Genomic DNA, 141,666 nt, shown 5'->3' on the forward strand with positions numbered 1-141,666 from the left:
TTTTAATTCTGAAGAACCAGAGTTGCACTCCAAAATGAGTCTTCAGATTTATCTCTTCTAATGTGGGAGGTCTGACTGCAGCACTAAAAGCTGCCCATGCTAGTTTCAACCACGACTGATTTAAATGTGAGCACCATGAGCCTTCTTGGACACGGATGCTCATGACCAGTCAGCACTGAAACCTTTGTTACTACCAGGATTGGAACTGTTCAGGTAGCTTGGACCACTCCTCTCAGCAAGTGTGTGAATATCAGTGCCATGAATAGAAGCTCACAGCCTCTGTTCCTCCGGCTTTTAGCAAGGCAAGAATGTGACTATACTACTTTGAGTGACAGTAAAATGATGGATGATGCACTGGGAACAGCACTGGTTCCATAAATCACTATTTCCAGTGGCACAGATTAAAAGGGAAGGCTGCAGACAGGAAAACCTTGCTGGGTTAGGACCTCAGCACTGTAAGGCAGGTTTGGAAGACAACTCATCAGTAGGATTTTCAGCATTTTACAGGAGGAAGGATCCACAGAGGAAGGGTTTATCCAGGCAGCTGGAGAGGTGCTTGCAGAAGGAATAAATGAATGACCAAGGTGGATTTTGCTGTCATAGCAGACACAGCAGCTTTGTTCCCTTTCAGCTGCTCTGCAGTGTTACTAAGCAGCTACTGCAAATTATGCTGTGTTCCAGCAGAGGATGGCAATACTCCTCACATTGACACAGAGGGGTTATTAGCAGGAAGAACCAAACTTCAGAAATCTGAGATTCTCAGGTCTGTATCCTACACAAGGAATCAGAAGATTTGCAGTCACTAGCTCTGCTGGTGGACAGAGTTGAGCAACACTTGGCAACATCCTGACTTTCCTTTACCAGTATGGAAAACAACTCTCTGTGACTGCTGACAGTACCTGCACAGGGACATCTGTTCCTGCTGTGTCACCAGAAGTAGGAGGGAGGTTGAAATGTGATGCTGCCTGCAGGGAAAGGTACTTCAGAGGCAGGGAAGCAAAAAGAGAATTGTTTGAAAGCAATTCTCTCTTGATACTTGATGTCCATTTTCAGGATAACTTACAGAGAAGTAATCATGCAAATTCAAACTCAAGGGAAATAAGCCTTGGTTTCTTCATCTGGTGCTCTGAAATTCAGCCAGTAACACATACAGCCAAATTCCCTGAGGTGACACAGGGCATTTTTGTTTTCTAGGCAATGCATATTGGATTACTGGAGACTCCACACTGTGAAATTATTATAAACCAGTAATTAGCTGGTAATGGTGATAATTTGGTTCAGAATTCTGAAGCCAAATAAAATGAACTGATGAAAAATAATGCACTGTTAACTCGGTCTCTTGTGCAATTAAAAACTCAGAGAAACTGACTGAAGTATTTAGAAACATAAGGAAAAACTGTAACCATTTAAAAATGTGCTCAGCTAAAAATAGGTTTGGGTTCTGAACTGGAAATTTTAATTCTTGAAAGGCAGAAGGACATGTTTTTGTTCTTCACGTTGGAGAGTTCTCATTCACTTAAACACAGTGTAACCTTTGGATGGTAAAACATGAACATGCTGGAATTAAACCATGCCTGGAACAAGTGAGAAACTCATCAGAGGATGTTTTCTGATGTACCAGTGCTTTGGAAAAATATTTCCTGCAGGTGCTCTGAAATCACCTGGAGTTTTTCAGGAGCTGCTTGATTTAATTTTCAAGTCCCTGCTGCGGTCATACAGATATCATCTGGTAGGTCCCTCACGACTAATTACCTTCTGCAGGTGTCAAGTGGTAAAGATAGCCCTGTCAGATGTGCCTGGCTTCTTTTTTGGCCAAATTCAGCTTTCTTGCAGGACACAGAGGAACACAGCCAATGAATGGCTCCGTACAGCAATATTTATGGGAGACTTCTGACCAATTCCAGCTTTGGAGAAATGATAGATTATTTGAGAAAATGAAGACTCAGAAGACAATTCTGACCAAGTCCTTCAGTCTGTAGGAGTGATATGAATGGAACTGCATTCCTGGGAATGACAGGAGGTCCTTCTGAGCAACTCAAGAGACCCTGCTACTGACAATATCCAAAACCACAAGGCCCAGAGAAGGATTGTGTGGCTATAGCACTGTACTCCTGATGGCTCTCCAGGCCCCACACTAAAGTTGCTACCACTGACCACACTTTGGCAGCAGGCAGAGCTGGAGGATGCCAAGGAGGTGCTCAGGCTGGAAGAGCTGATTCCATACCAGACCAAACAGTTGCAGACACTGGTCACTGCTTAGATTCCTCTCTGAAGGCTTTTTATACTTCAGGAAAAAAATCCCAAAACAACAAAAATATTTTGAGAATATTGCGGGGGACGGGTAGATATAAGTCCAATTGTGTCAGGAACCCACATCTTAAAAAAGGAACCCACTAGGCCGCGGCAAAATATCCAAATGTGGATAACATTGTAACCAGACCAGTGAAGAGATTTTTGCTTTTATTTCCAGCACATCAGTCTCAAAATACAAAATGGAGACATGACAGCTCACTGATCCACCCCAAAATGTCCTCCCTGGGAGAGCTGATACAGAAATACATAAAATCATCTCAGTCTAGATTTCAGCCAATCGCACACAGAAAACACATATTGACAAGCATTCTATCCGATCTTATAAAACATACGTAATCGTAGCTAAAACAAACACTGGTTCATAAGAGACAAAGAACAAAGTTCTATTCATGCTAACCTCTAAAGATATACATTAAATAACCTTGTTGCCATCTTAAAGCCAATTCTACAGAGGCCTATTGTTATTTGTCATGTCTACTGCTTGGGAAACTTTTCTGCTTGCATGGGAAACTTTTCTGCAATGCTAACAAAACTCCAATCTAAGGCCTACATACTTTTTTTTAACCATTTCCTAAAAACCCTTTAACTTTATGGATTCCAACATGAGAAAGCTGTCATATCAAGCTGCATTTGCTTGAAGAAAAGGACTTATTCCAAGCAACCAGTGCTGGTTCCCAGACTGACAACAGGAGAAGCAGAAAACAGAGAGGAAAAACTCCAACTTTTAAACCAATTCTGCCTTAAAATGACTTCTGTACAAAACCTAGGTACATCAGTGAGAGCTGTGATTTTCAAAGATCATAGAATCCCTCATGTGGGCTGTTTGGTGTCTCTAAAGGAACCATAAGAATTTATGTACTCACAGATTGCAGAGCAGCACTTTACAATAACATTTACAAAGAAATTTACCCACACTTGTACACAGAGAAGTCCTTATTCTCTACCTTTATCCAGCCTCCTAAGGAAATTACACCATTTGCATATCCCCCAATAAATTATGAACCTGCCTGCTGTTTTCAACTAAACAGGAAGAGCAGGAGAGAGCTCAGCAAGAGCTAAAGTTCTCCATGGTTAAACAGCTGGAGAGAAGCATTTGAGGTGTTTCAATAAGGCAAAGGATGCAGTGTGAGCATAGACAGAAGAAAACCTGTGCAGAAAAAAGACCAGATGATAAAAAAACCTTCAGCTGGACCTTGGAATAACTGAACCTTGCATTACAAATTCAAAGGTAACAAGGTTTCTTTAGTTTATGAAATATTCTTATGAGCTGAGAATATAATTCACCCATTTCTTTACATCAGACACATTGCTGTTTTCCTCACAGCCTTCTAATAAAACATAATTAATTTACATTTTAAAGACCTTGATGGGTTTTCTCATCATGGAACAGTAAGTGAGATTAATAATCCTGTTACTGAGCACTTAAGCTCATGGATCATTTCCACAGTAACATTTTCTTAATTTTTAAAATGTACCTTTTATTTGATTTAGAGGTTAGTGCTAATTTATGTAATAAGAGGGAGAAAAGCTGAAGAGTGAGTCAGTGTTTATTAACCTTGCTAATTGGACAGGCTTTTTCAGGCAAAATGGATATATCTTAATTAGTAAAACGGCTGCATTGTCATTTAGCCAATTAATCCTTTCCAAACAAGGGAAGCAGTAGCAATTTTACTTGTAGTGAATGGAAGTAAACTTGTCTGCACATTCTGCACATCAATTTACACATTTGACTTTCCCACTTGCATCAGTAAAAATGCAGCCCTTAGATTCCCCAAATAAGGCACATTTTCCATTATATCATTCCTTTTCCTTCCAATTAATTTTCTGTAACATCTCAGTCCTTTACATCAAACACTGAACACAGAACTGTGAAAAGCCACCAACTGCAGGTTATAATTCTTAAGGTTTATGTCCCATTTCTGAAAGTGTTCAGTAGTCAACCAGGGGTTGACTTAAGTGGTCTCATGAAAACTTAAGACTTCAGATAATTTAGCCAAATTTCATGTTCTTAGACATAGCTGGACTGGCTCTGATGGTTTCTCACCTCCATAACCTGGAGGGATATAAAGCACGGACATCTGCACACTGCCATCAGTCCCTTTGAATTTTAGGAAGATTTTAGTGCAAGATAATGGATTTTCTTACCTTCTCTGAACACTGAAACCTGGCCCCTAAAAACCTTAAAACATAGAAAGGAGGATGACTTCTCAGAAAGGGAGTTGATGTCTTTGAAAGGTCGGTGTCTTTCGCTGGACAATGGAGAAGCATGATTAATTTCCATTGGGATGACCAGGAAACTGTTCTGGAGAAGGGAGGCAGTGTGATACTGCTGGAAGAAAAAGAGATTAACTTTGTTTAATCACTGTTGTTCTGGGACACTTTTTACTAGACTAGATATTTAGCTGATAGATAACAGTTCCAAAGAATTATCTGTTTGATTTACCTAAGCAGTGAATTATGAACTGTGAATGCTTTCACTGTAAACTCTGATAATGCTTTTGTCATGGTCACGTTAAAAGACATACTCAACTCTTAGCTCATCTCTTAAAAGATCAACTGCTTCCCTCAGAACTCCTAGATGAAAAAAAACAATGTGTACAAGTTCAGGCAGTTGTTTGTAGTTAGAGAAATCTGCAGATATCCAGACCTGCATTCTGAACAATCCCTTGTCAATTAGACAGTTAGCAGAAACTTAACAGCTTTTTATTTCTTTGAAGTGAGCAGAGATCGTTTGTAGCTAGTATAGTACAGGCTAATCTACAGCTTTTTCACCCTGCTTTCCCATTTTCTATCTCCCTGGGCTTTTTACAGCTTGTCCACACTGATCACTCTCTGAAATAAACTTCTTTTCCTAGGTGCTTTAAGTATGCCTGGAAAGAAGCATGGGTCCTAGGAATGCAGTGGGTATTGCTGCAATTTCCATGTCTTTTAGCACAGAAGATTTGTGCTTTTCACTACAAACAGCCTGGACCACTCTGTAAAATGAGCAATCAATTCACTATGGATAAAAACAATTTTGTCTCAAGTCCAGCTTGCTGACAAGAAAGTAGGAGACATCTCAGCTGCAAGATGATATGCCGAGAAATCTCCTTTCCTAAGAAATACACCCAGAGCATTACAGGTTTCTCATGAGGCTCTGCCGTTCATTCACTCAACCCATGCATGCTTTTGCCAAGACCCGTGCACTGAATTAAATCCCTGAACAGCCAATGAGACTTGTTTGGACATTGTCTTTGCAGACAGTAATGGTGTTCAAGCCTTCCTTTTCCTTAAAAATATCAAATATATGGCTTACTGTCAAGTCTGAGATTATTTAGCAACTTACCTGCAAAAATTCAAGGACAGGTCAGAACTAAAAAAAAACAAAATCAGAAAATTTTCGTCATGAGGTCTTTTCACATTTTATTTGAAAACTGTGGGCTGTAAACTAATTACCAAACTATTTACATGGTGGTATTAAGGTTTTCTGGTCCTTCACACCACAACAAAATAAGCAGGTCCAAGGATGAGGTTTCTCACTGGAGTGATTATTGTGTTTGGGGTAGTGAGCACAGTGAGAGTCCTTGACAGAGGTGGCATTACTGGTGGTTCTCTTCTCTTTGCATATGAAGTTGCTGACCTCACTGAACAAAAGTAAATGTAGCTGGGACAGGAGAGGCCTCATACATTAACAGGATAAGCAGGGCCAGGCCATGAACTTTGTAAAATAATTTTTATCCCAGAATAAGGGTTTTATTAAATGCTTTCAGCTTCAATGTCTCCAGATGTTTTTGAATTTTCTCTCCCATCTCACTGTTCTGGAGTTGAAAATGTCCATCTGGACCATTTTGTTGGTCTCTGCAAGAAATTTAAAGCATCATTTGTATTTATAATAATCAGGGAAAATACTTAGGAATGTCTTCAAAATCCAGTGAAAGAGGCACTAGTGATTTCTTTTCTCATAATGAACACAGGGTGTTCCATTACTGATGCAGAACTGAAAAGGCACTGAAACTGGAAAGAACACTTAACTCTTGGTTTGGCTAGTCAGAAAAGTTAACCATCTGACAGGTAACACAAACTGATTATTACATTTTATCCATGTAGGGACACAAGCTGTGATTGCCAGAACAAGGGCAGCCACATGAAAACCTGGTTTGCCTTAAGGGCAAAACTGCTGTAGAGAAGCAATATGTTCTCTGTCACCCAGTGAAACACCAACCCCTCAATAACAACAAAGAATCTTTCGGTGACAACATAAAGGATTGGGACTTCATTGTTTGCTAAGAAATTTTTGCTTCCCTCTTTACAAACCCAAAATAATAGGGAAGATTTCAACAAGTAAATATCAACACCCAGAGTTGTCTAATATTGAAAATTATTTTAATTTTTTTTCCTGAAAACATCTAAGATTTAAGAAAGAAAGAATGTTATAAAATGACTTACCCAGGGAAAGCACTATCCAGCCCTATATCACTGTGGGAGAAAAAGATCACTCTTTAGTTACTCAAGCTGTCCCAAATCCCCATGTTCTAACAACCAGTGTCATAAAATGTAAAAACCAGCACCGAGTGCAACGTATCTATATTTTTACAGAAAATTCTTCCCGTGCAAAAGTAAAGCAGACATTCAAATCTCTTGATAGCTCTGAAAGTTTGAGGTTATCTTGAACATCCTGGTATCTAAGCCCCATCATGGCAACTTTAAAGAGGGGATAACTGTTGGACAGAAATGAATTCACTTGCTCCAAGGTTAGAACTCAGCACTTTTACCTGTGTTGCTCTGCAACACTTGCCACCCACACTGCCTGCTGTGGTGTGAGCTGGGAGAGTGTGAAGTTTGAGCTGAGCAAACATGAAACACTCCTAAGAAAAGCCAGAGAAAAAAGCACCATGCCAAGGGGAAATTCTAAGGGCCCTTTTCTCTGCCAGCATGCATAAATATCTAACCAAAAGGGTCAATGAAAAGCAAAAGTCGCTGGTCCAAGAATGTTGAACATCTCTGAGAAAGCAAGCAAACTGCCTTGAGTGTTAGATCATGCTGATATAACCATAGTCAGAGATCCAGGCCAATGCTTTCTGAAGTAAAATCCAGAGACTGAATTTGCAGTGCAAATTTGCTCAAAGTACGAGGTCTGCATTGCACTTGTGATGGAGCCCCTAGAGCACCTCAGTATGACTCTATGCAATTCTGAGAAAACTTCTGATGCTTGACTTTAGATTCCATTTCTCTCTTGTTATTTCAAAATATACCTACCTTTCTATTTTTATTGACTGTCCTTCATATTCTTCTGAGAGTGCCCCCTCAACTTGCGGAAATTCAGCTTTCACCATCTCTGGAGTAAGAATCATGTTGAACGCAGCTTCATCTGTCTCACTAAAATGAATAAGATGATGAACAATTTGCCTTTGTCCTTTTGAAAGTGTTTTTTTAGCCAACAAGAACAAAAGTATGTTTTATGCAAAAGAGACTTTGTGCCTTTGCCTTTGAGGATCTCCTGGAACAGGTTTTGACACATCCATACAAGTGGTTTAGACACAGTCAATAACAGCATGTACAGAATAGAGGAGAAACTTACTGGTCAATTATGTTCTCCTTGTCTCTCTCAGGCAAGTCATTCAGCACTGGTGGTAGATCTGCTGGAAGCAAATCTGAACTGTAAGGATCCCTGTGATGGAAATTGTATTAGTTTAATGTATTAATACTAATGGTATTTTCACATTTTGAAGCTTCACAGCAGTTGCAATTACAATGAAGATGATGTACTTTTAAATATTTGTGGAAAATCTGGCTGCACCAGAAACTGCTGTGATATGAGAGAACGTGAGCCTGAGAGATGTTGGCTAGCACTGGGTGCAAGTGTCCATAAGTTAAAGGTTTTACAGACAGAGTTTGTACCTCCTGAGGTCTTCTAGGACTGAGTCAACAAGCTTTCAGGAGAGATGTTATAGAAAGCCCAGACTGGAATTCTCCTTCCTGGGACAGGCATTTCTTTTAATGATATTGCTCTTAATCCACCCTTCTAGGAGTTCAGTAGGAGTTTATTTCCTGTTGGTTTTGGATTTCTGAGCAGCAATTAATTCCACTTGTAGGCCCACTTTCACTTGTGGGACTAGTGATATCAATATAGCTATGGGCAGCAGAAACTAGGATTTGTGTTTTCAAATTCTTTCAAATCCTCTTTCAACAGAGGATTTGTGTTTTCAAATTCTTTCTTACCTAAGTACTGTATTTGACAATATGGGAATGTTAGAAAAAGTGGAATACTCCACTGGTGAGAATTTTCTCCATTCCATTACTCCACAAATCACTTCCTGAAATGACAAGTGATACACAATCAGACCTCCAATATATAATGCAGAGAGGCTTACAGGACAGAGCATCTTGGCTGAGAATTGAATCTGGGGAGCTGAATATATTTCAAAGATCCTTCCATCACTGTAAGGACATGAAAATACAACAGTGAACACATGGAAAGAGCAAAGAAACATGAAGGCATAAGTAAGAGACATGGGTAAAGCCTAAGCAGAATTAGTTATTCTGGCCCATGTACTGACTATTTAGGTGCATACATAATTTATATTTGAAAATATTTTCTATCTAGAATGACTCCACCTTCCATTTTGATTCCTTAGTGCAAGTTCTCAGGAAGAACATACCCCAGACAGGTACTCATACAATAAACCCAAAACAACATACCGTGTGATCCAGAAATTTCTTTTGTGTGACTGGAATACTGGATCCTCTGGGGCATTCCTTGGTAACAGCATATTTTGGATGAGGACAAAGATGATATTCAATATCTGATTCACAATAGGCCAAAGGAAGTAAAAATGGAACTAATCCTGGAATGGGGTTCTAAAAACAATGAAGAGATTATTTTAATAAATTGCTCTGAGTACCATAACAAATCTAATTAATGAACTTTCAGTTCTTACAACTAATGTAGTCTCCTCAGATTCACAGCTTTGTCTTACTCTGACTGCTCTGTTTAGTATGATCCTTCACTTTCTGTATCTTCCCCTCATCCTACAGTGTTGTCTGATTTATTCATGCTCCCAACTGTCTAAAATACAGCAATTTAGCTGTTGTCTCCCAGTCTGGAAGAAAAAAAACTATTGCCTAATTATTCTGAAATCCATTGCTGATTCTCTGAATAGTTCAGAATCCAAGAAGGGAAAATGGACTTGCTATGGTGGAAGCCACAGCACACATGGCTTCACATTTTGCCATCCATTTCCCTGCATTAGCATCTGTTTCTGGACAAAGCCCAGTGCTGGGCAGTGTGGGATCAAGCTGTGCCTGGCTCTCACACTGCTGTGACAGAGGGATGAAAGAGATGCACAGAGGAACTCATCAGCACGTCCACTGGAGTCCTGGCTGTGTGTGAGGGGGACAAATCTGCATCAGAGATGTTATGCCAAGGTCACCAGGCCAGCACAGTGGGCAGGGCTGGGAGCCAGAGCCACCCCCAGCAGGCACAGTGCCATGCTGGGTGGGAGATCTGCCTGTGCCCATGCACAGCCCTGCACTGAGCCCTACAGCTGTCTCTGCCTGCTCAGAGGCACCTCCAGAGCTCCAGGCTGTGCTGCACTGGGGGAAATACCTCCTGCAGCTGTGGCACAATCTACATGACAACTGTAACAGAAAACCCTCCCATTCAAGAGGCAGTGATTTTTTGAATCTCTGTGCCTAACAGCTTGGGAATGTGGTTTGGGATGCTGTGAGAACTCTTAGAAACTGTAAGCAGGATGCAATGTGAGTAGAGTTTGACTTCACTTTTCTGTTTACCCAAAGATTAGGCAGATCTGTAGTCACCTAGCTGAACAGCAGGAAAAGACTGCACCTATCCTACCTACCTGGGAAAGAATGTGAGGTTACAGATGGACTGAGATGCCAAGATCATGGCCTTTCCTCTAACATCCAAATGGGGAAACAAATGGAGAAGAAGGGAGGGGTTCCATGGTGCTCCCAGAAATCCTGTGATCATTGATCCTTTGTGGAGTGTCAGACTGGAGCAGTCTCCAGTTCCCTGCTTTCACTGCAATTTTGTCGTATCATCCCTCCCCTGAACTGATCAAAATCCACTCTAAACTGAAATAGTGTCCCTCTCAGTGGGATGAACTCTGGGATTCCTATCAGAGCTCTGTGATTCCTCTATATCAGAGCTTGCACCATGAAGGATTACTCTCACTCTGGATAGCTTTAAAACCAATCTGAGTAAGAAAACTGCCCACAAATTCCACATCAGGCTTCTGATGAAATAAGCACACTTCTGCTCCTTTCTTAGGTTCTTTATGGAAGCCAACTCCTACTCACAAAAATGCGAAGTGGGTTGCTCTCCCTTGGGTGGACTAAAGCTTGGGGAGGAACCAGGCTTAACAAGCTGATATCTCCTTCTGCTGCTTCTTTGTCAAAATCTCTCCTCTGGGAGAGCTGCCCCTCAGGAGAAGGAGAAGGAGTCACTTGAATCAATTCATCCTTGAAAAACACAGACATCAAAGATTTTTAGTGTGTAGTAAATCTTTCAGTATAAAATGTTGGTGCAAAAATAATCAAATGTGGAAATGTGGGGTTGGGAGTGACTTTTTTACCTGGGCTCCCTGCCTCAGTGGTCGGGAAAGTTTTACAGGTTTGTAACTTGTGGCTGCATAGTGTGTACTAAAGGGCTGATACTTCATAATCTTGCAATGCTGAGGAACCTAAGTGCAAAGAAAAAAGATGTGCTGCAGAAAGTGACAATAATCACTTCTAGTTAACTCATAAATGGAGTGGAACATTTGGCTTTATCATGGATGCATCACATCTCCATGGTAAAAGACACTCCCAGGACATGGTACACAACCAAAACTTCGAGAAGCCATACTTCACCAGGAATTTGATCTTTGAGATACAATAATTTCAGCTAAGGTGATTCATCTCTGAATGGAGAGAGGGGAATATTGCTGGCTGTAAATTGGTTACTCATGGAAACTGGTGAGATTTGGTTTTAATAAAAGCATGCTAAAAATCATACAGCCTTATTAAAGCAACATTTTTACTGGGCTGTGCAGAGGCCATTTAACTGCACAGGAAAGAGAAACATGAGGCAGGTGTACTGACTCACCTTCAAGTCATAAAATGGAAGAATGTTTTCAACTTTCACGTCTACAGATTCAATAGGAACAGGGCCAAGAGCATCAGGTGCCTGAAACAGAACAATATTTAAAAAAAGTAATATGGTGGGCATTTTGTTTTGTATTGGCAGCAATCCATGAACACAGTTAATTGAAAACATATGGAAATAATTATGCAAATATTTACTTGTTACAGTTTGATATTTCTGTTGTTCTTTCTTGGACTCCAGCATTTCAGTTATTTTTGTCTTTGCTTCTGAAAAATGGATGTTAACTAACTCTGAGCATTAATGTATTGCTCACAATTCTAGGATACAATTAAGAGAATGAAAAAAAATTTTTTACTGTTTTCAGCAGAACCCTTAGTAAATCTGAGGTCCTGAATTAATTTGCCAGAACCCCAGAACACCAGTTACACTGTGAAATTTTAATAAAAGTACTATCAGCCCTGGGGCCAATGTTTTCAACAAAATTCTATTCTAAAAATTCTAGAGTGCTGACTAATATCTAAGTCACTGCACCTACCAAATAATTGTGTAGTTCATGGGACCTGTAAAAGGGGAATTCAAAAGGCAATATATCATCTTCAGATATTCTGGAAGAAAAGTCCTTATGTTCTTCACTCTTCTCTGCTTTGCTGAAACTCCTGCTTTCTGTCATGAGTGGAAACCAAATATTAAGATTTTGTAATGTATCTTAATACACTGTTTCAGAAATAGAATCAAGCCACAAAATGTATTTAACATTTTCCTAAACCAGGATGTCTAGAAATTTAAATATAAAAAGTAAAGTAATACTTCCTAAAGACTTTAAATGTCACATCTATAAAATATGAGCACAATACCTTGAATAGCTGACAGATTTAATTTCCCCTTTCCTAAAAAGACATCACAGCCCACTCCTTCCAGCATGGCTCACAGCAAGGCTGAGACAAGTCAGAGGCCTCTCTTACACTAAATGTCATTACACCTTCTATTTGCAGTATTTCTGCATCTCCTGCATCCTGGGAATTAAAAGTCCCTATTGTAGAAGCAGGAAAAGACCTAATATGGAACAGTGTGTCTCAGGAGCTGTCAAATTGTGTGTGTCTAGAAGGCAGTGGGAAATAGGAGACTCAAAATCTTCTCTGTCTCCTATTTACCCAACAGTGACTCCCATCCAAAGCCAGTTTTCTTCTATGATGTTAAATAACAAGTCACTTTTCCAGACCAGCACTTTCATTCCCATGTAAAAAAACCCAACTGATTAAAAACACTTCTATGAGAAAACAATGAGGACAAAAACTCAACCCAGTACTGGCTACCTGGCAATGTGTCTCATGGTTCCTACTGTCTCATTTCACTGAGTTCAGACCTCTTGCCTTCATCACATTCAGGCGTCTTTCCCCCTTCCATCCCCCCTGCAGTAAGCTCCTGTCATCCTGTGACTCTCACCTCTTGGGCTCCACCTGATCTGTTCATCTCCCTGTCTCTCACACAGTCCCATCTGTCCTTTCATTGCTCCTCAGGCCTACACACAGAACCACAGAATGGTTTGGGTTAGAAGGGACCTTAAAGACCACCTTGTCCAACCCTTCTGCCAGGGGCAGGGACATCTATCATCACATCAGGTTGCCCAAAGCCCCACCCATCCTGGCCTTGAACAGTTCCAGTGATGGAGTATCCACAGCTTCTGCCCTGTTATTAAGTAGATAAACTGCAAGGTTCCCAAGAATAGTTAATCACATTTCTTAAACATGGTAAATAATGTGTATGGAAAATAGATGTATCTTGACTACAGCCACTTCCACATTTTAGCAGGGTCTGTTGCCATTGGACAAGAAGTAATGGTTTTGAACTAAAATAAGGCAGTTTCAGATTAGATATAAGGAAGAAGTTTTTTGCAACAAGGATGGTAAAACACTGGAACAAGTTGCCCAAAGAGGTGGTGGATGTCCCATTCCTGAAAACATTTAAGGTCGGGCTGGGCAGGGCTCTGAGCAACCTGCTCTCATTGAAGATGTCCCTGCTTCTTGCAGGGAGGTTGGACTGGATGGCCTTTAAAGGCCATCCAATCCACTCTATGCCTCTACCTTGTCAAACTTCTATTTCTTTCTGGAACACTCCTTTATAAGAACTCTGCACCAGACACACTGCACCAGACAGGTAATGCACTAGACACACTGCAGCACAACCTGAATTATCATAGCCCATGGCCAAAATATCAACTTGTTCTTCTAATCCTTACCAGACCCAGAGCCTTCCTCCAGACCTCTGGCCTCCCTGGGCAGTCCACGCAACAGAAGCAACAAACGTTTTAGACGAATCTGAACCAAAATCTGAGAGAATGATTTTTAAATTGAAGTCAAACACCCTAAGATTTGCAGCCATAGAAATACTGTATATGTTACACCCGTATTTATTCTCCAGAGCTCACTCAGACATCTCTATTTGAGAATTTTTAATATAGTTTTCTGTTCAGAGAAAGTGGGAAGGAAAGATGTAGAACGGATCTCAACTCTATAATGACATTACACAAAAAATACAGTTAAATTTTTAAATTTAGTCTTACAGGTTAATCAGATTTTATTTTTTTTTTGCTATGTCTTTTGCTTGGTGTTTACAGTCATATAACTAGCTTGGTGTTTACAGTCATATAACTATACAAGCAGTTAACCAGGGCCATATTAATTTTTGTAGCTCTGAAAATGAGTAAACAACAACCTGCACTGTGTTTTTGCCCATACCCTACATGGAAAAAATAAAGAATCCTCAGTTTTAATACCAGATGGGGCCATTTGGTTACCTCTTTATTTGTACAATAAAAGAGAGTATTTAATTTCAAGACCTCAGTATTATTAATAGATTGAAGAATATCCAAACCGGACACTAGAAGAGCAGAATACTTCCCTCTTGCTTGTTCCATTAAGATTTACTGAGGAAAGAGCAGTGGTGATGTTAGATAATACTGAAACCAAATGAAATAAGTGGTTTTACTGATTAGCCTTTAGTTTCCAGGTCTATACCTCCCTTATTTGAATTTCTATCTGATGCTTCCCATGTTCCCATCATGCACCATTGTAAAGATCCTCTATCATCAGTAACCTCAGAGGAGTTGGAAGGTGCTGTTTTCTCCCTCTACTTTCCTTCTCCAGATTGTCTCCTTACAGAGAAATTGCTCTAAAGCTGAACATCTTGGTGGCTCTACATGGAATTCACTCCAGCTTGTTAAATTCTTTCTTGTACGAGGGGCCCAAAACAGGGTGCAGTACTCTATATGCATTTTTAAATCTTTTTTGTGCAGAAGTATTTTTTTCCTTAAAAAAAAATTCTGAATTTATCTGCATTTGTTTAGTATCAATTGCAATATGAAAGATGAATTGAATACAAAACTTACTTCAGATCCTTATTTCCTGGTGAGGTAGGGGCACATTTATCAAGTTACCTAATCCCTACCTAGATGTGAACAGTCCTCCCATGCTGGTTGCTTGTTCTTTTATGCTGTTTCCCAGGTGTCATGCCCTCACACTGCATTCTGGTTGTTCACTTTACCTTGTATGCTGCTTGCTGGAATTTCCTGAACATCTTCTTTCTGCTGTCCCAAGGGTCATTATGGAGCAAGTCGAATGTGGGATGGACACTTGGTTGCTGCACAGTGTATTTTTTAAAAAGGAAACAGAAAAGAGAAAGGACAATCCTTTTTACAACTAGATAAGGTAGAATTTTTCTCCATCCCAAGTCACACTTTGACCTGAATACGTATGTTATTTCTAAATATTGAAATTGGTCCAGTGAAAATATTTGCAGCATTGGCATCTAACCAGAAACCTTCACTGCAGGGCTTAGTGGGAGGTAATCACCAGGTATTTGCAGGTGGAGTATGGGGAATGCAGAGATAGTGTGGCATGGTCTGCCTCCACACAAATGACCAACACAGACCAGAACTGCAGTGCACTCCATGGGCAGTTGGACAGCAAAGACAATGGACAGGGGCTCTAACAAAAACACACTTTATCTTGTACAGACATGAAGTTGAAACAGCTGTAAGGACTCAAATCAGGCACCCAGCAAAACCAGTATTCTTTCTCAAATAATGGCACATACCCAAAGAAGAGTGAAAGACGCCAAAGAGAAGTGCAAAAAAATCTAAGTACCAGAAAGGTTCCTGTCAATCTGACCTGCAGGTAAAAGTTGAAAATCTTGTGATATGCTTAACCTTACAATGAGGCATGAGAAAGCTCCTGAGAGATCTTTCAGAAACAAGCCATATAAATCTTAGATTAGGCCTGCAGATTTCCACTTGACTCTCAGAGCAGATTAGAAGATGAGTTGTGCACATAGCATGGTGCTTGCCCTACCTAAAAGTAAAATGGGAAATAAGGCACTGACACAGAAACAGCAATATCAGGAGGAAAAGTATTCAGTGTCAAACATCTATGGCTATTTGTTAGCTTGGGAGGTGATAATTTAGCATGCATATAGCAGGCTCTAGAAACATATGAACAAACCTGGTTAACATGCCGGGTAACACGTCTGGAGGAAACTTCTACTTCACCCCTCTGAAACTCCTGTTCTATGATAGGATCTCCTCTTTGGAGCTAATTTAAAGAAAAATCACATTAGCACAAAGCATCCAGTGAATTATTTCCTCCCTTACAATTAGGGAAACTCACAATGCAACATTCTGGAGGTGTTTAATGAAACACAGACTTCATTCCCTTTTAGGGTGTGATTATTGCAACCCTTAAGCAAGTCAAACAAAGTAAAATAATGTCTTTTCAGGTCTGAGTTTCAATCAAATCTCTGTCCTAATGAAACACGGGTGCAAATCTGCTCACTTGGGCAAATATTGTTACATTTCTCATAATACCTTACCCTTTTCTCTGTCTACCTTCAAGACAAAAACACCCCTGAAACAGTGATGCACAGGCACAATAAAGATATGACTGCAGTTACAAGCACAACTACCCCAGGTTTGCATTAATTAATGAAGAAAAACTGAACATGTAGAGAGCTTGATACATTCACAGTGCAGTGCATAATATGAAAGTATAAGTGTGATTTTTAAATTAACAGAAAAAAACATCAAAGACTAACCCTGTATTGCTCTTCTTCCCTTTGTCGGCTTTCAATAATCTCTTTTTTAAGCTCTGCAGAGATTGGATCACTTCCCTTGTGAACTTGCCTGCATTTACAGTGGAGACAAGAAAAATGCTTCACTTAATGCACAGTTTGCTTTATTCAAAGGCAAGCAGACTTACTCCCCTCTTCCTGAGGTGCCTAGGTGTCCATGACATTCATATGAGATGATCTGTGGATTTCAAATGAAACCATCATGTGCTTAAAGATCCAACTGTGATCTGCTTTGCACCAGTTGATGTACAACAGAATAATAAAATCATTAAGGCTGGAAAAATCCTCTAAAATCTTTGAGTCCAGGCATAAACCTAACACTGCCTGACACTTCACTAAACTATATCCACATCTATCAGCACTGCATCTACATGTTTTTTGTACACTTCCAAGTGTAATTCTGCTCTTACTCCATTATTCATTTTATCCTCAATTTATTGACAGCCATGACAAAATCTTCCTTTGGCCTTAAGGGCACAAGATGAGATGCCTGAGAACAAGGTTAGGCAAACCAGGTTTTCAGCAGCTTTCTTTTTGAATGGAACAATAAGGCAATCAAAGCCCTCATTGGGTACTACTATGGATGCTACTGAGTCTGCTCTTAAGCAGGAGAGAAAAAAATAAATAAAACATCAGTAATTAAGGCTTAAACCAAATGTATTGAGACACAAAATGGCAGCATTCTGCACTAGTGGACATTGTATGCATCATTCATAAAGGCCTTGGTTAAGCAAATCCCAGTCTTGTTAACATGGTTAATTAACATGGTTTACTAGCACTTACCGCTTTAGATGATTTGCTTCCTCTTCCTGAACATTTTGTTTGACTTTTAGTTGAAATATAGCATCCTTCATCTGCCTTGTTTTTTTTCCTTCTTTGCCTTGGGACAGGGCTGCAGGAACATCAGAAAGCCATATCACACCTCAGTCTAGACTGGATTTTTAATTGTGAAAAACATCCATTAACATAACTGTACCCATTAATACATAAAGCTAAGGAGAGAGTTCTCGCAGAAACAACAGTCACATCACATCAGCAGTTCTGAAGCCAAGCTCCTCATCAGAGCTACAAATAATGCTAAGACCAAGTTTATGCTGCTTAATTACTTTACCTTCTTTTACGTCCTTTAACTTCAATTTGCCTGGTTCCTGAATCAAAACAGTAGCTACAGAATACGGATTTGACAAGTCTGTGGGGAATCTGAGGTTCTGGTATTCAATTTCCTATGAGATATAAATTAATAGGAAGAAACAGAATCATGGAAGATTTCCAGCCCAGAAAAGTACTTGTAATTATTATCTTTTCACACCTTTAGTTTTTGAACAGGCTTCGACTGTAGTTGGCTGAACCGGTCTCTTCTCCACAACACAGGTTTTCCAGACACAGCTTTTTTCTCTGGATGACTTTGTTGTTCATCAATATATTCTTTTCTAGATGTCAGAAGGACACATATTCCTTTCATAAGCATTCTCTAAATGACATATGAGTCTAATTTTTTCACAAAAAAATTAAGTACAGTCCAAAAGGTTCAAAGCCCCCTGCATCTTGCAAGGCCTCAACAATAAGAATGACAAGTGGGAATGATAGAAGCTGAGGATGCTCACATTTCTTTAAGGATATGTAACTTCTCATTATATTTATTTTGTTTGTTTTTTTTTTTATTTAATGTAAATGAAGGATGTTCTAATCAAACAGTGTAAAAGAGCAGGTACATGTATCAACAGTAGAATTACTTCAGTGCATTGTAAGTCTCCAAAAAAACCAAAAAGATTTTGGTTTGCTTTTTAAGACTTTGCTTAAAAAGATCTTAGTAAAATTGTATTAAATCCTATAACATTAATATCTTTTAGAACTGGGCAAAACCACTCCAAGACCAGTCAGCCACACATACATCAGAGCCACATGTGGTATTGATGTTCCTGTGAATACACACACATAGGGTTTTGAGTGAAACTCTGAAATCTGTAACTGCATTGCCATTTGTGCTGTTCCATACTCCAGTGGGGAATACTTCACAGTTACTTTGACTTTTCCATTGGCTGGAATGATTCCTGTGATTAGAGGAAAAAACAATAAGAGTCCATATAACATGAGCCCACTTAAGTGTACTGGAACTCATTCTGGGCCACTTTTTAAAAACAACTTAATTGTTTGAATGGTGGCAGTAGGCATGGAAAATCTTTCTGGTCTCAAAGCATCTTCCAAAAACTATGTCTTGCTGCCAGATAATAGAAGATATTTTGCAATAGCAGAGAGGTTTGACAGTAGGGCTATAATATTTCATACTGCTGTGAAAATGACTGCCTGTTTATATGTAGAAATTCTGCACTTGCATCTGCTAGTCTTAAGTCTTTGGCACTTTCTGCTTTCATGGGCAAAGCATTTATAAACATATTCCTCTGAGCTTTTCCAAGCTAGGGGACTCATCTGGATTTGATGCATTACCTGTCTCTGCTTGACCTTATTTCCTTACTACTTATTCCAATATTTTCTCAAACACTTTAATCACCATTCAGATCCCTAAACATTCAGGGCCTTTCCCAACCTAAGTGACTGTATGATACTATGATTACTCTGAGCAAAATGGCTTTGAGTAGGAGCTGAAACATTTTAGTGCTTTTCAGATGGCCTTCAGCTTTAGTTTCAGGCTACCAAAATGTCTGACTTAAGTTTTACTGGGATGACCCTATTTCAGGGATATTCTTCTGGGAAAATAAAAGCTGCATGGACCATTTGGAACATTTTGGATTTTGTCAAAGCTGGGCATTGCCTAAAGAAACTTACAGCTAAGATGGCTATTTGCCATGAGGCTGAAAATGACTGGCAGCATTTACCTGCAAAAGCTTTGCCTGAGGAAAAGGTTTTTTCTGTACAGCACTGAATACACTGTCAAAGTAATTACACCTAATAAATACAGATTTAACATTTAGAATTTTAAAGTCAGTCTACCAAATGTTGGCTGGACAGTGAAGGCTCTGTGAGGCTGAATAATATCAATGTGGAATTCAAAATCTATGGGACAGCTGCACTGCAGGGGGATAACATACTCCTTACTGAAAAGAGAGAAAGGAAAAATCATGTTAATCAAAGTACAGTTGTTCATCAATTACAAGCTGGGAAATTGTATTATACACACCATGCACTAATTTACCTGCATTCAGAGGGGTATGTTACTTATTAATGTAAAAATCATAATTTCTCACTGTTCCAAAATAGCAAAATATTTCAGATCTTTCATCCCCCCAGGAAATAAGAGTTAAATCTTGATTTGAATGTTGGACATTACTTTCTCCTACTCATACATAATTTGATTATGGAAAATTTTTTAAAAATTACTTTTTAAAGGTTATTTATGCCCATCTTCAAATTCTTACAGACTGTAACATCTAGCAAGTACAAACAATGCAAACTGGAGCAACAATGAGTACAGAACCAGAAATCAGCCTTTTGCCATGGCCCTCCTCATGAAAGACAATGAGAAAAGCAAGTGCTGAAAACTTTCAAAACTCCAACACATCAGAATGACTGAACTTCAACCACTGTAGAAATAATGGTGCTGGGGCCTAATTTTCAGAAATCATCATAATTACAACTAATACAGCAAATATACTGCACAACTAGGCCCTAATAAACAGAATCTGCCTTCTCCTTTTCCCCTTCTCAGTTCCTATTAACATCTCTTACAGATTAGTTTATGAGAACAGTCAGTGCTATATCCATGCAAAGTAAAATGAAGTCTAGCTCATTAAATACTTTTAAATACAAGAAGCAAAAATAACCAGCCCATCTTCATATATGTTTAGCTTGCACAGCATTTATGTTATGGTGAATGTGCACCTGAAACTGTTCATATACGGAATTATTTTGCAGTCCAGGTGGTAGTTGAGTTTCTTAAGGCTTTCAACATTATGTTGTATGAATAGAGGAAAATGGGTTCGGGCATGTCTTGCAAAATGTAGACAAATGTCTGTCCTTAACTCACCTCTCACCAATTGATACATCAGACAGATTTATAAATGATGGAAATTCTACAACATTCACAGTAGGGTAAGCATGCATGGGAATAACTAAGGTATCATCTCCCTGCAAACAAACAAACAAAAAACAAACAAGGGCAAATATTTATATCTTACAATTAGTAAATCATAGAATCATATAATGTTATGGGTTGGAAGCAACCTTAAGGATCATCCAGTCCCAACACCCCCTGTCATTGGCAGGGACACCTCACACTAGACTGGGCTGACCAAGGCCTTATCCAACCTGGCCTTGAACACTGCCAGGCTTGGGGCATCCACAGCCCTCCTGGGCAACTGTTCCAGGGTCTCATCACCCTCATAATAAAGAATTTCTTCCCAATATCTAACCTAAATTTCCTGTCTTTCAGTTTGTACCCATTACTGCTTGTTCTATCACTACAGTTCCTGATGAAGAAGTCCCTCTCCAGCTTCCTTGTAGTCCCTTTCAGATACTGGAAGGCTGCTATGAGGTCTTCATGTAACCTTCTCTTCCCCAAGCTGAACAGCCCCAACTTTCTCAGCCTGTTATGGAAATAAAAAGTTTCTCTAGTAGTTGGCCAGTAAGTGGGCATAAAACATCTTCAAAATTATCATTGAGTTGTGCCTCAGACCATTAATATTCCACCTGCTTTCAGTATCTTTCTCTCTTTCCATATTTTATACAAATTTCTAGAGCTCCTCTGAGCTGCTTATCTAAGTCATTACATCAATGTGCCACAAAGACTGATCTACTGGCAAAGAATAGCAGAATAAGTCATATAATCTTGCCTACTGCTCTGGGATGTTTGCAGAGAAAAATTTTTAATGCTTTAAGTTAAATACTCCAATCAAGACTCACTGGGAATAAACCTATGTGTCTCTAGAGGATTAACTAAACCTTTATCATTATGCTCTAATATTTGTTTTATTCCATTACAACTCTAACCACGTTTTGCAATGAATGCTCACCTCACAGTGAATTCGGATGCAGTCATAGTAATACCTCCACTCATCAGGGCAAAAATCAACAGTGACCACAAGGGACAAACCAGGGACAAGCCGGTGCTAGAAAATGACCCAAAACAAGAGAAAAGCCATGTAAAAGCTGCTTATATGGCACAAAACTTGTGCTGCATGCAAAGAGCAGAGTGAGGACTTTCTGGCACTTACTGCTTTGTTGTATTTGATCTGAAAATACATTGTCTGGGGTGGTATTATGTGAAGGTTTACTGCATTGGTAGAAATATTTATCAGCTTCTGCAGAACAAAAGAAAACAAAAACCACAAAACACTTTACAATATAAGAGGTCAGTTAAGAATACCAACTAAACTTTTTGTAAAACTTTCCATAGCAAGAAGTAACAATTTTTACTTTAGCAGAAACAATTCTAAATATGGTCTGAATTTAAAATAAAACTATGCAAAACTTACATCCTGCATTTTTATTCTTTGGAAACAAGTCCCAATTTTTAACCAAGGAGTAACAGTTAGTTTTGCTAGAATGATGCTACTATTGAATCAAATTCAGATGCTGTTTTGCTTATATGCAAAAGGAACAAATATTTTATTTGCAACAAACAACTTATTGATCACTTTTAGAGACATCTGAACCAAAAAGAATTACATAATACTTCATGGTTCTGTTTTGGTGTATAACCAACTGACTTTTGGACAGTGACAGTTCAGCCTGCAAAGCCTCCTGCACTTGTTTACTTTCACTGCATTCAGAGAACCTAGTCCAATATAACTACCAACCTCAGTCTCAATACACTTAAAACATGAATAACAAAGGCACACAAAGGGAAAGCAGAGAGTAGAAAAGGAAATACCCAAACCATTCACAAGGAAAGGCAATCAAATCTATGCACTGAATTTCCTTTCTCAGAACAAATTGTTCTTGGCAAAAGACCAGAGGTGCTTTCAAAACTTTCCCACCAGTAAACATGTTTGCAGACACAGTGACAGTCCAAGGACATTTTGAAAGCAAGTCTCTTGAGGAGTTAAAGCCCAAATCCTCTATTCATGATGTGCAAGTCACATATCACAAACACTGATACAGACAGGGAGTATAAAGGAGGGTGATGCTCACAGCCTGGTACTCATCTCTTTGTTACCACAGGACCACTGAATTTAAGTGCTGCTTTTAAGAGCACTCCACAGGGCAAAGGCCTCATGACCACAAGGGGTCAACTCAGATTCTGCTGTCCTTTTATGAGCCCCAAGGGGTCCCTGCTCCAGAACTTACCAGCATCTGTTGATGATGTTTTCCAATTTCATACCCTCCATAGTGTAACACGGCAGGCTCAGGCTGCACAACCCTGCTCCTCTGACCCTCTGAATAAATCTCTACAGATCACAAAACAGGGAGAAAAAAAGACCAGAAACACACATGAGTGGTACTTGCATTAAGTAGTCTAGTTATTGTATACTGATTTATTAGCAAGGGAAAAAAAGAGATTATTTCTTCATTTAAAAAGGCATGAATTTATAAATGGAAAGTTATGGCACCATCCACTACCCCAGCAGATCCATGATCCTGCCACCAGTTCATCTCTTGGCATCATGGCTTCAACAAGCCACCCAAAACTTTAGGGCCAGCCAGGATCAGCACAGCCACTGTTTTTTTCCTGACTACCCCTCCCATGATTTAGGCTCTCAGGAAGCTGCAATTTAAGCAACAGGATGGGAGTTGCAAAAAAAATGAACCAAGTGTGTCCTAGAATTGCCACAAGGTTGGGAACAGTCAGAGAGCAGGAACTTACTTGATTCCAGCAGGTGATGGGGGACAGCAGGTCTTTTTTTAGGTTCCTCCACGAGGCTGCTCAGGACACTGGGAACTTTCTTCAAGGACCCCCGAGTGACTGTGATGTCTGGGGAGGCTGACTGAACCAGGTCCATGTTAGGACAGAAACAGGCTCTCAATGGCACTAAAATTCCTCAGTGTCTGTGGTCAAATGAAAACAACATAATGATCAATATATCTTCTTTCACACTGGTACTATCTGTTGCCTAAAACTGCCTAAAAACATTTAGGAGAGGCAGCTACTTTTTTTCCCTGCTGAAGTAGATGACTCTGTGTGTGCTAAGCACAAGGAGAGAAGGATTCCAGGAAACCTTGCTCCCACTGCAAGGCCTTTTAGGGGGCACCTGTTCTAAGGCTTGCTGGGCTTTTTTCCCTTTCAGGTCTGTACATAATATCTCTGTCTTCCTTCATGTTCCCCAGCAGAGAGGAAGGGAGCAGGTTCTGATAATTCCACTATCTCAACTGATTTCTGCAGATGTGTTCTTTCAATCTCTCCTGGGTGTTTGAGTTGTTAACTTGCAGATTAACTTTTAATTTTTAAATATTAATATGAGGGATAAGAAATCTGGCATTTGAATATTTCATTTGGATAGCATCATCTGGGTCATTTGTTCAGGGAAGATAACTGTAAACACAGAAAGCCACGGACATTACAGACCCTGTGTTAAGTATGCAGAGTTATCAGAACATAAACTTCTCTAATGACAAGTGAAAATTTTACATAATAAAGACACCAAGCATGAACCATCCACCAGCAACTATCGTCATAAACAGAGCACACAGAGCCCTTGGCTCTTGTATGAACTGAAGAACTGCATGGAGACAAAGACACAATACTTTTGGAACAAATACTGAATTCAAAAGCCATGCTGGGATTTTCAGCCCTCAAGTAGGCAGCGCTCAACAGTTTCAAAGTGGAATCATTACTCCACCTCCCCCATTACATTTTATGGTCTCATCTCTGGTATTTGTTTGATTTTCCAGTCTGCTTTAGATCTTTCAAGCACAACTTGAGAGGTGCTTCAAGCTCATAAAATGCTGTTTTGATTTATGGTTTTGTACAGTATTAAATAATAAATAAGCAAGAAGCTTAAAATAATGTGCTAGGACCCTGGCCTTCATAATATTTTCCACTCAATAACACCAAGCACAAATTTTCCACTCACAACAGAAAACCTGCAAGAGGGGCTGCATTATTGTGCACAACAGTAAATTCCTTCTGATGTAGCAAGACCAAACTCAGACAAAAAACACTGCAAAAAAAATTCTAAACATAAGGATAAAGCTTACATTTTTTCCACTTGTGTTCTCCAACTTTAATTTACACCACTGCCACCCTCCTTCTCCTGGTCAGCATTCCGCCTCAGGAATGCAAGGTTGGAAAAGGTGTAGGCAGACATAAGTCTCCTCAAAGGATTCCTGGTATAACCTTTTGAGTAATTTACAGTGACGGTGCCATCATGGCTCACCAACTTCAATAACACACTGCGCGTTGCTCAAAGGGCTAACACAGGACAAATCCTTAAGGTCCTGGAATAACGGAAGACCTGATGTTCTTAAATTTTCCACCTGTGTCTTTCAAGACTTTGCGTGTGTGTGGGAGTAGAAATGGGAAACCTTGGGAGCCCATGGCAAAACTCACCCCAAACGCCCTCAGACCAGGTTATCGCCCTTCTTGCCAGCGCTCGGGCTTTCTAATGCCTTATCGCGTCTCGGAGCTCCTCGCACACCTCACCACACCGAAGGACGCGGTGCAAAGCCATTACAGCTGCGAGAGGCTGGAAAAGGCATCGCTGTGCACAGCCCGTACCTGCCGCCGCCACAGCCCCCAGCCCGAGAGAGCCCCGGCACAGCCCGGCTGTCCCAGCCGGCCCACCCGGAGCCCCGGCACAGCCCGGCTGTCCCAGCCGGCCCACCCGGAGCCCCGGCACAGCCCGGTTTTCACTGTCAGCCCTCCCGGAGCCCCGGCACAGCCCGGTTTTCCCTGTCAGCCCTCCCGGAGCCCCAGCACAGCCCGGTTTTCCCTGTCAGCCCTCCCGGAGCCCCAACACAGCCCGGTTTTCCCTGTCAGCCCTCCCGGAGCCCCAACACAGCCCGGTTTTCCCTGTCAGCCCTCCCGGAGCCCCAACACAGCCCGGTTTTCCCTGTCAACCCTCCCGGAGCCCCGGCACAGCCCGGTTTTCACTGTCAGCCCTCCCGGAGCCCCAACACAGCCCGGTTTTCCCTGTCAGCCCACCCGGAGCCCCGCGGCCCGGCCCGGCCCGGCCCTCACGGCGGCCCCGCGGCGGTCGCTCGGCAACGGGGCAGCCGCGCTGGGCCGCACCACTCGCGGCTGGGCTGGGCAGGATCCCAACAGCGGCACTCTGGGTCCTCTGACGGCGAAAAGTACAAAAAAAAAAAAAAAAAAAAAGAGTAAAAAACACCCCCCCTTCTCTCTCTCCTTTTTTTTTCTTTTTTTTTTTTTTTTCTTTTTTTTCTTTCCTCCCTTCTCCCCAGTAAGCATCGTTTTCAGTATTCCCAGTGTGGCTACAGACAGAGCAGAGGCACTTCTTTCCCTTTAAAAACTCTCATCTATTAACACCTGAATTGTTCTTACTTGGTTCAAAACAGATTTTGAAAGTTTTACTACAATATTGGTTTTTTTAAAAACCCTCTTTTTCACTTTCCCTCCCATCTCCTTTCTCTTCCTCACTTTTGTGTTCTTGCTTTCAGCATTAAAGGACCATCGCTTGGAAAGTGCTCCTGGAAACCTTTGTTCAGTGTATTTTTCATACCACCCATAAATTATGAGGGTTTTCCCCTAAATGGGTACAAGGGAGAAGGGAAAGCAAAGAAAACAGTTTTCTTCCTTTTTTTTTCCTTTCCCCTTCAGAGAGGTGATCTGGATTAAGAACAAAATAATTTATTTTCAGTTTTTCTAACACAGGGGTAAAATGTGTCCAAAAGTGGTGCATTCATTTTGGATAAAAACGTAAGCAAGAAAAGCTTCAGATCATAAAGTTCAGATCCCAGAACACAGTTCCCATACTTAGTAAGATGTAATTGCTTATGGTTAGAAAAAAACTATTCCTATACCCTTGACATGATATCTTAAATATAGGCTTAATATAGAAAGCCAGAATTGTTTCCACAATGAGTTTTTTTCTTTCATATTCTAAGAATAAAATTGTTCACTTTCAGTTTTTCTAACATAGAGGTAAAATAGAGCATATTTCTCCTCAAAATTCACATGTACATCAGTCTGTTTGGATAGTGATAGCTGAGTGCAAACCAAAAACCATGTCTGCTTCCACATCAGAGGGTCTGAACATGGTGCACCTCTGGAGAGGCACTCTGTAAAGTTTCCTGGAACAGCAAATAAGTGGGAAAGGTAGGTGAAAAGAGTGAGTTATCAGCCAACAAACCTTCAGATTTCCTTGGGAAGGCTGATATAAATAAAGAATGTTAAGCAGGGTTTAAATATGTGATTCTTGCATCAGTTTCTCTCTATTCCAAATGTCAGATGAAAAATGTTTGACCTGATTGTCAAGCTGTAGTAAAGTCATTGCAAACAATTTAATTATTTAGCAAAGGGAGGAGAAAATTTAGTTGTTTCAAGCACTAATGGAATTTTTAAGTATTAATAAATAAATATTTACAATCAAAGTTGGTTAGTGTTTGATAAGTAAACAATCCTACAATCAGAATAGTACAAAGCAGTTTCTTTTATTTACTCCTAAAGTTAAAGTGAAAAGTCTTTTGAAATGGTGAGAGCAAATTCAGATGTTTCTTTCCTGGTTCAGATAGAGACTTGAAAGAAATTCCAGCTGTGACAAATTTATGAGGGGTATACATAGTAGGTATAAAAGCAAATGCGCACAGCTATTGCTTCATTAAACAATCATCTCATTTGGGACTCTGTGAAATCTTGGTAATAATTCTTTGTAGTCTGCTGCTGCTGTTAGGTTTCCCAGCTCTCCCTGTCTGTCCCACTGGGCTGACATTTGCTGTGAGTCAAGCAATGGTTTGAACAGGTGAGAATCCCCCAGGTTTTATTTTGCATCCATCTTCTTTCAAACACTCACCCTGCACATGAATAAAGTGGGGGTGATCACAAAATATTAATTCACACTGTTGGTGTTTAAATCCAACATTGACTCTCCACACTCCTGGGCCTATTTTGGAAAAAGTGCCACACTCCAAAGTACATTCAGAAGCAAAGCTCTCTCAATTACATAAATGCAAGAAAGAGTGCTGGCTTTCAGGGGAAGATGCTTCAATATGAATGGAATAATAAAATATTCCTTCAGCCAAAGGAAGAGAGAGAAGGACTTGGCGCCCCAGCGAGATGATGCAGCGTTGTCAGTGTGGTTTCTTCAGACTATACAGCGACCATTGTCTGTCTGCCTCTCAGACCTCCTCTCAACAGTTTGTTTAACCCTTTGATATTTTCAACCAAACTCTGGGGAAGCAGATGTCTTCGAGAAATGAAAATCGCTACAAGTTAAGTGTGGACTGGGGGAAGGGAGACTGAAACATTTGCCATTTGAGGGGGAAAGGATGCTGAGTGAGTGTGCTGGATGAGCAGGACAGAGCCCGTGTGGGGTTCAGCAAATGCTGCTGCTTGCCTGACTGCTGCTCTGGGACTGTGGGGAACGATGAGGCTGGTGTGCAGGGAAAGAGGGAGCATTGCAACTCAGTGATCTTCATGAGCACATATAGAGATGAGCTGGAGTCAGGATGGGCATGGAAAGGGCAGCACTTGATAGGCAGCCCAAATTCCTTCATTTTTTGTGCTGCTCAGTGGATAACTCGTTTAATCCAATGGCAGGATTTTCAGTGCACAGGCAATTAGCCATATATTTTTCCTAGTCATTGACTTTACTCATATACCTGGAGCACATCTGTGTTCTGGGAAGCACTTCATTAAATTTGACCTGTCTGGTGATGGCAAATTGGAATAGGTGGTAAACGATGTTTACCACAAGACAAGCTGAGAACTGTTGAGCTTTCAGAAAGAGCTCTGATACACAGTGCAAACTCTGGCTCTTTTTTGAAGCTGTATTCAGTATTGTGCTAGAAGTGAATGTGACCAGCAAAGGTTTGGAGTGCCTGCCTTGGCAGCTGGGAGCTCACACCCAGCTAAGCACACAGCCCCTTTACAGTAGTTTTGCCACAGAAACAAAACCAGGAATAACTCTGCTGACAGGTGAGGGGACTTCCCAAGGAACCATCTTCAGGAAAGCCAGGATGTCTGAAACAAGGTGCCAGTGGGATCCAAATGCAATGATACCTTGCTGCCTATAGCATTTGGATGAAATGCAGACTGGCTGTTTCTTCAGATGCTGGATAAGAGGATGAAATCTAGGGAATATTTGCAGTCCTCTCTGGAAGGGAAGAGCAGATTCCCTGTTTATCCCAGACTAGAAGTTGTCTTTGGCTCTGGCAGCTGTGCTCAGCTGGGCTTGGTGGGACATGCAGGCAGCTGGCTCACCTGCAGCAGGCTCTGCCAGCTTCCTGCTTTCTGCCTCTCAGGGACGTGTGCTCCCCGTGGGTAGCATGTGCAGAGCTATCGGGAGCAGAAAGCAGCGCAGGCAGCCTGAAGCACATTCCTCCAACCCGGTTTCTCAGCAGAGCGCTTATTCCAGGGCTGTCCTTCCCCTTGTCTGTTTGCCCCTGCCACTATGGGGCTGACATCCCACAGGGGAGTGCTGCTTGGTCCCTCATTGTGGGAGCATGAGGAACGATCATTGCCCAGCGACACACATCGATAACAGTGAATAATAGCCAGGAAGGGAGGCAGACAGCAGTAGGAACATGTGCTCAAGAGAAGTGCTGCAATTCTTGGGACGTTTCTGCAAAGGAGGAGGAGAGTTGCAGAGGAGGAGGGGGGGGGGGGGGTCCTGTCACTGCTGATGCTCTCTAGAGCTCAGCAGCTGGAGAGAAACATTGGCTAAGGATGGTCAAAGCTGAGAAGGGAAAAAGGCAAGGAGGGAAAAGGATGAAGTGAAAAGAGCTAGGAGCCACGCTGGAGAGCATACAAACAGCCTGATGACCTCTGATGCATGAGGCATGAAGAAAACAGACTGTGATTGACTATGTGGACCATCTGGGTGATCTTCTGGATTTCAACTGTCCCGGTAGGTGCTCAGATCTATTTATTCCCGTTTTCATGGAATCACATGTTATCTGAGTAATGCTGAGCACCTCTATTTCATGAAGTTGTGGTGTCTCTGTTTAAAAGGATCTGTGTAGAACCTGGGATTTTTTAATTTTCTTCTTGCTTCTGCTTCTTCCTGCACTAACTGACAGTGGCCAGATGACTAGATGCTGGATGCCTCAGTTTCCTCACCTTTATAAAGACAGAAGTGTTACTAGCACACTTTGACAAACACAGCAGGTACCGTGTTGAAGGAGAAAAGATTTAACTCAATTCAGAGAAGCTTTACTGATTTACACCAGCAATCAACTGCTTAAGGGGCAATGCCCACATCTAGCAGTGCCTCCCTGGACTCAGATTGAAGGAATGTGAAGTGATGTTCATACTACAAAGTTTGTCTTCTTTTTTTTAGCTTTATCACTTTACTGAGATTTATGTGGCAGATTGTCACTGCTGAGCTCCAGGTGCTTGGACCAGTTAGAAAGGAGAGTGGAACCTGGGCTCTGATCTCCAGGTGCTGCTCAGGTTATTCAGATTTTGAATGCATATAAAACAAGGGGTGAAATATGTCTAGCTTGGGTGTGAGAAGTTAGGACAGGATCAAATCACAGTTTCATTGCAACAAATGGAAAAATCAATTTATTTGTCCCAGTAGGGAATTTGGCTCCAACTGTGAGAAAACCTGAGCTCTGCCTAGACATTTTAATTGCAGAGTCTTCAAACCTTTTGCCTTTTGATGATTTTCTGCAATAAAAATTGTGACTGTGATTGTTTTCTTGTAATTTTGGTTTCTTGTTCTTAGTACTACCTAAAGGACTTTGTAAATAGATGTCATTGCTCGGAGTGTCCCCAAGAGCACCTATTTCCATTGGTTCTTCTAGTGATTGAAAATACCTGTTTGGTTTTGCCAGGCATCTTTTGCTCCTTAAATCCTCTTATTATACTAAATCCACTTATTTTAAAATGAAATGGCTGTGAATTCTGGATAATGTTTAGATTCATTCATTTCACACTTTAAAAACTGTGTTAGCCGTTGCTGTCAATGTTGCAGAATTTTGCCTGTTCTAGAGATCTATTAATCACAGTTATCTCTGTTTGGAATGGGATTGGTATCTTGTCCTTTAACAAAATATGAAGAGGGTTTTCTCTCTGTCCTGGTTTCAGTTGGGATAGAGTTAATTTAGTAGCTGGTGAAGTGTCAAGGAGATCACAACTGTTTAAGGGAACTGTTTAGGAAGAGACATAGAAACAGCACGTAGAGGAGCCCCTTTCCCTCCTCGCTCTCCAGCACCGGGGGCAGGCTGTTTGCTCCCACTTGTGGAGGGTAAACACGAGTGAGACTGAGCACAGCTGCCGGCAGAGTGGGGTTATCCGGCCGCGCCATGGGAAGCGGCGTTCGCATCGCTCCGCAAACATCCGAGCGCGCACCCCGCCTGCTGCCTCGGATGCCTGCGTTGGCACAGAGTGGCTCAGGGACAGGCCTGGTGGAAAACAAGGGCTTTAAACCCACACCTGCAAGCTCTCTGCTTTCCCTGGGTAAAAATCCTGTTAGTCTCACTTCTATTCCCAGGAAGGGGTATCCAGCTGATTAGAAGAATGGGGTGGACGTCGCTTTGTGCAGGCACTACCTATTGTAATTGTAAGGCACTACCTATGTTGTACTCCTGCTTGAACAACACGTTTAGTGTAAGATAGTAATGCTGTATTGGATCATCAGAGTGTTCTTCACAACTGTGAGTGCTAAAAGTGTGTGGCCTCACTCTAGTCATAAAGAAATAACACAGAATTTAAAGTTTTGTAAAACAAAAACTTTCTTAGGACCCATATTTCTTAAAGGAAAACAGTGCCCACACAATGTAAAGGCTTTTTTAAGATGGAGTATTCCCCTGTTTCTGAGATCATTGTTAATATGATTCCTAGCATTTAGTTTTACATATGTTCAGTATCATCTTAACAACCCAGATTGGTTGTGTTGGCCACTTCAAATGCTCAGCATTCAAATCCTGGCATCAGAAGAGAGTTAGTTTCATATAAAGTCTTTGCATGTGTGATTCCAGAAAATTTATTACATTGTGCAAAACCAGGTGATTTCTAGTTCATTTATTTCATGACACACAAAGACAAGGGAGGAGGATACTGAAGTTAAACCCAAGTTTACACACCAGACCAATTAGGTGAGGTATGACAACACTGCTGAAAAGATCAGTGCTGTTCAGAAATACAATACTCAAAAAATTTCCAGCCAATATAGTGGGAATATTGTCTCTACTGTCTGGTAGCTAAAATTTAATTGTAGAAAAGTAATAGTTCTCATTACAAGGTTTTCAGGGATTGTTCTTTCTCCGAAATCTAATCTGAAAGTGATCAGCAATACTACAAGATTTATTAGGTTGAGCAGTAATGTGATGCTGCAGGGTTAACTTTCTTGAACAAAGAACATAAACAAAGTCTATCTGATAATTTTCAACAAATAGAGCCTGATGACTGGCTTCTAATCTCTTCATGGTGCATGTACATACATATGCATTTATGTATATGTACATAAAAGTTCCATGGTGAGAATTTATAGAGATTTTGGGTTTATCAATTAGAGAGAATTTATCTAATTCATTATAATGGGCATCCACTTACATTCAGGTTTCTTGTGTCAAAAAGAATAGACACTGGTAAAAATAACTTTTACCCTGAAAAGGGTAAAAATACTTTTTTTCTGAACAACATAACTGTTAAGACCTTGTCCTGCAAATAATTTTGTAATGATTTTCAATATTTGTCATTTTAATGGTCTGTAGCTATTTGTTTTTTTCACTGATTTTGGTCCAACTGCATAAAACATAAACACACATAAATTGCTACATCAGGATTAAGTGAATATTAACATTCCCACATGGTTTTATGAGAAAGGAGGCTGGGAAGATATGAAAATGACCTTAGGACAAATTGCCATCTAGATTCTCACGAAAATCTGGGTGAGATTCTGCTTTCAGGTGGGCTCCTGCAGCTACCAGATGGTAGCAGGGAAACAGGCTGGGGTGGTCTGCCACCAGTGGGCATATTTGGATCACTTGTGCCCAGGAAAATGACCTGCCAGGTGTATGGTTTAACACAGCCATGGGTGAGTGATTAATTCTCTGTTGCTCTAGGAGACTCCAGCAGTGTCCTGGATGTTTCTGCAGTCTTTTGGAAGAGCATCCTGTTCATGTACTTAATTTAGCAGAATAACACATTTTTCTCAATGTCAGTAATGTCAGCAAAAGGGAGAAGACATAAACTCAGTCTGTGTTCGCCTGCTGCTACTACCAAAATGCAGACTTAGCTGGGAAAATTGTCTGTATTTCAAGGAAATATTGCTCACAATCAAGTGGTAAATTTGCATGGGGAATATGAGCATAAAAAGGATAGATTCTGTCAAGATTTTATAAGTTTTAAGAGGAAAAGTGATTCCACTGCTTTTAAAATTTGTAGATCAAAGCTATTCCACCTGTCTGTGACCTTCTGAGTGTCCTGAAAAGGGAGGAAGAAAAGTGTGTGGAGACTCTTTCCCTGGAGGCAAGGAACAGAACGACTGAGAATGATCTGCTCCTGAGCTCAGGTAAAGGCTGAACAAATGCACATGATAAAAGCTGCTATCACATGAACTGGGTGCCTCAAACTCAGATACCCTGGCATCCCTTCCCATAGGAGGTATGCATTTAGAATACATCTCTCCTTTAAGAGCAGAAAACCAGGTAAGATCTGTTACAAGTCTTTGAGAGTGGGATTTTGACCTTACTGTGACAGGAAGAATTGTGGGAACTTTCTAACCCAGTTGCTTGACTGCAATCCTCACAACTAGGGAACACACCAGCAACAAAATCTTGCAAATTGCAATCGTGTCTTCTTGGAAAAGGATAATTTAAAAAGTCACCCTGGCAACTGCAAATTTACTTAACTGTATTTACCTTAAAAATCAATGAAGACCAACAGCCAGCATTTTGATCACGTGGCTTGAAGGTCCTCATTGCTTCCTCCCTGTTCCAAGTTACTGTCACCTAACAGAGTTCTTGAATTTCAGCAAGGATTTATCATCATACAAAGGAGATTTTTGGCCTGGGAAAGTTGTGGTACTGAGTCCTCATCATGTAGACAGCTTTGCTTTCACAGCTGAGCTACTGGGGTCATGTGCAAGGGATTATTAAACCTTGCCTGTGAACTGTGTGTTATTTCCCCCAGGCAGCTGCTGGGTCAGCATCTCAGAGAGAACACTGGGTGTAGACAACACATGTGACTATTTTTAGTGTGTGATCAGCCATCACCACTGAGGATGGGGTTGTGTCACTCACAGAATCCCACACACTGAACTGATTCTGGGTGACTTTTGTGCACTGTAACATGGGCAAGGTTCTTACCAGCATGAGAAGGGAAGGAGCTCCCATAGATGTGCTGTGTGCAGGCTGTCCTGCCCACAGACAGGCTACCACATGGAGCTAGAGTTAGTTAAGGTGTTTTCTTAGTTTCAAAGCCTTCCTCTCTAACAGAGAATGTTGGAAACACAGAACAGTCTCACTACGACCTGGCCCAAGGACAGAACTCAGAGGAAGATCCATTGCCTGGTTTCTTAGGATGCCTTGCATTTTTCTCTGTTACTGTTTTATGCCTGTCCCTTGCAGACTGATGGGTGTGAGCACAGCTTCAGGGCAGTACAGCCACATGGCAGTGACAGGAGACCTTATGGCAGGCTTCCAGGTACTCCACAAGGCAGATCTGTCCCATTGCATGTAAGAAGTTTGATGATATTAATAACTCAGTATAGTTTGTTTCCTTCAGTGAAGAGCAGGTTGGTTTGTCAGCCTATTTCTTTTTCTGCTTTGATCCTGTGATATGGCTCTAATGTTCAGCTCTGTGTTTCCTTGGCACCAAAGCTCCACAGCAGATGCAGACAAGTAAAACTCCACAGGACCTTGCCAGTGTGGACCTGCACTAGCATTAGCAGGCAGTAGCATTTTACAGATGGTCTTGTTTTATCTCAGGCAAATAGTAGCTTTTCAGCAGAGATTTAATCCAATTTTAAACTGGATTCACACCTTAAGATTCACCCAAGGCCTTTCATTATTGGAATTTTTAAATGAGGTAATTCTACCTAAAATTCTACCAAACTCTAAGAGAGGTTTGTTACCTTGGTAAATTAGGGAGTAATGCTTCTATTCTGGGAAAAAACACACCTGAAAATACTTCCAGCCTTTAAGGAATTTGCAGGCCTGAAGTCCATGTGGAGAAAACCCCATACAAGGATTTCAGTTTGAAGAAGAGAGAAACAAAGCTGAAGAAGAGAGAAACAAAGTGCATACCCTTAGTGGGTCATGCAGAGAGGAATCAAGGTGGCTTTGCAGGGTGTGGGGCACCTTCCACACCTTGTCCTTCCTGCAGCTGCCCCAGAAGCTTTGACTGGCACAGGCAGGAAAATGGACAAAGGGGACAAGCTCCCACCATGCCATCTCTGCTGCAGGGCTCACATCTCTGTGAAGATGGCACAAGCAAAGGAATTCTTTGCTGGGGAATCAGGCACCAAGTACCTGAGCAGTGAGTGTTTCTTATCCTCCTGCAGTAAAAGGGAAAAGGGTCTCTGCCCTTATGATGACATTAGCTTGGGAAAGGGAGCAGTGTAATATTAACACAACCCAAGTCACAGTTATGCTCTTTTTAGTGCATGAGTGAGGACAAGGAAGTTCTCTTGGGAGCAAGGAGCAGGGCAGGGAAGCTGCTGGCACCCCTGATCATGGTGACACTGTGTATTGCTGCTGCTGGGAGAAAGCTCTGAGTGCTGCTTGAGGCACATCCCAAAGAGCACAGGGTTCTGTGAGGGAGATGTTGCTGTGCTTTGTCTCCACCCTGAGGCTCTTTATCTAGCCGAGGGTGGGAGACTCCAGCGTTTAGCTATGAGGAGTGGCAAGAAGCCCACCTGCAGAAGAAATAGCTTGGCTGGTTTTTGTTTTCTCTTCCTGGATGGAAATCACCCAGCATCATAATTTTTCCAGGTTTTTCTGTAAATTTGGTCTGATTTTGGGGTTTTGTGCCTGTAGTGTTGGCATGAAGGTTCAATAAACCAAACAATGCAGCACGTTAAATCGTATATATCACCCAAGGTGAAGCTTTGCTTGCCTTTAAGCTTTTGCTTTGAAGTAAATCCTTTCCAAGACTTATAAACATTGGCACAGGGAGGACACCAGGGCTGAGGAGCTGCCCTGGCTGTGAACAGCTCTGTATTTTCAGGCACTAGGACTGTCGCACAGAAGGAAATCAAGACATTTCTAGAAATGTAAATATTTTTGTCAGGCTAATGGAGGCCGGCCTTATAAAGCATGAAGTGTTTGAGGAGAGTGCTTGGTCAGCAATTCCTCCCCTTGGCTTTCAGGGAGCATGCAGGGCAGACAGCACACGCCCGGATACAGCAGGCACAGGGTAGTCCTAACATGCTCCAGTGGCCTTTTCCCCCTTGTTTTGTTGCAGAAACCTCAAAGCAGGCTGTGATAAAACCATTGGCAGGGACTGGAAGCAAAAGGGAATGAATCTGAATGAGTTCAGCTTGTACCTGGAGAAGAGCAAAATAAGAAATGGTTAGGATTGCAGTTTCTCTGGTACAAAGAGATCAAATGTAGGTCTTCTCCACTAACACTCTGCACCTCAGGCCAAAATTAATCCATGCCAGCATCCAGCACCTAAGCAAGATGTCTAAGTAGAGCTCACCATCATACTCTGCTCCATTGGCCCCCAGATGAGCTCCCTGATGCATCTCTACCAGCCCTGCCAGAGGCAATGCAGTCAAGCTGAGGGTGCAGCTGGAAAAGTCTCCCTCCCTCCCTGACTGTGAGAGAGGACCATGACAAGCCTATCCTTAAAATAAGCACCTAACTGAAATGGGGTGAGTCCGGGCAGCCAAGCTCAGTGAGTGGTCTGATGGCATTGTTCACTTGACTGCAGCCTGAGCACAGTGAAAGAGAGAAGTATTTATGGTAACAAAAGGAAGACATTGATGCTGCTCCTCTCTATCATTTCCCCAGTATGATGAGATTAGCTCAGCTGGTTAGAGCATAGTCCTAAAACGTCTACATGGGTGTGATCCCCAAATGGGCCATTCACTTAAGAGTTGTGCTCTCTTTGTGGGTCCCTTGCAACTCAGAATAGTCTGTGATTTAAGTGATCTGTGGTTTAAGTATCAACCCGGAGCTTTTTAGTCACAGAATCACTGAATGGGTGAGGCTGGAAGGCACCAATGGATCATCTGCTCCAACCTCCCTGCTCAAGCAGGTCATCTAGTTGCATTTTTTCATATTTACAAAAATATTATGTAAGGAAAACATTAGAATGACTCAAAGTGAAAGCTTTAGAAAGAGTGAAAATAAGTTTAAAAATTCCCATCTGATTTCCTTCATCTTTCCGGGGCCACTCAGTAGTTACCAGCAAACAGTTAGGTAACAAAAGGCCTGATGTGAAGTTTAGAATGACTCTAATTGCTATTTGTGTGTCTAGTAGAGACCAGTGGGATCAATGACAAGACTGGGACAAGTCTGGGAACTTGCTGGGGCTGGTTTGAAGCAATCAGGACCTGCTCTGTCCTATCCAGGTCTCGGCAGGACTTGCTCTGTCTCATCCAGCTTGCCTTTCAGAGCACTGAGCATCTTTGTTCCTGTAGTGGTCCGTGGGAGATGCTTGGAGATGTGTCCCAGTGTCTCACTGCTGGAAGAAGTTTCATGGTGTTGTGTCACTGGAAGATGCTCTATGGTATTCCCTTGTTGTCCCCCCAGGCAGATGTGCTGGAATGTGGGACAACATGAGCTGCTGGCCTTCATCCTCTGTGGGACAGACTGTCAATGCACACTGCCCTGAATTCTTTCAGATGCTGACTGGGAAAAAAGGTAATGCTAAAATGATGCTTTTCTCACCCAGATATTTTTTATTAAATACTTATTTATTAAACACTTTATTTTTTATTTCTTTACAAAGATGCCACACTCAGGTCTGAACTTCAAATGAATATTTTCCCCTCCTTCTTTTGAAAAACAATAGATACTTAGCAGGTCTGTTTCCCCCTCTAAGGTGAACATGAAAAAGCCTGAATTAAAGTAACAAGATCTTTTAAGTGTTTGTGTTTTCTAGCCAGATGGAAAAAAAAAAAAGTGCAGGAATTAAATGATATCCTGAAAATCAGGTTTTAAGCATGGTTTCTCAAGGAAAAGGGTTTTCTCCACTCAGACTCTGTGTTTATTTCTGTCCTTCCCTTTTAATAACTCCTAGAGCCAGTGGCTGGTCCCAGAGGAGCTTGATGGGGACAAAACTTTACACAGCATTAGGTTCACATGAGTTTTGGCAAAACATCCAGCTAGGCAGGCAGAAAAGATCCCCTTTTTTGCTTTCATTAAGAGGAAATCTGCTCTGGGGATTTCTCTCTTGCCTGTGACACGATCCATACAAGTCACATAATCTCATGGAAATTCAGGTTTCATGGCTCACCAAACAATTCACTCAAACAGAGGTGAGCTCAAACAATGTGTTTTTTTTGTCCTTTTTTCCTGGGATATCTAAGCTAGAAATGAAGTGAAATTTACTCCCTGTAGACTACAGTAATCATCAGCTATTAAGTAATCCTGCTTTCTGTTCATTTCTGCTTTTCAGTAATGCGTCAGAAATGTGTTTATGTTTCTCCTTCGGGAGTTAATGATTCAAATGAGAAGAGGGTTTTGCATTCTTCAGTTATAGGGCACAGATTAATGATGTCCAGTACTCACAGAAAAGCAGACAGATTCATTTTATGGAGGGAGGAACAGGAGACAAAGTATTAGATTGTCTAATAAAGATTACATAACTCAAAGGAGAAGCACTTAGTGCTCTTTAAATGAAATCAGACATGAGCCACTCAGATTAAAATAAAAACCTTGCTACTTTCTGTACACACGAACATTATCTGCCCTTTGAGCCCTTTAAGCTGGTTTAAAGCCAAAGGATAAACTACACAAAGGCTTAGATCGCTGAGGAAACCATCCGTCTGGCATCCACATCAGCGCAGCGATCCCGGCCCTGAAATGCAGGAACTGAAATCCCCGCTGGTCCAGCCACTAGAGGGAACTGCTCCCTGCCTCTGGCTGCTCACCGGGGAAGAGAGCAGGAATTTGTACATCCAAAGGTCATAATTACATCTCAGATGTTCGCTCCCTTATCTTGGAGATAGTCAGCTTAAACTTTAGTTGCCCTCTTTATCGAGAAGCTGATAAACAGTAATCAGAGTGACAGTGTTCAAAACAGAGACCCAAGACCTGGTCCGTCATCATTAGCATCTTATTTCAGTCTCTGCATCTGGCATTTTGGGTAAAAGTCAGCAATAGTTTAACCTCATTCTCATGGCCACCTTCTTCTTTGGTTTTATACTGTGGTTGGCTTGTGACTCCAGAGTTTATTTACTGCTACAGTCATTGCCCTCTTTGGAACAATTTTGAAAAAGAAAATCAAAGATCTGCTTGCTTCAAAAGAAAAGCAAAGGTTTTCTCTCCTCACCACTCACAAAGCAGATGGGCAGCCACAAATGCCAAAGGCCCATATGTTAAGCCATGTGGATGGCTCTGAGCTCTGCCCAAACCCTGGTCTCTGTGCTCACTTCTAGACTTGGATTTGCAGCCCAGAGTGTCTGGTCCCTTTCTACATAGCAGACCAAAGAAACAAAATTGTCTGGAACCGAGTAACAGAACTGAGCACGGTGTCTTAGGCAAGGAATGAAGGAAGGTGTGACAATCGTGAGGATTCAGGGGCAAAGGCCACATCAGATAGCCCCAGTTCCACAGCCATCCCTTTAGCCAGAGTTCCTTCTTGCCTAGGCAATTCCAAAGTACCAGTAAACACCAAGCCAAATCCTTAGACAGACTGCAGACTCCTGTTTTGCTCTGAGTGGGGCATGCTGCAGTTTCCCCAGTGTGTGTATAATAACCTATAACTCAGGTGCATTGTAAAAACTTTCCTTGTGCCCATCCATGTGATGTGCCTGGCACAATCTCTTGTGCAATAGCATGTGCACACCCACACAGAACTTCACCTCCTCTTGTCTGATCTGCTTTGACAGCCTCCAGCACCAAACAGTCACAGGCATGTTTACAAGCACAGTGCTTTGCTCCAAGTTAAGTGAGTGTGTCTTAATAGCTGATGCTGAAGTAGAGAATCTGCCACCACACCACCCCCTTGCTGGGTGCCAAGACAGGCTGGGGAGAACCTTTTGGGAGAGCTGCTTCTTTTCCTGTTGTTGCTGCACTGCAGCTAAACATAGAAAACCTGGCTTATAAAGCAAGCCTGGCCCTTTCAAAGATGCAAAGTTGGAACAAGATGTTCAAAACAGCATCAGAATAATAGTCTGATAAGGACACACCCAGAGCTCTTTCCACTCAGGGTTCTAAGCCTGTTTGCTGTGCCTGGCAGGTTTACAGAGGTGAGTTCAAATCAAGTGCAGACATGCTGTCAGGTCACCGGCATTAGCCCAGAGGTAGCAGGAGCCCTGACTCTGTCCTGACAATTCCAGCAGGGCTCCAAAGAGGATTAACCATTGCCAAACACTGCTGGATACGCATCTCCCTCAGTTTCCTCAGCACTGTAGGGGTGTTTTGCAAGAGTCAGACATGCACCCTAAAGTCCTCATGGCTAAATGTGTGGGAAAAAAATGGACTTTATGGTGCCCTCTGGCAAGGCTTGTACTAAGAACTACTACTAGCTTCACCTCCCCTTTAAATACCTGCTAGCATTGCCATTACTGCAACAAAGCCAGGATTTCACTCCATGTTTCTGAAGTATGATTCTTACCAGGCAGATCAATGTGATTAGGACAGTGGGAAGTTGTTTTACTTCTTTGTGAAAGTTTCTCTTCAGCACATAACATGCCCTAGGGTCGCTTTCTTCCAGTGACATTGTAAGTGGTGTTGGGCAGGACTTCCCACTTCCACTTTAGAGCCAAATATTAATGTGGATAAGTTCAAAACTATCCTGTTCAGCCATGTGCAGCTTGCTAGGCATTCATCTCACTCAGCATTAGGAGTCTAAAAGTCAGACATCCCAGCAGAAAAGGGTCAGACAAACTGTCCTCTGTGGATACCAGTATGAAAAATGAGTTGAATTCTGCAAATGTCTATTTTTCTCTGAAGACAGCCCCAAGGGACACAGTTGGACTCGAGTACTCAGCTTTCCAGAAGTTGAGCTTAAGAGGGGAATTTCTTCCTAACCTTTAATTTGCAAGTAAACAAGGAAATCAACTGTGTAAAATAATGCCCAGTGTGGGGAAAAGACTTTTAGTATTCATTTAAATCTTACTGAAAATCTGTGACCATCTACAGTTTTGTGTTCTATTTGGAGCATGACAAACCACAGTAAGGAGGTGGGAGCATTCAGCAGAGTATCAGGTTTGCATGGAGCTTGACTCTGTGGCTGAACAAGTCATGTGTTTGCTGATCTTGGAATAGTGGCCAAGAAACACCAGATGTACCGAGCAGTATTATTTATGTTGCAATTAATAAAAACACATCCATCACAGTCATCCCTGAGTGGGCAAACAATATTATGACCCACACAAGCACACTGGGCAAGTATCAAGAGAATCAGCTCAGCTGCATTTTGCCTCCAGCTATGCAGAGAGCCCTGCCTGGGGCAACACACTCTCCTGGCTCTTGGGGCAACCCTACAAGGTGACTGAACCCTGAGGACAGCAAAGATAAAACTGGAAATGGTCATAACCCATTCTGTGTTTTTTATTGTTTCCACACAGGTTTTGTGTACCGAAACTGCACAAGTGAGGGCTGGTCAGAGCCGTACCCGAGACCTGACATTGCCTGTGGCTACAATGTCAACGACACCACCAACGAGGCCAGAGTGAGTCTGAGTGCCCATCAGCACAGATCTGCTGCTCTGGGGCCCTGGGGAGAAACAGTTTTAGGAGACACTGATTGATGTTGTGATTTAACCCGGGTGGGGTTATTGCTATTGGTGGTTTTCAGCATGAATACTTCCTGCAAATGATTGGAAGTGGTTGCTCAGGGTGAAATTTCAGTAGCTGATTTTACAAGAAAATGTATTCATTAAATAGGAGGAGGGATCCTTCATTTGGCATGGGCTGATCTCTAGCAGGCAGGCAAGGTAAAGATGTGATTACATGTTCCCCTGCAGCGTTCCTATTTCATGACCCTGAAGACCATGTACACCATCGGATACTGCACCTCCCTTGTGACACTGATGATAGCCTTGGCGGTCCTGGCCTCCTTTAGGTGAGGAGAACCATCTCTGGTTTGTGTTTGGTTGGGACTTCTGATCATCACAGCTGACAAAATCCTTCTACTGACTTTGTGGACAAGCTAAAAATTGAAGTATGTCTGAAAAACCTTTACAGAAATCAGTGACAAAATTTATCTCTGAACCTGGTCTCCCAGAAAATGTCAGGGCTGCTTATTATATTGTGCTTTTCTTTTCTTTCCAAATCATAGCTGGATGCATGTTGCAAATGGCATTTGCACCAACTCTCTGATGAGGTCTTCCCATGATTTCAGTGTCCCTTGGGCAGAGTTTCTTTCTCCCTGCTGCTCTTTTCCCCACTTGAGGCTGTGGCTAAAACTTTGTTCTAAGTGCCACTGCACGGACTTGTGGTAAAGTGTTTCAGGTTTCTATTAGCAATCTGACATGCAGCTTATCTTCACTCATCCCTGTAACCTGGAATTTGTACTGTGCTGCTTATTCAGTGAAATAATTTCCCTTACAGTAAATGTCAGGGCGGCACCTCTGGGCAAAGGAAACCAAACTACTTTGCAGATTTATATTCAGGCTGCACAGCCTCTGGACACAGACTATGTGAAGATTTAATACAGAAAACACTGCAGGCACAAGTGCACTGTGCTGGCAGAATAAATAGATTCATCCAGGTGTGAATAAACACCTTGGGTTCATGTTGCTACAGAAAGGAGGGAGGGATGCTAGAACAAGCATATTGGCACGAAATCCCAATTTTCCTGGCAACATTCAGCTTGTTTTAGTACCTGAGTGGAGCAGATATGACTGTAGCTTTTTAAGGTCTTCTCTAGGATATCCCTCTTGGGAAATGCATTAGTCTTCCTTTCACAGACAGAACAACACTGTTCTTCATTTGTCAGTTTATCACTACTAAGGGTTGAAACCTGTTGTTTACAGCCACAGGTTCCTTACATTGGTGAGGAATGTCACTTCACTGGATCTCTCTCTCTTGTTTTTGCAGAAGGCTTCGCTGCACAAGGAACTACATCCACATGCATCTCTTCACCTCGTTCATTCTGAGAGCCTCATCCAACTTCATCAAGGATGCAGTCTTGTTTTCCTCTGAGGACACAAATTACTGTGGGGCATACACGGTAACCTTCTGCTCACCAGCTTGCTCCACCCCTCAATTTCCCAGCAGGATCCTAGCAGGATTTAGTGTACAGGGAAGGAATTCTTCATCCCAGCTTTATGTTCATTATGAGGGGTTATGGGGGAAGAGAGGTGTGCTCTGCCCCTTCTCTGAGAACACATTAAATATTGCTGACTTACACTCCAGTGTGAGGCCTGATAGTAAGATATGGCTTGCACTCAGACAGTCTGGGACCTCCCAGATTTTGAAATGTTTTTCTCTTTTTATTGGCAGCAAACTATTTTGAAAATTTGGGTGTGAGGAGGGGTGAGCAACACTGAAGATGATGGTCAATGGTTTAAACGAAAAGATAAGCATAAGGGAGAGGAACAAAAATAGGCTTGTTCTGTTTTGTTTTATCCCACTGGTTTTTCTGGATATTTGTTGCAGAAAAACTACATTTTGAGAACATTTTAATTTGTCTTTATCAACTGCTTTTCTTGGGGGTAAAAAAAGGATTGACAATACATTCATACCCTTCTCTGAGGTGATGTTTGTGTTGCTGGTACTAGGAAGATAGTAATAGTGAAATTCCCCTGAGGCAGTAACCTAAATCCAAGTGTCCATGAAAGGTTCAGTTCTTCTAGTGAGGCAGTTGATTTAATGCATTTAGGAGTGCCAGCTCTGCTTTCTTGTCATGTGAACCCCTGTCTCGAGGACACCCATTTAGTCCCCTAATTGCTATAAAATCTCGATTTGCCAAGATTAATTTACAGCTCCCTGTCTCTGCTAGAAGGTAGGAACAAACCCAGGCAGGAGCTAATTATGCTCTCTTTCCTCAGGCTGGCTGCAAGCTCACCATGGTCTTCTTCCAGTATTGCATCATGTCTAACTACAGCTGGCTCCTGGTGGAAGGACTGTACCTCCACACTCTCCTGGTGATCTCCTTCTTCTCGGAAAGGAAGTTCCTCTTGTGGTTCATCGCCCTTGGATGGGGTACTGGTTCTCCCTCAGTGAGGACAACTGGGTTTTTTCTGCCTTTGGCATGGACTTGTGAAGCAGTAACTGCTTTTTGCAATTGCAGGTGCCCCAGCGGTGTTTGTGGCTGCATGGGCGGCTGCTCGGCAGCTCCATGAAAACATTGGGTAAGTGGTGTGGAGTGGGGGAAGCTGGCATGCCAGGGGAGCATGCAGGCCCTGTGCAGGCTGTTCCATGGGGTCCTGCTAATTTCTGATTGCTGGGAGCAAGTAAATCAATCAACACCCTGCTGTGGTGGGAGCCTGCATGCATCCTAGTGTGGGTGTGAGTAGAGGTACAGCTGAGCAACCTGAGGAAAACCTTCCAATTCCATTTGAGCATTTTCAAGGCTAGGAGGTATGAATTCAGACCACATGTTTTCAGAATCTGTATTTAACTTTCTGAACAGTTAAACTTTGTTTCTTTCCCTTCTCCCTTTCAAAATTTTGAACAGTGTTTGTGCCTTAAGGGAAGGACTTGTTTCTGTCCCGTGCAGGTGGGCAGTTTTCTGTCAGACATGTTGTACCACTCAGTGAGAACAAGAAATTAGTTTTGTAGAAAAGAGAATAGGGGCCTATCTAAGGTGCAAAACAGACTAAACCTGTTTGAAAAGATACCAATATTTTGATAACTGACTGCACCTTCTATTTTTACAGGTGTTGGGACATTAACACTGATGCCAATACCTGGTGGATCATTAGAGGCCCCATAGTTGTGTCTATATTTGTAAGTCCTTTCTGAGACAAGCAGATTCAAACTGTGTTTTCAAATACTGTGAAGTCACAGCTCATCTACTCAACATGCTTTAGAAGTGTGTTAATGAACTGATCTTAGGCATGTGTCTGAACTGGTGTGACCCATGAGTTACTGCTTAAGCAACTTCTGCTCAGCAGGACTTAGTAACTAATGCCCCAAAGCTAAATCCACAAAAAAAGCTAGAGTGTCCTCCCAAGAAGCAAGTGCCTGAAGAAGATCAGGTTTCCACATCCTGTTGATTTCACATGAACTTGGCTGTTTTGTGGAAGCTTGTTTTGGACTGTTTCAAGGAAAGCTCCGGAGGAGAAATGAGTGGCTGTACATTTCAGTTTCAATTACTTTTCTGGTCAATGCCTCTCTCAGCAAAGCCAAAACCAACTTGCTTTACATGACCATTGGCTTTTGTTTTCAGGAATGAAAACAGTTCACAGGCTGCACGCATCACATATTAGTGGACAGCACTGAGGGACTGCTCAGTGCATTAAGGCACAGGCAATGGAACTCAGAGTGAGCCTGCCCAGTGCAAGGCAGCAGTGACGACAAGAGTGGTTTGGTGTGTATAATACTCAGCACCTGTGTTTTGAGCATTTGCTGGTACTCTCCTTCAGAGCCTTAGGTACCAGGGGGCTGGAGCTGCTGCTTGGGATAGTTCTGCCCGATGAAGATGCTCTGGGTCAGACCATGCTGCAATGACCTGTCTGAAACCCTAGAACAGAAATTGGGTTTTCCCAAGTAACCTACTGACACCCCAAGCGAAACCCCAAGGGCTGGTTGAGGTTTTCATGTTTCCAGTAAGAAGCATTTTGTTTGCAAAACACAAACTGCAACACTTGCACTCTTCTCAGAAACCCAGGCAGCAGAGATGGTGGGTTAAAGTTCTGCTCCTATTGACCAGTGAGCAGCCCTGCATCCCCACAAGACAAGCAGCAGACCGCACAAGTGATTTGGGGTCATGACATTTATTTTTCTTTATGAAACAGCCCTCATGCTAGGAGCCACTGAGTTATATATAAAAGCCAAGGAGACCCAGGCAAGACAAAAAGCACAATCTTAGTTTATCTTATGGCAGCTCCCACCCGCTATCGCCTCCCAAGTGTCCTCAGAATGCTGATCCTGCCTTGTTTAGCTACTGAGGGCAGAAGCCGCCTGCATGACTCTGCAGGTTTTCCTCAAAAGAGGCTTTACTCAAGCCCATAACCAAACAAACAGCCAGATCTCAAAAACCCGGATCTAATCTCTATATTCCTCACAGCCTTCAGCAGCTGAAAGGGCAGAAAACCAGCACCGATAAACGCCTTTGTGCTCCCAGGCTCTCGCTCATTCCTGCGCTGCCCGCGGGCAATTCTTCCGGGCAGGAATCCCAACGCTCCCCCTTCCCCTGTGGTTTTATCAGGGAACAGCCCTGCTCAACCTACACGGCTCTTCCCTGGCCTAATGCATTAAAAGTCCCAGCATACCCTGACCTGAACCCCCTTTACTCCCCACCACCCCTGAAGTATTTCCTTCCTTCATGCTCCCCGCCTCTAGCTCCCCCCAGCTCTGCTTTCCTCCTCCCTCCCAGCTTCCCCAAACTTCCATCCCTCTCCAGACACCCTCAGCGGCCACAGCTGCTCCCTTTCCATCCGGTAACTTTAAAGAGCTCAGGGACTTAGGGACCTGCTGTGTCTGTCCCATCTCCAGGAGACCCAGGTTTTTTAGGGCCCATACCCCAGGGCCCTGCTGCCATGCCCCCAGCACGCTGGACCCACCATGAAGAGGATGCACCTCTGCAATGGTGTTTGCCGGCCCAGGGAAGGGTTAAAGGCCAGCCACAGAGCAGGGTTCTGCAGAAGGGGTACAGCTCTGCAGGCTGTGCAAGCCAAGGGCAGATGAGCCCCAGGTCGCTCCCCATGGGACAGACAGACAGACAGACAGACACGCTCAGGCGGCTCTACCTCCCCTGCAACTCCCACTCTTTGCCTGAGGGTCCAACGAGCAGAAACAGCTATTGCCTCATCTGCACCCAAACTGAGCAGATCAGCATTTTTATCTGATATCCACCCTTCGAGAGGGGGAAAATGCAAAAGGAAGAACTCCAGTGTCGACTCTCTCCTCTCCCCACTTTGAACTACTCTGCCTCGTGATCCCAAACCACAGGGAGTGTTTTGAGCAGGGAACAAAGAGCACTCGTAGTCCCAGTTAGCAAGTGATAGTGACAGCTCCAGGGCTGCCCTTTGCTGGCATCCAAAGTGGGGCCAGACTGTGCAGAGGCTGTCAGAATCCCACAGCCAGGTGGAACCAATCCCACGCTCCTCGTTTCGCTGCACTTTGGTGATTTGCGTGGATAACAAGCCCTGACCATCTCCATAACTAAAGCTGCAGCAAACCAGCAGGGAAAGCAGCCAGCGTCCAAGCCCAGGGTGGCCAAGCAGGCTGGAGAAGCAGGAACAGAGGCTGGGATGGGAACATGGACTGAGGCAGGCCAGACCCAACCCCTCTATTCTTTCTCCCCAAAGTGGCTCGGCTGATGCCTGCCAGTTTAAGTGGATAATGGGTTTGTTGTTTGGTGAGTTGCTTTTGTATTCTTACTTTGGTTTTTGGGTGTTTTTGGTGTTTTTTTTTCAGATTAATTTCATTCTCTTTGTCAACATTTTAAGAATCCTGATGAGGAAGCTCAGCTCCCCTGAAAAACGGAGCAGTGATTTCAACCAATACAAGTAAGCCCCTTACATCCCTTATGAGATATTCAAGACCACCTGAGCATTTCTTGCTCCTTCTACACCAGCTTTTCCCTCTGTTTTCATTCTCAGGAGACTTGCAAAGTCAACACTCCTCCTCATCCCTCTCTTTGGAGTCCACTATATCATATTTGCTTTTTTCCCTGAGGATGCAAGCAGCGGCACAATGGAAATTCAGCTCTTTTTTGAATTGGCTCTTGGATCATTCCAGGTAATATTTGACAAGTTATTATTTCTTTAAAATAAGAAAAAGAGGTAGAACATATAACTGCAGCAGACTTGGGTTTCCAATGGCAAAGCCAAGCTGTCTGATTTCCCTTGAGATGCCTCATCCCCATTCAAAAACTGAAACTGCAATCTGTGACCACGGTTCTTTTATCTTTTAGGGCTTTGTTGTGGCTGTACTTTATTGTTTTCTTAATGGTGAGGTGAGTTTCATGTGTATAACATTCTTTTTTATTGCTGAAGCATGCCTCATTAATCAGTGGGATACATCCCCCAAAGAATTACATGTTTTGTCTGAGGGTTTTCTTCCCAGCTACCTAACATCACTCTTGAAATTCCTCCTAGACCATGCAAGCCTAGGTAATTGTATGCCAGATGCAAACTTCACCTCTCAACTACTGCAACCCTTTCATAAATCAGATAACATTATTAGTGTCTGGGAACTGAGGGTGGGAGCCCCATCCCTCACACAGTCACACTGACAGCCGATGGTTCTGACTGTTCTGACGTATGACACCATTATCTGCCACCCCATCCATGGCTGCTTTATTTACTCAGTCCTTAGGAGGGAATTTATCAAAAGCTAGGCCCAGTCCAAGTTTATTAGGATTCTTATAGGGTAAAGCTTTTGGTAGAGGGATTGTTTCCATTGTAGTTGCGTGACAGCTCCCAGGCTTCTGGGCCAGAACTTGCACTCTGAAATGCTGCTGCTGGTAGAGGCGGGGGGGGAAACATACAAACATACAAACCTGAAAGATGTAGAGCTAATTGGAAGGGGAAAAAAAAGGAAGCCAGTGCCTAAGAAAAAGTCACTTTGAAATAAAGGAGGGTTTTGAAATACTCTGACTGATCTGTCAACAGGGTTCAGAAAAAAAGTGGTTTTGAAAAGAAATCTACGTGTTTTTTTTTTTTTTTTTTTACTTTAGAGTGCCAAAATGTCCTGGTTTTATATCTAAAATTAAAATTCTGGAAAAATCTAAACCAAAGCCTTCCTAAGGCCAGCTAGATTCTGTGAACAGTTTCACCTGCAATTAAATAGAAAGCTGTATGGCTGGAACAACAGTATCACTAGAAGTGTCAAGAAACAGCCCTACCTTAACCCTGGGGTTTAAATAACTAAGCCCAAACCTTGCCAAAGGTAACCCACTCTCATTTTCCTGTTATGCTGCTCTCTGCACTGCAGGGCTCCAACATAAACTAGCTGAGCTAAGTATTTTGTGGCCTTCCTACCTAGGTTCAGCTGGAAGTTCAGAGAAAGTGGAGGCAGTGGCATTTAAGCAAGCACTGGCGACAGCACCTCAGCACCTCGGCGAGTAACGGAGGCAGCGGCTTGACCCAGGAGATGCAGATGGTGAGGTCCAGCCCCGCAGAGCACAGGAGAGGAACCCTCCAAAGGTCAAGTGTGCTGTAACTCTGTGCACCTGAGGGTGCCCCCACGCTCAGATACACACGGGCTGAGCTGGGAGCCCTGTGTCCATGTCCAAAGCGGGACTTGGCTGTGGATCAGCGGTTCTTGGAGCACATCTCTTTGTGTATATCCTGTGCAGCACCATGGCTATTCTGCAAAGCAAAATGGGCCCGAATATTATGCTCTTCCTTGAGTTTCTGCCCACAGCAATTTGTGTTTCTTTCCACACCTGCTGCTAGTTCTACCTTAAATGTGACCTTCCATTTCTCCATGTGGCTCTCCAGCATGTTCCAGGCTAAGTCAGGTTGGGTTTTTTTTTATGTTCTTTATTTTTACTGCTGCAGAAGCTGGGAGGACATTGAATTTTGTATGATGAAGGTTACATGCCAGCTTCCATGGGTTTGAAATGCACAATTAATTAATCCCTAGCATGTATCAAGGTTCAAAGCCTCTCTGTTGTGGTGATGGATGAATGGATGATGGACACTGAGAACACAAGGCACAGCTGAGCTCCAGTTTGCTCTCATATCCTCTTCATATCCATTGCTCCAGTGACAGCGGCAGGCTCAGACAGGTTTGTGCCTTTGCCTCTTTTAGCAGCGGAGACCGTGGGAACAACGGTGGTCCAGTTTGGATATTTGTATTTTGAAATGGTAACAAAGCTATTACAACATAGTCCAAGAGTGACCAAAAAAACTTCAGTAAAATAGCTCATCCCTATTGTGTCTGTACCTCTGAGACTTGACCAGCTTGTACTTGAAGGGAAGAAATGAAAGCTCTTGAGACATCTGAAGGTCAATTGAACTGGACAGTAGAAACTATCTGGTGAAAAACATACCATAGTGGCTACCAAAAATTTCTTTATAGTCTACAGTCCCTCTGTGTACTGAAATCTGCAAGGCTGTGCACTGTAATAAGCTGTCAAAAAGTATCTGAGCTATCACAGCTTTATGCTCTTAAGGACATAATTAAGCAGATTTCCTTGTTTTGAGTGGGAAAGGGATAAAATAATTCATCTGACAAATGAAATCAAATCTCCTACTTGATTTTGTATCCACATCTCCCTAGCTGGGGTGATTTTTTGGCTGGGTTTCTTCAAGGGCAAAGGTGCTTGAACTGAAAGCAAATGGTGTTTATCACTTCTCCCTCCTTCCGATCACCTCCAAGACATTGGCAAAACATGCATGGCATGTCAAATGCTGCCTGAGCAGCATTCCCCAACCCCCTCTGCCAAAACTGCTCCAACGAGCTTTTAATCACACCAAATGCCTACACGGCAGGCTTCTGCCATTTTATCAGAAGACAAACATGCAGAGAAGTTCAAAGGATACATTCAAGCCTAAATTACCTGCACTGAAGGAGGTTTTTGAGCGATGTTATCTCTCTCTGAAACTCTGAGAGTCAGGAAAAAAGTGTTTTTTTTTCACTGGCGGAGCTGACAGTTATCCCACAGCCTCCGTGGTGCAGCAGAGAGGGCAGCCAGTGGAGCTTGGTGGGTGCTCCTGCCTGCTTGGCTTTCTTGGCTCATGCAGGTCACCCGGCAGCAGGAGAGCTGAGCCTCTTTACAACCAGGAAAAAAACAACGAGATATAAAGCTGTAAACTGGCAAGGAATTACTTTAAACTTATATTTTTGGAAATAGCAGGATTTCAAGTTGGCTTTGTCCTCTAAAAATCAACCAGAACAAGTAGAAGGAAGAACAGGAGCTGGATCAGTCCCATGACCAAAGGAGAAGTGAAAGCCCCTCCCTGAAGGTTGGAATTGAAGATCTCACTTTTTGCTGACTCACCAAGCCAAGCAGAGCCTCCAAATTTGTCAGGGGTTCACTCTGTCCCAGTGAATTTAGCAAGTCAGATACTTCCGAAAAAATGTAACCTTAAATTTTCTCTCTGGCCTAAGAATGAGACCAAGGAGGGTGAAACAACTTGTATGTTCCCTCTCTGAAAATTAAACATTCATCCTTCAAGCCAAAGCAGCTGTTTGCTTTAAATGCAAGTGCCTCCATCCAGCATAAATGAAGAAATACAGATTCAGAGATACAATAACATGTAATTAATTAGATCTGATGCAATTATTGGCTCTCACACGAGCCAGTGTAGGAGCTCAGCCCTGCAGTGCATAGTTAGGACCAGCATAAGACTGGGAGGAGGCCAGGCTGAGCATGACACCCCTATCTGTAAAGGGGCATGCCACATGCCCCAGAAAAAAATACTGCTGGTTTTTATATTTAAAACCCTCCAGTTCTAGCATAAATTATTGTTTTACATGGCCATTTTGGTTTTACATGGCCATTTTGGTTTTATTAATCTTGCCTGAAATTACCAAGAAAAATGAATTATTCCCAGATTCTGTAAAACGTGTTCACTTCAGGCATCAAGCACAAGCTTTGTTTGCATATAGAGCTAAACAACTCCATAAAACCTCCTGGATGTCAGCTGGAATTTGGAGTCCTCAGCTCTTAGGGAAGAGCACATCCACTCTGGAAGATACCAGGGCAGGCAGCCCCTGGAGTTAAGATGCTGTGACCTTGTCCTGGTTTCTGCTGGCAAGAAAACTTCTTCTGTCCTGGAAGAAAAGCTGCTGCCAACCAGCACCCCAGGGAAATGGGTTCCTACCTCCCCCATCTCCTGGGCAAGCACCACAAAGGCTCCCTGCCCTGCTGGGGATCTTGCTTGTTTATCTGTGCTGAGGGATGCTGGAGGAAAGAGCTGCTTCCCTCTGGGGACACAGACATGTTTGTAAGCAGATGAAGAGGAGCAGGAAAGCAGATCCCAGGGAGGAATGCAAAAGCAGATGAAGGCACAGAGGGCGAACGCAAACTGCATATTCACAGAGCCCATCCACTTGCCTTTCATTGCACTTGCCCCGGGGTATTCAATGTAGTAGGGTGGCTTTACCAGTAAACAGGGCCTGAGCACCACCTTTCACACAAGCAGTTGTCATTGTTCAGGGACGCTGGTGACAGCCTCTGGCTATTCAGCCCAGATGCCCCGAGGAGCCACTTGTCCTTCTGCCAGCCAGCAGGAGCATCAGCAGCCTAAGTGCTGATGAATTTAAGAGGAAGTCATTAATGGATTTTCTTTCCAACACTGGCAACAAGGAAGTTCCTAGCAAAACTGTCAGAAGCAAAAACCAATAGCTGTTCAGTGAATAATTACATTGTGCAATGCCAGGGGAGATGAAATGGGCTGTTTCAGAAGGGTTGGTACCGATTCATTGGGGTTGGGTCCAGTGAAGGTGAGAGGCCTCAGGAATTCGGGCAACATCCCTTACAGGACACTGCCTGGGGCAGACCTTGTTTTACCCAGAAATGAGGCCCTTCTTGCATATGCCAGCTGTGCTAAAAGGTCGAGAAAAAGGGCTATTATCAGTTTACCATAGGCCCCAACAGAGGGAAAGAGAAAGCAGGTGAGGACAGTCACGTAATATATCTTTGTAATCCCCTTCCTGTGGCTTGCAAAACAAGCAAGGCTCAACCCCATTCCTGGTGTCCCTACAAGCACAGCTGATGAACGTATTGGAGACTTAAAATCAAAATAACATGCTCTAGGGGACCCTGCTGGAGCAGGGAGGCCGGACTAGGTGACCTCCAGTGCACCCTTCCAACCTCAACCATTCTGTGATTCTGGAAAAACACAGTCCAGGCAGGAAATTTCCCTAGCTGGCATGCCCTGTATCAACATTTCCTTATTCCTATCCACAGGCAATGGCTTGTGTACAAGTGTCCAATTAAAGTTAGTAGCTAAGTCTAAACGGCTCATTAACAAGAAGTGATGTTCATTACCCTGCTTTTAAGAGATGTTAAACTGAGACAGGCCAACGACCTCTCCTGTTGGAAAGAGAACACCAGGTGCTAATTAACTCGAGATTACATAAACTAATTCAGTGGTGTAGCTGGGAAGCTCTTTTCCTGACACTTAACCAAACCTGCTAATGCAGTGAGCTCTGAGAAAAACAAATACATTTGTACTTAGATACCACTCCTTGCAGGCCAAACAATCAGAGCTGAGGAAAAGAGCAAGGATGCTTCAGGCACGGGGTGCAGTGTGGGAACAGGAAGGTGAAGGACACAGGAAAGAGCTCTTTAGCTGGTAAACAGCACATGCAACAGCAGGAAGTCATTAAAGCGCCTACAAGGTTACCTCAAATTCCCACGAAGAAACACAGCTGACTGCCCTTCTTGTTTTGCAAGAGAAGAAAGCAGTGCTGGCTTCTGGGGCTGGTGCAGACACTGGAGGGAAAAGGAGAGGGGAGTGTGCAGTGGCCGCAGTTCCCTCGGTCAGAGCTTGGCAGAGCACCAAGCAGTCATTTCTGCGTCAGTTTAGCTGGGTAAACACATAGAATGGTGCCTGAGAGATTATGTTAAACCTCCCTCATCCCCTTAAATCTGCACCCCAATATCGAAAGATAAAAAGAGTGAATTACAGCTCTTATTTCAAATCAATTTATTTAACAAACTTCAGGAATATTGCTTGACACTTCTAAACGTTTCAGAAAATGAACAGTGACCCACTGCTGCACAGGTTGCTCTATATAAGAATCTCCAAGACAATCAACTCTGTTTTGTAATATTTAGCTGTCAAAATGCATCTTTTCCCAGCATAATTGAGCAGTACTATACAAAAAAAAAACAGTTGGAAAAAAAAGTCACTCCATTTTCCCCAGAGGATTCCCTACCCCCAACAAAAGGGCCTCTTCTTCAGCTGGCAGAGGGCATCCTAAAAATCCTTCACAATTGCACCACGTCTAGGGTGAACTCAATAGCCAATTGTCCAGTGTCCCTCTAACCCGAGCAGGAGGCACCAGCCTGGAACCCAGTCTGGCTGTGGCTGCCTTCCAAGGAAAGGGATGGAGGCACAGCCTCCTGCTAGCACGAGGGAATGCACACTCAGAAGTGATTTCCAAGTCTGGATGTCACCACAGTGTCACTCTGAAGTTACACTCGTGTTTCTAGACAAGCCAAAAACACCCTTACATGCAGGGGAACTGCCCTGCCTGACATGGGCACCCCCAGGCACCACAGCTGAATCACTGGCTAGTTAAGGTACTCCTGGTACACCTGGGAACACCAAAGTGCAACAGCTTGGCACCAGAACTTGCAGGATCTCTTTGGCCTAAATGGCTCTGCTGAAGCCAACAGCACCAGCTCACACAAGCAGGTGCAAGTTCAGCCCAGCAGAATGTCTTCAACAGTGCCATTCAGCAAATCAAAGGCACCTTCACACACAGACACAGTCACAGTGAGGTTTTCCAGAGACAGGGCACAAGTCCTTGTCCTTGAGAATGGGCCAAGGAACCCCATCAAAGCCCCAAACCTCACAAGAGCTTCAGAGCTGTCTGGGTAGCACAGCTCTGCATCACGCTGACAGAAAGATGGGCAGATTGATGTGCAAAAAAAAGTACAACTGGCACTGTCCACAGCAGGCCAAGTCTGAACCTGCACTGCAAAATGGGCTCAGGAGTGTTGTCTTAAGAAGTTACAGAAGTCCAAGGAGGAATGGAGACTGTCCTGAATGCAAGCACAGGAGCACATTTATCAGTGTGATACATTCCAGCTCAGGCACAGCTTGAGAGTCTTAGCTTTCACAGACAAAGCCGTTTACTCATGGCTCACATACACAGGCTTTTTGACCTCTGTGCTATGATGCATTTGTTTCAGGTGAAAAACTGTGTCAAACTTGTTGCACAGGAAACTAAAGCCTTGCTCAACAGACAAGGTATAGGGATGAAACATGTAGAAACATTTGTTCTAAAACAAGGATATGAGCAGCTTTACCAGTGGATACAAAGCAAACAGTAAACCAGAAACCCTGAAATACTCTGAAGACATTTTTAACTGTGAGCAACTGAGTGCTGTGTGTTGGACAGGGAGAACACATGTAGGGCAATCTTCTCTACAAATCAGGTCTCCTTTTACATAAGACACCATGGAGAACTTCAAAGCTGTAGCAATTTTAGGGATCTTGACTCAGACATTGACAGGAGGAAGGCCAGCCTTAGTATAATCATTTTGGCCAGGTCTCTCAACGTTTCTACCAGTGGTGACAGATTAGAGCTGCACCCATCAGCCCCTCCTTAGGCAATCACGGCTGCTTCTCCTCCCAGGCTCACTGTTAGAGGAAGAAAAGGATCTGATCTGCTCAGGAGGATCTAGGGCTTTCTCCTCCCACAAGAAATGCTACAAGAGAGAGCTACAGGATAAGCACTGGAAACCGTGATAACCAAAACACATCTCAGAAGCTGTAGGGGTCTCTGCCTGGTGTGCCCAACCACCACAGCCCATGAAACCTCAGCAGAGCTTGTCCCTCTTGCCCCAAAAAACCCAACAGCAATGCCCTGTTACCGTAAACTGTGCAAGGGTTGTGAGACAGCCAGTTTGGCTGACCAATTGACACATGTCCTTCAGGGGTGGCAGGAGAGTGGTGACACTGGGGTGAGGCCACAAACACAGGGACATGCACTGCTGCCTGAGGAAAGCAGCACATCCCTTCCCTCTACACCTGCATCACCCAACACCTACCCCTGGTCCCAGGTCAGCAACTCTGCCTGAAGTGTCCCCAAAAAACTGACCAAGAACAGAACAGATAAAGGGAACGTGCCTGAAGGAAACAAAACCTGTGACCAGATCAAGTTCTGTGTGCCTTCTCTTTTGAAAAAAAATGAAGAAGTAAGATGCAGTGAAGAGTTTCAGTGCTCCACACCAGTGAGCACTGCCAGGCAGAAATCATCTGTCCCTGAGGCAAAACAAACCCATGAGACACACCAAAGCTGTATCACACTCTTCACAGGCTCCAGAATATGAGGAAAAGCACAGCAACACCAAATCCACAGCAGTGCTGGTGTTGTGCAAGCCTCAGGTCAACATGTGGGATAGGGTGCAGTCTTCCAGATCTCTGCATGTTTAGCAGGACACCCTCTGCTATGATCCACTTCTCCAGAAAACCATACTGCAGGAGCAGCCAGTCCCAGTCTCTGCTTGGCTGGTGCTGCTCAGCTCTCCACGCTGACCAGTGGGTGGGTACAACTTCTACAGGCACCAAGACTGACTCATGCTTCCCCTCCTTGCACACAAATTAAGACAGGGCATCCGTTTCAAACTTCATTAGACTCTCTTTCTTCCAGTCTAATTGGCAAAGTTGATTACACAAAGGCAGAGGTACGTCCTTGGTGCCTAGATTTTGCCTACCCCACTCCTGAGGTGCGTGAGGCTGTTGATGTGAAGTCCGCTGATTCCGTTAAGGAAGAAGAGGAAGGCAGCAATGAACTCACACCAGTATGTCAGCGTGAAGCCTGTGAAGGTGAGGTGATCCTTCACCAGGATGGAGAAGCTCAAAACACCGGTGGCTGACAGCAAAAAAGAGACGAGGATGAGAACGGAACCCATCGCCCATTTCCGCCTTGCGTTGGCATCATCGCAGACTTGGGACACCATCAGCAGCTCCAACCCAAATATGGCAACCACAACAGCAAAGGACACCATGCTCCTGATGGGAATCACCCCCACGCTCAGCCCCTCCACCTGGGCCAGCCTGAGGTCCGTGACACACCTCAGGACGCTGTCATTGCCAAGGGTGCAGAAGTGCCACAGTCCGAAGAGCTGCCCCCTCGCAAAGAGCCAGCGGCCGTCGCAGATGGAGATGGACGACAAGACCACGGCTATGGCCACACACAGGATGATCAGGCTCCTGATGAGCGTCTCAAAGAAGGATTTCTGTGGTCTCCGGTGTGCCAGCAGCTGCTGCACCTGAAAGGAGAGCGTGAGGAAAAAATGTAACAGAGTTAACAGTGCTACTTCGGGGTGAAATGAAGCCAGCGGGACAAAGCTGTGGGATTCAGTATTTGAAAATATTTACTTGTGCACATCAAACTCTTCGCAGGGGAAGGCTGTACACAGGAGAAAGGAAGGGTGGGTGAAGCTCTCCCAGTTCCCTGGCTGCACAAACAATGCTCCCACGTCAAGGCTTGGGACCGGGATCACAAAAGATCTTGGCTGAAGCAGGTCCCTGCCCCAGGTCCTGCGGCACAGCCTCCTGCTGTGGCAGGGCTGGAGGAAGCCACCGGCCCCTGGGAGGATGGAGCCCGGTGGCTGGGACGGGGGAGGCGGCAGCAGCGGGCTGGGGGGGGCTCCTAGTTCCCAGCACTGCCCTCCTGAGCTGCAGCCAGCCGGTCTCTCCTCCTCCCGCCGGCAGCAGCGGCGGCCCGGACCTCGTTCCTCACCCGGGGTCTCACGGCTCAGCTGCCCCGGGGGGTGGGAGGGGAAAGCGGGGGGGAATCTTCGGCTGCAGCCCCCGCGGAGCCGCCTGGGCAGCGCACTTCCCCTTCTCACCGACACCCTCCGAGTGACCCGAGATGAGATGGAAAGCGGAGCCAAGAGCCCCCAGCCCCCTCGGAGAGCCACGTGCGGCGGGGAGGGGGAGCCGCCGCCCCGCGGAGTTGCCGCCGGCCGGCGAAGGCGGGAAAGGGAACGGGGCCGGCTGCGCCCCGCTGCCCCGGGCAGGGTGGGAGCGACCCCGGCGCGCAGGGCCGGGCTGGGGCAGCGGCCCCGCGGCGGAGAGCGGCGGACGTACCTGCGCCCCGATGGCCGTCATGCTGCCGGCGGCGCCGAGAGGCGCGGGCGGGCTGCGGCCGCCGCTCTTTATCTCCCGGAGGGCGGAGGGAGGGCAGCCCCCCCGCCCGCCACGCCCGCGGGGCCGGGGCGCCCTCGGGGCCCCCCCGCGGCTGAGTCAGCAGCGCGGCTCCGACGGGCGGAGCCGGGCCGGGCCGAACCGAGCCGAGTGAAGCGCAGCGGAGCGAGGCTGCTCCCCACAGCCGGCGCGGCGGGGACAGCGCTGCTCTGGCCGGGCACGGAGCTGCCCCAGCCCGCTGCAGAGCGCGGCTCCGGGCGGGCGGGAGGTGCCGGTGCCGCGCTGCAGCCTCGCCCCAGCCCGTGTCCCCCCGTGTCACCGGCGGCTCGCGGTGTGTGTGCCCTGCCGCCAGGAGCAGCCTGGGCTGTGCTGCCGGTGCCGAGCGCTGGGGCACCGGGAGGCTGCCCCGGCCCGGAGCCCCGGCAGCGGCTCGGCAGCGATGGGCTGGGTGACACCCGGCCCCGGAGTCCCCCGTGGGTGCAGGAGCAGCCCGTGCTGCCCTCGCTGCCGGGGCTTGTTCCCGAGGCCGCTCGGCGATGGCCTCGCACCTTGGGCTGTGTGCGGCTCTTATCGCCACCAGCCTGCTCTGCCTTACCTATCTCTACCTGTACTGTCAGCAAAAACCTCGCTGCTCATAAAGTTTTACGCCTTAGCTCTTTTTCTCACTCATGTTGTGCCATCCTCTAATGAATTACTGACTACTCTACTTCTCTACTTTTTTTTTTTTTTTTTTTTTTTTTTTGTCTGAAACAGCTTTTAAGAAGCCCAAGAAAGCTGGGTGTTGCTGTGTCATCAGCAAGTCGTGTTTTACTGCCAAAATCTGATTCTGACTCCAGCAGAGAGTCTGAGGTCCAGTGGACAGCCCCACGGGTCGTTGTTCTCCCTCATGTTCACAGGGGTCAGAATTTGGCCGTTCCCTTTCTAGCCAAAAATCTAGAACTAATCATCTGTCTATATAGATTGTCTCGTTATTTTAATGTCTATGCAATTTCATAAGGGCTTGCTGTGCTTCCTTTAAAACACCATTTATGTCGGCTGTGATCTGTTCTGGGGTGTTTTCTGTAACACTTTCTAGCAAGAGTGAGAGTTCTGAACAGCATTTACTTTAGTTTTCATAATTTTAATTTTAAGGATAAATGCTGACCTTTTTATTTCTCTCCTCCTGCAGAATCTTTTGTTTAAATGTTTCTCTACAAAGTTGTATACAATGTTAGATTATACTTCTATCCTACACAGAATTGAGATTTTCTCCTCTTGCAACTCATGGCAAATCTTTGCAAGGTCTGTTGTCAAAACTTATTTTGTGGGTTTGTGGTCAACAACATGTTTTGTTTTCTGAATGTGTTATCCAAGCTAGAAAATTTGATGCTTGCCACATCCCTTTCATCTTAGGTTCATGAGTTGATAGAAGATCCTTATAACATCCTAAGCTCTTTATTCCACATGTTAAACAGCATTTTTGCATTGCATGTGCAGACTGATTACATGCATTTGCTGTTATACCCTTCCACTTCAACGTTCATAATTCAACAATATATATGGGTTTTTTTGCTCAAAAAGCACAAACAGGTCTTGTTGTCTCACTTGTTGCATGAGCTGAATAAACGCTGCTTGCATGTAGTCATGCTGAGCAAATGCAGACTTGGACCTGACAAAATATACCACCTCTTATCTGGCAAAAACCTCACTAACTTATGCTTTCTGTAACATTGGCTCGATGCTGCAAAGCATTACGCAATTTGGCCCCCAATTAGCAAAATCATTAAGCATAGATCTGCATGTAAAACATCTGAGTCATCCTAATGACTTCAGCAGTTAAAAATCTTAACTTTTAACGGTGAGGGGTATTCTGGTGGGCAAGATCTTTTTTTTTTTTTCCTGTAAAAGCCCTTGGTAAGGCTCACATGAGTAAACACGTGCATAAAAATCTTTGATGAATGAGGAAATTAAAGTGGTTACTTTTGGAACCAAAATTGCTCCCCTGTCATATTTGTATTCTTCAGTAAATATAGAGTTATGTGCCAAGCCCGTTCTTCGAGGAAAAAGGGTGGTAGGGCATGGAACCCTAGAAAACTACAAAGGAGAAATTGCTTTAATATTTTGTATTTAATTTAATTTCCCCAAATATAAATGAGAATGAAACTGGATCTGGAATTTTAATGAGCATTGAACAGGCACTTTCGGAGTCACTTTCCTGAAGTCACCCCGAGAGGATGGTTGTAACAGTGAGTGCTTAATTTCTGCTCTTGCCTGGCTGGAGATACCTTCTGGTAAAGCTGTCTGGGTTTAGAAAGCCCGGGAGAACTCTGCACCTCTTTCAAATCTAATGAGTGTATCTTCATTTCTCATTACAAAACAAGCCAAACATACTATGTCACTTCAAAAGACAAAAAAAAAAAAAAAAAAAGTGGGAAAATGTCTCTGCTATTTGTGAAAATCATATGTGAAAATGGTATTTTGCAATAAAAAGAGCTCAGTGCTGTAAAAGAAAAACATTTTTTTTGTCTGAAAAATACATCACCTGTGTAATAACAACAGAAAAAAATGACCTTTAAAGCACTTTAGAAGTATTTTTGGTTGTGTTAATGTAGAGTTCTTGGTATCTTGCCAGTTTCATTATTTTGTTTAGAAAGTCCCTTTTCTCTATTGTTTAAATAGGCATTTCACATCCTATCCCTGGAGAGAAAGTTTTCAGGGAAATGTGTTTATAAATAATGGAAATTACCAGAGACAGTTGTACCACACAGAAATAGGTTCATCTGGCTCATTTAAAACTATGCAAAGTTTAACACTGAAGAATCTGTTCCAGCTTTTCTCCTGCAGAAGGTTCAGGACCGAAATCTGAGTGTCACTAGGGGCTGAGGGAACAATTGCCCAATTAAGTGAAATCACTTAAAAGTGAAGCAGAACACAAGTGACCAGTCCAGCTTCATCTGACCTTGAAGCCAGTTACTTCTGTAAATGCATTTTACTATTTAATAACATCCTCTCTGATCACATCTTTAATTCTTGGCATAGCAACTCACCTGATGAGGTATTTAAACCCTCATTTTTGTCAGATCCCCAGTTCAAGGTATCTCTGCAGAGAGATGTGGACCTGATCTTTGAAACAAATAGATCTTGAGTATCTTGCAGGCTGAGACTTTAGGAGGTGTCCAAGGTCTGTATGGGGGAGAAAATTTTTTTTTTTTTTTTACTTATTTTTTTGTATCTTCCCAAAGCAGTGAGCATGTAGAAAGTGTTATGATAGGAAGGAAGAGGCTAATTGTCTCCTGTCACTGTTCTCTTGCCTTCTCTTTTTCCCAGTGGTAGACTGAAAATCCAGGTTGAAGAAGCTGCATTCAGCTCAGGCTGGGTTCAGCCTAGCTGGGCCAAAACAGAGCTTCTGGAACAGGGCAAAAAGTCAGTGAGTTGCTGGCAAGCTGCTCAAGCCCAGCAGCCTCTGGGAACTCAGGCAGTTATCCTAGGTGAATCGTGCCCCAGGCAACAGCATATCTACCAAAATGGGGTTTGGCTTGTGCCAAGGCCCATGGAGCTCAGACCAGCCCCTTATCACAACTATTTTACCTCAGGATTTCCCTCCCATCCCTGCAAGTTATTGCAGCCAAGCGGACAAACTCATCCTGGCATTTAAAAGAACTAAAGAGGAAAAAGCTCCTGGGCCAGATGGTTTCACTTTGCCTCCTGCCTAGACACCTCTGCTGTGCCTCAGGAAGGCAGACTGGCCACCAGACAGGGGCTACCACATGTCCCTGCAGCCCCACTCACTGCTGGCTGTGCATGAGAGCCCTGGGCTGCTGCCCATGGTGAAATACCCAGTTATACCCAGCCCTAGGTCCTGCTGCCCATGGTGAAACACCCAGTTATACCCAGCAGCCAGCTCTGGGTCCTGCTGCCCATGGTTATAAAACCCAGTTATAGCCAGCAGCCAGCTCTGGGTCCTGCTGCCCATGGTGAAACACCCAGTTATACCCAGCAGCCAGCCCTAGGTCCTGCTGCCCATGGTGAAATACCCAGTTATAGCCAGCAGCCAGCCCTAGGTCCTGCTGCCCATGGTGAAATACCCAGTTATAGCCAGCAGCCAGCCCTAGGTCCTGCTGCCCATGGTGAAATACCCAGTTATAGCCAGCAGCCAGCTCTAGGTCCTGCTGCCCACCTACACCAAGCAGCGCTTGCTGAGGGACTCAGAGCTGGGTTAGAAACATGCTGATAATATGGGATTTCATTAGTGATTTTATCCCCCAGCTCAGTTCAGTCTAAGAAGAAGAGAGACTTTAAGTGGGACAGGCTTGAAGGAATAGATGTTGTGTTTTCACCTATGATCAGTTTTTGGACCTACCTTAGATCACATTGCCAAGATCCAGCACTGGGTGCTCACTCATTCTGCTTCAGAATCAGCCTTTTTCAGGGATGTCTGTTAATGTTACACTGGCTTAGGAAATACCTCAAAATATTTGCATCTGACCATTCTGACAAATCTCCTTTGAAATACACAATAAATACAAAAAAAAAAAAACAACAAACCAACCAAAAATAACCAAAACCAAATCCACCAAAACAAACAAACAAAACAAAACAAAACCAAAAAAACAAAAAAACCCACCAAAACAACCCCAAAAAATCCAAAACTGAAAAAAACCCAACCCAATTTTAAGTCTTTAGCACTACTAGAAAAACTTGGCTCCATATTTCAATACTACATAAGTTGGGGGAAATAATTCCGTTTCTCAGCTGTCACATACATATTTTTTCTATCAGTAAAAAGTCATATCAGGAGATTTAAAAGTAGCAAGTACATTGAACTGGTTAGCCTGTCTCCCAAGCTCAGAACTTACTCAAAGGAACAGTGTTTATTAGGAGGAGAGGACATAGCATTGCCTCAGCCTTTTGGGAAACACAAGTTGGTGCCTTGCACAGCTGGTGGGGACAAACAAGGTGTCTGCCTGGCTGCACTGGCCCAGTAATGTAATTGTTTCTCTTTCCAGGGTGTAGAAAGAAAGTAGCGATGCTTCTTTTGAAGCAGTTCATGTGTACTGGGAGTAGCTGGGAATGAAAGTTAAAAGATCACTGCAGACAAGCTCCATGTGAATTCTGTATTCTGAAGATACAACGAAGCTGTGTGTGACTTTCACAGATACCCTGATTGTACAAGAAATACAAGCTCATTCTATGAATGATGAAGACCCATCTAAAATAGATTGATGGTATTTGCACTTTAAGTGAGCAGCTGATTGGCTAATTCACAGATTGGAAGGTACTTCATAGACTTGTGAGGGGGAGAAAAAAAATAGATTCTATTTTTGTTCCATTAACTTTTATCCTTCTGAGTTTATCACTGTGAATGCACTCAAATGTCTTCTATCAATGTGGTATCAACTTGTCTTGCTTTGACAACTTGGAAGACTGTGTAACCTACTTCTGGGGTGACAGCTGTGGTATTTAGAAAACTGTCACAACCAAAATACACTTTCTGTTTCCCTAATTTATAATCAATCTCACAAAATGGCTTAGATGATGGTCAGTCACCCCAAAGTAGTATTGCCCAATACTGTTTGCTCTGAACATTTGGGGGAAGAGCAAATATTTTGAACAGCAGCAAATGCAATTGTCATTTATTTTTAGCAGTATCAGCAGGGTCATATAAGTTCAAAGGTTAAAATGCTTCCATCATGAAACAGGATCACTCCAGATGAGTACTGAAGAATTTTGAGTCAGTTGCACGCTGCAGTCAGCCTTGGAGGGCCTTTTAACCAAAGTGAAAAATTTACCTCACAGGGTTGAAAAGTCTGTTATGGGCCTTAAGCAACATGCCAATACTGATTTGTTAAATCTGTGCTATGAGCGTTACACCTCCACATGTTTGTTAAAAGCAAGCAAAACCCATCAGAAAGAGATTTCCAAGGAAAACATCATCCCCTTTCTTATCTCTACCTGCAGTGGGTGCCATTCAGCTCTGTGGTCCTCTGTGCAAGAGCTAATCATAGAAGCGTGATAGAAGGAACACTGCCTTATCACACACAGAGTTAACATTTATTATTGCCCCATCCAAAGTCCAGGCTCTGTCCTGCACTCTGCAGACTCAGCAGAGCAGGGCTGAGTGTGTGTGTGCCAGGTGGCCTCTGACCTCCTGCCTGTTGGGCTGGCTTCAGTGCAGTCTCCTTCCCTCCTCCTTCCCCAGCTCTGCAAGCATCAGGATGTAGCTGGCCTTTCTTTGATCTAACCAAGAGGAAATAGCAGCAACTCCCTGAGAGGGTGTCAGAACAATCCCCTGTTTTGCAGCACTGCCCAGCCATCAAAAGCATCTGATCCTCCACAAGTACCGTGAGCAATGGCTCTGGATTATATTTTAGTTTGAGGCTTGCTGCTTCTGTTTCTGATATCAAGGCTGTATATGATTATGGTTGTCTATTTTTACCACCTTATTAGTTTAATAAAAGCAAGCACCTCTACCTACAAATTTGAAGACGCCCTCAAACCACCACTGCTCTGGTGTTATTTATGCAGCCCAGGTGTCTCACACACCTTACCTGCAAGCACTAGGCAGTCACTAGGTCAGCAACGTTTTCAGGCAGCCCAGCACCCTTACACATTTACAGACACTCATACTGCTGCTAGACAACCACAACGAGCCCCTTAGCTCACAATTACTACCTGTCCAGCCAAATTTTGTGTTGCTGCTTCTTGTCACAAACACTGTGCACAGCCACCACCAGTACCTTTGCTTCTGCCTTCATGCCTTTTGTAGTCACTTATTGCCACATCTTGAAGTTTTCAGCTTGCTCCTGAAAGACTCAGTTGATTGCAAAAGTGCAAGCTAAATAGTAAGACCACTGATGTTACTTTCTCAAGGATGGTGAAGCTGCAAGCAGAAAGGTGTTACTACAGTAAAAAATTAAGTGTCCAAATAAAGGCATACAAGGTAGAATTCTCAGTCACTTGTATTTCTTGGCAAATAGCATTATTTGTAAGCCTGGCTAAGAGCAAACCCTCTCTGGGATCAGCACTGTGTACAAAGTGAGGCTTTACTAATGCTAGAGGTATCAGAAAGGAGAGCAGCACTGTAACAATTAATTGTCACAAGGGAAACAAATCCAAATGAGGACTGGGATATAGAATTTGCTACCCCCAGGCCATCCTTTAGACCCAGCTCCACTTCTTTAGCAGTCAAAAACTCTGAGTACACCTGTTTTGACAGAAAACATGCTGGCAAAGCACAGTGTGCCCACAGTGCACCAGCTAACAAGAGCAATGTGGGAGCATTTGCTGTGTGAGCTCTGTCCTGGTAAAGGCTGGCAGAATCCTTCCAAGGTAACCAGCTTCACAAAATACAGCTGCCAAGATGGAGCTGTAGAAGATGTGGAATTTTGGGCTAGAGAAAAGGTAAAAGCATTTCTCATGGTGAACATCTGCTCTTACCCCTCTCTTGCAAAGTGAATTTAATTAAGACAATCTCAAGTAACAGAGGATACAAGAGCAGGTAAAAAACCTCCAAATCCTTATTTTACTTACCCAGAAGAACAAGGAGGAACAAGAATAAGCTGCCTTTTTTTTTTTTTTGCTCGTTATCCTAACACATTTTAAAGGACAAAAAGCAGCTCTAAGAGCATTTCCCATTAAAAGTAGTAAAGGGGAAAGTTAAAATTTTTGAAAGCATGTGAAGTAATCACTAAATCTACTACTCACCATGTATAACTAGCTACAAAACTATTTACCTAGACAGATACATGATAGTTTTCATCCCTATGTAGTTCCACAAATCAATTGCTTATCTGAAGAGTGCTTGAAGTTCTCACCTATTCAGATGCTAACCAAAATTACAATTCCTTATTCCTGCATAAGGTTGTGATTTCATTCTCAAATGCTCTATGCTGGAATACTTCAATGTCACATTTTTAAAGCAAAATCTTCCCTTTCCATCATCAGCAGCTCCAAGAGACTACAGTCGGCAGACCAAAACAATGAGCTACTAGAGACAGTCACAACTGTGTGTTTTGTAACTGAACTTCTGCTGATGATCACTAAGCCTTTCTCTTTGAGCTGTCTTGCCAAAGTCTATAGGGACTCACCCCTCACTGCAGCCAACTGTGTGGCAACATCAAATTTGATTCTCTTGCTTTTACAGCACCAAGAGGATCAACTCCACTGCCTCTGGGATCTCTCCTTGCCCAGGGAAGGCTTTGTGCTCAGCATTTGCCTTTACTCTAGAAGCCCAACATCGTTGTTGGGAAATAACACGTCCCAGAAGTGTTTTATGAAAGATGATTTGGCAGTTGTTGACGAAGTCTCCGAAGGCTCCAGGCAATAAGTACCAAGCACCTTGCTCCTAGCACACACAGCACTAGAGATAACCGTTTCCAGATAAGCTCTGGGATGCTCCAGCTGCCGTGGCTGTCACTCAGGGCTGAGAGGAGGGGTTTGGCCGGGAGCCGGCGGTGCCGAGCGCATGGGACCGTCCCCCTCTAGCGGCACACGGACGGGGACGCGGCTCTGCCCGGCGGCACTCGGGGCTGAGCTCACCGGGAGCGCCGAGGGACCACCAGAACAACAGCTAAAGTACCAAATGCACTTTAATGAGTTCCAGATTCTGTTCCCAGAAGGAATTTATACCGTGTCAGTACATTAGCCAGGTACATGATTTCTCCTGAACTACAGGCATGAGGAGAACCGACTATGACATACTAGGTATCTAAGGTTACTCTTAGAAACCAGTTTCCCACATTAGAAATAAGGCAGGTTTCAGGCGTGCATGCAGCTGACTTATCCAGTCCTCAGATGCCATATTTGCCCTTTAGTTCTTCCACTTTTGCTATGTAAGCTTTCATTGCATCTTCTTTGGATGTTCCTGAAGGACAGAACACAGGAAGCAGTCAGATACCTTCCACAGATTAAGAATTACCTCAAGAATTTACAAGTTACAATTCCTTGCTCTAGTTTGTGCCACTGGAGAGCAAAGGAGCCAGGAAGGCCACCTGTCTGTGAATCCACTGCTGAAGATTTAAACAAATGTGTTTTGCAAGTCATGAAAACACAGCGCTTCCAAGCAAAGTTGTTCTTGCTCAGACAGCAACTAACCAGTGTACTAGTTCTATTAATGCCATTGACAATTATTGCAGGAAAGCTATTCCTAAAAACACCAGAAAAAACCCCATTGTCACAGATCAGACCACTTGTTTAGCTCCTCAGTTAGAGCTGGGAGCTCAGTTGTGTCTTCCAAAGCTTTCCTAACTGGAAGATGCATAACAGCTGGAGGGAGAGCTCAGTCTCTGGGGTACCAGGCTGGGACCAGGACAGCAACTTTAGATTTCTGCTGCTGTTATTCTTCTTTATTTAACATCTTAGGCCAGCTGGGCATTCTGCACCCTAATTCCCTTTCACACAGGCCATATTTTTCAGGGTTACTTCTGCCTTGCAGAGGTAATTAAGTTTATTATCATGGCATTCTGAACTTCGAGAACTCTTGTACTAAAAGGCAACACTATCCTGTTTCCTGCTGAACTACACGTGTCTTTCTGACTAATTTGCCAGGCGTAATTTCATTAATTCCTTTAATCAGACACTTACCTTTCAATGCACTCCAGGCATCCCACTTTGCTTTGCCTTTGAAGTCCAGCATACCAGGGCGCTCTGAGAAAGGCAGGATGAGCAGCAGCATTAGTTTGTGTGATCTGGCTGTGGGTGATACCCACTTGAAGGCTTAGCTGGCTCTTAGCTGTGACTAAATACACTGGCTCATCTCGGCAGCTGCTGCTTGCTAACCTGTAGCCAGGAAATCACCTCAGGGGAATATGTTACAACATCGTTGGTGACGACAGAGATAGGCTCTTTCAAAGTCCCTTGAGACAGCAGCATTTGGGCAGAAGAGCACAAACTGCTGTCATTTGGTTTAGCTGTACTTTCTGAAGAGCTTGCTGTCACATAAGAGCTGTCCAATTAAAGAACACTAGCTCTAAAGTAAAGCAGAAACACCCTGAGGTCCATTATAGGCAGAGACACAGAAACAGGCAGCTGTTTGTAGTAACACACAGCTTGGAACTCATTATCATCAAGTTTGTGGTGTATTTCTAACCTACAGCTGTGCATTTGAAAACCTTGGAAATTTAACTCACTTCACTGCAGGCTGTGGTGAGGCCAATCAGAAAGTGAATGACGTGTATATGGTTAATCTTGGTGTAAAGTCCTCTTTGTGGCTTTACTTCCTCTCTCTCTCTCTCTCTCCTTAAAGATAATTCTTAGAACTCACAAATGGCACTGGGCAGCGCTCACAAACAGCCTTGTGCAGCTCCCATGGCACAGTGACCTGTGGCTCCAGTTGGCAGCTCCCCTTGTCTGCAGCACAAACCCCAGCAGCCACCCTCCCAACAGGCTCCTGCTCGGGCCAGCTCACGCTGGCTGCTGCTCCTCAGGCGTGCAGACACTCGCAGGAACGGGGGCACGTCCCCAGCACTGCTTCACCCTGGCAAGCACTAATAGTGCTGGTGTCCAGCCACAACGAAAAGACCACATCTTAAACCCAAAGTAAATTATTTTCTCCCTCACGCTGCCAGCTTTGGGAAAAGGAGATTAAATTACTTACCATTTCCTGTACACTTCGCTGCCAGCTTTTAAATCAATGGACACTCAATAAACTTTGCCAGCTACTGGGTTAGGAGGCCAGCACTCCAAAGAAATGACCTTTTCCCTTTCTAATTCTAGCTACTCCAGCCTTACACAAGGTCGATAGAGACATGCTCCACTTTAAATGTAATTCCAAAAGTTGAGCTGCCACGGACAGCATGGTAGCAAGAGAAGTAGGCAGAAACATTCTGCACTGTGTACCTAAGGACAAAATTTTGGTACAATCTTTCTGAAGTATATTTAATTGCAGCTTATATAAAAGTTTTCTCCTATTCTTCTGGTTTTGCTTTCCAGTACTATTTTTAGCAGCCAATCCAGTCTGAATAAACTCAAATGTGTCATCCCCTCCAGTATTGCAATTCCGCCCTTGTATTGCAATTCCACCCTTGTATCTCTCGCCTTGCTGTTTAAGTCTGTATAACCGAGAAGTGTCTGCATTAAAGCAGCACCCTCGGCCTGAGCAGCTACGCACTGACAGAGCTCTCCAAAAAACCCAATCCCAATATTTGCACAAAGCATCCTCAGTGCCTCACTGCACGGAGCAGACGGCGGCAGCCGGGTTAATCTAAAAACCCCGAATTGCACAAAGCCTTATCGGGTCAGCCCGTGCCCTCCGCACACAATCCCTGCCAAGGCGGCTCCCAGGCACTTTTGCAGCAGAAACATTTTGCAGGGATTGAGGGAAGCGCAGAGAGGGAGAGGTTTTGCCTCCCGGCCGGTGCCTACCGGTGTTCACGTCGCCCACCGTGGCCTGCTTGTAGTGGCTGTAGATGTCCAGCATCTCCTGGTCCGTGGGCTGCGACTTCAGCTGCTTCACCTCCTCGGCAGCCTTCTGGAATGCGGCCTGGGGGGAAGGCGGCAGGGGGTGAGTGAGGGAAAGGGTCGCGGAGCCCCCCGGCCGCCCCCGGTTCCTCCCAGCCCCGGCGCCCCCCGCACCTCGCTCATCGCGCCCAACCCGCCCGGCCCCGGTCCCGCCGCGTCTGCCCCGCCACCCCCGCCGCGCGCCCGCCTCACCCCTCGCCAGACCGGCCGCCGGCCAATCGCAACGCCGCGGGCTCCGCGGGCACCAATCAACGCGGGCCGGGGACGGGCAAGGAGCCAATGCGGAGGCGGCACGGGTGCCTCCCGTTCAGCAGCGCGTGAGAGGACAACGGCGGCGCGAGGGGTGGGGCAGAGCCCTCTCAGCCAATCGCGTGTCTCAGGGCTGCCGCCGAAAGGACGCGATTGGCGGGGCGGGTGGGCGGGACGCGGAAGTGGCGGCGGAGAGCGGTAATGGGCCCGGTGGGGCGGGCGGTGCCGGTGCGGCCGGGCCGGGCCGCGCTGGGGCGGGCGGCGATGCCGGGGTTGCTGCGGGTCCGGGAGGTCCCTTTGTCCCAGAGGAATGGGCCACCAGCGCCTCCCACCTGCCTGCTTGTCCACGTGAGGCGCGGGGTGGTGCACGGTCCCAGCCCTCCGTGCGATCGGTTTGAGTAGAAATGTGAAAATTGGCGGTTTGTGATGGAGCTCCCCGTTCTGTGTTCCCACAGGGTTCCTCCATGCTGCTTTAGGAGCAAGTGAGTTGAGTGCTGTGCCCTTTACTGCACCCCGCAAATCACCAGCCCATGTGGAATAGCACTAAGAAAACCTCCATCTTTGCTGTTTAGTATAAATCGAGTTATTTCCAGGTGCAAAGTACACCTTTTTGATTATTTGTGTGGTGTGTGACACACACTCATTTAAAATGGAATTGGAACTCGGGGTTATTAGCCAAGGTGATGCAAAAGCAAGTTGCCTTGTGTGGTGGAAGGTCTTTGTCCCAGTTGTGCAGATAGTGATTGATGAAAATATTGGTAGTTGGCTTTGCCAGGCTACGGCTGGGACAAATACAGCCAAGGGTGGGATGCACCTGCAGGATGGTGGGGCACTTAAATAACCCCACAGCAAAAAAAGGGGGGAAAAACCGAAAAAGACACACAAAAAAGATCATTTGGGGATGAATGGGTGAAAGGTTCCCTGTCAGGACTGGAGGTGGACTCTGAGATCGTGCTCAGCATGGGAGGTGCAGAGATCGTGCTGATGTTGGAGCACAACATGTCCCTGCTCATGGCTGCAGCAGCTCTGGCACTGCTGCACTTGGCCAGGAAGCTGAGGGATGCCCAGCGCCAAAAATAGAGAAGTTTGTCAAGGTAGAAAAGAGCTTATTTTCCTGTGGAGAGAAAAAAACCCAACGGAACGATATATGGGCTTGTTTGAAGAGGGTTTTGGGTTGCCAAGGCTGCTCTGTTTTAGGCTCTGCTCTCTAGTATAAGCCCACAGAGCTGTTCTAGAGACTGACTATTATAAATTAAATCCCTTAATTATGCTGTAGTACACCAGGAAAATGATTTGCCTGTGTATGTGGGGTAGTTTTTCACTTTTCCCTGGGGAGGTGAAAATGAGCATTGTGTCACAGCTTAGGCATTTTTCAGAGTATTACACTCTTTCCAACACAAGTATGTTAAAAATGTCTTTGGGTTTGTTTGTGTTAGGGCATTCTTCTAGAGCCCAGCAGGTGAAGTCTTCAGTCACTTAAAACCCACACAACACTCTTGCATTTATCTATTGAAACAGGATGACCCCCGTGGCAGGGAGGAATGATGAGGAGGACTCCATCTTATCAGAAAGCTAATTAATTACTTTATTATACTATATTATTCTATACTATATTGCACTGTGTTACGTTACATCTAAACTGAATGTGGCAAGCTTTCAACTGCACACAACTGCTGAGAATTTTGTGACTGTCAGCTGGCAGTCCTGACACAAACACACACACACACTTGGGCTTGATAGGCCAAGGAAACAAAACACCATCACTTTGGGCAAACAATCTCCATATTGCATTCTACTTTTGCACAAACACAAGTACAGCAAACGATAAGAATTGCTTTTCCTTTCTCTGAGGTTCAGAGAATGTGAAACCCAGAAATATTCTTGGAAAGAATTGTGCCTTGCTTTTCTCTGTGAGGAGAAATGTGGCTGCATTTATCCACAGCACTTTTGCATGTTTAATGGGGGGTCTGGTGTGGCATTGCACAGCACAGGTACTGGAGTGTGTGGTGTGCAGGATCTGTTTGTTCCCTGTGGGAATCACAGCAGTGAAATCCTGAAGGGCCCAATGCTGTTGGATTTCTCTCATGTTTTACTCTGTACACGAGGCCTGCCTGCACCTCCTTTTCCAGCTGTGCTCATAGACAGAGGAAAGGCAGTAATCTTGGAATCTCTGCTGGTCACAGTGACCCCAAGATATGTTAGAAAGTCTCTTTTCCCAGCCTGGCAGTCAAAGAAGAAGTCAGAGCTCTTCATTTCTCAGTCTCAAGGTTGTTTATTGTATCTTATTTATAAAATTCTTTCTCCTGTCCTGCTGAGGTCTGCTCAGCAAGACAGTCAAAGGCACTCTGCCTGCCCCCGGGGCTGTGTTATCTTTTTATACTAAAAACTACGTGTACAATATTTACAATAACTTCCCAATGCCTATTGCCTATGTTAGACAGTGAGCTTCTACTCTAAACCAATCTAAAAGTGCCAACATCACAGCAGAAGATGGAGGCCAAGCAGAAGAAGGAGAAAGGCTGGACATGCCCAGATTCCTCCATCTTTCCCCCTGAACCCCCATTCTAAAACCCCCAAAAATCTATTTTTCATCCTGTGATAAATTCACTATCATTCTGCTTAAACTTTTGTGGCTTGTAATTCTTCATATAAGGTTGGTAATTGTTTTTTTCAAGGGCTAAATCAAAGGCACAGGGATCTTGGGCTCTGTGCTAAGGTCTCTGAGCCCCCTGGGCAGGGGCTCGAGCCCTCCAGGGCAGCCAGAGGAATTTCCTGGGTTCCCACATGGTAATTCCTCCCTTTGGTGTTTCCCAGGTCGCTCAGAGCTGGTTCTGATGTCAGCAGAAGGCTGCACCATCACGGTTCGCCTGGTGCGCTCCTTCCAGCACCGCAATTTCCGGCCCCTGGTGTTCCACGGCGTCCCCTTGGAGCAGACGGTGCGGGAGTTCATGGCCTTCGTGCGCCAGGGTGAGCCCTGCCTGCTCCTCTGCCTGCTCCAGCCCCAAGTGCTGCTGTCCCTCCACCTCCTTGTGGAACAAATGCGTGGGGATGGCTCTGGTGGAGGTGCCAAATTCGTGTTTGCATCCCCCCGTGTGCTTTCCTTCCTTAGATGAAAGGTCTGGAGTTAAGGAGAGCTTCCATGGTGGGTGTGCTGTGCTTGAGTTTGGCTGGACTGCTCCCCCATGCCAAATCCCCACTGTAGGAGCCTCAGAGGGTGGGACAGACAGAGATGAGAGATCTCTGCAGCCAGGTCAGGAAATTTGGGGTTTATTGCAAAGGGCCTGGGAGCAGGGCCCTGCTGGGAGCTGCCAGCCACAGCTGGAGCAGGCCTGAGAGAAGTGTGACGGTGTTCACAGGGGCCTGAGGGTGAGGGAAGAGATGAGGATCTGACTCCATGTTTCAGAAGGCTTGATTTATTATTTTATGATATATATTACGTTAAAACTATACTAAAAGAACAGAAGAAAGGATTTCATCAGAAGGCTAGCTAAGAATAGAAAAAGAAAGAATGATAACAAAGGCTTGTGGCTCAGACTCTCTGTCTGAGCCAGCTGACTGTGATTGGCCGTTAATTAGAAACAACCAACATGGGACCAATCACAGATGCACCTGTTGCATTCCACAGCAGCAATGTTATAATCAATGTTTACATTTTGTTCCTGAGGCCTCTCAGCTTCTCAGGAGGAAAAATCCTAAGGAAAGGATTTTTCATAAAAGATGTCTGTGATAGAGAAGAGAGGGGTAGAGAGGATGAGAGGGTAAAAGGGTAAGAGAGTGAGGTTCCTGTTACAATACAATAAATCTTCTTCTGTGTTGAATATTCTGATTCTCACTAACCAATCTAGTACAATATACAAATCCTATAGCATTTGCATACAGCCTATAAGAATCACTACATTACCATAATGCGTTACATTTTAAACCCTAAAAACTAATCTTTGGACCCCATCTGCCAAGCTGTAGGGTCTGCTCTGACCCTTGGACCTGTCTGCAAGCAGAGGGAATTGTTTGATCAAAAGGGGATTACCTTCAGCTGGCCACACCATTGTTTTCCAGTTGTTCAGTAACTGAGGGATCTCAAAGCTTTCTTTCATTTCAGTCTTGCTTATAGTTTCTATGTTCTCAAAACCTTTTGCCAGGCAATCATATTTATAAGGCTTTCCTGTTTCATCTTCCCCAACACCCACATTTTGTCTAAGAGAAACAAGGGCATTACTGCATTTGGCTCAGTGCCTCAGGCTCCTTGAGGGGTGTTGTCAGGCAAATATTCATCATTAATAGGAATAAATTATTAGAATTTAGAAAGTTTTTGATCCTAACTACGCAAATATGTGGCATGTGGGAATGCAAGCCTGTTTGCTATTTGTGAGAAAAAAGAATCTTGAAAATTTGTTTTTGACACTGTGTGGTCTCACAGTGTTTGTTTCTGTCTCCATCCTGAGCTTTGTGGTGCAGATTTACTCATCTGTGGGCTTTCTCTTGTATAAGCCTGGTTGAAAGTGACAGTGAATCTAAAAGTTAAGTACTGTAGACCAGCCCACACAGTGACTTGATCATTAGGGTGTTACCCTTAATCCTGCAGGTATATTTCCACACACCTCAATGGAAACATTCAAAGGGTACAAAATAACATAATTTGTTTGTTTTATTTTGTTTTGTTTTTTTTTTGTTTTTTTTTTTTTTTTTCTTCATGAAGTCAGCTTAAACAAGTCTTGAACTGTTATATTAGGTAACATTTGAGCAACTCCTAGGACATTGCCCTAAGACTCATGCGTGTGTTTGGCAATTTCCATACTTTTAGACAGTGATAGGCATAACAAAGTCTTGGGATGCTGTTGGAACACTGCAAGCACTTTGAGAACATATGGCACAGCTGCTGTTATGGACAAGAAAATAAAAACCAATGGTAGGAAACTTGCTTTTGATGTGTGCAATATTGCAACTCACTGTTATTTGAGACAAAGCCAATGTTTGTTTTAAACAAGACGTAGAACCCTGTTCCACAGGGGTGCAAAAGCTCTGTTCCTTCATTTACAGTAATCTGGTTTGAAGAGGCACTTTAAGGTAAATGGTTAAACTACTGAAGAAATCAAGGCTTCATCCACCTTGCTGCTGGGCACCCCACTGGTGGCTGGGCCTTCTGAGTCCTGGTTAAGTCACAGGGAGCACTGGCACCAGGGCAGGTGTCAATGTCCCTGCAGTTACCTGTGGGCTGTGTCCTGCAAGCAGCTAAAGAGTTAATTTTCTACAGCTTGGCTTCCTTTTTGTGCCCTGTTTACCTGAGGATTCAGTTCTGGCTGACAGTTGGCAGCTGTTTGTATAAGGCAAAGAGAGATGCTGGGCAAACCATTGAAAGGATGTTGCTGGCAGATTTCTGAAGGATCAGACTCCTGTGGTCACACCCTAATTGCACTGACTCACTGTCCTCGTGGGGTGTTTTGTTCAGAGAGACTTCATGCTCAAATGGACTTGTTCACATATGGAGTCACTATAGAATCTGGGCCAAAGGCTGTGTTTTAGCATTTGATGCTCAAACAACTCTCCTATGTTGCAGATTTATTTTGATTTAAAGGCTGCCCAGGGGATGCATACATTGCACAATAATGGAAAATGAAGGATTGAAAATAATTAAGAAAGAGAACTTTGTTTTAACTTTGTGCTTTTATTTTAATAGATGTGTCTTCAAGATCAGGACTTCCTCCTCCTTTTAAAAATTACAAGTATGGTAGGTGGTTTTTATTTTTCTTGTTGTAATTGCCATCAAATGACCACATGATATTTTACACCAGCATTTCTACAACATAAAAGATAATTGCTGTACAATACTAATGTTGGTGCCAGTGCCTGCCTACATTTGCAACTCTGTCAGCTCTTGTAGCTGGAGTTATGCCACTGGGATCTTGTCTGCAGAACTTGACCATTATTATGAAAATCTGTTTTAATCTTTGAATTAGGCTGCATGGTTTACATTATTTGCTATTGGGAACTGATGGGTTTTGATTTTAATTTTTTATTACTTTTTTAAAGTGCTTTTTAACTCTGTCTTTACCCTAATGAGCAGCTTGTGGTCTCAAAACACTTTGAAATTGTAGTTCTCTGTCTGCTTATGTACTTCAATGTCTGTTTACTGATGGTGAAGCAGAAGCTGAAGGCAAAAAGTAGAAAATGCTTGAGTCTTATATACTTAAATAGCTTACACAATATGAGAGAAACAAGGGAACTTTGCTTCAAAGAGTTATGAAAGCTCTTAAATATAAGCTGGTGGTATGAAATAGCATGATGTGAAATTCAAGCTGACTTTATCAAAGCTATATTTATATTTCCTTTTTGTGCAGATTGTTGTTAACATGTACAATTTATCTGCTTGGGATAGAGAAAACTTTTTAGACAGACTATGTTACTTCCTTTCTTGGAGTTTGTAAATTTGGGTGTCAGTCACATATCTTCTCCTAAACTTGGCAATTCTCAAAGTTCCATGGAGTTTTCCTGCAAGTGATCCTCTGTGTCCCATGTTCTTGGAGTTGGCTAACTCCTTCCTCTATGGTCATTCAAAGAACTGAGTGAAAAATCTACTTAATACATGTGAAGGCTAATAAACTTTATTTGCCTATTAAAACAAACAAACAAAGATTTCATTTTGTGCTCTTGCTGATGGTGAAATACAGAGTGCAAATGGAAACTAGAAAAAGAGTTAGGGATTAAGACTGATGATACATCAGTGGCAGGTATTTGAATGTTCTTATTATTTTTAATGTGTTACTTAAGGTCATAACATCTGGAAGTGTGAGTTTGAATTTGGAGGTGCCCTTCACCCCATTTGTGGCTTTGGCTGTTGGAGGGGTTCCTGTCTAGAGCTGCTGCTCTCAGTTGTATCCCTGGTGCTGCCTATCCCAGCTGCTTCTTTCATCACTTGGAGATCAGTTTAGCTTTTCCCAAGACATATCTGGTGGCTGAGGGCCTGGTTGTGCCCTGTAGGACTCAGCATAACTTTAAAACCTGTTGCACCAGTTAGTGGGAGCCTGCTCTTACTGTGATGGTGCTAACTGCAGGAAAATCAAAGCCAGGTTCCTCACCTTCCCCTCAGGCTGTGAATCATCCAGGTTCCTGTTTTTGGCATTTCTGCTATCTCTATAGTGCTCTGCTGTCTTTCCTGTGTTTTTGTGAGGGAAGGGCAGTGAGACTTCTGCAGCAAAAGCCAGACTGTTTCTCCTGTTTTGTTTGGCAGTGCCAGAAATCTCAGTTGGATCTGGTTGTCTCTCACTGTGCCTGTTTCAGCTTCCTTCCCTGCAGAATTCAGCACCACTTTGTTTTAACATCATACGTAATGCCATCACATTTCTGCTCTTGGATCAGTGCTCCAATTCACATCTCAAAGCTTCTGACTTCCATTTTCTCTTCATTTCTTTGTATGGATTATTCTGGTTCTTGGTCTAGAACTTTTTCTGAGTCAGTCTTATCTTAGCACCTTGTCACCTTTTCACACCACAGTACCTTTTCACTGATGCTGGCAGTCCGGGTGCCAGCTTGTTCCGTAAGCAGCTTCTCAATTTTATTTCTTTCATCCATGAATGTGGAGCAGTATGGCAGGTAGTTCATAAAATCACTTAGAAAGTGGTATCTTATCAATTGCCATGATAGACCTATCATCAGAAAAGGCAAGATAAAAACTTGGCACTTTCCAAGTCCCTGCCACTGATTGAGTGGGGATGAAATAGCGAAGGCCGGTCAGAGGATTTAGCTTGTGGGAAGGGATTATAGTTTAATCTCTGTAACAGAGTTAAAGAAGCCATTTAATAGCTCAGATGAGCCCGTGGTAAAGTGCTGGGTGCCAGTGGTGGAGCTCTGAGCCAGTAGAACTGAGACAATGCTTCAGGATATGACTGGACAAGGACTACAGAAAAGGGAAAGTATCAAAGTGGACAGAGGAGCTTAAAACTAAAGAACAGGCTGGGTTTATTTGCTGCAGTAGAAAGGTTTCATGATTGCAGTATATTTTTTCTGTGATTGCTTGGCTTTTTTGTAATGTTTTTATGCAAGATGGATCCTGGTAATTGCAATTTAATGTCTGTCTTGCTTCTAATACCACAATTATTGCAGAATGCCAGGGCTGCCTTCCCAGTGACCTCTGCAGTGAGAATACAGAGTACTTCTTACCTTATGTAATGTTTTAGATAGTGTTCAGAGTGGGCCAGAATGGAATGGAAGGAAACTTCTGAGTGGGAATGTGATCTCTGTTATTCTGAACATCTGAATACTTGCTCCTGTGATTTGAAAGTTGGTTTAGCCAATAGTTCATTTTGCTGCATCCTTCTCTTACCAGACTATTGCAACAGGTAATGTTCAGTCAATGCACAAAACTAAATTACAGAAAATGAGCAGACAAGCAGAACTGGTTTTTCTTCTTTGCTGGGAAGGTATTGATGTGTTACTCCAGATTTGTTCAAACACAGAGTCTTCAATTTTTTTTTATTAGTGTTGCATGGCTTTAAGCTGTTCCCTCTGGATCTTTGCACTCATCCAGTTGCTTTGGTGACTGTGTTATTTTCCCCTGTGTTTCCCTTCTGTTAACAAAGCCCTGCCCTTGCTGCCAGGAGAAAGTGGTACCTTTTTTTTAATTTCTAAAAGCACTACACAAACGTAAAATAGAAATTATTGAAGAGGGTGTAGCACTACAGAGAAGAGGCTGTAGATGTTCATGCAAAATGAACTTGCTTAATGAAATTTCTGCTGTGGATGGTGGGTGTTGTATACATGAGAAGGAAAATTTCAAGGGATGATCTGAAGTGATCAGGTTACTGTGTCTTAATTACTTACTGCCTATCAACTTAGCTGTAGCAGTTGACAGTGCATAAATGCTGTTGGTCCTGCCCCAATTGCATGTGTAAAACCTATTAAGTTAAAACACCCTAAGTGGCATTTAAATTGATGTGTTTTGAGTGGCAATTGAGATGGTCATTAGTTGGTTATTGTAATTCAGCCAGCAGGCAGAAGCCCAGTGGATGTGGTACCTTAATGTTGCATTGACTGCTTCAAGGCTGTGGCCACAGAACTGTGAGATTAAGATGTTTTCTCCTCTTTCAGGTTGAACACACAAAATTGTAAATAACAAAAGATTTTGAAGCTTCCCCCTTTGTTTGTTTGTCTTTGCCTGAGTACAACTTCAGCGTTGTGTGCTTCTTAAGCCTTGTTTTAGGAAAACACTGTTTTTTCTTTCAGATACAATGAAGATTATTCACCAAGCACACAAATCTAAGGTAAGATTATTAGCTGTGTTCTTCCCCTTTTGCATGCTTTGATGCAGGCAGATCTCTGCACTGTCAAACAAGACTGCAGCAGAGGAAATTATTCTTATTTTTGTATTCTGGTTCTCTGATTTATAGACTGGTGAGCTTGTAGTGAGTTTGGAAGATGATGACAAACTGATTTTGAAGGAAGACAGCACGCTGAAAGCAGCTGGAGTAGGTAGGAGTGCATTTGTATTGACTGAAGGTGCTGTTCCTTGTGGTAGCATTAAACTGATAGCTGGCTGATTATGTTTGGACAGGCTGCTGAAAAGTAAATGCTATTTCTGATGCTCTTTACACGACTTGATAATTATTCAGGGAAGCATTATTCAAATCACTGGTCTGAGGGCAGCAGGTATCTGCACTCCAAATGTTCAGAATGCAAATTGTGATTTTTAGAGGGTATGCTTATAATTCTGCTGAGAGTAATTTTAAATGATTGACAGATAGGTTATTAGTACCGTGCCTGCTTGGTCTTATCAGTAACATTTAAACTGATGTTTTGGTTAGAAATGTAAGTAGTGGAACCAGCATGGAATAATGAAATAAGATTAGATTTGTTTAATGTGCAGCATACAGTGTCTGATAGCCAGATTGCTCAGGAAAGCTGGAGCAGTATCACTTAGAGAATGTGCTGAACATAGCAAAGAGTTGAAACTTGACCTGATTTCTCACATTTTGACAAGAGACTACATATAGGGCATGTCTTTTGGTAATAATGTAAAGAGTTGTCTGTCATGATAAAACTGATGGTCCCTGGATGTCCTTTGGGCTTCTCATAAAAGTGGCTGAGTGACTTTGTGGCAGCAGGGTGCTTGGGGGATGTGGTTGCATTCCACCTTGATATGGACATTTGCTCATTTGAATCTGGTCTGCCTGCCTGGGAAGCTCTAAGTGCCTGAGCTCTGAGTGCAGGGGCTTCACAGAGGAGGCTTCCTCCTGCTCCTGCTGCTCACTGATTGCTCCCCAGCTGCTCAAAGGGATTTCTTTCTCTAGGTTACTTGGCTCTCCTGTTTCCTGTGATTTATTTTCTGGTTTTAAGTGACTTGGGATGTCTCTTCAGTGTTTTTCTCTGGTTCCAATATACCTTTCCTAAAGGTCTTTGAGTGTTCCTGTAATATGAATCATAGTTTTTTACTCCACACCAGGTCTTTCTGTCTGCAGGAAGGGAAACAAAAAGAAAAAAGAGGATTACTGGCACCCAAGCCTTGCAGATTTGTAATTTAGTTAGGAAAAGATTAATTTAATCATGATCTTTATCTGTGTAAGGCATAATAGACAGTGCAGTTCAGGAGAGGGACTGATGACAGTGCCAAATGTTGAATTAGAAATAACAAAGCTGTCTTCTTTCAGAAAGGTATGGATGAGTATTTGTATATATTATCTGCCTTTGAAACTGGGTTTGTAGCTACAGCAGTGAAACAGTTGGATCTCAAAAAGGTGTCAAAACATCAGACTAAATGTTACACTGAAAGGAAATAGGAATGCAGCAGCCTGTTCTGTGTCTCTGTACAAAGGGAGGGGTGGTTCATTTAGAAAATTATTTAAAGCTTTTTTTTTGTTTCTTTTTTTCTAAATAACAGCAGTTATTAGTGATTAGTATATAGAGGATATTTGTGATAGAAGAGGAAAACCCATTCTTTGAAAAATGCAATGTGCCACTATGTCATTTTGAATTTGGATATGTTCCAGTGTATCTTGACATGAAAATTAGCTAAGTTAGGAGTGAGGTTTTTGTAGTAAAATCTTGAAGATTTTTCTCCTTCAACAAGAGGTAGAAAACTTTTCTGAGTAAGGAAGTGATATCATGTATCATGTACCACTGGTCCTCATTTTGTACAAAGCAATAAATTTTGTACATTTTCTTTAAACCAGTAAGAAGATTTGAAATCTCCTATTGAGATATGATTTATTTTCAACATCTAATCTGGACAAGACTTACTAGAATAAAACAATCAGAATCACCCTTAGAAATTCTGGGAAATTCTGATACACGCAGAACAGTTTTCCTAAGCTGCAGCTGATTGCCCTTGGCACTTTACAGGGTTGGGCTAGAGAGTAATAAATTATGAGGACATTAGATAAGTATCCTCTTACAGAGGAAAGCCTCTGTAGTAGTGATTATTATTACAGTTATTATCCAGTCAGCAAAGTTAATGCTTGCAGTTTTTTTTAAAGCAGGGTGTATGTTAATAAAGTGTTCAGTATTCATTACAAATAGTCTTGTCTGTTTTCTAGTTGAGATTCTAAAATCCCTTCTACTCTTTTTTGTTTCTTTTTTTTTCTTTTTACAAGACAGGCAGACTTCATTAACTTGAGGTTTAATTTAAAATACGAATGTGGAATTTATTGGCTCAGCACCTTAAAGAATTTCATGTTTAATAATTGTGAAGGCATTCCATCAGATTTGTCTCTGTTCTGAATTAGTAATGTTGCTGACTTACTGTTTTAGAAGAGGAAGTCCTTGACCTACTGGGTTGAAAGAATTGTGACTGTTCTGAACCTTTGTGGGTCCTTTAGCTCTGCCATATCCCCTGTGAATAATTAGAGGTATTTGAAGGTATTGCTGGAGAAGCCAATTTGTGTCTTTCACTTTGCATATTGTCGAAGCCTCATGAATTAATCATCAGCAGGGCAAAAAATTAACTTCTTCAGACACATATTTTGATGGGTCATGAGGGAGAATGTAAAGTGATCTGTAAAATATTCTACTGATCCTCTAAGTATTAAATTATTATACCTGCAGGCTAATTTAATGGGAAAAAGAAGTTTCTTTCTCCCTTTCCTAACAGAAAAATGCACAAAAAAGAATGTATCACGCTTCATTACTTTCTTAGCATGTGAAGGTGTTAGAAATGTCATCACTAAATTTGCTGAATGTTTTTACAAACAATTCTGAAGACTGTGTTAAACAAATCTTGTGGGGTCTTTTGTACATATTTACTTCTATGCATTCACGTTCTTGGTGGTTTTGTTTGTTTGGCGTGTTTTTTAATGAGATTTAACAAACTCTTTAATACTAGCAACATTTTTCAAAAATATTATGAGGAAAAAAAAAAAGTGGGTGGTGATTTATAATTTTCTTTGACCATAAAGTTGCTAATTGTCTTCTAAAATTCTAAATAGCTGGCTGTTGGTGGTTCATTTACTGGTGTGTTAAATATTTAATTTTTTATTTCTTCTAGAAAATGAGACAGAATTAGCATTCTTCTGTGAGGAAGATTACAGAAACTACAGAGCTAATCCTGTTTCGGCCTGGTGAAGATCCCAAGAGATTGTTTTGTTTTCCCATACCTGTTGTAAATTTTCCTTATTCTGCTTAATGAGATTTTTCTTAAAGATCAATAAATCCTAGAGGATTACTTTGCAAACAGTGCAATTCCCTTCCTATAGAAATTAATTTCTGTCAATATGCTAAGGCTGAGAGAGGAAAAACTGGGGGACATAAATGACTTTTTTCTTCCTCCCTTTTCTGTTTGCTGTGCTTGGCTCTTGAGCCTCAGGCAGTGCCATCCCTGAATGTGACACAGGTTCTTGGTGTGATCCCACAGCACACAGTAACTGCATATGGAGATTATAGAATGCACAGGATGATCCCATCACAGTACTAACTTCTAATGAAAATGAAGTGAAAACCTCCTTCAGATGAAATGAAATGTTTTATGACCAAATCGCTGGGTATTTTAAAGAACTCGAGAAGAGAATCTCTCTGTTTCCAGTCACAGCTTTACTTCTCTCATTTTATGTTTGGTCTCTTTTGTTTAAATAGTGCAGACTGGCCAGTGTTTCATGCTTTTCAGTGGTGAATGCTCTCCATTATCCTCTCTACCAGCCCTCTTTAGCATGCTGAAAGGGACAAATGTCTGCTGGGAGGCTTTTGTGTGCACAGACCAGCTCGCCTGTTTCTAGCTTCACTTCATGGAGCCACCTCCACACGGGGGTAGCAGCTCCAGTTCTGCCAGGACATCACTGTGCCTAAGTAGGGATTGGGCATTTTTCCAAGTGGAGTGAAAGCTCATGGGTTCAGTTTTAAGAATAAACCTGAATGATTGCATTTTTTTCAAGGAGAGGCCCAGCCTGTGAGCCACATGTCTTCAAGACTGGAATTGATTCCTTTGTGCTTTCCATGAGCCAAATACTCTGTTGCTATGTGTTTGTTCTTGGTGATGCTGGCCTTTCCTACTACATGGACCAAATTAAGAATAATAGAAAACAATCATGCATCCCATAAGGTAGACATCACTTATGAAATGCTTTTTAGGGGGTACCTACATGGGACACTGTGCCTTTAAGCCTCCCCTCACTGAAAGAGGAGTGATGCTGGCTCTGTGCCTTTGCAGGATTTTTGGGCTCTGCTGAATTGAATGAGACCTCACATGCAATTGCTTTAGACCCACACATCTATGCTGAGCTCTGGGTGAGGGCTGACAATGCTATAGCCATGAGAACTTCCTGGAGGAGTAACCCTGCCATTTCCTAGAGCTTTGATTATTGTTTTTATTGACATGTGTGGTTTCCAAAGTATCTAAGTAGAATTTCCCTTTGTTTTAGATGTAGGACCAAAGAACCCTCTGTGTGTTGTTCCCACCTCATTTTCTTCATCCTTACTGACAACTCCCTGGTTTAGGCTGTAAGAAAATTGGGAAATTTAGTGACTACAAGAAAATGGCCTGGGACTATATCAGGTGCAGTGCAAAGACCAAAACAGGCCAAAACTAAGCTCACAGATGTTGCAAAAGCAGGGGGAAAAGTCAAGGAGGAAGACACAACTTGGAGGGGAAGATATGAGGGACATGGCATGGGTACTTAAAAAAACAACTTACAAACACTCTGGAATGGAGATACCATGAAAGGAATTGCTATTGGAGGAGAGAAAAAAGAAAATCGGGAAATTTGGTGACTACAAGAAAATGGACCGGGATTATATTAGGTGCAATGCAAAGATCAAAACAGGCCAAAACTAAGCTCACAGACATGGCATGGATACTTAAAAAAAGAAAAAAAGAAAAAATCTTTCCCAAAGTCAAAGCCATCAAAAGGCATGGCATGCCATCAAGGGCAGGGACATGCACCAAAGATTCCTTTGTTGGTCCCTATTGAAATTGCAAGATTCCCTTTCCCTTCCCGAAAGGAAATGAAATTTCATTTCCTTTCGGGAAGGGAAAGGGAATCTTGCGAACCCAAAAAGAAAGGCTTACAAACACTCTGGAAAGGAGATAGGATCAAATGAATTGCAATTGAAAAAAAAGCCCAAAAAACCCAGAAAATTGGGAGATTTAGTGTCCTCAAAAAATGGTCTTTGAGGAAATGAGCTGCATTGCAAAGCACCAAAAGAGGCCAAAACTATAATCTCACAGATATTGCAAAAGCAGGGGGAAAAGTCAAGGAGGAAGACACAACTTGGAGGGGAAGATATGAGGGACAAGGCATGGATACTTAAAAAAAAAAAAGAAAAAAATTCTTGCCCAAAGTCAAAGCCATCCAAAGGCCAGCCATATGCCATCAAGTGCAGGGACATGCAGCAAAGCTTACCAAAATTGATCCCTGCTGAAGGCCAAAACAGAAAAGACTTACAAGCACTCTGGAATGGAGATACCATCAAAGAAATTGCTATTGGAGGAGAAAAAAAAGAAAATTTTGCATTATGTATGCCCTGATCAATTTATGCCTTCTCTTATGTTCTCTTTCTGTCCAGGCAGCCTCTCTGTTTGTGGTTCCTGCTCCCCAAACATGGGCCCACGTTCAGCGCTCTTACAGTCTGTCATGTTTGCAGATTTATGTGATTGATACAAGTTTGTACAATTCAGGCTGATGCATTGCACCCCAGACTATCTCATCTTTCAGCCAAATTTACAATAAGGAAGGAAACTTTGTTAGAACAGATAGTGTACCAGACACATCAGTGTGTCAGGCTGGCCTGCCAAGGCCTCTAAATGGTGTCGGTCACCACATGCAGGCTCTCACACTGAGCATGACTGAGTTTGGTCTCCAGCCCTTCCAGACAGATTTGGATTAGTTTTGTGATCCCTTTTCTTTAAAGCATTTGTGTTTGAAAGAGTCACCACATTTTAACAATTGTCCTTTCTGGGCTTGCACAGTTCCAAACCTGCAGTGTCACATCAAGTGTGGTACAGTGGAAGAGCAATTCCACAGCATCAGGGAGAAAAACTGTAAATGTTCTACTGCAAATAGTCAAGAATGGATGTGACTGGCACTCCAGATTAATTTCTCTGTCCAAGGGAAGAGTTAAACTACTGCTTTGTGAGCTCAGTTCACTCTGGCAATGGCACTTCATTGGCTTCTTTCTCCAGCAGCACAGTGGAGCCTTTTGTAATGCTCTCAATGGCCATATTTGTAAATTGGTTTCTTCCTGAAGTGTTTCTCTACTGTGTTTATTTATTTATTTTAGATTTTTTTTGTGCCTTTCAGTAATACTTCTTTCTAGTAAATCCCACAAAACCACAGATAATAATTGAAAACTTGTTAGGAAAGATGCCGTTCCAACTTTTTTCTTTGGTGGGCTATGGTACAGCCTTGTGTCAAAGTATGTTTGGTTCCAGGATTGAGTACTGAATGAAATCTCTGAACACTGGCTAATAAATCAGTAAAGACTGAGATGTCTTTGCCCATGTTGTTTTGAAATCCTCTTTCTGTTGAAGGAAATCACAGAGCCAGTACTGTGGTTTGTTATCCTGGCAGAAATCATGAACTGCATTGGTTTTCAGATGCTTTAAATCAGAGCTGCAGTGGGGTAAGTCATACTGCTTTGCCAGTGGTCTTAGGCATTGTGGGGTTAATGAGGATTCCTGTTACAGTGGGATGTTCCTGGAACCATTCACCACTTTTTTGTTAAACAAAAGAGCAATATCCAGAGAGGAGTCTGAAGTTTGATAAAATTTATCCTGGGTATTTACACTGCAGTAGGGAAAGGCAGTCAAACTGGAACCCTGGGGTGCTGTGTCAGGCTTGGCTGTTTCTAGGAGAAAAGAATCACTTCAGAGAGACTGGAGTTTTGATTAGGAGGTGTGAAAGCTGAAGAAGAACAGAGGAAATTTTGAAAGAAATTACCATGAATAGGAAGAAGACATAACAGTGTAAGTAAATAAACAGCAAAATTTGCATGTGCAACACTCTTGGTGCAGAGATACCAGAGCAGTGCTGCTTTCTGTAGAACTAAAGGTATAAAAATGGTGCTTTTTCATAATTTTGGAACTGACTTCATGAACAGCTCCAATAGGCATCTTGTTTTTTCTGGCTTTGTCACATTAAACTTTCTACATCCAACAGTTTTAATGATTTTTTCTGCCCAGAGGTAGTCCTGTTGCCTTTTGAAGAAGCAAGGGTTAAGAAAAATCTGCTGACATGGACAGCTGAGTTGACCAATGGCATAAAGGAAAACTCAAAGATCTGATAAGCACCACTTTTACAGTTAGCTGCTTTATCTGATGTAAACATTGTGACTTAAAGGTGATCCAGAAATACATTGTAAGCTGTGGTGTTTCTCTTTCACTCCCTGGCAGTTTTAACATCCCTGACAGACCACTTGCTAAAAAATGAGCCTGCAAGTAGCAGTCCAAGAGTTCCCACATCCATGATGGGACATCCATGGCCTGTCCTTGGAAAATAACAGCCACAGAAATCCAGAGTGTCCAAAGATCAGGAAGATAAAACCAGAGCATAGGATGCTCATTCTCGGTCTCCTGTGACTGATGGGATCCCAGATACAGAGTGGGCAGATGACTGGAAGCATCACAAAAGCCTGAGGCAAATGCACATTTTTGTTTATTGAACAGCTTGGACTGAGCTCAGGCTTCCTGGCTGGCAACTGATCCCCCTTCCATTGCTTCCTTTCCATAGAAGTGCTTGGCACAGATTTGCAAGTGATTAATGAGCCAAGGAACGCCCAGTAGACAACTTTCGTTGCTTTTCATTTTTTCAGGATATTGACTTTACTCCCCATTTCCTATTGAGTCAGAGACACAGACACAGCTTCAAAGGTTTCCCCAGCCACTTCCCTTTGCTTCTTGCTGCCACTTCTGGTTTGCAGTGCCTTAATTGTGAGGTTGGCACCTCATCTGATATGCAATAGCAGCGTTTCCTGTGGCAGCCAAGGTACACTTTTTAAAATTTGTTCATGAAAAAATATGCTTTGACATGGAGACTTTTTCTACACTGTAGCTAATAGTGCACAACAAAGGCTCTTTTCTTGCTTTGCAGCAAGGCTTGCACTGCAGGACAGCACTGTCCCCTCACTGTCAGTGGAAACAAAAATGTGTTTATCATAACGGTTTGAATCTTGTAAGGAAATGAAGGAGTTACATCAGGAAGGAAAAAAAAAAGAAAAAAAAAGGGCAGTGAAAAGCCAAGACCTATTGCCACGAACTCCGCCTGCAGAGAAAGCCACCAGATGTCAGCACAGCCTGTTCTTTGCTTCTCTAAAACCTCTGCAAGCCAAGAGAAGTGTCATGTTTATGAAAAGTGCTTATCTGTGAACTGGTTTAGCCTGTGAAGTCTGTGCTAGGGTTCTGGAGATGAAAGCTGAGTCTTTCCTTGCAGAAAGTATTTCTTTTCATATTAAAATCAAAAAGCGGCAAATTGAACTGGTTTCAGTGCTTAAATTCCTCTTGTTAGAGAGCATCCTTTGCAGAGCCGGTTCCCAGCGTATCTAAATCTTTGCATGCTGTGAAGAGGCATTTGCAGAACATTCATTTGAAGAATTGTCTGGAAAAGATCAGTGTTAATTTGCCGAGGTTTTGTAAAGTAGATTTTAAGTATGCCTATTTCTTTTAAACACAAGGAAAACCATCTGGAACAGGCACACATGCAAAGCAGAGCAAAACATCTTCGGCAACACAGCTTAAACACACAATAAATGTATCCTCCATGCTTCTGGCCCTAAGCTCCCACTATTTCCTCCTTGTGGTGCAAGGGCTGGGGAGAAGCTGGTACTGCACTCTCCAGGCTGTGCCTCCTGAGCTGCCATGAGCTGAGGTGGGATGTGAGTTTTGGAGCCCAAATCCCAGCTCTGTGCACAGCTTTATGTGTCAGTGATTAGAGCATGCATAGATGCTGCCTGGTTAAAAGGTTAAATTTGAATTTTTGCAGAGGGACAAGGTGTGACAGAGCTTTCTGCTCAGATTCCCATCACTCTTCCTGCAGCACCTTGCAGGTGCCAGGGAGGTGTCAAAGAGAGGGGAGTTAAAGTGGCAGCTAGAGCCTGGGTGATGTAAAAATTCCTTCCTCCTGTTTTGGGCTGCTTGTTTAGTTCCCTTCTTCTAGCCTCACACACTGGTGTCATGTTAGGGGGTTTGCCACAGCTGCTTCTCAATTCCAAACTACCACTAGGACCCTCAAACACTGCTCACATTCTGGAGGTGATGCAAGAGAAATTGCAGCTGTGCAGTCTGGGGCTGTGTGCAGGGGAAGCCTGTGGTGTGCAGCCTGTCTGGGAGGTGTTATTCTTGCTTCTGTCCCTTCTGCACAGCACTGAGTTCTGCTTTGCTGGGGACCAGGACCTGGTCTGGAAGCTTGGCACACAAGGCAGAGGAGAGCTGGGTGTTTAGGTGTTTTATGTCCCTGTAGATGTGGCATTTTTGATCAGATATGGATTGTGACTTCTGTTTGTTATCATTCTCTCAATAGATTAATTCCTTTGTAGTGGGACAGGAGCAGCTAGCCAGTAGAGAGGGACTTCCAGCTGGTAGTGAATACATTAAAGGGCTCAGTGTGGCAGATTAATGTAAGAATTTACCTTTGTCTGTCCATTCCTGCTCTCTGGCAGGTGACTTACAGTGTTGTGCACCAGCAATGTCAGTGAGAACTGTAAGAACTGCTGCTGTCTGCCCTCATTCCACACCTGAGAAGGTTTAATTCTGCTTTCTAACCTAAAGCCAATGGAACATATTCTTTAAGAACAGTTTGGGAAGCCCCTTTTTAAAGGGGCTTGATTTTTAAAATGGAAGGCATGGTGTTGTTCTGATTTCAACACTACTTTGAAGTCACATTTTTGTCCTTTTGCTTGTGTTTGGGTGTTGGTCTCTTCTTTCAAATTACCAGTGACAGGACAAGAGGAAATGTCCTCAGGTTGTGCCAGAGGAGGTTTAGATTGGATATTTGGAGAGATTTATTCACCAAAAGGGTTGTGAAGCATTGGAACAGGCTGTCCTGGGAAATGGAGTCACCAGCTCTGGAGGGATTTACAGGACTTGTAGGTGTGGCACTTGGGGACATGAGGGATGGGCTTGGCACTGCTGGGATAACAGTTGGAGTCAAAGATGTTAAAGGTGTTTTTCTGTGCTTCTGTGGTTATGCCCATCCAGTTAGAGGGCATCAGCTGGCTTTAGAGTCAAAGAGAAATCTAGCCATGATAGCTTTATATCCCAGCAGCCACCATCATGGCCATTTCTTCACAACTACTCCCCTGCCCCAGGCCTCCCAAATCAAATACAACTGGTTTTGCAGAACAGAGACTTGAATCTTGCACAGCAACTTTGTTTTCTAGAGTTCTGAACAAGACAGCTACTTGAAAGCAGGCATCTGGCTGCAGACAGCTCTTTAAGGCAGCAGCTGAAGGTAGCTAATTGCAGATCAGATATGGAAACAGGTAACAAGAGTAACTACCCAGCTGAACAGCAGCTGTAGTGCATCCTCTGGTGCTGAGATTTCTAAATCTAAAGCAGATTATTTTTCTAGGAGGATGCACTCGTGCCACTTTAAGTCTTTGAAAGGTTTCAGTAATACTATGGCTTGTGGTATGTGATCCTCCTGAGTGGCTCCAGACAATGCTTATTTTTAGTCTTTGATTATGAAGGTCCTGTACATGCTCTGCTAACAAGAGCTGTCCCTGATCATAGATGGTATCTGTGTATTCTGTGCTCAGCTTTAAAATGTATATGGTTCTCACAAACCCAAAAAACCCCCAACTTGTGCAGAAATTCTGCATAACTGATGCTGCTTATTGAGGCACAATAAATAGATAAAAAAAACCTGTCCTAGTGTAACAAATCTCATTCCTCAAACCCAAGGCACAGTCTGCAAATCCTGCTAGCTCAGTGTGGGAAATTTAGAGCTCAAGAATAACACCAGGTTTTGTTGCTGATTGTAGCTGTGCTGGTCATGTTGGAGAGACTGAAATACAGGAAATATATTGCACAGAGGTGCTGAAGCACGTGCATCCCCCTGAAGATTCAACTATAGTTTGATACATCACTTTGTGAGTAAATCCCTTAAGAGCAAGAAACCAATTGCACTGTTTAAAACTTTGTATTATAAATCTGAAGGAGTGAGAGAACTGTACCTGCAGAGGTTAATCTTCAGCTCAGGAATTTAAATGAACTCATTAAAATCAACTTACAAATTAGCTCATTAAAATGCAACGCTGCAGATCCAGAAGTTGGTTGATTTGGCATGCCACTTGTATGAAAAAGTGACTTAAGAAGCAGAGAACAAATTTATAGTACCAAAACTCCATCTTTCTTTGGAACTCCTTCTTCCTTGGACTCTGTATCAACAACACTTTCTATTTAGTGAATTAAGCTTGTTTGATCCTATGCTACAAGTGCTGTATAATACCAGTAACCCCCTGTAATGAAATATATGTCTGCACACACTTGTGCCCTCTCACACTCACAGGAACTCTGTAATTGAGCCCTGGCACCATGGGTCACAGCAACGATCATTTTATTACCTTGATAATGAGATTCTACAAGCTGCTGGCTGTAGTGGGTTTTATTTCTTAGTGGTTAAATTCTAGATAATCACACTACTCTACTACTGCCATTAAAGTAATGGTTTTGTTTGGGGAGAGGCAGGAAAAAAGACTCACACGAGCTCTGATATAATTATGCAGATTTGTTCAGAATATCTTTATATAACTACAGAGGCCAGAGATTAAAACTGGCCTCACTCTTACAGCTCTTCATTTGGTTCTTACATATCCCAGAGGCACATAGTAGGCAGTACAGAAAATAAAAATACAAAGATTTTTACATTCAAGCTAAATATTCTGCAATAAGATACATATATTTATGTGTGTGTGTGTACATATATACAGAGAGAAAAACTTCAAGTACAAAACCAGTTAAATGGTGAATTTTAAGCTAATCTCACTGAATGTCCTATGCACATCAAAAATGCTTAGGGAAAAGATAACTGAAAAATCCCTTACTTTCATTTCCAGCATTCCAGAATCAGAAGAAACGACTCAAACTGTTGTGTGCCATGTTTTCAGGACCAGATGCATACAGAGGGCATGATGCGAAATGCTATTCAGTATCTTTAAGGATTGGTTTTGGTTTTCAAAAGGGATGGTGGCTGGCCAGTCTGTTGGCACAGGCATTACCTGGGGACCCTTGACCAGCTTTGTTCTTTAGATGCTGTAGAGCTGCAGTAGCTGTGGGGATTTTGAGCTGGCTTGTCTGTCCCTTTGGGCTTGTGTCCATCTGAAAAGCACCATGCTGACTCACTGACTGCCCCTCTGCTCTTGGGAACTGTCCCTTTGCCATGGGAAAGGGTTTGTAGGCATGGAAGTCTTGTAAACAAAGCGAGGGTGCAAACCTTCTGCTGGGCAGAAAGGCGAGTCTTTAACCTTGCAGTGACTCAAAATAAACCATTCTTTTCTCTTTGAAAACAATGCCTGCCAGCCTGTGTAATGCTCTTTTTCTGCCTCCTGATCTTTTTTGGCCACCAGAAAGTAGTCTTGCCTGACCTAAAGATGTGAAAAGAAACCTAGATGGGGGGAAAAAGGCATTGAAATACACCATAAACTGTGTAAACTGGTGCTTTTATGTTGTCTTTGCCTGATGATGAAATGGAAAAGATGACTAAAAACCAGGCTTGCTCAATCCAGTCTTCCCTCAAGGATGAGTTAAATTAGAGTGGGTTGACTTATATTCAGGTGAAACTGTCTCAATTCCATGTGGAAACTTATCACCTAACCAGAAATAAATATTGTTGGGTCATCAGTCTGCTTGAAGAGTGATTTAGTCAGGTGCCAATCTGGGCTAAGTTCTGGATGGGGGAACCTAACAAACTCAGCTTGCTGAGGGGGACAGTGGTAAAGAATGGTACTTTCACCATATTGTCCAAACCCCATGAAGACAACAACAAAAAAGTCACCTTATTATGAAATCTGAGCTTTCCCCTCAGAAGCAGCACTTGGAGATTTTACTGTAAGTGTTAGGCAAGAACAGTCAATATCATCACTGGCCACATGAGCAATATCTGGGGAATATTACTCACTGCAGTTGCTTGAGGCTAAACAGGGAATTCTTATGAGTCTCTGTCTGTGTAGAACTCTTCCAGGTAATGGGAGCAATGTTGACTTGCAGAAGGGTTTATGTGCCCCAAAGCTGGGGGAACAAGTACTTCCCTGTCCCACAAGCTCTACCTCATTTTGGTGCTGACAGCTCTTGTTTCTCAAAGCAACACTGAACACTGAGTGTCTTTTCCTTAACTGTAGGAAAATGAGGCCATTCCAGGCATGTCCTTGTACCTGACCTTACTGAGGTAGTCTTCTTGTGTCATCCCAATTGCTTGCTTCTAAATGAGCTTTAGTGAATGGCTGTCCATTCACTGCTTGGTGATTTGCATGTCCAAAACCTAAAAAATTATTCTGATAAAGAGTAAGAACTTCATAGAAAGCAACAGGTGAAACATGAAATTAGGACAGAAATCTTTGCCCTGTGCCCTGTCCACAGTGGGTGTGAAGTCAGAAGAGCATTTCACACCTGCTTTGTATGAAAGGGACTTTTTAAGGTGTAAGGCAATGAAGGACTGTGCCCAAATGTACAACATGTTTTCATCTTGTGGTCAACACTTGATGATCCCTTTGCAGGACTGTTCAAAGATCTTATTATTGCTACTGAAACCAGTGGGTTTAGAACTGCTGTTTTGTTTGCTTAAATGGGAATGTTCAGGTGACAGCCATTTCTAAAAGCTTCACCCTATTATTTGATGTAAGGCCAGCTGGAAGGCCTTGGTTTTCTGCATGTAATTTTGTGAAGCAGCAGGCCTTTCCAATAATTATCCTCGCTCTATTTCAATCAAATACTGCTTGAAACTTTGGCTCAGTGTAACAGAGAACATGCAGCAGTAGCTGTCCTCTCAGAGGCAGCACTGCAGACCAGACGTCTGGAATTGGGGATGTCTTTCTCTCAAATGCTTTTATACTCCTGGAAAAGGTGCTTTATTTCCTCAGCTTATAAACATGCATCAGGCACTGCTTCCAGGAGCAGAAGTGCTGTCTGTATCTGAGAGAACAGGGATACTGGGCTTGCTGTCAGATTTGATGATTTTAGTAAAATCTGCCGTCACAGTAACATGAATATAGCTGTACTGACTTGTCCACAGAGTTCACTGAGGAGAACAAAACTAGAGGCAATTGATCTTTCTAAACCTCACTGCCCTGATTGATCCATACACTCAAGAGGCAGGGTATTTTTGCTGTCATAAACTCCAGAAAATCTGTGCAACCTTGTATTAAAAAATAAAGGCATTGAAATTTATGAGAGCAGCTAGGAAAGCAACTGAGAAATACTGGTTTGGGGAGCTGCCAGGTAGCACCTCCAGTGACTGATCTGACTAAGAGAGTCCATCAGTTTCCATGTATATTAGTGCTGCTAGCTTGGCTCTCACAGTCACTTTTAAGGCAATAATTGTCCTAGCAAATCAGCAATATAATTTAACTGCAACTGTCTAACCTAAGTTTGATGGCCGTCCATTTTCTAAAGTCAACAAATTTTATTCTTTTATCAACAATACCATTATACCAAAACATACATATATTTAAGAAAAAGAAACACCTTTGAACCTAGAAATGTTGATAGTGCTTCGAAATCCTGAAAGCTGGGGCTGTTAGACATTACTGGAGGTCTCCCCACTCGAGAATTCCCCCGTTGCACTGGGCAGCACAAATTTGACGTATCTGCCCTTCTCCCAGCCCCTCCTGATCCTCAGAAGTCTGTGCTGGATGCAGGGCAAACTGAAGATGACTCTGGCTATGATCACAGTGCATGGGACCAGCAGGGTGAGGGTGTAGGTTGGGGGCAGGTAGAATTTGTACTGGTTCTCATCGAAGGCCCTCGACCAGCCGTACGTGAGCGTGTGCAGGGTGCTGATCACCAAGGCAAGAAATCCAAGGGAGGACTGAAAGGAAAAGAAACACACACCAGTTAGCAGAGTGCCTTGTGCCTGGCTGTCTCCCTGTATTTCTGATATCATTTTCTAAGTGTACACGACAGAGAGGGAGCAATGGGTATTCCTGTGTTTCAATAAAACATGGCTGGAACCCTTTCCTGGGGAGTGTGCCAGACTGGGCTTTTCTTTGTCTAATCAGAGGTTAGGTGTGACATGGGAAGCTCAGCAGGAATTTCCCAGAAGGTGCTGCCAGCTCAGCAGAGAAGAGGGCTTCTGCACCCTGTGAAGCAGCAGCCCCCAGCCCCAGCTGGGCAGGGGGGCACAGGCAGCTCCCAAGGGCTCCTCCTGAGCTGCAGCTGCCAGCTCTGCCCTGCCAGCTCTGCCCTGCCCTGCCAGCCTGCCAGCCCTGCCTTGCCAGCTCTGCCCTGCCAGCCCTGCCCTGCCAGCCCTGCCCTGCCAGCTCTGCCCTGCCAGTCCCTGGCTGGCTGAGCCAGTCCCTTCTGACCAGCAGCATGAGGCAGCAGTGATGTGGCTCTGGACCACAGCTGGCACTGCTGGAAGTGGGTGATGCCACAGCTCCACACAGAGCAGACATCTTCAGGTGAGTGGTGTCACCTACAGGAAAATGAGATTGTGTACAAGTGCTCTGTTCTGAGGTGAGCACCAGTCCTCAAGGCTTTCCTCCTCTGTCTTAGAGATCTGTGTTGGTTCAAAGGCTGTGAAGAGCCCTTTATCCACTCAGTTAGGCAGCAAGAACACAGCCCCTGTTCTACAGGCAAGAACTTCCCCCATTTTCAGCTGAGATCATGCTCCCAAGCACCTACAGGGACAACTCCTCCTCCTGAGTAATTCCAGCTCCCTCTGAGGGTTGCTCTCAAAGACAGGTTTTAAACTCTTTCCCTCACTGAGGGCTTCCTGCCAGCATCAGAGGTGGTGGCTCCTGAGCCTGCCAGCTCCCACTGCCTGCTGGCACTCAGCAGCCCTGGGCACTTGCTGTGTTCTCCTCTGTGCAGGCCTTTGCTGCTGTATTTTCAGGGAAAAGTGCAGGTGGAGCATCTTGCTCTGCTGTCCTACTTTGAATGCTTGGTCTATCTAAGCCTGAAATAACAAATTTCAAGATGCCTAGAGAGGGAAAATTTTGCTAATTTTAGTTAGTCCCTAACTTAGGGAAGAAAGCCTTTCAAAGCCAAAATATCTGTCTTGGTGCAGAGATCAGCAAGAAACCCAGTCTTCCTGAAGATATGTCCAGGAAAGAGGACATGGCAGGGAAATAAGGAACCAGGGCAAGATGGGAGGAAGGATTCATCATCTTTTGAAAATACAGTTTCATCCAAAGAACTACTCAAATCATAGATTCCCCTTCTATTTTTGATTACTGAGAAACAATTAAAAAACCCAGACAACTTTAAAAAATGTAGCACGTTATTACCAAAAAAACCAAACCAAGACTCCTCTAAACTTCAGAGCTAATATTTTAAGCAGCTGAGGGGACTGGACAAGGGAGGGAAGGAGAGCTCTAAAATGTGCTACCAGATCTAGGTACTTCACTTTTACAGTATCTATCTGGCAGTCATGTGGGTGTCACTGAGTCCTGCCAAGGCAGGGTAGGACTCCTCTCTGTGTTACAGCTGAGCATTTCTCAAGGTCATGCCAGGAAGAGGGAACAGAGCTGGGATCTGAGCCTTAGTCCTGTGTGCAAGCCCACACTCACCCTTTCTTTCATGTCCTTCTTACCAGAAGCTGTGTCCATGTCCTAAACCAAAGTGGTAACAAGCACAAACCCAACAGGGTCAAGACTAATTGCATTTGGAAAATTAAGGAGGAGTTTGCTGAAATATGCTGTGGTCCCAGTTGAACCTAACAGCAGGACCTGACCCACAGATCATCCATCATTTATAGTTCAAGATTCTCTCCAACAGGCAAAAAAACCCAGGGTGGCAAAAGGTTTGAAGTACCAGATCAGGACTCACCTGGCAAAGCAGGGCAGGGAAAAGGGGACAGAGGGAATCCAAGAGCAGAAGCTTTCTGCCCTGGGCAGGGGGTGCATCCAGTCAGCCCAAGCAGGACTCTGTGCATGGCAGAGATGTCAGAGCTGGAGATAATTACCCTGTGCCTCTACAGTTTCTCTTTAAACAGCTGCAGGTACTGGGGGAGAGCAGGAAAGGAACTTGATAGGACAAAAGGTGACAAACCATCACAGGCACTCTGTGACTGACCCACCTTTGTGTGTGGATGGTGGGGATGAAACAAAAAGGCTAACTGGCTACAAACACATGGCAACAAACACATGGCTAAGGTGCTGTGGCTGCAGCAGGGCTGGCAGCTCCTCTGGCAGCAGCAATGGGCTGATCCATTTAGCCCAGATGAGGAGCTGACTGGGGTGAGCACAGGGGCTCCCAGTGCTGATGCACGGCTGCACCCCCCAGACAGCTGGATACAGCAGGTCTGTAAGTGCACAGAACCCAAAGCTTTGCTGATTGCAGCCTGGCTCAGTGCTTACAGCTCAATGTACACTCAGTGCAGCACAATGCAGAGCCTGCTGAGCAGCCCAGGGGGCTGATTTGCCAAAGTGCTCAGCCCTGATACCACTCTTGAGCTCTCATTGATCCTCTATGCAGTTCCTGGCTACGAAATCTTTCTGGGTTTTGTTTTCAACAGTGGCAGAGGCTTTTTTTGTACTGTCACAACATGGGGAGTGTGGGGCCAGCAGCCCTGTAGGGTGTTAAAGCTCTCTGAAAGGTCCTGTATGAAGGCAGTATCTTCCTGATGCAGGTTTTGCATTTATTTTCTATTCTGCATTAACTCTTCCACCTCTGCCACTGCCTTGGTGCCTGCAGGCTCCCTGTAACACCTCAGCAAAGGTGATCCAGCCACCTGTGGCTCATTTAGAAATGCTTGGGCAGCACTGAAAGCAAAGAGCCCCTTCCTGACCCAGATAAGCTTCACACTTGTGCAGCCATCAGTACTATGGAATTATCAGCTCAATGGAGCAGCTCTGGCCCCTCACACTGCCTCAACAGGAGGGTTAGAAAAGGTCTGATTACAGATTCTTTACATCTTATGCTACATGAACTATGAAAGAAACCAGGTCAATTCAACCTTCAAATTCCAGGAGGGCTCCTCAGGATAGGAAGGTAAAGGCAATCATACACATTTTTACTTCTCAGGCAATTAGAGTTGATTTGTAAATCACTGGGGAATGTTAAAAATGTCTCCTATAAGCTGAATTTCATACAAATCATTCCTGTTAGCCAGTGTTTCAATCCTGCACATTTTCTGTTAAAACTGGACACACAGGGGAACTGTGTATCCAATTTAACTATATTTAATTGAAATTTGAGTATGTACAAGAGCTACTGTGAAAATTAACCTTTTTTCCTATAACTCTGGCAACAATACAAATGGGATTTCTGACCTGTCAGGCAACAGATGTGTATTTTAATACTGTGGCAGTATATGCCACTAATACAGGTGTATTACACACTGGCTGCTGGAAAATGTCAGACTTGGGAAGTTCTGGGTAAGGAAGGGACTAAAGTGACTCCTGAATTTGCCTCACATGTGGCTTTTGGTACAGCATCCCTCAAACATCATCCAGTTCAACTGAGATGGGAACAAATTGCTGCATTTTCTGGAAGGCATCTGGCTGGGGCATCTGCATTTCACCTCTTTTATGCTGCAGAAGTGCTAGAAATCCCAAATATTTGAGAAAGCAGCCTCATGCTTCACCCGTTGTATTTGCACAATGCCACTGTGCATTAATTCAGGGAGGCTCACTCTGAGCTATGTGAATACAACCTCAGGAGCCTGGAAGCAGTAGCTGTAGCTGCTCCTTTAATTTCCTCAAGAAAGGCACCACCAACTTATTGAGGAGTAAATAATTTAAAAGATCCTAATTAAAAAAAAAAAAAGTAATATGGAAGCTAACATGCCAGGAGATCTGTATCCTGCTCTTTTTACATGGTATTTCCACAAAGAGGCACAATACCAGCTATGTCTCTCTTGCCCGTGATCAGCTGGGAGCTCGTGTCACACTGTCACGCTTCATTCCATGCAGACAGAAATAGGTGTATCTTTCCATGAACTAAGCCAGCCAGTTCCCATGTGGGACAGCCAAGAGCTATTTTGGAACTGACCATCACGAATTTGTCTGGTCCCAGTGCTGATATAGCCTTGGAAAGGCTGGGAAGGGGTCCCAAAGGGCAGATGGGACAGTGGTGTTACACGCACGACCTGCCACGACAATGTTTGTGTTACATGACACAAGGCCAGCACCCTCCAGGACAGCTGCCAGGCTGCCAAAGGCAAATGCAGGGGGGTTCAGAGCCTCTTTCCAGGCTGCAAGGAGATACTTCCCTTCGTTTGGGATTCCTGGTGCGAGATGTGCAAGTCAGGATTGATTTATCCGGTGTCCCAGCAGCTGCAGCCCTCCCCTGAGACACAGTGGTGAGAATTAATATGCTCCCATTGTCCAGTCCGAAACAGAGGTTTAGAGCCAGTCTCCCTTCTCCTTGAGGGATGATCTCTTGGGGTCAAGCTCTCCTGGTGCAGCTCTTCTACTCAGTGTAAATAATTACTGGCTAGCCCACAGCAAGAGGGGAAAGAAGACAAACTGGATTGCTCGTGTGGTGATCGGGGCACTCGTGGGAGAAGCAGGGGAGCAGACTTCAAACTCCTGCTCTAATGAATATTGAATTATTTATATACTCCTGAAGAGCTTCAGCAGAGCTTAACAGAGGCTGGATGATAGATATTCACCTCTGCATCCCTGAGCTCTGCCCTCCCCTTTGGAAGGGTTAGGTGGTGCAAAGGGAGGCTCCACAGGGGAGATGCAGGGGAAGGGAGTCCTGGGGGGGCTCACACACCTTGGGTGCCACAGGGGTTACAAAGCCTGCTGCATGCTAAGCAGCTCTGCTGCAGGAGGCACAAGTGAAAAGGAATTTTAGGGCTCTGGGGTATGACTGTGGCACAGTGAGTGGAATCTGGCCTCAAAATCAGCTTTAATGTGCAGGGGATACTTGAAAGGTTCATTCTCTGCTATCTCCATTAATGAGCCCCAAGCCTGGCTCCAAATGCATCCCTGAAAAAGCTACAGCCAGTGAATACTGTGTCTGTGAAAATCCCAGGGGGTAGACTCAGGTCACCAAGGGAATTTGGCCCTTAGGAGCTTGGCCATCACTGCAAGTGGAGGAAGGTTCCTAAAACACTGGGGAAAAACTAAAGTTTTCTGCAGGTTTTAGAATCAGCCATGGCCTTTTCATTGAAATCACACCCAGTTCTCTGTGCTGTGTGGGCTCTGGCAGGTTACAGACCACTCTAAGCCTTTTTGAACTTGTATATTGAACACCTGGGTGCATGCAAGCTCTGCCAAACCTGTCCTTCCCCTGCACTGTCCTCCCAGGCTCTCTCCTCTTGAGCAGCTCACTCTCTCTGAACAGCAAGGGCAGATCTGTGTGCTGTAGCCAGCTGTGCTCACAGTGAGTTCCTGCCTGCCCTCCACAGCCTGGTGCTGTATTCTCCCTTGTCCTGAGAAAAGCACCCTCCCTAGACAGGACAAGCCCTGTGTGAGAGCAGCACAGCCCCAGGACACACCACAGCCCTCTGCCCCTCTCCTGCTCTGGGTCTCAGCCCCTGGATGAGGGATCTGTGGCTCTGGGGTGCAGGGGGAGGTTTTGCTGCTGACTCCAATACACAGCTGCCCTGCTGGGAAAGCAGGTCAAGCCCTGCCCTGTCTGTGTGAGGGCCTGACTCTGATTCTGCAGAATCACCCTCTGGCATTCAGCAAATATCAACTTTACCTGAATGAAACTGAATTCCCTCCAGTTGAGAGAGTTTGCGATGGATGGAAGTGAAGTGATGGCAAGTAACGACAGCAAGCCCAGGGCAATTATTCCAACAGAGATATAAATCTCCATCCTCCAGACTTCCTCCTCTACCCAGACTGTCATCTTCTTCTCCATAGCCTGGCATGACAATGAAGGTTTGTTAAAATGGGGCACTTAGGGACAGAGGAACTGAGTTTTATCTGTTCTGGTTTTGGAAGCAGGTTTCCTGGATGAGCACTGGATCCTGTTCACACCTCCAGCACCATTTGCCTGTTTGGGAGATGTGGAAATGCTCTCTTATCCCAAAGCCATTCGGCCAAAGCTATACCTGATTTGAAGCCTGCTGGGAAGAACTGCTGAATGCTCTCAGCTCCCATGCCTGTAACCACAGCAGCAAGCCCCAAAGTCACATTTGGAAAGATAATTACAATGAGAACTCAGTTTCAAGCCATGAAAACAAATACAGATGCTTGAATATGCAGTAGTCTCCTAATAACCTTTGTTTTAAGTGCATTTAGGGGGGAAATTGTTCATGCTAATGGAAGGGAAGATGGGTTTTATACTGCATGGCAAAGAGGAACATTTAGAACCGTCCTCTTTAGCCCATTAAATGGGTTTAATTTACTAAACAAAGATGTTGCTAGAAAACAGGAGGTAGAGGGGAAATGAACACAGGATGCTTGCCTGAGATTAATGTGCAACTGTGGCACTTGAGAAGAACCTGCTCAAGGCTGGAGCTGAGAGGCTGGGAATGGTGTTTGATGGATGCTCTGAACAGCCACTGCTGCCCAAACCAGCCATCCTGCTCCCCTCTGCCCCCAACAGCTCCTTCCCTCCTTTTTGGGACAAATATTTGGAATCACTCAGCCAAATACCCCAGCACAGAAAGCAGAGGGGTTGTGGGGTAATCCCTTCATCACATTTCCCCTCAGCTGCACAAAGCCTGTGCCATCCCAGGAAGGAGCAGTGAGGAGCAGAGGCAAGCCAGGGGCAGGAAAGAGCAAATCCCATCTTCCCATGGTACTACAGAGCTGGCTGACCTGCCTGAAGGCAGCAATCTCACACTGGATAAACACTGCTGAGAGTGTCCATAAAGCAATAAAGTCCTTTTCCATTTCCTTGTTCTTATATAACTGGCTCTTCACCACCATTTTGGTAAACTCCTACAGGCACAGGGTGATGAGGACACACAACCCTCTCTGGGATATGACTTGGTTACTCCAGCAGGCACAATTATGAACATCAGTGTGAACAAACAGGGATCTCCCAAGATTTTGGAAGCTGAAGGGAACTCTACTCCTCCTACCATTGGATTTCCCCTTGCCTAGCATTTTTCCGGCCTCAGAGACACCAGTGCCAGGCAAGGCTGGTTTCAAAGTCAGTGTTTCTGGGGAGCAGTGGCATGGGGTGTTGACCCTAGCCCTGGCTAACAATGCAGAGGGAGCTGTGTATCCAGGGAGATGGCAGCTCCTCAGCACAGACAGGCGAGTGCTCAGTCCGTGCCATGCGGCTGACCTGTGGGGCAAGCACTCCTAGAGAGCTTTTCCCCACTACCCCCCACCTCTGGAAAATGAATGAAAAATGCAAGATATTCGGCCCACCACCCAAGATGTGCATGAGTTCAGCAGATCCCTGCAGGTGCTACCTGAGGAGCACCCCCGTTACCTGCTTGACAGCTGTCTCGATTAACAGGTAACGGTGGGAGCGGCGCATGGGCAGGCACAGGCTGTACACGGCGTGCAGGGCTGCACAGAAGAAGCTGAGGAGACCAATCTGCTTCCTGTGCTGCAGCCACTGGTCCAGCCAATCTGGGAAACGCCTGTACTTGGTGCCGTAGTAGAGCTGGGAGCAGGCTGCCAGCACGCCGGGCAGGTAGACCAGGGACAGCATGACGTAGGAGACGCACGGCAGCGTGGTGTTGACCACCTCGATGGGGATCTTGTACAGCTTGTTCTTCTGCTCCCTGATGTAAGGGTGGATGACCTGTCGGATCAGGTTGTAGGTGAAGAAGCAAAGAAAAAGCCCCAGAGCCAAAAAGATGGGGATTTTCCAGGCTGGCAGGAGGCGCAGGGGAATGTTCTCGATCTCACAGGCTGATGACATGCAGCCCATGTCCACGGGGGTGAATCCCATGACCTGAGCAATTTCTGCTATGGTGCGCTTGGCTTCTTGGTTATTTGAGCAGATCAGAACCTGCAACGAACAGAAATACACACATGGGGCAAAGAAATCAGGCTGCTGGGATTGAGTGCATCCAGAGGGATTCTGTGTCACAGGGAGCCTATGTTATTCCACTGAGCATCATAATTCCTGGCAGGCTTTTTGACAGGGATTTACCATGGCTGCCACAGACCTCTCTCCTGGGCAGGTTTCCTTTCATGCATGTACTGCCAGTTTGTCTCACTGGCTCTGTTTAGATAAACAGAAAACTGAATAATACTTTTCACTCAGGCGGATGCTCCAAGGATTACACAGTGTGAACTGAGTGAAGGTATTTAATTTCTGAACAAAGAAATGCAGAAGCTAAGGGGTGATCTCTGGATGCCCAGCCAGCACTCAAGACTCCTTCTCCTGGACCTAAGGCCATTTACTGATGCTGCCAGAGCTGAGCTGCTGAAACAGTTGGGATTTATCCCTTGCTGGAAGAAAACAATACCTGCTTATTTCCATCCCTGGCACCCGACTGCAGCGTCCACGCAGAAACCACATTAAAGGCCTTTACCACGGTGCAGGCCGGGAACAGGGAGGCCAAGTACTCGGCGTTGGATTCCTTGTGATGGTTGATCTCCGTGTTGTTGCTGACATCCACCAGGATCTTGCCCACCAGCACATCAGCCAGGTCACAGAGCGTGGAGTAATGCTCCCTGAAAATGGCCACGAAGATGATGTCGGCCTTCTTCGCGGCCTCGGCCTGGAAGGTGACCTCTGCTGCAGCAGGGAACAGGCTGGCTTTGCGCTTGGGGTTGCGGCTGCCCACCACCACCCTGAATCCAGAGCGCACCAGGCGCACGGCCAAGGAGCGCGCGAAGTCCCCGCTGCCCAGCACGCCCACGGTGCGCCCGGCCGGTGCCGCCGGGGGGCTGCGCTCGCCCGCCGCGCCCCCCTGGCCCAGCAGAGGCTTGGCCATGTCTCCTCTGGACATCCTGGCAGGAAAAACAAGGAGAAATGCAAATTCAACGTGGAGATCTTGCAGAGACCCAGACCATGTCTGGGGTCACGGGGAAAAATGTCACTTAGGCTGCTCAAACATGGTTTTGGTCCCAGGATCTATTTGCCAAACCCATCAGGAAATGTGCAGTAATGCACAGGCACCACTGGAGGGGCACAAAACACCAGGCTGGGTTGGAAGGTGAAGCTTTTATGGAGTTTTCTCAGAGATGTGTGGTCCAACACCTGCTGGATGCACTCATTCATCCTCTGCTGTCCTTCATGCTGGCATCTCACACTGCAAAGCCAGGCCAACACTGACAGTAATCAGGACCAGAAACTCTGAGATTCCCATGGAGCTACCAGACACCTCCTAAAGAAGGGGTCCATGAAGATCCCTGAGACTACATCTGGAAAAGCTGGAGGGGTGCTTCTGATTTGCCAGAGCAGAATCAAGGCAGAAAGTCAAACTGAAATGAAAGTGTCCTAAAAGTGGTAAATCAAGAGAGTTTCAGCCCTTGCCTGTCTCAATATTTGGGTCTGGCAAGCACTGTTTGCTTCAGCTCTTTAATGAGTAATGAGAACTTACTCGTGACATTTAAAAAATATATTAAAACATGATGGGATTTGCTCATGAAAGATCTTGATGAGCTTTGCAAACATTAATGAATTTTGCCCTGTAACAGATTAGATATTGAGGGCATGGAGAGGTTTTAAACAGATCAATGAATTCACAGGCAGCACAGCAGCTGAACCTGGAGGTCAGAAGAAACTTGGGCAGGGAACTGCCAGACTGCTCATGGGCTGTGTTAGGGGCTCAAATGTGCCTCCCAACTTAAGGAACAGCAAATTTACCCTAAAAATTCCTGAGGGTGAGATTTTAAGAGGGCTCAGAAGGCAGCCCATGGAACTTCCACACAAGGACATCTGGCTTTTGTATTGGCACACTGCTAGAGAGCATAATAAAGACTGTAATTTACAGACTTGTGATATACTGGGAATGGAGAAAATTGGTTTTGGTGGAGTGCAGTCTTGCCTTGAAGCTGGTCAAGTTCTTTCAAAGTGAAGGTGACCATTTGGATGGGGTGACCTAGTCCTTGGCACAGGTGTGTTTTTCATAGGCTTTTGGAAATGTCCTTCATCCAAGGCTCTTCTGGGATTGGCACAGCAGTGGTGCAAAGGGGAAGGGCACTTCTGCATGAATAGTTACCAATGGGAAACAAAGGGTGAGAAGAAATAAATTATTTTCATAATGGGAATAGGTTGCCAAGGGATTTCCCTGAGGATTTATGCTGTTCAACATGCTCATAAGTGATTTGGGAAAGGGAGTGAATATTGACAAGATGGAACTCATGCATAGTGATCACAGAATCACAGAATGGTTCAGGCTGGAAGGGACTTAAACATCATCTACTTCCGACCCCTTGCCATGGGCAGGGACACCTTCTACTCGAGCAGGCTGCTGAAAGCCCCATCCAGCCTGGTCCTGAACACCTCCCAGGATGGGGCATCCACCAGATTTCTTTGCAACCTGTTCCCATGCTTCACCACCCTTATACTAAATATTTTCTTCCTAATATCTACTCAAAATCATTTAGGACAGTCAATCTTTCTTGTGAAGAATCTGCAAAAGGATCTCCCCAATCAAAGTGTCTGAGCACCAAAATTCACTACAGACACTAGAGAGACATGGCAAGAGCTGCCTGTGGGCATAAGCTCCCCTAACTATATATATACTTTAAAGAGCTGTAAATTTGTTAAACTGTTCAGAAAAATTATCAAAGGGTCACATTACTATGAAAACACCAACTTGGTGGTCCCTGGCAGACAAACATCAAGCACAGACAAGTTACTGGAGGAGATCTCTCACACAGCAGCCAGGACCTCAATCCTGCTCCTCACTGAAAACCTGCAAAACACCTTCAGCAGATGGACTTTGAAACTCAAATTCACTCTCCTGGGTATAAACCATCATGGTTTCAGTGACAATGCTGTTTCTATGGCAGAGGCCTGTCTGCTCTCCTTGCCCCTCACCAAGCACTACCTTATCCCAGAGACCCAAAAATGCTCATGGAAGAAGTGCCAGCATGGGAAAATAAGTGCCAAAGAAGTGCATGGTGACTTCCCCTTCAAAACACGTCCACTGCATAAATACAGAGATCAAACAGCCCACTGCAGTTCTGCTTACTCCATTGAAAAAAAAAAGGGGGGGGGGGGGGGGAATAACCACAGAAAAGGGCCACAGGGATGACTTTCAGATCTCTGTCTGCAAAGATACTGTTTTTTTATTTTCCTGGTCCCTTATCTGAAGCTTTATCACACACTCACTGCTTTACTTTTTAGAAGCCTTGCTTCACCTTAATGTATTCATGTCCAGAACTATTTGTTCTAGGGCCAACACTATTGTTCAGAATAATTATCTTGCTCACCCCCCTCCTCTTTTCTACCACCTGTGCACACAAAATATTACCCCAAAATAAAGAAACACATCTCTGGCTCACAGCCATGGGGGGAGAAATTAGCATTCAGGGTGACAAAGTGATTGTTATCCACAGACTCATTTCATAATCAATTGAAGGCACCTCAAAAGTTCTCTCTGTGGTCCCACTGGGATGTAAATGTTGCTGCAAGCAATTTCTTTTATACTGTGTTTCCTCTGTCCTGCAGCTGCCACTGAACATGTAGAGAGATGTTGGCAATGTTTGGAGATAAACATCTTTGCTGTCTCCAGTTATTTTGATTAAAAGGGATGACAGCATTAAACAGCCTTTGAAGTCAGCAGGAGAGTTACAAAGTAAGAAGACTCAAAACGTTTTCTGTGAATTTTGGTGTGATTATTTCAGTCATGCTCTGGCTGGTGGGGCTTTGGAGCAGCACTCATCCCTGCTGCCAGCCCATGGTGGCAAGGTGCCTGGTGCTGGCTGCTGCCTGTGGGTTGCACTGCTGTCATTGCCATGCACTGAAATCCTCCTGAGGAAGGAGGGGAACATCCCTCTTTCACCATGAACACATTTCATTGAGACAAGCACTGTGGTCTCTGCCTAGCAGATGCCTGGCAATGGACTGTCTGATTAGGCAACAGCTTTTCTTCACTTCTGTATCTCTGGGGAGCACACAGACCCCCCCTCCTGCCACCACCCTGACTTACCGTGACCACACTGCTTTTTCTGCACCTATGGACAGGTTACCTGCTTGAAACTCTCCCTCCCAAAGCTAATTCACCACAGCAAGGCCAACCCATCCAGAGTGGGTGCACAGCACCATGGCCAGGATGCTGCAGAGGAGGCCAGGAGTGAATATCATGGTGCTTAGACATCTTTAGCACCTCCAGACTTAGATAAACCCCATTTATTGATCTTCCTTGTCAAGCAAAGTGCATCCCTGCTGAGTTATAGCACATGCAATTCAAGAGATCAGTTCCTTACCAGGGAAGCTACAAGATGATTTAAAGCACAGCCCGGTGGGGATAAACAAGCTCCAGTTCTAACTGGGCAGCAGTTCCTTAACTAAAATACTGAATGCAATGTACAGCTGCCCTTCAGCTCAGCTGCTAATGACACCCTTACATCAGTGCTGTGTCCACTGCAGCACACTTGCTCCCATGTGCAGTTCAATGACTGCACTGTCGCTGCACTGTTAACTGCAGGGCAATGGCAGTGATGGGCAGTGAGCAAGATGTATTTCTTTATTTTGGGGTAATATTTTGACTGCTGGGCACTCTACAAGAACTGTCCAAAAAGGAACTTCTGTCCCAAGGAGTGGGACCAGACAGACAGCAGCTGCAAGAAACAAAGCAGTCAAATCTCTGTTGCCCAGGCAGAGGAAGGGAAGGAGGGGTTCTCACAGAAGAAACACAGGAATAATGCTACATATTTTGCACCTGAGGCTTGGCAGAGGCTGTTAGCTTAGGCTCAGTGCCAGGCAAACAAGGTTTTTCTGCCTCTCTGCCCACACTGAGAGGCCTCACTCAGGTTTTGAGGCAGGACAGCTATCCTGGATGGAGCTGGGCTGCAGGAGCCCACTCAGGTGTCCCTGGGCTCACAGCAGAGTCAATCTGCTGAGCAGATCATCCCCCACAGCCACTGGGGAGCAGGCACACTTGTTATCCTCTTTCAACAGATGCGGGGAAGGAGATACTAACAATGATGGGACTCCAGCAAGTTTGTCTGGGCTGACCCAGATATCTTTCACCATGTCTTTAACAATGAGACCATCTTTTGGGGCCCCTTTCACATCCTCTGGTGCAGGAGGATAGCCTAGCTGGTTCCTGTAATTTGCAGTTCAGAGGTGTTTGAGTTGTACACCCTGAAGAAGGATGGACCTGTGGTGGCAAGGCTTTGCTTCAGTTCTGGACAAAAAAAATCAAGATTCATTTCAATGCCCTGGTATTCAGATTTATCAGATAAAAGACAAGTTAGTTTTACCCTAACTCTAATAAAAAGGCAGTGTTTTAAACATATCAAACTGTGCTGAAGAATATGGCAGCAATCTCATACAGAGCTCCAAAAAAATGTCCTGTCCAGTGAAACCAAACTGGCTCCTGTTTGCACAGAAACTCATCTTTGAGCTCAGCCTCACATACTCAGTCTGCACCACCTTGGCTAAAACCACTGCTTTTGTGTCTTCCCCCAAAGTCAGTGTTTGTTTAGACTGACCACAACAGAGTTTCCATAAGCTGTGGATTCAACCCGTGCAGGTCATCAAAGAGTCTGCTCAGTGCTTCAGCTTCTGCTTGGGTGCCACGCGAGATAAAGCACATGATTATTACACACATTCCTTTATGAGCACATGGGTTGAAAGACCAGCAAGGCTCATGAGGAATCAAAGGATGCAGCAGAGCCTTTGGTCAGGTCTCTGCAGGGGAGTGTCACAATTTCTGCACTGGGAAGGTCCCTTTGGGCCCTGCCAGCCATGGCTGGCACCAGCTCGGTCCCACAAACACACACTCCAGGGACAGGGGTGATCTCTGCCCCCAGGGGACTTCCAGTCTGCATGGAGAGACCTTTGAACCATGAAGCCAAAGCCCTCCAGCCTCTGTTTGCAGAGCATCTCTTGCTGAGTTAACCCTCCAAAAGCCCCAGCTGGAGAGGAGCATTCAGACCTGAAGTGTTCCACTCAGGTCTTGCTCTGAGCAGAAATACTTTTTTTTTTTTTAATTTTATTGCTACCACCATTTTATTTCCAGGGAAAATCAAATGTTTAAGTCTCTTTCCCACACACAGAGCATCCCTCCCAGAAGCAAGTGCCATGAACCTGAACCTGTTGGAACTGGAACAGATTTAAGTAATAAAAGAGCTTATCCAAAGCTGCTTTAATCTCAGCTCTGGTGCACATTTCTGGAGAGCTTGCAGTCCTGCCCAGGCTGACTGGAAATGCCTTCCCCAGCTCTGCCTACAAGAGAAAGAGACAGGGAAACCAAGCCTGCTGCCTTTTTGCTTGTCTCTTTTCTTCTTTCTCCTTCCAAAGCAGAGTTACCTCCCTAATGGTGCAAACCAGGAACTGGCAAAGGATGTAAATAGCCCTTCCAGAAAAGCCATACTGCAAACCCAGCCGGGCTGCCAGCCAAGACATGAGAATGAGGAAATGCTGGGAGCTGGGCTGTCCCCGCTGCTGTCCTTCAGCCCAGGGGCACATGGGACAGGGATGGGGGCTCTGCTCCCTGTGCCCCTGCTGCTGGGGTGGGGAGGAGGGACAGGGACCTGCGGCAGGGCAGCTGGTGCGGCCCCGAGCTGGCATCACGGTGTGCTGAGCATGGCACCGAGGGGCAGGGGGACAGACTGCTGTGACCCCAGGCCTGCTGTGGGCTCAGGGGCTGCTGTGGGCTCAGACCTGCTGTGGGCTCAGGGGCTGCTGTGGGACACCCAGGGACTGCTTTGGGCTTAGGGACTGCTGTGGGCTCAGGGACTGCTGTAAGCTCAGGGACTGCTGTGGGCTCAGGGACTGCTATGACCCCACACCTGCTGTGAGCTCAGGGACTGCTGTGGGCTCCAGGGACTGCTGTAAGCTCAGGGACTGCTGTAAGCTCAGGGACTGCTGTGGGCTCAGGGACTGCTATGACCCCAGGCCTGCTGTGGGCTCAGGGGCTGCTGTGAGCCCAGGCCTGCTGTGGGCTCAGGGGCTGCTCTGGGACACCCAGGGACTGCTGTGGGCTCAGGGACTGCTGTGACCCCACACTTGCTGTGGGCTCAGGGGCTGCTGTGACCCCACATCAGGGACTGCTGTGACCCCACACCTGCTGTGGGCTCAGGGACTGCTGTGACCCCACACATGCTGTGGGACACTCAAGGGCTGCTGTGACCCCACACCCGCAGTGGGCTTCAAGGACTGCGATGACCCCAGGCCTGCTGGGGGGCTCCAGGATTCGCCACAAGTCCCCCTGCAATTGTTCTCCACCCCAATGCACTTTGCATTCACTGGTCCTCATCCCTCCTCCTGCCCCAGGGCAGCTTTATCTGATTATCTCATTATCAGGTATTTATCTGCTAAAACCACTTCCATAAGCTCCTGCAGAGCCCCACTTTCTCTCCTCTTTATCTCTCAGTCCAGTTAACCTTATCCCTTCCTCTTTTACCCCCAAAGGACATGGCAAATGATTTGCCTTCTCCTCTGCAGACAGACACATTCCGTATTTGGAGAACAGGTTCCATATCTTCCTTCGGTTTTTCCTGCACAAGTGAAACCCAACTCTTTCATCAGAGCTGTTATTTACCGAATGTCCAACAACTCAGCCTCTATTCCTCGCTCTCATTTTTCCTGGAGGATGCCCAGAACTGCATTTTCCAACTGAGCCCCTAAAAGGCACCACCTGGAGCAGAGACGCTGCTTCCCCAATGCACCATTTCTCTTTATCCATCCCAAGAGGACTGTTTGCTTTTGCACAACTGTGTGTCCCTGTGAACCCATGGGGCACAGTGTCCCTGTCCTCTGGCTCCTGTGACCACTGCCTGGCTGGTCGCTCACCTGGTGTCCAGGAGGTCAGTCAGTCCTACCACACAGGACAGAACGTGTGCTGTTTTTTTTGAAACCAGCTCTCCAGCTTGTCACAATCTTCAATTCTAAGTCTCTCCTCTAAAATGTTTCCAGTCCCCCCTAGCTCAGTGTCACCTACAAATTCAGTATCTGCCTCCCTACTCCATCACACACTAATGAAAACACAGGCTGACAGGCACTGACCCTCCCAACTCCATACACCCTCTGGTTTATACACTGAAAAAAAAAATTAGAGTGTTGTTTTTGGAAGCCAGCAGTGAAGCCTAAGGCATGTCCATGCCCCTGACCACAAGATGTTCTTCACCAGGACCAAAATTCAAAAATAGCTTTCAGAACAGGGGAAAGTAGAGGAGAAAGGGCTAGCAGAATTTCCCACAGGGACAAAATAACCTTTTTCCCTCACAAGCCCAGACATCTTGTCTACAGTTTTCCTATAGAACTACACCAGCTCGTGATCACTTGGCAGGGACAGCTTCTCTCTCCAAGGATAAACCTTCATTTCAATGCTGAGCAGGAAAACTGCCTATCTATGATAAACAACTGGAAAAAAACCCTTTGCCCTGGTTTCATAAAAACGATGTACTTTAAAGCAGTTACCAACAGGTTCTGCCATAGAGATGTTCAAACTCTCCCCCAAATTTGCCTCCATTTGCAGAGCCACTTCTCTGCAGCAAAGTCCTTGTCTGAAGAACTTCCTCTGCTCTTCTGCAAGAACATCTTGCTGTCTGTGCCCATGGTGTTGATAGAGTAATGAGAAGCCTGAGAAAGACCTACCCTGTGATAAAACATCATGAAATGGGAATGTGAAAGTCTGGGAAATCCTGAGGTTTCACTGTAAGACTGTGGAAGGCAGAGACCTAAAGCAAGACAGAGTTTGCTAGAGCAGTGCTGATGCTGACACAGCACGCAGGAGCTTATCTGGCTGATGTGACTCTGAATGAGAAGGTTATTTCCTCAGCTTAGCATCTCACAGTTCTTAAGTGACATAAAAGGGTGATTTATAACAACTTTTGGTACTGTACTTAAGTCTTGTATGGCTTCTCTTGCTTTTTTTGGGGGTTTTCATTCTCAAGTTGGCAACTCAGTGACTCACCCATTTCTGAGCCATCCCGTCCCCAAATGTGAGAAGAGCAAGAAAGCAACCCAAAGGTGAAAGCTTCTCAGGTAGATCTAGTAACTCCCTGCAGACAGACACGATGGGTGGAGGTGCTCCTGCCTAAAATAACCTGGGGCTTCCACCCTTCTCCAGGCCTACAAAGATCAGGCAGGACCTGACTTCAGCAGTCACCACAGGGAGCTGGCAGGCTCCAGCTCCCTCTTCAAAATCTCTTTGTTTCTTTCCAGGAAAAGCATGGAGGAATTGTGCTGAGCATGCAGGGAAATATTTGTATTGGCTGTTTCCGTGCCACAGCGCCTGTCAGAAGGGTCTCCAAGATCAGCACTCTCCTGCCTTTCTGACTTTGCTTCACCCAGTCACTCAGAAGATGCACAGGACCACACGGGGAGAAGATGCCTGGGAGGCAGTGTGGGCTGGAAGGAAGACACAGCCCATGGCAGAGGGCCAGCCCATCTCCTGCCGATCTGTTTTTTCCCCTCCACGGAGCACAGGCATGACACACAGAGCAGAGGTAGCTCTGAGCCAGCCCTGAATAAGCACAGTAGTGAACACAGGAAAGGTAGCCAATGCAGGGCCATGTACTGCCTCTTCTGATTTTCCCAACAGCTCCTGGGAGAGGCAAACACAACTGGCTGACCAGGTCGTTATCTTTGGGGATCCAGATGGGTGGGAGAGAGATGCTCCTTGCTGGAAGTCAACTCACTGCCCTGCCTTCCCCTTCCTCTCACACCGTTTGCCTTCAGTCCAGCATCCTGCACAGCAGATCCAGCTTGCTTCACCTTCACCCTGCACTGGCAGGGGTCTTGCCCTGGTCAGGTGAGCCCAGAGAGACAAATACATGCAGTGTGAACAATATGCCTCCCCCCAGGACCCCAATCCTTAGTGAGACCCACCTGTGCTGGACAGGTACAAACAGCATGTATTTCACCACAGTGCCAAGCTGCACTGGCACAGGTTCTGTCCTCTATCTAACCCCTACATAAGAAGGATGTGGACCTGCTGCAGTGAGTCCAAAGAAGGGTCACAGAGATGCTCAGAAGGATGGAGCCCCTCTCCTGTTGAGAGGCTCCATCCAGGCTGAGAGTGTTGGGGTTGCTCAGCCTGGAGAAGGCACTGGGAAGATCTTAGAGCAACTTCCAGTACATGAAAAGTACTTCTAAAAGAACTTTTTAGAAGGACTGTAGTGGTAGGACCATGAGGAATTGTCCTTACAGTGACAGAGGGCAGGTTTATATCAGATATAAGGAGGAAATTCTTCACTATGAGGGTGGTGAGGCACTGGCATAGATTGCCCAGCAACCCTGTGCATGATCCATCCCTGGAAGTGCTCAGGATCAGGTTGGACCAGGTTTAGAGCAACGTGGTCTAGTGGAAGGTGCCCCTGACCATGGTGGGAGTTGGAATGAGATGATCTTTGAGGTCCCTTCCAACACAAAGCACTCTGTAGCTCTATGAGCTATTAGTGCTTGCACATGATCAGCCGTTGGTATCAGGCTCCTTCAGTGGTGGACATGTTATCTACAGACCCTGATTCTTGCAGCTGACATCCTATGGGGAGCTCTTAGGATATTTTTTCCAATGACTACAGGGATGTATTCATACTAAAGGAAATGCACGTGTTGCCACAACCAAGGCTTTAGACTCACTGAAAATCTGAGAACCTGGAAAAAGGATGGGAGGAATTTCTGTGTCAGTACCTTAAATGCCAGGAAAAATTTCAAAATGTTTAGGCCCCAGAGTATGTAAAGACCTTTAGAAATGTGTTGGAAGCTCCCACGTCACTGACATACTTTCAGAAGCTTTTTACTTTTAGTTCAGTGACAGTTCACTTAAACTTAGATGAAGATGGGAAGCTGCTTAATTCACTGTAGGTCTGCATATGAAACCTATGCAGTACCTAAGCAGTAAATTCAAATTTGAAAATAGCATTTTCTTCCATAACAATGTTGACAAAAGGTAACTCTAATCAGTGACGGTAAACTTACAGATAACAAATTGGTGTGTTTTAATTCCTGGTGTGTGACATTTCTTATCACAGCTGCCACTGCCTTTCCCACCTCTCAAGAGAGCTGGCATGGCTGGCCTACTTCTTCCATCATCGGAAAAAATGTGTTTCCCCAGAATCTAAACCTGCTTCTATTTATGGGTGTGATGTTACAAGGTCATAGTCAAAGCATAGTTCCTAACAATAAAAAGCAAAACAATCCAAAACAAAAATAAAAAGCAAAATAAACAACAAAAAATTATTATGCTGTCAAAGAGCATGTTTTCCTGGGGTTTGATGTGGTTTTGTTAAACACAGACTTGTAGAGTCATCATAATTTTCTCCTTTACAATCACAGAGGAAATCAAATATGTGCAGTGACTGCGGCATCTTATATTACTGTACATTTGCTTCATAGCAAATGTGATTTTAGAAGAAAACGAAAGCTTGATGCAGTATTTAAATCTTATTAGTCCTGCATCTCCTCAGCCCACAGGAGTATTGATGCTGTAGGCGACAGCCTTCCTCTCCTGCTGTCTCTCAGTTTTGGTTTCTTGCCACAGCAAGCAATTCTCTGTGTTAGTTTTATTTAGAATGCTCTGATTGAAATGATCTGGGGTTCTCTGTACCCCTCTGCCCAGCTCAGGCATTAGGAACACAAACACTGCCCCAAGCTCCCTGGTGTCCATCTGTCATGGGCAGATGTCAACCCTGGACAGGGCCACGGGACAGGGACAGTCCACCCCAGCTGCCATCACCTGTGGGATGTTCCTACTACAAAGTCACTTCTACAATTCCTTCACAGCTCTCATCCCTCTTTACTCTTACATGGATCAAATGCTGAAGTCCCCCTCAAAAAGCATCCAACCTTTGCAGCTTTTACAAGTCCCTACAGCGGTTCAGAAACCCCACAGCCGCTCCCTGCTCGCCTCTGAAGGATCCTGGGCCCTGGCCAAGATTGTCCCCAAGTTTTTTTTTTATATCTCAGTGCTGATTTCTCCACGGCTGGAAAGAGCCTCTCATCTCCTCAAAGCGAGCTGAGAATGAAAAGTGAAATCTAAGTGCCAAGTGCTGCTCCCTGAGGAGAACAGCGTGAAGGTTCTCCGCCCGCCCATCCATCCATCCATCCATCCATCCATCCATCCATCCATCCATCCATCCATCCATCCATCCATCCATCCATCCCCACTGCGCTCACGAGGACCGCACCACTCGGAACCAGGAACCCGACCCGTTCCGGGGGCTCTGTGCCCCGACCCGTTCCGGGGGCTCTGTGCCCGGTTTGTGCCAGGGACAGCGAGTTTCCCGCAGCCGCACGGATGTGTCCAGCAGCCCGGGAAGGACAGCGCTTCCCGCGGGCAGCCCGCACCGCAGGTCCGCGGACCTGCAGCCCCCCGAGGCATGGGTGACCGCCCGCACCGGGACACCCCGGCCCCGCAGACATCTCCGCCCGGGACCGGCCCCAGCCCCAACACCAGCCCTCGCACCGAGGGGTCCGAGAGCGCCCTGGGACCCTGCCCGAGCCCGGGGCGGAGCGGGCCGCGGGCAGCCCCGCTCCCAGCTCCGCCGCTGGATCCCGGGCGGGAGTGCGGCGCAACGGGGCCGGCACCAGCGCTCGGCGGCGGGGGAGCCCTCGCTAACCCGGGACATTCCCCTCGATAAAGCAACCCCGGCGGCGCCGAGCCCAGCCGAGCCGAGCCGAGCCTCCCCCGCCCTGCCCGCCCGGCGCGGGCGGTTCGAGCCCCGCTCCGGCTGCTCGCCGCGCTGGCGGTGCCCGAGCCCCGCTGTGCCCGTCCCCCCGCGCTCCTCACCTCAGCGCGGCGGCGGGAGGGCGAGCGGCGCCGTCCGGCAGCGCGGAGCCGAGCCGTGATGTCAGGCCGCGGGCTCCGCCCTCTGCCCATGTGCCCGCCGGGGCCGCGGGCACCGCGCGGCTCCGCTCGGCACAGCCCGGCCCAGCACGGCTCGGCACGGCCCGGCTCGGCCCGGCTCGGGTCAGCGCCCAGCCCAGCACAGCCTGCTCAGGGTGAGGGGCCCCCAGCCCCCAGCCCCGTCCCCGCAGCGCTGCCCGGCCGTCACTGCCGTGCCCGGGTTAATCACACGCGGGTAGGAGGGCATCGCTGCCGGGGCAGCCGGCCCGCGGTGTCCATTACAGACAGGAGTCGAAGGCAGACCTGAATTCTCTATTTATAAACGCATTTCAGAGCCGGCCGCTGTCTCATTTTAATGGGCGGGTGCGGCTTGTTGCGCCTCTGCCCCTGCTATCAGGGGCCGCGCACTTGTTCTGGAAAGCTGTGCCGGCAGGCGTGGAGCAGATAATGAAAGGTTCTGCACCCTAAGAGCTGTCCTGCTGCGAACACCCCAACACTGCCGCACGGCCCCGCTCCCATGGAGAGTCTGCAGGCAAAAGCACTGGGGCAAACCCACGGGGACTTGAAAACAAATCCCTCTGGAGCTTTGGTTTGCTCACTCAGTAAAGGAGAGCGGGGAAGGGACCTGAAGGGGTTGTCTTATCCGCCCCAGCCGTGGGGAGCTGATTGCAGTGTGTGTTTGCGGCCCGGGCAGAGGATGTGCCGCCCCTCTGAACCGAGCCTGAAGTGTTTCACCGCCCTTGCAGTCAGGAGGGTTTAATCTTTGCCGACGGCCATCCCCTCTGTGTCCTCTTTGCACATAGGATATATCTTCCTGGGATGAAACAAGTCCCATTTTTTCCTCTCTCCCGGGCAGGCTGTGATTTTAACTATCTCAGCCCATTCTCACTGCTGTCCTGTGCAGATGTTCCCCCTCTCCAGTCTCTGTGCTGCCTGCAAACAAGCCCAGATACCAGCCAGGACTGCCCCAGCTTGCAAGGGCACTCACCACCTCTTACATCCATGGGATGGGAGATACAGAAACCTGCAGATATGGAGTGGCTGCAGCAAAGATGTGGGATTGCTGGGGAGAGTTCCCGTTGGTGACTCCCAGTGACTGGATGCTGGATACAGAACTCCAGAGGCTCGGGATGCTCAAGCAGCAAACTTAGAGATGCTGTGAGTTCCCTGGGTGCTGGACAATACTGGAGAGGTGTGAAAACCTATTGGCATGGTTAGGAGAAGGAGGATCATTGGGATAGCTGTACTTCATCACCCCTCTGCAAAGGCCATCTGTGACTAAGTGCATCTGGTAGAATGAGATTGCTCCTTAGCCCCTTCCTGCGTGTATGGCCCCTGCCTCCTCATGCCTATCATGGTGATAATTTATATGCCACGATCAGCTCTTTGTGAAGACTGAAAGACAAAAACTATGTGGGTTTCCCCCTGTTTCTGTTTCCCTGCATGGGGCAAGGCTGCTGCCAGGGCAGTGTGATCAGTTCCCTGAGTAATGATCAACTGACCAACCCTCTGGAAGTGCTGAAATCTGCTTCTCCTTTTTTTAGATTGCACTTCCTTTTTTGTAAATTAGCAAACTTTTCACTGTAACAGCCTCTGCTTTCCCACCTTTATGTCACAGAGAAGAATGAATACCAATTTTATACCTGTTTTCATCTTCTCAAGCCTCTGGCTAGTCCTGTCCACCTGTTTTCTGGATGGTTTGAGTCCTGCACCCCATTTTTTCTGCAGCCATCTCAGTAGGCAGCTAAGGCCTCCCAGCTCCCAGACCCTGACTGGCTTTGTTGGTTGCTCAAAAGATTTCCTTGGTATCCATGTTTCTCATGAGAGATCTGATGTGGGCTTGCAAGTTGGCTTAATTTCTCTTCTACCCAGAGAGATCCAGTGTGTCAGGATTGTGCTGAACTTGGTCAGTGTTTCTGGGTGTATTTCTGGGTTCTTTCCTCTTTTTCCTTGCTGGTCCTGAGCAAGGACTTTTCTCTGTCATCTGGACTGTTCTTCTCCCAGCAATCCTCTTTTCCTGGCCCATCACTCGCTGGTCAGAGCTGCAGCTCTCTGGCAGCACCATCTGTGTCCCTGTGCCCATCTGGCTGTGTCCTGCTGTCCCCTTAGCCCTGATGCCACCTGCACCCTTGGATCTGCTCAGGGCTGGGGCTGCCAGGCTCCCCCAGTGCCCGTGTGCTGGCACAGCATGGCACCGGTGAGCAGACGAACCTCGACAGCTTCTGGCTGCCCAGCCAGGGAGCCATGGGGAGTCCCCACCTCCCACACTGTTTTGGGGGGCTGGAGCCATCCAAGGGGACAGTGTGGAGGGGTGCACAGGCCAGCTCAGCTCCTGCCCACACCCAATCAATAAGGGGGTGACCCAAGGCTTTACTGCAGTAAGACACAAAGGCAGTGGTCCCTGAGCCTCCCTCCTGTGCCCCTTGTCCCCTGCCAGCTCCCTTGGGTTCATCATGTGCCAGCCCAAGGGCTGCTGTGCACCCGGAGGCCACAGGGATGCAGCAGTGCTGGGCAGCAGTGGCTGCACCTGAGCAGGTGCTGTGACAAAAGCAGAGTTTGAGGACACCACCTCACCTGCCACTCGCAATGTCATAGCCAGGGAATGGCTCAGCCTCCCCCTGAAATCCAGAAGCAAAAATGGCAAACTTACCCCTGGAAAACCAGACCTATTTGGTGGGGCAGTCAGTACACGTGGCTCCTCCTCTGGCTGTCCCAAAGCTGTGGTTTGGGCTGGAATCTGCTGTCCCGGTACCGTTTGGGTTGGGAAATTGGGTTATCGGCACAACAGGCTTCTGTCTGCTCTGGACTGGCACATGGCCCAGGGTGCCCAAAATGCCAAGCTCAGAAAGGAGCAGAGAGGCTGGAACACGAGCAGTGTACATGTACAGCAGAGGGGCAGTGTGGAGATAACATGGTTAATTATTGCCAGAGAGTGAGTTTGGCACGGTTGGGAAATAGAGAGCTCGTGTAGGGGAATGATCTGGGGGCTGCAAAGGTGGCATGTGGGCAGCTGTGATGGCTCTGTGAAGTCAGAGCTGGGCACACAGTGTCTTTGTTGGGTGAAGAAGTGGTAGCTCATGCTGTCACTCGACCTCTGTGGGGTTACCCAGAAGGACTGGGAGTGATGCTGACACCTGACAGCTCTGGCTGAATCCTCCGGGAAGTGCCAGGAGGGAGCAGGCAGAGGGAAGCAGCCTGGGGACAGTTTTCAGGCACTGTGTGTCCCTCCCAGAGTAGGGAGGGATGGGTTGGATCCCCACAGCCCATTCTCCTAGCTGAGAGCTGTGTGGGGGCAAATGTGGTGCTGAGTCTGGTCTGTAGCACACCAGTAACACCATCAGTTGCATGTCTCCTGCTGGATATCCAGAAATGCCAATTAAATGCCTGGGGTTTTTTGGACTGGGCTTTTGAGATGAGCTGTGGCCAAGTGTGGGTGACTGCACAGCCGTGGCACACACTTCAGCCCAGCATCCTCCTTGCCCCGGTGCTCAGCGGGATGTCTGGGCTGGGAGTGCCCATCCAGGGCTGGTGCACACCTGGGCTACGCTGGATGCAGCTCCTGGATGGCCCCGTTATCCCCCTCCCTCCTGGGGTCTGGCAGCGCCCCTGGGGGAGCCCAGTTAACGTGGCGCTACCAGAAAACAGCTTCCTGCTACTAATCAGCTCCCGGCAGGTTCTCGCCTTCTCAACTGCCTGGCTTTTCGGGGAAAAGTGTCATTTATCGGCCCTTCACGCAGGAAACCTGTTAGAGATGCTCCCCGCTGGGGCTCGTCTCCGCCTGTCATGCAGGCGCCACCTAGTAGGAAAAGGAGAAAACGGACCGAAAGTCGTGGATGTTGGATGTAGAAATTCAGTTTCTCTCTGGGAAAACTGTTTCATCCAACACAAAGATGCTCTGGGGCTCGGCTCTAGGGCTGAGCCTGTGGTTTGGGTACTTGCAGCAGAATTCACTGCCAGGAAATGATGAAGTGTGGAAATGCCCCAAACTGGAGCACAGCTTGTCCAGCATGGGTCTGGATTTATTTGATCTAAAAATAGACTTTGACATATAGAATAATTTCCAGGCAGCTCCTTGATAACATTGTTGGGGCTGGATTTGATTAATTAGCTGTATGGGTTAATTGCATTATGCTGCCTTCTGCTCTGGTGGGTGACAGATGCTCCTGTTTTGAGCACTGAGGTCATCCCATCAGCTGGAGGCTTTACTTACAGCTGGAAACCTCTCTCTGCCATCCCTGCATGTACAGTTCACATTCATGGAGGCATTCATGGTTTTACCACAAATCCCATTCTACTGCTGTCATCTTCTAAGAGTCACATGGATTTTCAGTGTGATTTCCCAGCCCTAGAAAACCTCCCAAAATCAACTCTTCCTAGGGTGGAATAAAAGGGACCTATAACAATAATTTCCTTTGTAGAGAAAAAAAATTAAAATAATGATTTTGTACCAATCTTGCGATTTTTGCGCAGCTTGACTCCCCCTGTCCCATGTGGGGAGGTGATAAATGCTGGTGTCTGTTATCTGCTGAATTCCTGCAGGCAGGCAGTGTGTCCCCTGCCAGGGATACACAGCTGCACAGCCCTGTGCAGCAGCTCTCTCCTGATATGTGCATGCTGTGGTGAGTCCTGCTTGAGGGATATCACCCTCTGGTCTTTCCCCTTCATCCCCCAAAATATCAAGAACCAGAGGCCAGAGATGCTGCAGTGTCACCCAGGTCCTGGGGGTTCACCCTGCCAGGGACTGCACAAGCATCATTGCCCTTTGCCTAGAGCACAACCTTAATTCATCTCCACTTCCACAGATAAAAGCCTGGATTAATTAAAGAAGAGAATAGAAAGCACTTTGATTTCCAGAACACCGGAAACTCCTAATTATCACGGCTCCCAAAAGCACTGCTATAATTAAGGGGCTCTCGCTGGTGCCACTGCAGACCCAATTTTTGCAGGGATTTACAAGTGGCACCTACATTTTTTTGCTTTTGGTGGAGTACAGCAACTGAAGGCATGAATTCTGGCTCCAGGTGCATCCCTTAAATCAGCCAGAACACCACTGAAACAGCATCTAATTCCCTCATGGATTTCTTATTAGAAAACCAGAGTCCCCAAAGGCACTGTGTTACAGACAGTGTCTGCTCTCCAATTATAGTCTGATTATACGAAATAATAAAACTGGGGGCCTTTTTTTCTTTGCCTGCTGTCTTTCTGTTTTCAAAATACACCTGGGGGCTGTTTCTGGCTTTTTTACCATAACCAGCATTTATTAGTATTTTATTAATATTTAAAAAAGGCAGTGGAAACTGAATTTCTCACCTGATCTCTGGTCCTCTGGTTCCTGTAACCTTTCCAGAAGCACTGAAAGCATCATGATGATATTGATGGTGAAACAGCCAGACTTTGCTATAGCATGAAAGCAGCAAAACATCCCTAAAGCAATAACTGAGTAAATCCCACAGGAGCATTTTCCCTGCAAATGCCAGATCCTGTGCTGCTGGGCAGGACAGGAGTGCCTTTTGCCTTCTTGCCAGAGAAGGCAGAGAACTGGCCAGGTAAAGATGTAGCTGATAATACACATCACCTCCATGTGCAGAGGTTTATCCTTGGGCTGCTGCAGCTTTCCTGTATTTATCCTGAAATGGGGTAGGTTTGGATTAGATATTAGGAAGAAATTCTTTTCTGTGAGGTTGTTGAGGCACTGGAACAGATTGCCTGGAGAAGCTGTAGGTGCTCCATCACTGGGAGTGTTCAAGGCAGGCTGGATGGGGCTCTGAGCCAGCTGGTCTAGTGGAAAGTGCCCCTGCCCATGGCAGGGGGGTTGGAACAATATGATTTTTAAAGTCTCATCCAACCCAAACCATTCTGTGATTTTTCTATTCTATCACCTCTTCACTAAGTGTTGTCTGAAGTCTGCCCACTGCCAACAGTTTTCTCAATGAGTGTCAGCTTCACCCCCAGGGTGATTCTCCTGCTCCCTGGGTGTTTCACAGATGTGCATGAAACTGTCATAAAAATTCTCCTTCCTTTTGTCAGCTGCATTCCCTGTCTGTTGAATGGCCCTGGTTTTGCCCAGGTCTCCCCATCCTGCCCAGGAGGTGCTGCCTGACTGCAGAATCCTCATGGGACTGCAGAGCTGGTGCATGGCTTGCAGGAGGGGTGGGTTTGGCTCCAGCATCAGGGCAGTGAGCTGTGCTGGGTGTCTGGGGTGCTGAGCTGCAATGCCCTGAATATCAGACATGAAGTCAGCAGTCTGGCTTGCTCTGAGCTCTCCCAGGTACTTGTAACCTGTGTTTAACACCATGCTTTCCATGGAACACTTCCTCTTCTCCCTTTGGAAGGGGTAAGTGCATAAAGGCTGTGTTTGAAGGCATACTTAAGATAACAGAGGGATGTTCCTGGACCTCTAACCACAAGGTTTTCCACCTCCATCTGTTGATGCAGGAGCCTGTCCCAGGCTTGCCACCCTGTTACTCTGAGTTTCCTCCCTGACCATAGGGAGCACAAAAATCCTGACATCCAGCAGAGGCAGGTGACCTGTAAAAAATGTGTTTTCCCTCCCATCACTTGTGTATGGGCAATGCAAACGTGGTCAGACCAAACCATGGCTCTGCTCTGATCCCATTGCTGGAAATTGGTTTTGTTAAGCAAAATGTTACCAGCTTGGGAAAAAAAAAAAAAAAAAAAAAAAAAAAAAAAAAAAAAAAAAAAGGAAAGTAAAAGGAACAAATGCAAAATTTGCCTGTATTAGAGATGCAGGGAAGCATTGGAAGTTAGGGAGATCACAGACAGTTGAATTTAATTGAAAAATATGATTAACTAGAATGAGACTTGAATATGAAGATCTAATTTGAATTAAAGAAACAAGCTGATTGCCTGAAGAAAAAAGTTGGAGGATTAAAATTATTTTGTATAATATGGGTTCCAGTATAATGGGTTTCAGTACTGCTCATATAGGATAGCTCATAAAAAAATCCCCAACTCCACCCTCAAAGTGGTTTTACCATCAAAATTACAGGGGTGTTTTTGAGATGGTCATAGGGAAATGGGGCTCTTACTTGATCTCATGGGCTTAGGGGAGATTTGAGCTATGGATGGTAAATTTTGATCCAAGGCTTAGAGCTTGCCAGCATCATCTCAGGTCTGGTAGCAAGGCTTACAGCTCCCTCCTTACAGGGAGGGGAACAAAACACAAACCCTGGGAGCAAACCAGGGGCCAGTGACAGGTGCACCCTTTGCTCAGGAAGGGCAGTGGGAGGAACATTTCCAGGACTGTCAAAGCCTGGTGCAAGTGGCTCTGAGCAGAAGCCCCAGGGGCAGGCAGTGCTGGCAGCTCATTCTCACTGCTCATGTCCAGGCTCTGCTCCCACACCAACTCCTGGAAGCAAAATCAGCAAGAAAATAGTTTTAGGGAAAATAAATAGTCTGTATTCACAGCACAAACAGGAAAATTATATACCAGCAAGTAGCACAAATGGGAAAAATAAGAGCTTAATTTACAGTAATTTTGTGTTATAAGCATCTTTATTCCAAGGGAGTTCTCCTCAAAGCAGCAAAATGGTTTAGTGCATCCCCCTGCAGCTTTTTTAATTTCCACTTGGCTGCTGCACCCTCTGCCACAGCATTTCCAGCCACCAGCATCCTCCTCCTCGCTGAGCAGTGCCACTGGCCACGGTGACACCGCTATGGCCGTGTCCCCCTTGTGCCCACAGGCAGGCAGGGTCTGTCCTCTGTGGGATGAGGCATCTGGGAGCCCATGGGAGGCCCCTGCCTCCTGCTTGGCTCTGTGCTGGGAGCAGCTGGGCGTGCTGGGCGCTGTGGATGAGCCAGCAAAGGTCACTCCCCTGTCACCCTGTGGCACGGCTGGCCAGGACAGAGCTGCGGGCACGCTGGCTGGCACAGAGCCCGGCCAGGGGGCTAACAGAGCCCTCATCCTGGGGGTGGGCATGGGGATGGGAGACAGGGAGGGGATTCAGGAGGGTGGAGAATTTGTTGGACTCTTTCCAGATGATAATTTTGACATTTTGCTGTCTCTTGAGGATATTGAAGTAGGAATAAATGCAGCGTCAGTGCTCATTTGTACTGACTGTCACTGCCAGACTGGGGGCTGACCTGAGCGTGCTTTTAATGCATATTTAATGGGTACAGTGGTCTCTTGGCCCCATCTTTGGCTGCTGCACACCTGCACTTTGACACCACACACCTGAGCCCATCAGAGTGCACCCACTGCCTGCCCTTCCTCACCCATCCCTGCTGTGTGCCTCATTCCCAGCCTCCCTCACCTCCCCCAGTCCTGCCCCACAGCATCTGCTCCGTGCCAAGGAAACACTGACAGGGATTTAATTCCTCCAGTGCTCCATGGAAGAACATGAGCAGGGTCGTGCACATCCTGCAGGCTGGTCTGGTAGCACATCCCAGAGCAGGTGATAACCTGCCCCACACCCCAGGGATTACCCCAGATATCCTCTGCCCTAATATTGTGTGAGGATCTCATTTCTGAGCAAAATCCAGCTGTGGTTTCATTAGAGAGGCTCCTGCTCCTTGCGCTGAATATTTAATTTAGCACAAGTGTGTGCATGTTGAGTTCAGGGTGTTGATTAAGCATGACTTGAGATAGAGGGAAATTAGTAATATGGGAAAGTGCAGTCAGTATTTCATGGCAAAGAGTAATTGAGCTAACAGTTGACATATGGAGTTGTGTGGGCAAACTAATTAAATTTTACATCTTCCCAAGCATTTGTGAGTTTTATAAGTGTTTGATTTATATATTAATTAAACCTCAGAGTGAAATAAAGAGGACACAACTATTTATACTGCAAATGTGTCCATCAAGAGGAAGGGCTTTAATGTATTTTCAAGCAGATGCTGAAGTACCTCTGTGAGCCCCCAGCTCAGCTCAGTGGAGACATCCCCTATGGTGTCTCTTCCTCCTCTTCATTATCAGGAAAAAGCTCTCTGCTTTTTGGTATCTCCCTGATGGCTGCAGACCACAGGTTTCCCACTGATCTGGATGCTTTGCAAGTAGCTAGTGAGAAATCTAACACATGATTTAAATATTTTTCTGACCCATTAGTAAGGCACCAGAGGTAGTTATGGCATGTCCTGGGATGATCTTGCTGAGGTTTTTTGGAATTGTGTTATTTGCATTATTTCATATTTAAACTTGCACTGTGTTTATTTGCAGGTGGACAGAAGAACATGTGGAGCATTCATGGTGGTCAGAATAGTTTTCAGCCTGGCTGATGCTCTGTGGAAAGGAGTTCCTGAAGTTACAGGATGAGTTGTGCTCCTGGGATCTTGGGCATGGAGCTGGGAGAAGATGGTATTTGGGTTCAGTGACAGTGAGGAGCCCTAAAATGTGCAGCCCTGGCCCTGATTTTTCTTTTAGGCTGTAGTGCACTCCCCACCCCTGACACATCTCTGGAGGCCTGCACACATCTCCCAGGTCTGTTTGGGTGAGTGGGAGGCCAGTGCTGGGCTGGTGTTGGGGCAGTCCTGGGAGGTGCAGGGCTGGCTGGGGGCTTCTGGCTGTGCTGGGCTGAGCTGAGAGCCTTTGTGGAGCAGTTTAGTTTATTTGAGTGACTTTGTGTGAGTTCCAGAGCTTGAGCTGCTCCTGCCCAGGGCAGGCTGGCTTATTGCTTCAGTGAGTGTCCCTGCTCCTCTCCAGAGCTGCTCCTGCTAAACTTACTTACTTACTGCCATGTGTATTTTATTCCTGGGCTTTAATGTGCCTGTCAACCCCTCTGATTCCAAAATAAATAAAATAAGGAAGTGTTGCTATTCTGCTCTCCAGTGATGCTTCCCCAAAAGCACAGGTGATGGGGCCATGCCAGAGAATTTGCATCTGTTTCTATATCCTGGCTCTGAAATCCTGATCATGCTAAAAAATAAATTTACCTTTTATATTTGCTATTATTGGCTATTATTATATTGGCTATATAATTGGCTATTATTATATTGGCTATATAATTGGCCATTATTTTTTCCTCTTTTGAATGGAGAAACAGGAGCTGTTCATGTCAGCAGTGATATAGGATTCAGAAGGCATTAGGTTTTGATAGGATAGTGGAATTACAGCTAAAACATGGGTATTAAAACTCCCTTAAATTTAGTAAATTATTCAGGTATGTAGCATATTATAATCTACAAAAGCTGTGAAATAGATGGCAGCTATGTTAGGAATCATTCTGCTTGCCACCCGCTGTCCCACCTGGCCTCTGTGGACTCCATCAATCTTGTGATGGCCAATGATCCCTGTTCACAGAGTCAGTGATTAATATATTTGCCCATTGGAGAGGAGGAATTATAAAAACTTAGTGTTTGTGTGCAGTTAGAAGCTGTGGGGACAGGGACAACCGGGACCAGATTGGAATGAAAATGGGAGGAAAGGAAAGGATGGTGCTCGGCGTCAACTACTTCTAAGAATTGGTGCTTTGTAGAGCACCTTCCCCAGAAACCTTGGGAGAAGGGAGATGCAAAAGGCTCCTATCACATGGCACAGGGGGTCATGGTGCCTCCTGCAATGCTGCATTGCAACATCTCAAACCCTGGAAAAATGCACTCCACTGTCACATATAACCTGCAGGACTGAACAGGTGAAGCAGTATAAAATCTGTCCTCTGCTGCCACTGATGTTGGACGGGCACATGCAAGGCTGCTCTTGGATGTCCTGCATAAGTGCTGTTTGTCCTGCTGGAGCAGGTGCCCAGGCCAGTGCTGCAGCCCTGCCCAGGACTGTGCTCTGAAGGAGGTGGGGATGCCCATCCTGGGGCCTCTCTGCTCCTCAGCATCCCTCAGCATCCCTCAGCATCCCTCAGCCCTGGTGGCATTGCTTGACTTTCTCTGCATAGCCCCTATGCCCCGAGCTGCTTTCAGAACAGAGGGGACTGGAAGAGTTGCTCCAGAATAACATATAAATAGGAAGTGAGAGGTCAAGACTTCCCACAGAGTAATTTTGCTCAGAGCATCAGAAAACACAAGGGATGAGAAGGGATGAGGACTCATGTGGTGATCAGCCACTGATCAATGCCAGGTAGCACAGCCCTGGCCCTGGGCAGCCTTCTGGTTTCTGTTTCCTCCCTGCTTTTTGCAAACTGCCCTGTCAGACCTCACTTACTGGGAAGCCCCATGTGCAGTTTTTAAGATGCTGTTGGCTGCTCCCTGTTCCTCCTCCATCCTAATGTGAAATCTGTCATTGCACTCTATCAGGGTGCCTTTCTGCCTGCATCCTGTGTGAACTCCAGATTGCTATTGATAGGTGGGAGAGCCACGACAATCTTGAGGAAATTTGTGATCTGGTCCTGGCATATTTGACAGATAACACTCCAAATACAAATGTCAAAACGCATTTAGGTTTTTTCCCTTTTCTAACTTGCCCTGAAGAAAATGCAAACACTTCTTGACAGAATCAGTTCAGGAGCCTCCTCTAAGCCAGGCCTTGAGTGTTAGAAGAATCTGCCTCTTAAAGCCATATAGATCCACTGCTGCTGTATAAAAAATATTCTTTACCCTGAGGCAGAATTACTTAAGAAAATCCTGACGTGATTAGACACCACTCTCTTCTGAGAAAAGAGTAACTATACTATTAAAGGATAATGGAGATGCTGCATAAACTGACAGTATTTAAATTACTCAGTGTCTCAGTTCTGAAACGTCATTTGGCATGAGGGCACAAGGAAGGATTTGAATATTTTCTGGCTACCACCATTCTGTAACCTGAATATGATCTGCTGGAAGCACTTGCAGGTGCTGTCACTGCCCTCCACCTGCTGACATGAGGTATATTTAGGCTCTGGGTTTGTAAAATTTATAAATGCAGGCTTGAGCAATTTATAACAATTAATAAATAAGTAGCTTGCAATTTTTGCATATGCTTTAGCATGCAGGAATTCCTCTTGCCTTAAATCAGTGTAATGATGTCAGTTAAACAATTATCTTACTTGTAGTGCCTAAGAGCCTGGCTCCACCACTCTGTTCAGTGACACACAGTTTAAACACAAAGCTAGGATCTATATTTATATGCAAATATCATCAAGTTCAGGCTTAAATCACAATATTTTTGAAGTCAAGATTGTGCGTTAAATAATAGTTGATGCACGTATGTAGTTATATATCAGTGATGTAAAACCCTTCAGACTTCAACTCTAAACCACAGCAGGCAGAAGGGCTGAGCCCAGAGCACGTGAATAACCACAACCCCCTGGCTTAAGTAGATTTTGGGGGGCAGTGTGAGTATTTTGTGTTAGCTCAGAGCTCCAATCCAACCAGCTTTGATAGCTCTTGGGAATATGTGTGATTAACCAGCCCAGCCACAATATGTCACCAGCACTCCACACAAACAGCTCTGCTGCTGCTGGAGAGCAGGCAGAGGGAAAACATCACATCCTGCAGCCAGGGGAGGGAAAAATAGCACCAAAGGACAGGGAGAATCTTAGAGGAAAGTGATAAGGGACAAAATGGAGATTCCTGGAAAAATAATCATAGGAAAGGTGAGGTCAGCAGCAGGTTAGGTGGAGGTGCATGAGTCCTGGTCCCTGGGATATGCTGGCACTTCAGCATTGGGGTTTACAGGCTGTAACTTAAAAACACTCATTCCTTCAACTTTGCTTTCCATTTTGAAGGATTGTTTTTCCTCCTGGTTGTATTAAGCCTTGCCTGTTGCAAACTGAAACTACTCAGTACACTAATTCCCATTCCTCCTCTCCTCTCCTCTCCTCTCCTCTCCTCTCCTCTCCTCTCCTCTCCTCTCCTCTCCTCTCCTCTCCTCTCCTCTCCTCTCCTCTCCTCTCCTCTCCTCTCCTCTCCTCTCCTCTCCTCTCCTCTCCTCTCCTCTCCTCTCCTCTCCTCTCCTCTCCTCTCCTCTCCTCTCCTCTCCTCTCCTCTCCTCTCCTCTCCTCTCCTCTCCTCTCCTCTCCTCTCCTCTCCTCTCCTCTCCTCTCCTCTCCTCTCCTCTCCTCTCCTCTCCTCTCCTCTCCTCTCCTCTCCTCTCCTCTCCTCCACCCAGCACTGGGTATTACCAACAAAAAAGCTGTGTCAGAAATAAAATACGTGAAAATAATGGAGCTTCAGCAGCTCCATGCAAGTGTAAAGAAAACACATCCCGATGCAATGAGCGTAGAGCCCGGATAGAGCATGACCTTTGTCAGGGGCTAGTAATCATTCCTGGCAGTGTTTGCTCATGAGGATTGGGAAATGTGGGCAGCCCATTAACCTGTGCCACTCAGGATCCCCGTGGCTGAGCATCAGGAGCAGGGAGTGACTGAAGCAGCCCTTACAGCTCTCTGCTCCCTATGCTGGGTCTCACAGCACGGACAGGGAGCAGGGGATTCACTCGAGGTCTCATGGGCTTGGAATGGAAGGGATGCAATGCAGCCCTATCCAGGGCTGTTGTACAGCTCTTTCCTTCCCTTCATGGCTGTGGCAAACTCACCAGGCCATGCTGCTGCTTGGACAAGTGGCAGGGGAGTCAGTCCTTCTGCAGACACCTGGAGCTCTTGGGAGCCCATCTCTGTGTGTTTGCATGAGCACTGTACATGCTGAAACCACTGGAAACACAGCTGGGGTAATTTCCATAATATATTCAGAAACAGAAAAGAGGATGCATCTCTTCATGGATTTGCTGTCTTTTTGCTATTGGGTTAGAATTTAGGAATCTTTAATTCCCAGTTTATAGGGTGATATGCAGTTCACCTATAGATGTGCTTTAGTGTGTTTCAAATATACCACTTTGTGCCTTTATATGGAGAGCAAAGCTGCCTCCTCCTCCAGGGAGGGAGGAGGAAACATTTCAGTCAGACACTTAAAGGCTTAAATCAGCTTGCCTGGCACTATATGGGTTTGGGGATGCTGAGGAAGTGGAGGTGTGATGCCAAAGTATGGTATTCAGCACATGTAATACCAGGAGAGTCTCACTGGAGAGTGACAACCCTGTCAGCCCACCCCAGCTGGGATGCAGTTCCTCTGGTCAAACCCCAGGAGACCCAGCAGTAAGTTTGGGGTCTCTGTAGGTGGAGGTGAAGGCTCAGCCAACCAAATTTATCATGCAGTATAGCCTGAGATGTGTAAAGATGTGTTCTGGCTCTATTTTTGTGTAAAACTTTTTTTCTTTATTATGAGCTACATAGTAAAATTATTTACTGGATAACAAAGCAGAGGACACAGGAAATAAAACCCTACAGAATATTCATGTTGTGTGATGCTAAGCACCTGATTTAAAGGCTTGGTGTCTGAGTCTCTCTACAAGTGACTGAGAAACCTGTTCCCCTAGAGCACAGCAGTGTTGTGGGTGCTCTGAATGATCCTCCTTTTCTCTCTCACTCTGCAGAGACACTGGTTGCATGTGATCCCTGGAGGGAGGAAGGTCGCTTCCTTGGTATCCAGGTGGATGCCCTGGTTTCACTGTTTCTGGACTATTTTTAGTTGTGTGCACTCATGCTGATACCCAGCCCTGCAGGCTGCCTGCTGTGCTGGCTGGGTTGGTGGCACTGTGATGGGGTGTCTGACACGGGCTGGGGGGCTCTGTGCTGTGCAGGGGGATGTCAGCCTGGGAGCAAAGCCAGCTTCTGGCTGACCCTGCCAGAGAGGTAAAACCAGAGTTTTATGCAATGGTGTGTGCAGCACACTCAGGCCAATTAACTTGGAAAAGGATTACTGGTATGCCACTGGGATGCATCTGTGACAAGTTCAACCTCCGATGGCCACTGCGTAAGGCAGCGCTGATGGTAATATGCAAAGAGTCCCAAATTGTCATGAATTAATACAACTCGGAGCAGGAACTCCCTAAGGGTGATTAAAACATTTAAGTCAGCATTTATTTAAGGCTGACAACTCTTATGGGCACTAGGGAGAAGGAGAGGAGGATTTGGGCCAGGATCCCTGCACTGGGGACATGGGGTGGGACGGGAGGCACAGCTCCCCAGGGAGATTTATCAGGAGACCCCAGAGGATATTGCTGTGCTACAGCAAAGTTCAAGGCAGAGAAGAAGAAAAGGCAATGACAAATGTGAAGTGTTTTGTTTCTGTTTTTGTGTCTGTGTTGAGGAGGGCTGTGCAGCCCAGCTCTCAGTGCAGAGCTGTCGCTCAGAGGGAGCCTGGAGCGGCTCCGTGTTGGGAGTGACGCGCGGCCGGTGCTGCTGCCAGCCTTCGGACACGTCACGCTCTCCTGAGCAGCCATACAGGCTGTGGCTTGCTTAAAACCCTCTTCAAGTCCAGCAGAGCTTCTCCAGTGCCGGCTCCACAGCAGGATTCTGTCTTTCTGTGGCATCTTGCAAGCACTGCTGGTGGATTGTGTTTACCTGTGCCCAGCTCCCTCCCACATGCGGCAGCGTTTTGTGTGCTCCTTGCCCCTCTGTCCCCTCACTGACAGCCAGTGTGCCAGGAGGCAAAAATATCATCAATTTGGACCATAAACTTCTGGACCTTTCCTCCTGAGGGTCCTCCTGTCAGTTTTGTCCCAGCTCTGTCTTGTGTCTGCCTGACTGTGGGGCTGAGCCTGACCTCATGGAACTGAAGTGGCCAATGAAGTGTCACTGTCGCAGACATCTTTTTATGAAAAAATCCTTTCTTAGGATTTTTCCTTCTGAGAAGCTGAGAGGCCTCAGAAGCAAAAAGTAAACAATGGTTATCTGCTGCTCTGGAATGCAACAGGTGGATCCTGATTAGTCTTGTGTGGATGTTTGGAATTAATGACCAGTCACGGCAGAGCTGGCTCTCTCTCTGTCTGAGCCACAGACCTTTGTTTTCATTCTTTTCTATTCTTAGCTTAGCTAACCTTATGAGATGAAACTTTTCCTTCTATTCTTTTTAGTATAGTTTTAATGTAATATATATAATAAAATAATAAATCAAGCCTTCTGAACACGGAGTCAACATTCTCGTCTCTTCCCTCACCTGAAAACCCCTGTGAACACTGTCACAGTGTCACAGTCCCTGCCTTAACTGAGGCAGGTGCCTGCCTTGGCTTTGTGTCCTGCCAAACACTGCCTAAGTCTCAAACTCTGTGTGGTGAATAACAAGGATGGTACTGAAACCAGCCAAGAGGTCTCCACACTCCACCTGGGTGTCAGCAAGTGAGCAAGACTTGAAATGGGTCTGGGAGCAGAGCAACAGGGACAAGATGGACTTGATGTGAGGACCTGATCTCACATCCTTGTAACAGCTGAACTTCAATTTTACACTGTGTTGTACACAACTGCTCTGTCAGATCAACAAGAAAAGCCCACTATATCCTTTCAGCACCTTTGTTCTACATATTTTGCAGCTAATGGGGAGAGGAATTGAGGGGGGATTTCATGGCTGGCTCTGCAGGCTCAGCAATGTTGCATCTGCAGCAAAAAGCCCCTTCCATCCCTGTGTGGGGCTGTACCACCGTGCCAGCTGCAATCCACAAGCAATTAAAACTGCTTAGTAAGCAGACAAATCACTTATTACATTTTCCACCTTCTTCTTTTCCATTTTTATGTCTGTTGAGCAGGCAAACACAGCTTTTGCAGAAGTCCTGAAAGGGAATTTTAAAAGCCATCCTGCCCTCTCATTTGTTTAAATGTGTTTGTAGTGAAATTCTGCCAGTGCTGGCAGACAGAGAGGATGAGAATCCTCCAGGGATTTTCCCTAAATGACACTTTCAAAGTCAGATCTGCATATGCACTGCATCAGACACCATTTAGAGAGTACATGTAAGATCCCAGTTAAAAGAATCACATTTGCTAATATTTTCCCTCTGTTTATTCTGGGTCAGTGTGCATTACAGAAGAGGCAGAGATGACCATGTTGCAGAGTTTGATGGGATAATGGCAAAGGGAGAACAGGCGAGTTCAGAGAGATGGGAGATGCTGATGCAGTTTTGTAGGACAAGGTAGGATTTGCAAGGCGTCATTCAAAATAATTGTGAAAAGTAGAACTGAAATGGTGGAAGCAGAACAAATCTGAATGTGCCTTTTTTTGTGGTAAAGCACTATTTTCAGCTAACATTGATTTGATTTGAAAGGGAGTTTCAGTAGAGTGAAGAATAAATGAAATTGAACATTGTTTTCAGATTTTTCTGTGATACAGAGTGATGTAGAAATTAACTTTACCTTGTTCTAAGTAATACAGACTGTGATGTCTATTTAAAATGTTTAAACATGATAAGATTAAGTTTTATAACTTTACTAAACATTAGCTCTTTCAATTGAAGTTTTTCAGCCTGGAGTTGGTACAAACATGGTAATTTTATATTTGCTTATAGGTGTCAATGCAAATTTTCAGCTCAGAGAATATAGTTATTCTTGAGAATAAATGAGAGATGGGGGTTAGATTGGTGTAGGTGACAATTTTAAGGTGTTAAATCAGAGATGGGGGTTAGATTGGTGTAGGTGACAGTTTTAAGGTGTTAAATCAGAGATGGGGGTTAGATTGGTGTAGGTGACAGTTTTAAGGTGTTAAATCAGAGATGGGGGTTAGATTGGTGTAGGTGACAGACCTCAGAGAGAGGCAGAAGCACTGACAAAGCCTGAACCAGGCTCCTCCAGGGCTGGTTCTCCAGCAGGATTCACTGCATTTATCTCATCCTCATCCAGAGTGGCAAATTCTGGGCTCAAGAACTCCAATTCCTCTGCCTGTGATCTGCCCCCATCCTGAACTCTCCCTGACCCATGGAACTAGGACAGTTCCTCATCAGGATGATTTAAAAACCCTTGGCTTTTAAAAACCAGAGGAAAAGACACAGTGCTTCACTTCAAACTCATTTCCAGGGGCAAGGTCTCCAAAGGCCAGAGACTTTCTGCCTGGTGCCATCTGATTTCCTCCTGCATTAGCATTACACGCTGGGATTTGGGCTGATGCACAAGTTTCTTTTCCAAGATGCCAGCCTTGGTTGGTGCTGTTTTGCCTGGTCTTGGGATGCAGGCTGGGATGCCAGGGGCAGTTCAGCCAGCCCCATCTCTTCTCTGCCAGCCTTGCAGCAGTGACCTTGGGGAGATGTTGAAGCAGATTGAGGTGCTGCTGGAAACACCAGAGCAAGGTTTGCTGGAGCTCATTTATTGTCACCTCCAGTTCATAGCCCCAGCTGACCTCAGGGGGTGTTTTGAGGTTGCATTCATTAGTGTCTGTAAGAAATTAAGATGCTTCAGTGCTACAGCTGTGGAAAAGTACAGGAGGAAATTTGTGCAGGATTTAGATACACTGAGTAAGATGTGTAGACTGATGAAGAACAGAAGCCTGTTTTCCAGTGGATTTGCACACTTTTCTCCCCCCATCCACTTCCTCCCCTGTGTGTGACACTCCTGGTGGCTGAAAGTGGCCTCCTTGGTTGGCCTGTCCTGCCACAGGTGGTGTAACCCTTGGGGACATTGTCTCCTCTCACCAGAGCACTGATTTGTGCCTCTCTGATTTTCATACACTTGTAGGAACCTTGGGCCTTACCCATTGATGGAGAGACAGTGTGGTTACTCAAGTGTCATTTCTTTTTTAGTAACCTGGATAAATATCCTGCTCACCAAGGCGCTAAAACTAAAACCATCCTTGTCCTGGGGGGCTCAGGGAGGCCTCAGGGAGCCCTGCAAAGACTGTTACTTTGATGTATTTTTAATGTAACACACACAACAAGGGTAAGTAGGAAAACTGCAATTTTTTTAATGCCCTTAATTACATTTTTAGCTTCACTTTGGGGTCAGCTGATACCACCACAGAGCTGGTGCCCATTCAACAAAGTCATGTAGATGATTTGGGATTGGGTCCAGTGACTTGAAATAATTTTACTCCTGATGTAAACAAGAGCAGAATAGAGCTGTGAAAGTTTATAAATAACAAGAGCTGGGTTTTGACTAAATCTATAGTATTTTTTTTCTGGCATTCACCTTGCATATATTAAGACATTTCCATAAATAAGGAAACTTAATAAGCCTCAGAAAGGTTAGACTGTTTCCATTGGATTTTATGCCTGTTGCATAAATCCTACCCAAGTAATTCCATACTTTGTGTGGACATAATTTTTTTACAGTATAAATTCCATTAACACATTCATGCCATATGTGCCATATATTAAAACAAGCAGCCTCCTGCACTCCCAGTAAATTACTAGCATCCATGCCCGCTTCCCAATTCCATCAGCATGGATCTTCTTGGGCAGTGTGGTGGGGAGAGATCCTGTATGGAGCCTCAGGGCTGCAAAACCAGCCTGTCTGGGCTACATCCCTGGCTGTAGTGAGGCTCTTCCATGATAAGCTGTGATCCCATGATAAAGAGGATAAGCCCATTCTCTCCTCTCCTCTCCTCTCCTCTCCTCTCCTCTCCTCTCCTCTCCTCTCCTCTCCTCTCCTCTCCTCTCCTCTCCTCTCCTCTCCTCTCCTCTCCTCTCCTCTCCTCTCCTCTCCTCTCCTCTCCTCTCCTCTCCTCTCCTCTCCTCTCCTCTCCTCTCCTCTCCTCTCCTCTCCTCTCCTCTCCTCTCCTCTCCTCTCCTCTCCTCTCCTCTCCTCTCCTCTCCTCTCCTCTCCTCTCCTCTCCTCTCCTCTCCTCTCCTCTCCTCTCCTCTCCTCTCCTCTCCTCTCCTCTCCTCTCCTCTCCTCTCCTCTCCTCTCCTCTCCTCTCCTCTCCTCTCCTCTCCTCTCCTCCTTCTCCTTCTCCTTCTCCTTCTCCTTCTCCTTCTCTTCTCCTTCCCTTTTCTCTGTTGAAGTTGACACTAATAACCTGGGATGCAAAGAATTGTTTTAATTTCTAGACGTTCTGAATATCCTGAGAATTTGTAAAAGAAAATTATCCTCTTTATCCTAATCAAAAGCAATTAAAAGTACACTTAAATAGAGCACAGATCTGTGCTTAATTCCAAATGTTTTGCACGTACAAACAACAGGAGTTGTTACTAACTCCTCAGCTCCACAAGCAACAGCAGAGCCCCCATTTTGCTGTCACAGGTGCTTTGCAAATTCAGATTTTCTGGCTGGAATACTTTACCTTGCTAATGGCCTGTGCAGATCAAAACTCCATCAAATAAGATGAAGTTTCATTGCTCGCCACAACGAGTGCCATGATTTAGCACTTCTGAAAGTTGTTTTACTCTGCACAACCAGAGTGGTGCAAAATGCCACGTTCTCAGTTACTTTGCCTTGCAGCCTTGGAGTTGATGCATTTTACTCATTCATTTCACATAACTATCTCCTTGCCATTTTCTCTTCCTTTGGCCAGAGCTCTTGGCTTTCAGACAATTCCTGCAGACCCTGCAGCAGTTGTGTCACCATAAGATGTGTCACTCAGACTGGGAGCAGTCAGGTTTGAAAGCCACGAGCTGCCTGACTCGCATCCGAGGTGGAGCAGGCGGTGAGTGAGCAGACAGCAAGAGGGATGCAGACAAAGTCTTTTAGACTTAAGCAAGGCTTAATGCAGTTAAAACCAAGCCTTAGATGAGGCTCTTGATAATGCTGGTAATAACTACCTTTTTGGGACTTCTAGAAAGAAGTGGTCATCTCATTTTGTGATAAAACGGGCGTGCAGAATGAATGGTCTCGTTTCCCCAGAAGCAAAGTGTGATAAGGAAGGAGTTGGCATATCCTTTTGGGATAAAAAAAAAAAAATTAAATTGTTAATTTCTTGGGACAGGATCCATCTTTCATTTCTGATTTTGCCCAGCACTCTGCACAAAAGGGTGCCCATTCATCACAAGCTTCCTGGCAGCTACCAAACCATACAACACTCATGTGATACAGGGGTAAGTGACAGCCAGCATATGCATCTGGGTCTGGTACTACTTACACCACTACTAAAGGCACTGATGATGGGATAGGGAACACTTATTAAACTTACAAGCACATGGTGACAGCTGGCAGGCTGGAGGAGAGGCTGAGAAGTTCAAATAGTGGCAAATCATGAATTGCATGAGTAGACTAGAATGTCTTTCAGATCAGAAAAGATGTGAACCATCAGAGAAAGTCCAGGAGAGCAGTGGGAATGGACAGAACTCTAGGAATAAAAAGTGATGAAGAAATGTGGAATAGACTGAGCATTTGGAGTGTGGACTGACCAGGGAAGCAAGGTGGCAACTATGTCAAGTGTATGAAATACAGAAAGAGAAGGAATCACCTGCTTTCTCTGTCCATGGTGGATAAGACAAGGAATTGGAGGCTTAAACTGCAGCAGAGAAATTAAGGTCAGATGCTTATGAAAATTTTTTTGTGTATAGGAGAGATAATGAAGAATTGCAACAGATTTCTTGAGGAGGTTTAGATGTTTCTATCCCTGGAGAGATTTCCATGTGTTAAACATTGATCATACCCAAAGGCAGAGAAAGTGGTGGAGTACCCAACCCACCTTCTGGAGATGCCACTAACCTTCTGCTACTGGGAATTGCAAGAAGCTGACCTTGCAATCAAGGCAATGCAAGAAAAAAAAAAGAAATAAACATTCAGGTTTAGATCTCAGATGTGGCAGGTTGCTTTTGTGAACCTACCCAGAGAGACAGTAGTGTGCCAGAAGCTATCTGAACCTAGGAGTCTGCTTTCAAGGTGGCTTGTTTCAGTATTCTAGGAATTCTTAGATTTGCAGAGAAATTAGTGTCTGTTGTCACTGTTTGAGGTCACCATTGAGGATTCATTCTCAGAGCAGAATTTTGGGTGTCACATGGAATCAGATCCATAACAGTAAACTTCGTATTGATGACAGTACATGGCCAGACATCTGTGGTATTCCCTTTTCTGTCTAGCAGGAACTAAAACAGATGGATTGAATATTTCCTACATCTACAGCTTTGTCTACACAACACAGTTACAAGGGTCAGTGGGCTTCAGACCTACCACACAGGGTGGGCACTTCTGGCTTGCAGAAGTCCATTACCTCACCCCAGGCTTTTATTCCACACGATGTGAGATGTGCAGAAGGGTTTGCAACCCTGCTGCCCTTGTTGGGAGGTGACCAGCCGCTCCTTCTGTCACTGCCTCTCCTTCTCCTGTGTCCCTGTGGCCTGCAGTTGGCCCTGCTTGCTCAGGAAGAGATGGCTGGAGGTGAGCACTTGGGGAGGGCTCTCCTCCTCCTTCCACCTGTTTTTCATTCCTTGACTCACTGGCTCTCAGCCGTAAGCAGTGACGTGACAGCTGAGTCACGGACACACCACCTGGATGCTGTCAGCATCAATCTCTCTTATAAGGATCATAGAAGAACAAACAGAGAAGACTCTTAGGGCTCCTCATTCGTCTTCCTGCCAGTGGGGCACCGAGCCCTGCAGTGCAGTTTCTGGCTTTGCCCAACCTCGCTCTCAAAATCCCAAGCCATGGGATTCTGCTGCCCTTCCCCAGGAGCTGCTCTGTGATTCAATAAACATCATTACCAAGGAGAGCACTGCTTTTCCATTTTGATTACTTACCCTAAGTATTCCTAATGTGAGCAAATAGCTTCTTACTGATATCCACACTGGAGGGTATTTTTGTTTTCTTGTGAAGAAATTCAGTAAAGTTGCAAAATCGGAGACGAAATGTTTTATTTGTGCTCTGTTTAACAGTTTTAAGGATGTCCCTGCTGCATGCATTGTTGTACACAGCGGATGAGAAAGCCCAGAGATGTAGCCCTATGCCCTGAAGAGCTTACACTTTTCATTTAAGCAAGATACAGTGACTGAGAATGACAAGTAACGAGAAGGCAGGACAAGAGTCATACGAGAAAGGTCAGGATGTTTCTAAATAAATCCTATTGTCATGCTTTTAATTGGGTTTATATTGAAGACATTATACATGGCTACATAGTTTTGAGAAAATTTCACTGTGTTTTAATCAAACTTTTTTAATTTCAGAAAGTCATCTTGCCTACTTTGGTTTGGTGCTTATTTAAAGCTTCATTTTTTATAGAAATTTATGTTTTTCTCTCACAGTTACTCTTTCAGCTTGGCTAACTTGTCATAGTTAGCCTGTTTATTAATTCCCTGGGTGTCTCAGAGGTACAGGAGGTTTCCTGGCTGATCCATGCCACTGGACTGCTTCTCCTTGACCTTTGTCAAGCTCCAGCTCTCTGCCTCCTCTCTCAACTCCCCAAATTGCCCTTACTCCAGAGGTGGCAGTCAAACTCTTCACCTGAGAGCAGCAAAGCACCTTCTCTCTGCACAGACCTCACAGCTCCTCAGAGCAGCAGTGACTCCTCTCGTGGGCACCAGTAAACCAGAGCAGAGCATCACAAAGCCAAAGTACCTGCCCCACCTCCTCCATATGCCCTCTCCAGCTTTTACACCCCCCTCTCTGTGTGTTTCCTACAGCTGATGGAGATGTAAAGCCAATTCCTGCCGTCCTGAGCTTTGGCTTTCCAACCCACACATCTTCCTCTTCACGCTACTCGATTAGCAGAGGAGCACATTTAATTTTGGGGGATGCAGGGTAAAAGTCTACCATGGTAGCTCAATGTTATTCCAACAGATGTCCATTCAATGCCATCTGTCCCACCTGTGGCTTTGGCTATTATTTCTTACTAATTTTAATCTTGTCTTCGCCTTAAGGAGACAAATTCTTTCTGGTACCTGACTGCAGGTTTAGCAAACTCCCCGAGGGAAGCCCAAATGCATTTCAAAAGCATTTTTAATGTGTGCCTTTCATCCTGGTGAAACCAGCTGTCCATGCACATCAATTCCCTGCAGCAATTTTTCCTTTCATGGAATGGAAATATTCAGCCTCATGGTTGGGTATGGAAATTTTGCTGATTTGAGACAAAGGGTCTGTTTAAATGGACTGAATTTAGTACTCTGACTTTCCAGCCTGCCTCTTAACTCCTCTGAAGGAAGTCATGAAGACTTGAGAGCTGAATCCTGCTGGGAATTTCAGAGAGCTTGGAGCAGAGATGGGTGATTTTCAGCTGGAGAACCTGCCAGGGGTTTGGTTTTATGCACACACACTTTGCTGAGCATCTTAGCCAAGTGCACACCTTGTACTCAGAAGGCAAGGGGAGGATTTCTTCCTTCTACTAGACCTCCCAAGTCCAGTTAAAAATATATGCTTAACTGTGACTTAATGATTTGTATTTTGTGTGGAAGGCCCTCGCTCAATTAAAAAAGCAGATGCTTATTTGTATAGATAGTGCAGAGTTATTGCAGCAGTCGCACTGGAAAAGCATTAGTTATCTAAGGAGACAAATTGAACAAGACAAATCTAGGGCCAACCTGTTTCTCCTCAAGCAGTTTGTAAGCACATGCTGAGAAGCAGAGAATTAGGAAAGGAGAGTTGAACTTGCTCTTGCTGTGACCCGAATGCAGCTGGTTAAGGGCAAGCTTCATTTTAATTTACTGTTTCTAAGCAAGACATCATTCAAAGCTGATGTTTGACAGGTGGTGATGCTCATATCCTGCTGTTTCTTCAGGTCAGTTTTGTTTCTCTCTAAACCTTCTCTACATCCACCTGAAGTCCTGCTCTGAGAGCAGGGAGCTCCCAAACACCTTGGAGCTCCTTTGGTGTTTCTTCCACCACTTTGGCTGCTGGGGCCAGGTATCAGCTGCTGCTCCTAATACAGTTCCTAACAATTTCCTGGGCACAGGAGCAGCCATGGATCCTGGGACCAGGCATCTTCAGCACCAGCTTTAGTTATTGCCTGAGGTTGCTCTGTTCTCACAGAATTCATCTAATCTTTGATGCATTAACTTCAGGGTGTGACCCTGCAGTGACAGAAGGCAAGGGCAAAAGTCCCAGTGGGGCAAAAGTGGGAAGTAAGGTTCAGTTGCTCAGATTGATTATTTTTTCCAGAAAATACAGGGTGATTTCTTCTGAGTTTGGTGAACAGTACCTATTTTGGCTATGAAGGCATTTGGCTCTCACTGATCCTCTCCACACCTTTTGGTATTTCTCCAAGCAGTGCCCTGAAGGCAGCTCTGGGGTTTGTAAGCTGCTCTCCTGTAAACACTCCAAGGTATTTGACCAACAGAGGGAGAGCCAGCTTCCCTGCACAGCAAGTGGATGTGGCAAAATGCAAATAGCAGCAGTTCACAGGGATCGATACCCCCAGCACAGCCCAGGCAGCTGCAGGGTCTGTTTGGATGGTGTGCAGGCTTCTCCTTGAGCTGGATCTCTAATGGACACTGAGCTGCTACAGGGGGGTGATTCTGGCTGTATGGACAGAAATTTATGCATTGCTACAGCAGCTCAAGTGCCTGTGGGCTACTGCAACTCTGCCTTGCAGTCAGATAAGAGCCAGCTCCCCTCCTTGTTCTGTGCCATAAAATGCTTCTGCTGCTCTGCAGGACCTCATGTACTCATGGGGTCCATCAAATGGGAGTAAATGGAGCTTTGTGCTCTTAAGACAAGTCCTGTTGGAAACCCTGGCATAGGTCATAAAGAAGTGCACAATTTTTGTGGGGAATGATGGCTGCTAGTACAATAAACCTAACCATTTCTAAACTTCTCCCTCCATTAAGCAAAAATAATCAGTGTCATTACATTTTATATTTTGTGAATGAAAAGAATAGTACATGAATTCTGAACAATAACAGATCTGAATGTGCTTTTAGCAAGAAATGTGAACATTTTAATATAAGGACTATATGTATTATGTTTTACTAGCTGTTGAATACACCAAGTTCCACATAGCTAATTTTGGAAATGAGAAATAGCTCATGATGTGATAAAGGCAATGAATGAAGCATTTCAGAGGATCAAAATGTAATGTCATCCATAACTTCCATCAATTAGGACAAAAGACAGCAAAACAAAGCTACACACTGGGATGGATGAGGTACTGATCTAAGGGTACTGTGCCTTTACTCAAAGTAATCTTGATTTCAGCTTCTTAAAAGTATTTTACCATGGCTCACAAAGTCCTTAAGCCATGGATTGATGGAGATTAAGAGAAAATACCAGGAAACTATGAGCATAGACTTACTTTGATCTTGACATTTTTGCTAAATAGGGTATCTGAGCTAGTATGGCTCTTACATTTTCAAGTTAATGGCCAAATCCAAAATGTTGCTAAAAGAAGGAACTAAAGCAGAATATAAATATCTAAATCCAGCATTGAAATCAAAAGGCTCTCTCAGCTCCAGTCCAATCCTAGAAGCACCTAACTCAGGAGGCACCTACCTTCAGTCTCCAAGAACTTCAAGTGTACAAGAGTCACCTTGCACCTGTGCCTGGAACCTTCTCCTCCTCTCTGGGTCTGAATCCAGCTCTGGCTGGACTTGGAACAAACCACAGGCTTGAGTTCATGAGCTCAGTTTGTGCTAAGGATGTGCAGCTGAGAAGGTGAAAAAAGAAAAGTAAACCTTCTGAGAGAAAAGAGAGCAAGTGCAGAGAGGCCTTTAGTTCAGCAGCTGGGACTGCTCTTTCAGGGACAGGAATTGTGTCCTCCTGGCAGGAATGCACAATCAGCTTCTGGAGGAAGACTGAAACTCCAGATCAGGTAGGTGCTTTCACCTCTGAACTAAAAATTATACTCACCTTTGGTCTTCTTCTTATAGCCCAATGAATCTTTAATTCTTTTTATGCAAAGAAGAACAGGTTCAGCATAAGGGCATACAGCGCTCTCTTGCGCTCTCCCCATCTTCCCTGGATATCCTGCATCCTGGAAGATTTCTGTAGCTCTCTAGGGAACACAGGTTGGTATTTCTCAGGCAGCCAATCAAGCTGAACCCAGATCTCCTCCTTGTCACCCTGCTGACAACCTCCCTGAGAAATGAGAAGGCCAGCTGGGGCTGCAGGAGTGTGCTGTGTTTGCCTCCAGAGGGACAGACTGCCTGTGTCCTGAAAGGTGGCTCAGCCCCAGTGACAGGCATGGTTTGAAAGCTCATCCCTGAGCTCCTTCACTCATCGTTTTCTTCCTGTCTCTTGGGAGAGGGCATTTTACAGCAGAATAGATCCTAGAGAACAAGCTGGAGAAAATCCAACTCACAACATGCAGCATCTGGAATTCTGAGACTGCTCTCCTGGAAGATGGGAAAGAGTTTTAAAAACATGTTCCAAATCTGGTAAATGGGGAAACACTGGAAGAAACATCCAACCTCCCAGGCTGGTGTCCTCACCACTGCCTTGTATGGATGTAAGTGCTTGCAATATTTGAGATGCCCAATCCAGCAGACACCCTGGGATGACTGTGGAAAGTGGATCTGATGGAGCACATCTCCTGAAGGTTACCAGCCCTGAGGTGGGTGGGTGACTGTCCCT

General features: G+C 45.1%; 6 protein-coding genes across 7 annotated transcripts; 2 read left to right on the forward strand and 4 right to left on the reverse strand.

Annotated features, from left to right (window-relative positions):
• Positions 1–5,855: 5,855 nt before the first annotated feature.
• On the reverse strand, positions 5,856–25,072 carry CFAP221 (cilia and flagella associated protein 221). The gene is made up of 25 exons (XM_058809761.1): positions 24,963–25,072; positions 23,280–23,461; positions 22,763–22,863; positions 21,688–21,774; positions 21,487–21,582; positions 20,502–20,602; positions 19,469–19,572; positions 18,411–18,570; positions 17,829–17,949; positions 17,631–17,742; positions 17,303–17,411; positions 16,484–16,571; positions 15,895–15,984; positions 14,939–15,034; positions 13,635–13,725; positions 11,934–12,061; positions 11,399–11,479; positions 10,887–10,994; positions 10,612–10,773; positions 8,992–9,150; positions 8,512–8,606; positions 7,871–7,960; positions 7,549–7,668; positions 6,739–6,768; positions 5,856–6,150 (listed from the first exon to the last, which is right to left on the reverse strand). The coding sequence occupies exons 2-25, from the start codon at positions 23,413–23,415 to the stop codon at positions 6,027–6,029; spliced, it is 2,589 nt and encodes an 862-aa protein (XP_058665744.1). The 5' UTR covers positions 23,416–23,461; positions 24,963–25,072; the 3' UTR covers positions 5,856–6,026.
• Positions 25,073–29,214: 4,142 nt separating this feature from the next.
• On the forward strand, positions 29,215–48,972 carry SCTR (secretin receptor). Its single transcript, XM_058809465.1, is given in 15 exon segments — positions 29,215–29,280; positions 29,282–29,338; positions 29,341–29,439; positions 32,925–33,051; positions 37,241–37,351; positions 41,227–41,330; positions 41,625–41,722; positions 42,700–42,832; positions 43,653–43,806; positions 43,895–43,955; positions 44,484–44,553; positions 47,188–47,279; positions 47,373–47,511; positions 47,687–47,728; positions 48,760–48,972. Coding segments are annotated over 15 exon segments (1,530 nt in total). The 3' UTR covers positions 48,937–48,972.
• Positions 48,973–53,399: 4,427 nt separating this feature from the next.
• Positions 53,400–57,521, reverse strand: TMEM37 (transmembrane protein 37). Its single transcript, XM_058809557.1, has 2 exons — positions 57,501–57,521; positions 53,400–56,677 (listed from the first exon to the last, which is right to left on the reverse strand). The coding sequence occupies exons 1-2, from the start codon at positions 57,519–57,521 to the stop codon at positions 56,105–56,107; spliced, it is 594 nt and encodes a 197-aa protein (XP_058665540.1). The 3' UTR covers positions 53,400–56,104.
• Positions 57,522–66,106: 8,585 nt separating this feature from the next.
• On the reverse strand, positions 66,107–69,146 carry DBI (diazepam binding inhibitor, acyl-CoA binding protein). The gene is made up of 4 exons (XM_058809698.1): positions 69,108–69,146; positions 68,898–69,015; positions 67,119–67,181; positions 66,107–66,399 (listed from the first exon to the last, which is right to left on the reverse strand). The coding sequence occupies exons 1-4, from the start codon at positions 69,114–69,116 to the stop codon at positions 66,326–66,328; spliced, it is 264 nt and encodes an 87-aa protein (XP_058665681.1). The 5' UTR covers positions 69,117–69,146; the 3' UTR covers positions 66,107–66,325.
• Positions 69,147–69,420: 274 nt separating this feature from the next.
• C8H2orf76 (chromosome 8 C2orf76 homolog) lies at positions 69,421–81,888 on the forward strand. 2 transcript variants are annotated; one of them, XM_058809858.1, is made up of 6 exons: positions 69,421–69,440; positions 72,057–72,209; positions 74,917–74,967; positions 78,459–78,496; positions 78,623–78,704; positions 81,712–81,888. In XM_058809858.1, the coding sequence occupies exons 2-6, from the start codon at positions 72,077–72,079 to the stop codon at positions 81,786–81,788; spliced, it is 381 nt and encodes a 126-aa protein (XP_058665841.1). In that variant the 5' UTR covers positions 69,421–69,440; positions 72,057–72,076; the 3' UTR covers positions 81,789–81,888. The 2 variants fall into 2 exon arrangements, with proteins under 2 accessions (XP_058665841.1, XP_058665842.1); XM_058809859.1 differs by lacking the exon at positions 69,421–69,440 and adding an exon at positions 69,521–69,724.
• Positions 81,889–93,379: 11,491 nt separating this feature from the next.
• Positions 93,380–117,388, reverse strand: STEAP3 (STEAP3 metalloreductase). The gene is made up of 5 exons (XM_058809452.1): positions 117,243–117,388; positions 102,143–102,629; positions 101,152–101,679; positions 99,460–99,624; positions 93,380–93,670 (listed from the first exon to the last, which is right to left on the reverse strand). Exons 2-5 carry the CDS (start codon positions 102,626–102,628, stop codon positions 93,380–93,382), a joined length of 1,470 nt encoding a protein of 489 aa, XP_058665435.1. The 5' UTR covers position 102,629; positions 117,243–117,388.
• Between the last annotated feature and the right edge of the window lie 24,278 nt (positions 117,389–141,666).

The sequence above is a fragment of the Ammospiza caudacuta genome, chromosome 8 (assembly GCF_027887145.1).
Source record: "Ammospiza caudacuta isolate bAmmCau1 chromosome 8, bAmmCau1.pri, whole genome shotgun sequence".
Taxonomy (NCBI): domain Eukaryota; kingdom Metazoa; phylum Chordata; class Aves; order Passeriformes; family Passerellidae; genus Ammospiza; species Ammospiza caudacuta.

What these genes read in the sequence shown, in the direction of transcription:
- CFAP221 (XM_058809761.1), bottom strand. Translation starts at nt 23,415, where the DNA reads ATGGACCTGGTTCAGTCAGCCTCCCCAGACATCACAGTCACTCGGGGG. An exon ending in AGCCTGTTCAAAAACTAAAG is followed by an intron (nt 17,743 to 17,828) that starts GTGTGAAAAGAT and finishes TATATCTCATAG; the next exon opens with GAAATTGAATACCAGAACCT. An exon ending in GGGAAGAAGAGCAATACAGG is followed by an intron (nt 15,985 to 16,483) that starts GTTAGTCTTTGA and finishes TCTTTAAATTAG; the next exon opens with CTCCAAAGAGGAGATCCTAT.
- TMEM37 (XM_058809557.1), bottom strand. Translation starts at nt 57,521, where the DNA reads ATGACGGCCATCGGGGCGCAG. An exon ending in TGACGGCCATCGGGGCGCAG is followed by an intron (nt 56,678 to 57,500) that starts GTACGTCCGCCG and finishes CTCTCCTTTCAG; the next exon opens with GTGCAGCAGCTGCTGGCACA.
- DBI (XM_058809698.1), bottom strand. An exon ending in GGTGGGCGACGTGAACACCG is followed by an intron (nt 67,182 to 68,897) that starts GTAGGCACCGGC and finishes TGCCTTTCTCAG; the next exon opens with AGCGCCCTGGTATGCTGGAC. An exon ending in TGCCTGGAGTGCATTGAAAG is followed by an intron (nt 66,400 to 67,118) that starts GTAAGTGTCTGA and finishes TCTGTCCTTCAG; the next exon opens with GAACATCCAAAGAAGATGCA.
- C8H2orf76 (XM_058809858.1), top strand. Translation starts at nt 72,077, where the DNA reads ATGTCAGCAGAAGGCTGCACCATCACGGTTCGCCTGGTGCGCTCCTTC. An exon ending in TTTTAAAAATTACAAGTATG is followed by an intron (nt 74,968 to 78,458) that starts GTAGGTGGTTTT and finishes TTTTTCTTTCAG; the next exon opens with ATACAATGAAGATTATTCAC. An exon ending in GCTGAAAGCAGCTGGAGTAG is followed by an intron (nt 78,705 to 81,711) that starts GTAGGAGTGCAT and finishes TATTTCTTCTAG; the next exon opens with AAAATGAGACAGAATTAGCA.
- STEAP3 (XM_058809452.1), bottom strand. Translation starts at nt 102,628, where the DNA reads ATGTCCAGAGGAGACATGGCCAAGCCTCTGCTGGGCCAGGGGGGCGCG. An exon ending in TCGAGACAGCTGTCAAGCAG is followed by an intron (nt 99,625 to 101,151) that starts GTAACGGGGGTG and finishes TTGTCATGCCAG; the next exon opens with GCTATGGAGAAGAAGATGAC. An exon ending in GGGAATTCAGTTTCATTCAG is followed by an intron (nt 93,671 to 99,459) that starts GTAAAGTTGATA and finishes TTTTCCTTTCAG; the next exon opens with TCCTCCCTTGGATTTCTTGC.